This window comes from Panthera onca, chromosome C2, assembly GCF_046562875.1.
Source record: "Panthera onca isolate mPanOnc1 chromosome C2, mPanOnc1 haplotype 2, whole genome shotgun sequence".
Taxonomy (NCBI): domain Eukaryota; kingdom Metazoa; phylum Chordata; class Mammalia; order Carnivora; family Felidae; genus Panthera; species Panthera onca.
This window is the reverse complement of record NC_138347.1, coordinates 151,684,161-151,824,073: the sequence shown is the minus strand read 5'-3', so window position 1 is coordinate 151,824,073 and position 139,913 is coordinate 151,684,161. Positions and strand designations below refer to the sequence as shown.

Here is a 139,913-nt window from a genome sequence, read left to right as displayed (position 1 = left end):
TTTTCTTAACGCTTGAAACAGTCTTCCCTCATCAGCTGATGGAAACTCAGTCCTTCCAGTAGCCAAGAAACTTAGAATCATTCTTTGCTTCTCTTGCATCACACATCCAATGTACCAAAATACATGTTGGATCTACCTTCAAAGCGAATCAGTTCTGAACACTTTCTTTGCCTCTACCTCGGTTTAAGTGACCACCATTTCCTGCTTTGGTTATTGCAGATAACTGACCTCCCCGCTTTCACCCTGGTCACACAGTTTAAAAAATAAATACATTAAATATCTATAAATTAGGGATAGGGAGGGGAAGAATTTTCAAAACATTTCTCTTCCAAAAAAGGAGGAATTCTTTGCTCCTAGTATAACATGGGGATTCTCTGTTTTTTAAGTATGGACTTCCCCCCTCCCTTAGAATTGACTCACTTGATAAATATTTTATTTACATGTATCACTTTTTAAGAAATGTGGCTGCACCAGGGGTGCCTGGGTGGCTCAGTTGGTTGAGCGTCCCACTTCAGCTCAGGTCATGATATCACGGCTTGTGAGTTCGAGCCCCACGTCAGGCCTTGTGCGGACAGCTCAGAGCTTGGAGCCTGATTCTGATTCTGTGTCTCCTTCTCTCTCTGCCCCTCCCCCACTTTTGCTCTGTCTCCGCCTCTCAAAAATAAATAAATGTGAAAAAAAGAAAAGTAAAAAAAAAAAAGAAAAGAAAAGAAATGTGGCTGCCCCATTAAAGGAAGGATGGACAGCCAGCTATATCAGCAGCTGAATTCCTCACAAAGCCCAGAGAGTCTGCAATTTCCACTAACCAAACACAGAGCACATCTAAAATGCTCTCACGCCTAGTGGGCCCTATAGGCTCTCACAGGGTAGAATTAAGGAGTTCCTTAGGAAAAAAAAAAAAAGGTTTTTGAGGATAATTGGTCCTGGCAAAAGGTCACTTTAAGTGAATCCACTTAAATGGAAAGCAACATTTTATAGCAAATAGAGGGGGTAAATGGGAATGCGGATTAGAGATTTATCTCAAAAAGAACTAAAAATGATGAAAGTAAATTTATTTTATATTTAACCACATTTTGATCATAACTGCAATGGACTAATTCGTGGAACAGAAAAATGAATCCAGGCTTGTTTGGGGCATGCTTTTTTTCTGAAAAAAAGAAACTGTAAGACAGCAAAATACAACATTCATCATTTCTCACTGGAACTTCACAGTGAGGTTTTAAAGAAAGTAAATTTTGCAAATAGTCGAGGGCTTCATGACTTTTCCCCAGGGCTGCTCCTAATTTTTGAATTTCTCTTCATCCCCTTCTGAAACCTCCATTATGTCATCATCATTGTTGAGTTTCTTTTTTTCAGTTGTAACCAGATAAACTCTGCCAGACCCTCATTTCTTGGAGACTTTGTAATAATTACTGAATCAATCCTCCACCAACACTTCCATTATCTTAGCGAAATCCTACGTCTTTGGCGAGACTGGCAATTTCACTCTGCAATTGTTTGACACAGTAGTAATCACAGTGAAAACATCTGACATCAAGGTTGGGTGGGAGTAGATTGTCAGCGTTAAGCCACAAGGAGATGTGATGGGGGACTGGCTTTAAGGGATTTGTCTGTCAGTGAACATTTCATGTTGGGAGGTTGCTTCCCAACTGGTAATTATGGGTACTCCGATAACAAACACTCTGATAATGCCGTTCCTTTGCACTCAAAAACAGGAATTAGCACTGCAGTTTCTGGGTGAAAGGACTCCTCTGGGAGAAATGTGAGGAGTCCACCACGGGTGAAGGTGGTCAGCTCTGATGTAAGTGATGCTGGCTGAGAGGCTGACTAGGGTCCCTCCAGGCTCTGGCTTCCAGACCCTGCATGGTGAAGCCCTAAGGCTATGGTCAACACCTACAGCCAAAATCCTGGGGGAGAAGAAGACACAAGTATCTGCTTTGTGAACACTGCCACCTATTGAAAGTAAGCGTCATTTCCAATTTTACTGTTGTGGACAATATAAAGGACTCTAGGGGGCAATGCATTGCAGTCTATGGTTTGTGTAGATTTGCTTAGGCCTAGTCAGGGCTGAGGAGTCCCACTGAGGAGGTCTGGCAAGGCTTAAAACCCCTTCCTCCTAATGGGAGACTGTTGAGAGATTCTGGTTTTGTGTCTGGTTTGCTCTGGACTGTGTTGGGTGTGGCTCCACAAGCCTTCAAGGCTTGCACAGTAACAGGGAAATCCATTCTTGGAATATGGCTCATTCTTTCATACCTGACTTTGCACACGTTCTTTATACTACTGGTCCAATCAGCAAACTGCTCTTCAAGATCAAGCTCAAATGTCCCCTCTACAAAGACTTTCTCAACTTTCCCAAGGTTGTTCTCCCTTTCCTCTGTGCTTCAAACAAGTTTTAAGTCAGTTCTGTTGACAACACTTAACCACATGCAACCTAATTGTTTAATATTCCATCTCCTCCTCTAGACTCAAGCTTTTTGAGTATAGCTGTCATGATTTAATTTTATTAGCAGGTGTTCCACTACCTAGCACATGGAAAACACTCGCTCAAAATTTATTAAATGAATGAATCCTGTGATTGTGTCAAACAGCCCAAGGTTTCATCAGTCTCCTGAAGTCAGTGTTTTCAAATGGGGTAAAATTCATGTAACATACAATTCACCATTTAAGTCCTCTTAAAGTGGACAATCAGTGGTTTTTAGTATATTCGCCATGTTTCACACTAGATATAGCCACCCTAGTGAGTATGAAGTGGTATCTTATTATGACTTTGGTTTGCATTTCTTTAATGACTAGTGATATTGAGCATCTTTTCATGTGCTTGTTGGCTATTTGTACGCAGTGGCTCAGAATATATCACCTCAAGCTTTGCCATTTGGCATACTGATTATTTTGAATTAAACTTGAGAAACACCAAGCACAAGACAGATACTCTGACCTGTCTTTGTCCTTCTGAAAGCAGGAGATAAATCTCCCCCTATGAAAGGAAGCATCCTTATCACTAGAGACAGGGAATTTAAGGCCAAAAAGGATCCTTAAAACTTGTTACTTCTTCTCCATTTTACTACCCTTAGTCCAAACCCCTTTACTAGTCAATTCTTCAGAAATTTATTGTTTCCTTGTCTAAAAGGTAAAATGCTTCCTACTTTGGTGACTTCTTTATCCCATATCTTTGTGGGGCTCCTGTACATACACATGTAATTAAATATGTTTTCTCTTGTTAATCTTTTTATTATAAGGGATCTCAGCCAAGAACCTAGAAGAGTACAGGAAAACTACTTTTCCTCCCCTACATGTATATGTTCTTAGAAGAAATATCTATTTCTATTGGGTTGTCTCTTTGTTGCTCAGATGTAAGAATTCTTTCTATGTTCTAGATATGAGGTCCTTATCAGATCCTATAATTTGCAAATATTTCCCCCATTCTGTGAGTTGTCTTTTCACTTTTCTCGATAATATCTTTTGGGGCACAAAAGTTTTAATTTTGATGAAGTCCAATTTGTCTATTTTTTCCTTTTGTTGCTTATGTTTTTGGTGTCATATTTAAGAAACAATTGCCTAACCCAAGGTCATGAAGGTTTATACCTACATTAGCTTCTCAGAGGTTTATAGTTTCAGGCCTCACATCTAAGTCTTTGTTCCATTTTAATTTTTGTATATGGTGTAAGGTAAGGGGTCCAACTTCATTCTTTGGCATGTGGCTATACAGTTGTCCCAACACCATTTGTTGAAAAGGCTATTCTGTTCCCAATGAATGGTTTTTGCATCCTTATTAAAAATCAATTGACCAGAGACATATGAGTTTATTTGTGAACTTTCAATTCTATTCCATTCATCTACATGGTTATCCTTATGCTGGTACCACAATGTTTAGATCACTGTAGCTTATAGTAAGTTTCAAAATCTCACCAATGATTCTTAAGCAATAAGGCATAAAGAAGTTTAAGTGAAATACAAAGACTATGAAAGCATGAACTTGTAAGTTTATTTTGCCCATAATACGCCCCATGACCAGTGCTATAATAAATTCTCTTTACTCAAAGATGTTTTGTGTGAATGGAATATGTTTATGAAGTAAAAAGAGAGCTGAGTTTCACCATTTGGAATGATTCATATGAGCAAAAGCACAGAGGCAAAAGGGATCATGAAAACTTGGAAGCAAATGAGAGGTCCTTTAGTCAGTGAATAGATAAATCAATTACGGTACATCCAGAAATGGAATATTATTTAGTACTGAAAAGAAATGAGCTATCATGATATGAAAAGAGAGGAACCTTAAATGCATACCACTGAATGCAAGAAGCCAATGTGAAAAGGCTATATGTGGTATGATTCCAACAATATGATATTCTGGAAAAAGCAAAACTATGAGGACAGTAAAAAGATCAGTGACGTCAGGGGTTAGGGGTCAGGGAGGGACGGATAGGTCTAGCACAGAATACTTCTAAGGCATTGAAGCTATTTGATATAATACTACAGTGGTGGATACATGACATTATACATTTGTCAAAGCCCATAGAATGTACAATATCAAGAGTGAAACCTAACGTTAACTATGGACTTTGGTTGATACTGATGTGCCAATGTAGATTCATCGACTGTAACAAGTGTACCACTTTGGTTTGGGGTGTTGATAGTTGGGGAGAGTATGAATGTGTGGCAGTAGAAGGTATTTGGGGAAATATCTGTACCTTCTACTTGATTTTGCTGTGAACATAAAATTGATCTAAACAATAAAGTACAGGGGCACCCTGGTGACTCAGTTAAGCGTCTAACTCTTGATCTCAGCACAGGTCATGGTCTCATGGTTTGTGGGATTGAGGCCCATGTCAGGCTCTGTGTTGACAGTGTGGAGCCTGCTTGGGATTCTCTCTCTCCAACTCTCTGTGCCCCTCCCCCGCTCATGCTCGTGCTCTCTCCCTCTCTCAAAATAAATACATAAACATTAAAAAAAAATAAAGTATGGGGCTCCTGGGTGGCTCAGTCGGTTAAGCGTCCGACTTCGGCTCAGGTCATGATCTCACGGTCCGTGAGTTCAAGCCCCGCACTGGGCTGATAGCCCGGAGCCTGGAGCCTGCTTCGGATTCTGTGTCTCCCTCTCTCTCTCTGCCCCTCCCCTGCTCATGCACTGTCTCTCTCTGTCTCAAAAATAAATAAAAACATTTAAAAAAGTTTAAAAAAATAAAAAATAAAGTATGTTAAAAACTTTAGAAAGATTTGAGGGGCTCTAGGTGAACTAACAATGTCTGCAACAGGCACCATTTTGAAATTAGGAAGATTGAATGTTTACTTGCTGAGTGCTAAGATGCCCAGTGCTCTTCCCTCCAGAACAGTGGTAGACAGACCTGTGTATATTCTTATGAGATTGTAATATGTAATAAATATGTACATTTGGTCTTTGTCTCATTCCTGGAACAGAGCCCCTAAAACATCCTGAAGGATAAAGAGTGATGGGAACATCTTTTGCTATAATATTTGGTCTTTTGTCCTTGCTTCCTAAAACGGCTCCAAAGCGGTAAAGATTTTGTCACTCATAACAAGCCCCTTTCAACCACACCTGAGTTCATGTTAATGACATAATTTTTGTAAAGTCCCTAGATAGACTCAGGATGGGGGATGGTTGCCAGGGAGCACCAACCATGTGACTAGAGGGTTGGATCTAGCAGTCCCACCACCTGACCTGCAGATAGAGGACAGGGACTGGAGGTTAAGTCAGTCACTAATGGCCAATGATTCAACCAGTCATACCTATCACAGGTCATAGGTCTTCAGGTTACCTATCCTTCTGTCTGATTTGGTTACAAAATGGAGGTTCCTACAACTCTCTCCTCAGGTTCAATAATGGCTCACAAACTCAGGGAAACACTTTACTTAATATCACTGATATATTATAAAGTATACAGATAAAAAGCCAGATGAAGAGGTACATTGGGCAAGGTCCAGAAGGGTCCCAAGCACAGGAGCTTCTGTTATCATGGAGTTTGAGGTGCACCACCCTCTCAGCTTCACCAACCAAGAAGCTCTCCAAACCCTTTCTTTTATGGTTTTTATGAAGGTTTCATTATGTAGGCATGATTAATTAAAAATTGGTCACTGGCAACTAACTCCATTCATAGCCTTCCCCTCCCTTTCCCCAACTCCTGACACCCCAGAAGTCAGGGGGTAAAGCTAAAAGTTCCAACCCTCCAATCACAGGGTTGGTTCCTCTGGCAACCAGCCCCCAACCTTGGAGTCACTTCATTAACATAAACTCAGGTATGCTTGAAATGGATTTGTTATAAATAACAAAAGATGTTCCTCTCACTCCTACCACTCAGGAAACTCCAGTGGGCTCACACCAAGATATATCACTGTGAAATTTCAGAACAGGGGGAACAAAGAGAAAGTACTAAAAATTCCCGGAGGATAAAATACCAGGATCAGGAATCACAATGGCTTTTGACTCATCAGCGACAACGTGGGAAGCTAAAAGAAAAGATGATGGAGTAATGCATTCAAAATAATGATGGAAAGATAATTTCCAATCATTATAAATTCAGCCAAATTCCAATGGAGTATGAAGGTAGAATATTTTTGGACATGCAAGGTCTATGAAAATGTGTTTCCCATGCATCATTTTAAAGAAAGCTACTGCAGGATATACTCCACCAAAACCAGAAAGAGGAAGCCTTGGGATATATGAAACAAAGGATGTTTCCTTTGGAGACAGGTGAAGGGAGATCCCGGGATAATAGCTAAGCACTTGACATAGAGGGAAACCAGGCCATACTGGAGAACTCAGAGGATCCAGAAACACCTGTTGCATCTGAACATATTTAAACCAATAATTCTCAAAATGAGGTCCAGTGACTGTAGGAGGTCCTCAAGATCCCGTCGGGGAATTTGCAAGGTCAAACTCTTTCCACATGGGCATACAGTAGAGTTTTCCAGAGACTACTTAACATACAACATACATACAACAGATTGAATGCAGAAGTAGAAATGAGAAGCCAGATGTCCACTGAAAAGCCCAACATTAAAGACACTTGAAAATACATAAAATAATACCACTCTTCTTATTAAATGTATTTTGATTTGGAAAATATAGTTATATTTCATTAAAAATATTATTTATGTTTACATGAAATAGATTTACTAATTCTTTTAAATGTATCTATAAATATTTTTTTTCGGTGTTGATTTCCAATATGGCACTTGTCAGTGGATATGACCTACATAAACAAAAACTCTTTGGGATCCTTCATAATATTATGAGACCAAAAAGGTTGAGAACTACTAATTTAGACAGCTAGTGGAGTGTGTGGACTGCATTAGCGTTAAGATTAACGTAAACTGATATTGTCTAATCAAAAGTATGGCATAACTGGGGCACCTGGGTGGCTCGGTCAGTTAAGCGGCCGACTGTTGGTTTTGGCTCAGGTCGTGATCTCGTGGTTTCATGCGTTCAAGCCCCATATCGGGCTCTGTGCTAGCAGCACAGAGCTTGCTTGGCATACTCTGTCTCCCTCTCTCTGCCCCTCTCCCACTTGTGCTGTCTCTGTATCTCTCAAGATAAATAAACTTTAAAAAAAAAGTATGGCATAACTATGTTGGGGGACTGGGAGCAGGACCAGGGGGCTAAAAGGACAGTAGGCAAAAGAGCGCTAACTCCACATCTCCCACAGTAGAAAGCCAAGAGATAACATAGTAAATTTGGGATCTTAAATTCTGAATTGAGAGGTGGGAGATTATAACATGCTGGTTTTCAACTGGGGAAGGGAACATAAGAGAATCGCAAGAGTCAGAACGCTGAGGAGGGTAGGTGTGGTTTGAAGACAAACCACTATTTGAGAGCCGCTAATATTTATGGGAAGCAGTGAAGGTAGAATCAAGAGGGTGGTTTGTGGTCCTGGCTTTGCCACGTACTCGCCTGACCAAGTCACTTGGTCTCAATTTCCTATTAAATTAGAGGGCTGCACTTGATGGTCACTAAGATTACAATTAAGTCTAAAAACCTATTGTATGCTCTACCAGTAACATTCTGGACAGCAAAGGCAGGTCAGATTGATCTGAACAAGGAAACTCTTTTATCTTTAACACAGAAATGAAAACATTTTGGAGAAGAAAATAGCATTTGATTTGGGCTTCAAGATTTGCCAATTAAATAATCCATAATTCTATTCATCGAATAAAACTGGCGTTGTGGATACAGTTTCATTACATGCAAATGCCATGGTGTTTTTATCTGAGCTCCTTGTCAACAGCTTCTCTGCTTGGTAAATCCTATTTAAGATGCTGTTTTCTCTTCCTGATCTCTGTGGCTAGAAAAAAAGGAATTATGCTTATGTAATAAGTGATGATACTCTTCCTTTTTCTTACGTTCATTTCTATGGTTTCTACTGCAATTATGTTTCTTTACTGAGGATAGCTAAAAATGTACCTGTAGCAAGAGCCTGTAAATGCAAGGTAAATGCTTGATTAGCTGCAATTAGGTGTGCATGAAAATAAATACCAGGTGACGGTTTGCACTATTCATCAAAGAGTATTAACGGAGGTGAGAGGGGGCATACTGTTTTTTCTTTTTTAAAAATAACCAAATGAAGAAAAGTCATCAATAATGCTACCACTTAGAGAAAACCACCTTTAACAGACTGCATCATTAAGAGTGTCTTCCAATCTTTTTCCTTAGCAGCTCTAGCAACCAGTGACCCAGCGACACATTTCAAAGGCACATTTTAAAAGCGCGCGCGCACACACACACACACACACACACACGCACACTGTCACAGACATAAAAGCGTATACATGTCATAGCTGTTCTATGGAGGAGACGTGGCCCCCCGCCAGAGATGATGCCCAGAACAGAGAAGAAGACAAAGAAATTCCCTGGCTTCCTCCTTTCTTTTCTTTCCGGGTTCCCAGTGGTGCCAAACGCGGCCAGAAGCCAGCAGACATGAGGGTCTGGAAAGTGTGGCGGGCGGCAGGCAAGCCCCCATCAATCAGGGAAGGGGCTGGGTGAGGCATTGACAAGAGCCACATCAGCACAGTCCACCCCTTTTGCTACTCAGCATTTGTTCCCATCTTTCTACCCATGCTTAACCCTCTGAAACAACTTCATGCTCCTACCTAACATAAAACTGCAGTGTATGTGCCTGGCGTTAGGCTTTCGATTGCTGAGGCATCCACTTTCAAAGACATCCATCTTGAATAAACATTTTACCGGCTGTGTGACACAGCTACTAGCAAAACAACCAGATAAGGAATCGAGCCACCACTACCCATGAAGTTTCCGCTTTCAGAGAGCACTGGGTAACCTAGACAACTGACCACTCAAATGACCCTCATTCTCTTGTCCCATGCCCTAATTAATTCCCACTCTTCATGTTACATTAGCCAATGAAACTTATGAAACCCCAGACAACCCACCCTTGAACCCTAATAAAGGCAGAGCCCTAGGTCCTCTCTCTCCCTCTCTTTTTCTCTCTCCCTCTTTCTTTCCTTCCCTCCCTCTTTTCCCTTTACCCTAGACCTCACTATATGGCTCTCCAGCACTTGTGAGTAATAAATCCTGTTCCTCAAAGTTCTCTGATCATTTCTTGCTGAAATGCATCCTATAATCATGATAAGAATCACAAGGGGAACCTGGGTGGCTCAGTCGGTTAAGTATCTGACTTCGGCCCAGGTCATGACCTCGAGGTTTGTGAGTTTGAACCCTGGGTTGGGCTCTGTGCTGACAGCTCAGAGCCTGGAGCCTGCAGCCTGCTTCGGATTCTGTGTCTCCCCTCTCTCTGCCTCTCCCCTGTTTGCATTCTCTCTCTCTCTCAATCTCTCTCTCTCTCTCTCTTAAAAATAAATAAACATTAAGAAATAATTAAAAAATAAGAAGAAGAATCTCAAGGGCTAATCCAGCCACAATGCTGGCCCTGGTGGGGAACTGTCTGTGGGGTCTTGCTAACAATAAAATAGGTCTGGGCAAGCGCTTCAGGCATTCCCAGCCAATGGCATCACTATGAATCGGCTGGAACCAACACAACACAAAGGGTTGTGAGTCTATGGGTTTCTGGAGATTAGGCCAGGCAGAAGATGTATCCTACAAATGAAGGTGCTCTCACCCTCTCCCCAACAAGAGGGAACACAGTTCCATCTATCAGGTTGTCCATATCAAGTCTAGGATCTCCAAGGGATATGCAGCACCATCAGGCCTGAGTGTGATGCCTCATAACCTGGTTGCCTATAAAGTTTATAATTATAAAATTATAAACACTTTTTTTAGAGAGAGAAAGCGGGGGGTGGGGTGGAGAGAGAGAGAGAGAGAGAGAGAGAGAGAGAGAGAGAGAGAATCTTAAGCAGGCTCCATGCTCAGCATGGAGCCTGATGCAGGGCTCGATCCCATGACCTTGGGATCATGACCTGAGCTGAAATTAAGAATCAGATGCTTAACCAACTGAGCCCCCCCCTCCCCAAGCATTGCCAAACTCTTTATGCAAAACCACAGGGAAAGGAAGGGGGTGTTGAAATCACTCATTAAAATACACATAATAGAGCAGCCTTAGTTCTCAACTTCATAACTGATCACAAGGCCATAGCTGATTATTTATCATATCCTTCTCCCTCTACACATTCCATGTTGCCCTTGACTTCATTCAGAACCTTGGCTGCTTGAATTCTTTACCTAGTAAGGTGACCCCAACCTTCATTCTTTTTTTTTTTTTTATTTTTTTTTTAACGTTTATTTATTTTTGAGACAGAGAGAGACAGAACATGAACGGAGGAGGGTCAGAGAGAGGGAGACACAGAATCCGAAACAGGCTCCAGGCTCTGAGCTGTCAGCACAGAGCCCGACGTGGGGCTCGAACTCACGGACTGCGAGATCATGACCTGAGCCGAAGTCGGCCACTTAACCGACTGAGCCACCCAGGCGCCCCAGCCAACTTTCATTCTTAATCATCCTGCCTTTTGGGGTTGCTATTATCCTTTTCCCCTATACTGACTGACCTTTCCTATTGAATTTGCAGGTATTAGGAAGCACCTTAATGAATCCCAATTCCAGACAAATTCTTATCTATCTCCATTGTGTAGAAATGCCTCCACATCAATGGAACCGTTGCTGTGTATTTCATTGTATAGATCCAGATTTCTATGTGGCATCATTTTCCTCCTGCCTGAAGGACATCTTTAATATTTCTTCTTGTGTGTGATGTAGTAGTGATTAATTCTTTCCACCTTCATTAAGTCTAAAAACCTTTCACCTTATTTCACCTTCTTTTTTTTTATTTAAAAAAAATTTTTTTAAGAGACACAGCATGAGTGGGGAGGGGCAGAGAGAGAGGGAGACACAGCATCCGAAGCAGGCTCCAGGCTCCAAGCTGTCAGCACAGAGCCCAAAGCAGAGCTTGAACTCACAGACCGCGAGATCATGACCTGAGCCAAAGTCGGACGCTCAACCAACTGAGCCACCCAGGCGCCCCTCACCTTCATTTTTGAAAGATATTTTACTGAGTATAGAATTCTAGGTTGATGGGGTTTTTTTCTTTTAGAGCTTAAAGCTATTGCTCTATTATCTTCTCACTTGCATTATTTCGAACAAGAAATCTGAACTCATCCTTACCCTTGTTCTTCCATATGTAGAATGCCTTTTTTCTCTAGTTGTTTTCAAGATTCTCTCTTTATCACTGCTTTTAAGCCATTTGATTATTGACAGGGTTTTGGAGTAGTAGGAGTCCGGAGCTCATGGCCAAGAAAGAATTCTTGAGATGTCTTTGACGCAAAAAGACATTATTAAAGCACAGGGACCCTACCCATGGGCCGAAAGAGCAGCACTGGGGTTGTGAAGAGCAACTGATTATATACCATGGATTTGAGGTAGAGGCAAGCAAAAGGGAGGCCTCCAAAAGGACTTTCATATGCTAATGAGGACTCCTAAGACACCAGAGAGAGGCCTTGCTATTGTCAAGCTAAGATTGTTTTCCCTTTAGTAAGGCATTAACGTTAGGACAGTAGGGGGTTCCCGGAGAAATGTTCTCTCTGTATTTGCCTCAGGTATTTGTCAACGGACTACAGGTTACAGAGAAATTTAATTTTACCTGCCATTTCCTTCTTGTCTTTGTTCCCCATCACTATGGAGGGGAGGGGGCTCCAGGAAACTGAGTCTATGGGTTTCTGGAGATTAGGCTATTGATAAGATTGCCTTTTTCTTATAATTTGCCAAGACATTTGTACATTTGTAAACTGATGGAAACTCATGTCCTGCAGAACCGTGATCTCTCAGTTAACCATTTATTTTCCCCTTTCCTTTATTCTTGGGCAGCCAGGATTGCCTGAGGAATGTCACACATATCCCTACTGGGAGTGGAGGGGGGGGGGGTGTGGGGGTGTCAGCTTGCCTTACACTCCCTCATCAATTATGATGGGCGCCAATGTTGTTTTCTTCAACTTTATTGTGCTTGAATATTTGTGAAGCTTCATATGTATATGTTTATAGTTTCCCTCAAGTTTGGGAAATTTTCAATCATTATTTATTTAATTTTTTTTTGTCTCCCCCCCCCCTGCCCTGGAGACTCCAACTATATTTATATTAGGGTACTTGAAGTTGTCCCACAGCTCACTTATTAATTTTCATCTCTGAAAGCTCTATTTGAGTGTTTTTTAAAACATCTTTCATGTCTCTACGTAACTTTTTGAACATATGTATATGGTTATAACTTTATATCCTTGTCTACTAATTCTTATATCTGTGTCCATTCTGGGTGGTTTCAACGGAATAATTTGTCCCTTCATCATGGGTCATATTTCCTACTTCTTTGCATTGCCTGACAGTTATATATTGGATAGCAGATATTATAAAATTCACTTGTTATGTATGGACAATTTGTCTTCCAATAAATATTTCTGAGCTTCGTTCTGGGCCACTACTAAATAACTTGGAAAGTGTTTGATCCTTTGGTCTTGGTTTGATGATTTGTTGGGTGGGACTTCCACAGTGCTCATTCTAGGGCTGATTGTTTCCCAGTATGGAGGTTAAGACTCTTGTGGGTACCTTACCCAGTGCCCTGTGCGTCTTGAGGTTTCCCAGTCTGGCTGGTGGGAAGAGGCACCATTCCTGGCTCTGTGTGACCACTGTACATTGCTACCTCTCATACTTTTGGGTGCTGCTTTCCCTGTCCACAGGTTATTTCTCTACATGCACTCACTGACCAGTATTCTGCTGAAGACGTGAGAACACTCTACATGTCTCTGGGTTTCTCCCAATGTGCAGTTTTCTCCTGTTTCGTAGCCCATCCTGAAAACTCCAGCTTTCTTCTTCTCCTCCAGACTCTGAGTTCCTTCCTCCTCAAGGAGTCTGCTGGGCTCTGCCTGGGTTCCCCTTCTTCCACCAAGGCCTGGAAACTCTCTCAAGGTGGGGCTCACCTCGTTTCCCATCAGGGATCACTGTCCTTTGTTGCCTGATAGAGTGTCTTGAAAACCTGTTTCATACGTTTTGTCTGCTTTTTGATTATCCAGGCAGGAGGGTACATCTAATTCCGGTTACTCCATCTTGAGCTGAATTGGAAGTCCTCTCTATTGTTATTTTTATTAATTCCTTACTTACATTATCCAATGCTGATTTATTCTTTTCCTAACCTTTTGAGCAGAATGCTTAATTCATATAATGTCACTCTTCCTTATAATGATATTCCTTTTCATCACAGCTATAACCAGAACTCATCTATTTGGCCATATAGGGTTTTTCTTATTGGCGTTTTCATTTTCTCTATAGAGAAATTTTTTTAATCCCCAAACGATAGGAGTATTTATCGTTGGATCATTATAGCATTGTTATTATTAATCTGTAGTTTTCCCACATTATGATTAAATGCTATGTGGAAGCATACCGCGGAACGGTTAACACTGTTTTCTGGAGTCAGGAGGCTGGGATTTAAATCCCTGCTCTGTCTTTCCTGGTTGTATGACCTTGGGCAGAGTATTTAACCTGAGGCTCAATTTCTTCATTTGTAAAACTGAGATAATAATCATACCTATTGCAGGTGTTGCCCTGAGAATTAAATGAAGATAATCCACGTAAATCCTTTAGCACATAGTAAGTATCCAACAAATCTTAGTTCAAATGTCTGTGGGAATTTATAGGGAATTCTTTGTGGCCAACTTTTGCCATTCGATTGGCACTGGCCAGAAGTGAAAAGGGGTATTCTCTGTAGGTATAAAGTTCAACACAGTAGCACACGCTCTTGATTCCGGTTCCATACCCCTCGGACTTTGCCTGAAGCTGCAGGGGACAATGTGCTGATGGTCCCCTCAAAAACCTATACATTTCTGCTTCTCTGCTTGAAAGTGCCCAGCAAAGTTTGGGACTTAAAACGCTCAGAGACAACTGCTCAACCAGTGAAGGACAGGAGAAAGCGGATAAATACGATAAATACTCCAGCTTTGCTGTCCCTGGAGAGGTCAAATCTAACATACATTCTACATGTTCTTCCAAGAGTCCCCCAAAGGAACTAAGTTTCAGTTACCCATAGGTGAAACCTGCTCGTTGTGCATCCTGGATGGGGTTCTCCTCCATCCTGCTCTCTCTCTTGTGCTTCCTGAGATTACCTCCTAAATAAACCATCTGCACAAGACCTCGCCTCAGAACCTGTTTTCTAGAGGAACACAAACACAGATATATATGTATTAGATTATCCTCATAATTGCGTGGTTGACATCTGTTAAGCAGTGGTTCTCAAATCTCATTTCATATTATAATCAATGGGAGATAAATATATCAAAATTTCTGGGAATTGTCAAATAAAAAAACAAATCCAGATTTAGTAAGGAGAGACTCCTGGAAAGGACTAATGAGAAGGAGCTGGGAGGGATTGGTGCTGCAGGGAGAAGCTCTGACCATAAGATCTCCAGTGTTAGGCAAGAAGAATTCTGCCTTTATGGAGAAGAATAAACAAGCCTGGAAGGAACTAGATGTGGGGAAGTGGGGTGAAAGGGTGACATAATGGGACAGTAGATCAGAGAATGTAAACCCTGAGGAGAGGCTATTAAGGAGGAGTTACGTGCTGGCTCAGGCTAGGGGTGGGGCAAAGCTCAGAGACTTGAAGAGACTCTTTACCAAAGTTTGGTTAACAAGGATTTTGTTCTGATTGGTCAGCGGGAACAAGCAGGTCAGTAATCATCTATGGCTGGGAACTGAGAGGGTCTGTGCCTAGCCCTGTAATAGGTAAACAAGGCAGCATGCATGAGACTTACCTAAGTCATATGGGAAATGATGGTTCTTTGTAGTAAGCCTTTTCCAGAACACAAAAGAGATTCTGTGCGTGTGCGTGCCTTGACTGTCACTGTTTTCCAGAGCACTGGGCTCAGGTAAAATTCAACACTGTCAGGATGGAGCCTGGACAACAACAGTTTCTAGAAGCCCCCCAGATAATGTTTAGATTACAATAAAAGACTTGAGAGATGCGTCAACTAATCAAAATGTGTGGACCTTATTCAGGTCCTAATTCAAACAAAACTGGTTTTTTTAATGACATTCATAAAACAATTAGAGATTTTAACACTGAATCCTTGATGAAGTTAAAGAGTTGCCGTTTATTTTTCAGGTGTGATAAGAATACTGTGCTTGTGATTTTTTTATTTAAAAAAGTGATAATGGTATTGTGGCTATGTTTTTTACAAGATTCCTTACATTTTAGAGATACTTGCAAGAGAAAATGTCCATATATGAAAGCATATGATTCCTGGGATTGCTTCAATATAGTATGCAAAGAGGGAAAGTGGAGGGAGAATTAGCTGGCCATGAATTGGTAAAACCGTGAAAGGTGGGTGGTGGGTCCCCTGGGTGCATTAGGCCGGTCTGTCTGCTTCTGCATAGGTTTGAAATAAAACAACTTTTCCAAAGAAGCTCCCTAATTGGTCTTAATATACAATCCGTGCTGAAAGCTGCTTTTCGTTGCTTTATCTATTTTTTGTCTGATCGACAATCAAAGCCCGAAAGAGGTTTGTTAAGGACTCCCCTCCCCTATTACATTTCTATGCATTTCTCCGTGTACTTCCTGTGATGCTTGATTTATACATGTTATTGCTCTATTATTTGTCACATGGAGGTTTACAAAAGATTGCCTTGGAAAAATAATACGTACTCATGGCAAATGTAAAGGAAAAAAATGAAGCAATATATAAAGGCGGACGGTGAAAAACAGATTCCTCTTTCGCTTCACATTCCCAACTTTCAATCCCTCTCCTGAGTGTCAGCCACAATCACCGATTTCTTCTGTCTCCGTAGAGGAACAGTCGATGTGTATGTGCATATATACATGTGCCCATACTTCAATGTCCTTTTTGGAATATAATTGGGCCTCCAGTGTTTTACACTCTATCAGACTCCTCGCATTTATCACTTAAGTCACTTAAAGCTCGTACAGAAAATAGCTACCGTGGAAACCGTGCACCACAGCACACCCCGCAGCCTAACTGATTCTGTTTCTGAGAGCTATTTTACAACTCTGTAAATCACAGATAACAATGCAAAGTAACTCCTGTCTACCCACATGCAAATCAATGCTGGCAGGTGCAGGGACAAGCTCCCCCACCTGTGGAAAACCCACATTTTGCACATTCATTTCAACACTCCTTTGCTCCACATGAATTTGTCCTTCTCTGACTTCTCCTTTGAGCCAGTTATGACATCTGCCTAGTTCCTTCGTTATGAGCAAAATAAAATCTGGAACACGTGTTCATTTTATATCTGCATGAGAGTCATGATTTTACTTTTTTTTTTTTTTTTTTTTTTTTTTTTGAGAATTATCCTTTAACAGTGTTTAGCCAATAGGCTGAACACACAACTCATGGGGTGTGAGGAAAACCTAACTTTATTTTTGTCTCTGTCTGAGTAACTGTCTGATTTATCAGTAACTCATTTAATCTATTCATCATTTGCTTCAACAAGGCTCCGATAAATATGATTTTACTTGTGTTTTTAAGTCAAATGTAATTACACTTGTAGGATGTCTTTCCAGAAGAAGGACTAAATCATTTTCCAAAGAAATTATACCAATTTATCCACCCACTAAGAGTGTATAAAATGATGGTTTTTCATATTCTCTGAACACAGCACATTATCAAACCTTAAGATTTTTCCAGGGTGGTAGGTATAAAATGGAATCTTTATCTAATTAAGTACATATCTCTTTCATTATGAATTAGATTGGCGTATTTTCATATAATGTAAGCCATCAATTTTCTTTCTCTGGGAGCTATTTATGTCCTTTGCCCATTTTTCCCTATTGTTTTGGTATTGTTCACATTAACTTGTTCGGATGTTAAGGAAATTGACCTTTTGTCGTGGGTGTTGCAAACAGCTTTTCCCACAGTGGGGCTGGGGCAACCGTGTAGAGACGGGACCAGGCAAGCATAGTACAACTCAGCGGGTTCACAATGTATCTGCATCTAGAAAGGCTGCGTCTAGATGCAGCCTCCTGCCCCCAAGATGTGACCGAGTCCTTACCTTCTCATTCACAGCAGCTCAGCAATGAAGATCTAATTGAAGTGCAAGGAAAAGGGTGCGCTGAAAAGTCACCATGGAAACTGCCCCTCCCACAGCATTTACCATGCAAAGGCTTCTACAGGCATTCATGTACAACAAATTAGCAAAGAAAGATTTCCAGACTCACAGCCCTGATTTTGAATGCAGTTGGAAGGTGCTTAGAGGCATGAAGAATGCCTGTGGTTTCCAGTGGGAGATTACTAGGCAGAGAATGCTCTTCAGTTCCAGCTTCTGTGGGGATAATTTGTGAAGACATTAGACTGTATTTTGGTTTTGCTGCAATTTTCCTTCCTTCCCCACCTTCTGCTGATGGTTGCCAGTCCCCAGTGCTTAGTAGGCCTTATGCCTAAAGACTACCTCTGGTTTTGCCTTTAGTGAAAGCCGGGGATCACTGAAGAGGTTAAACTATGAATCTAGGTGGGAAAGGGTGAGTAGGGGAAAAAAATCCATTCTCTTTGGAAGGCAGAGAAGTCAATGAAATCAGGAAAGGTTCTGCAAGGGGTGACAACCTGCGACCACTGTTGAAAGCATCCAGGTTGGTGACTGACTGTAAGGGATGCAAAATTTGCCTCCCCAAAATGTTTCTCTTTGGCCTGTGGATTATTTTAGGCTGGTTATTTTTAAGAAACAAAAGGCTGAGGAAGAAACTTTGACCTTCCCACTGACTGCCTAAAAGAATTTAGACAGAGGACCTGCTCCAGGAAGGGAGCAATCACCATAAACAACTACAGTACAAAACTCTTCTTTATGTCCCATTGTTTCTGGATGGCCCAACACACATTTGTTTACCAAACGTTTATCTCTTTTGTCTTCCTGGGAATTATCTTCCTTTTGAAGCCCCAGACCCCTGGCCCTTTCTCCTTAGCTCTGGATAAGCCTCAATTTCCTGACTGCCTGTGGGTTTCATATTCTTATGGAGTCCCCCTATGTATGTAATTAAATTAATTTTTTTTTTCCTGTGATTCTGCCTCATGTCAACTTAATTCTTAGGCCAGCCAAGAGAACCTTGAAGGGTAAAGGAAAAATTTTCCTCCTAACAGTGACAGAACCTGATCAATGATGGCTAGTGATCTCAGGGAAACAGGGACCAAGGCACTGGGATTTCCAGCTATAACAAAAAAAATCCCATTTCCTGTGCAGGAAGAAGCTAGAAGCCTGGCTACTTTCAAAGGGCACTGGGCATCGCAGACCTAACCACTGTGGCCGGGGACTACTGTGCCTCCCTATATAGAACTCCTGAAATCTATGAGTGATTTACTTGGATCAGAGTGACTAGGGGAGTCTAAGAAATGACTTACGTAGATTTCGCCATCATTTTGGCTGGCTGGGTGCTCAAAATTATGGTTGATATAATTTTAATAATCTAATGTGCTATAGCAGAGTTTGTGGAGCAAGATTCACATCCAACGTACTTTTTAGGACTAGCATTTTGGGAAGTTTCAGCCAGTCAGCTACAAAAATCCCACCGCAAACAAAGCACATTTGTCATGTAGTTTTAATTTTTTCCACTTAGTATATGCTTATAAATGCAAAACTTTTGCTCTATTTTCTTTTATTTTTACAATAAATTATGGCTTTTTTTATGGAAGCATATTGATTTCCTGAAAAGATACTTTGATTATGACATTTTAGCAGAAGGAAATAAGTATTAGGCATTTTAAGATTTAATTTGTCACATTAGAGCCAGGGAGGTCCAAAATCAGTGATGGTCTGGATGGTTCTCTACTGCCCTCCAGTGGGAGGTTGGAAGGAGGTGGAAACATTTTTGGAGCGTAAGAGACTGGTGTATATTTCTAATATTGGCATGTAGAAAATATAGACAAAAAGTAATAAAAAGAACCAAAGGCTATTTTTTCCCAGTGTGTTCAGAAATAAGCGAACTGTTGAGTGATGAGTCACTTAGTATCATACGTTCTAAGACTGCATTTAAACCTGAGGAGTTACTGACAAAGCATAAAATAGCACAATTTTTGATATAAACATCTTACGCATTCTGAGTCTCTGTATTTACTTATATAAAATTGACTTACTTATGCATACTTACATAGTTATGATGTTATAATGTTATGATATTATAATGTGGTTATGATGTTATGATGTCTGTTATATATCAAACTCTTCTTAGTAGAGAATCATTGAAGAGTTACAGGAAAATTTATGCAGCTTTTCAATTTCCCCACATTTCTGACTGATGTCATGACAGGCTTACATTAAAAAGCTTATTTCGCACTTCCATGTGAGGCTGAAAATTTTATACTTTTTAAAATTCATCTTTCAAATATCCAAATTAATGCATTAGGACAGCAGTAGTTGCAAACCAAGGCTCTATATGGTTTCATGTTTGTAAACAAATTTTCAAAAACATATTAATTCTTCAGGGCACCTGAGGGGCTTCAGTCAGTTGACCATCTGATTCTTGATTTCCGCTCAGGTCATGATCACACAGTTCATGGGTTCAAGCCCCATGTCTGGCTCTGTGCTGACAGTGCAGAGCCTGCTTGGGATTCTTTCTCTCCCTCTCTCTCTGCCCCTCCCTGGCTCATTTTCTCTGTCTCTCTCTCTCTCTCTCTCTCTCAAAAATAAATAAATAGGGGCACCTGGGTGGCTCAGTCGGTTGAGCATCTGACTTCAGCTCAGGTCATGATCTTACGGTTCACGGGTTCGAGCCCCGTGTCAGGTTCTGTGCTGACAGCTCAGAGCCTGGACCCTGCTTTGGATTCTGTGTCTCCCTCTCCCTCTGCCCTCCCCTGCTCGCACTCTGTCTCTCTATCTCTCTCAAAGATAAATAAGCATTAAAAATTAAAAATAAACATTAAAAAAACATAGTAATTCCTCTTAAATAATTAAAACAAAAAACAAGACAACATTCATGTCTCCCCCTAGTGATGGCCAGATGGCAAGTCGGAAGTATGATACAAAGACATATCTGTTTACCTTCACTTTGTTCAATAAATGGATTGATCATGGAGCCAAAAAAACAGGGATTTAAGCATGAGGGCGCTCACGCTTTAAAAACACCTTATCATCTCACAAATCTTTTTCTAGTCTGTTGAGAACAAGAGAGAAGGCAAGAATAAAAGATATGAAATTTCGAGTTGGTCTGAAAACTTTAAAAAGTGATAGAGCCTACATTACATAAAACTTCTGAGACAATCTACCCTTGGAAAATACAGCACTTTGGCAATGCTTCCTGAACAAGGTGATGATTAAAAATGATACCTAAAATGTACTGAATATTTCCTACATACCAGGTATATGTTACCATAGATTATTTCACTTGCCTTCATAAGAACCATATGAGATAGATACCCTTGTTATTCTATTTTACAGATACGGAAACTGAAGAGAGAAGTTAGTTAACTTGCTCAAGTAACTGGCAGGATCAACCACCAGAGAGATTTAGAAAGAACATATCTGGTTTATTTGGATGTAGAAACCTTCTAGAACTCTAATTTACTTTTTACATTTACTGCATTTTTACTTAATATGTGTGAGGATTTTTCTTGCAGGATGGCAAAGTTTTCATGTTGCCTATGACCCTAGGCAGAGATCTCAAAATCTGAGAACAATATAATAGTTGTCAAGCCTTTCTTACATTTTGAATAAAGTTGCTAATCTGCCCATGCCAGAAATGCTAAGAGATTGTTGAAGGAATTCTTCCAGGATAAGCCTCCTGGCAGTTACACAAGACAAGACAAAGAATGAAATAGTGATTGTGGAGACTGATGATGAGAATATCTCTGCACAGCTGTGTAGGTACTGTGATGCATCCCCTCCTTATGGAGAAGGGAGGATGTATCAGCTATCCATTGCTGCATAACAAATTCTCCCACAAGGAAGGTACCTAAAACAAGAAACATTATCTCACACAGTTTCTATAAATCAGGAATTTGGGAGCATTTTTGTGAATGTGTTGGCTCAGAGTTTCTCATAAAGTTGAAGTCAAGATGTCATCTGATTGATCAAGCCGAGGTCACATGCATACACTCTCACTGTTAAGAAGGCTAGAAAAAGCGAGTAACCGTCTTTCTCACTTTCTGTAAGCAATGCTCATCACCACCAAGAAACACAGTGGGGATTCCCCAAACACAGAAAAAGAACTCAAATGGTAAACGGCAGAAAATAACACCACACAAATGTCTAACTCAAAGTCATCTCTTTGGCTGCCCAACACTGATACAACCTCTGCTTTCAATGCTTATACTTCAAAAAAGGTGCTACTTAAAATGTTGCAAATATCCTTCATACAATCAAAGGCGCACTTCACTCAATAACTCTCCAAGAAAGTCAGCCAATGTTTCATCAGTTGCCACATCCATCTGTCCATGTCTAAGTCCAGAACCTCTGGTTGATATCCATTCCTTTGTAATGTGTAGGCTAAATAAATAATGAAGTTTACCAACAATAGCACACCCTACACATAACAGTGGAGAAGAGGGCAAAGAAATAAAATAAAAATTAAAACACATAAAAGTGTACGTGATACTCTTCAAGAAAGGAGATACAAGTATGGATGCCAGCTCTCGCTGCTTCCGCTGATCATGAGGACTTCACCACCTTAGTGACTCCCTTTCTCCACAAGCCATTCTGAGTTCCCTTTACTTTCAGCCAGTACCTTCATTGCTAAGGGATCTGTGTGTCTGATAGAACTATCTGCTCGACGATCAGGGTGACTCACTCCAGCTAATACCATAACCTTGTTCTTCTCCTTTTCCTTCTCTTGCCTCTCCAGTGTCACAAGGCGTGCAACATGGTTAGATGGCAGTCTTACCCCCAAATCAGTGGAACCATTGCTCAGCCTTTGTTGGAAGAATTCCTTTCTTTGGTAACAAACCCTTCAAACGAGCAAAACCTCCAAACCAGAATCTCAGAGAATGGAAGTTCAAAAAAATTTAAGTTCCATAACATCCCTTTGTTCCTAAATCCATTAATTTTGCCTATGGAAGCCTGATAGTTTTAAAACATATCCACAGGGCGCCTGGGTGGCTCAGAGGGTTAAGCGTCCAACTCTTGGTTTCAGCTCAGGTCACGGTCCCACAGTTCATGAGATGGAGCCCCATATGGGGTTCTGTGCTAACAGTGAAGAGCCTGCTTAGGATTCTCTCTCTCTCTCCCTCTCTCTCTGCCCTTCCCTCATTCTTGCTGTTTCAAAATAAACTTTAAAAAAGTTATTGGGCTTCCACTGTTAGTTTAGAAAAGACATTACAGTTTCCACCCACATTTCTCTCTCTGGGGATGCTTGCCCTTGGAACCCAGATACTATGTTGTGAGGAACCAAACAGCACTGTGGAAAGGCCATGAGTAGATGTTCTGGCCACAGATTCAGCATCAGTCCCCAGACATGTGAAAGAGGGAGGCTTTAGATGATTTCAGCCCCCAACTTTTTGGCTGCCCCAGCTGGCATTAAGTGGAAAGTGAAACAGAGATAAGCTGTCCTCACGAGCCCTGCATAAATTATGGATTTGTAAGCAAAGTAAATGTTGTAGTTGTTTTAAACCACTACGTTTTGGGACAGTTATACAGCAATAGACAGCAAGAACATGAAGGAAAAGTACCAAATATTGGACACTAAGTTCAAAGCATATGCTGCAAAAAGGGCTATCTCCAAGAAAGCACCATAGCTAACATCTTCAGTAAGACATGTGCTTCCTGGGGACAGACAGTGCAATTAGACCAATGAATTCTATGGGCAATAGCCCAGTGTGCTATTTCTTTCATTACAGAGTGAGTTTCCTGGTCAGAAGCTATATGGCATCAGACACAATGATTGTATGTAAAGCATTCATTCAATCCCCAGATGGTGGTGTTTATACCAGCACAGCAAGCAGGGAAACAAATGGAAATGTAGGGTAAGTATATTGCAGAGAGGACATAACTCCTCTCTTTCTCAATGACTGGGTAGGGCCAAAGGAAATGACTTGCCTCCAAGTGGTTGGTTGATCCTCCCGGAGCAGGGGCTATCTCACCAACTCAGAACTGGTCATCGTTGCTGGCAACCTGAACGCCCGACAGTGCGTGGTGGTCCTAGGCAGAGCTCCAGTCCTGTTATCCTTTCTGTTTCATTCATGATTCCACTGAGCCAGTGCTGAGCCTGGAAAAGGAGGCTGAGCTTCCTCCACAGAGCAGAAGTTTCATTTTGCTAGGTCCATCGGCATATCCCATCCCAAATCTTCCTTGTCACCAGTTCTCCAGTCTTGCTCTTTCCAATGTCCTTGACCAACTGGCCAAATAATTAGCCTTGCGCCATCAATTATTATTACCCAAGGCCATCTCTCCTTTTAGGCAAAGTGAACTTCAAGACATATTGCTGGATATTCTTTTCTTCTTCTTCTTTTTTTTTTTTTTAACTTTTCTTCCTGTTTGTTCTATTTATTTTTGAGAGAGAAAAAGAGTGCACGCAGGGAGGGACAGAGAGAGAGACAGACAGACAGAATCCGAGGCAGACTCCATCCACTGTATCAGCACAGAGCCCAATGCAGGGCTTGAATCTACAAACTGTGAGATCACGACCTGAGCTGGAATCAAGAGTCGGCTGCTTATCCAACTGAGCCACCCAGGTGCCCCAATACTGTTGGATATTCTGCACATTAAAAGGACATCGTGACTTCACTGTCCTTCAGGACCAAAGTAGGACCGCTGCAATCTAACAAACCATTTCTGGCAGGCACCACCATATTGTGCAGGGCAACAAGCCTGCACAATGCCTGGCACTTCATGGGTACACAACTGGCATTTTCTGGGTATGGCCTCTGCATGTCTTTCTCCTTGTTCTCTGTATGCTGAGCACTGGTCCTCAATTCTTGGAATGTTCCATGCTCCCTCCTGCCACAAGACCTTTGCTCACACTGTTTCCTCTCCTTGCCAAATTAACTCTATCCTCAGATCCTGACTCAAGGATTCTTTCCTGTCTTATAACCATTTTTCTGCATTGTACTTATTCCATATTCACTAATGTGTTTAATTAAATCCTGCCCTACCCTGGGGTTCTAAGTACTATGATTATGTGCATTCACCACTAGATGCCCAGCACCTAATATAGTGCCTGGCAGTTAACAGATGCTAAATAATATTTTGTTGAATGAACACATTAATAAAGGAGTGAATGTGTCATAATAAAATGCAGTAATGGTAACTTATCTACAAGTTATCACTGCTAGGGGTGCCTGGGTGGTTCAGTTTGTTGAGGGTCTGACTCTTGGTTTTGGCTAAGGTCATGATCTCGTGGTTCATGAGTTGGAGCCTCGTGCCAGGCTCTGCACTGAAAGTGTGGGGCCTGCCTGGGATTCTCTCTCTCCCTTTGTCTACTCTTCCCCTGTTCATGCTCTCTCTCTCAAAATAAATAAACTTAAAAAAAAACACACGTTACCACTGCAAGTTTTAAGAAGCTTTCTGATATCAGTTTCTACTCTTCTAATCCACATTTATTAACTTAAAAAGGCATTTGTCTAGACAAGAACTTTCTAAAGCATCATTCTATACTGGCACTATGCAACAGAAATACGTGAGATATGTATGTAACTTCAAATATACTAATAGCCACATTATACAAAGTAAAAAGAAATAACCTATGGGCGCCTGGGTGGCTCAGTCGATTAAGCATCTGACTTCGGCTCAGGTTATGATCTAGTGGTTCATGATCTCGCGGTTCGCGGGTTTGAGCCCCGCATAGGGCTCTGTGCTGACAAATCAGAGCCTGGAGCCTGCTTTGCGTTCTGTCTCCCCCTCTCTCTGCCCCTCCCCTGCTTGCGCTTTCTCTCTCTCTCTCTCTCAAAAATAAACAAACATTTAAAAATTTAAAAAAAAAAGAGAAATAATCTATTTTATTTTACCAGTATTTCCAAGACATCATTTCAACGTGAGATCTATATTAAAATTATTAATGAAATATTTTATTCTTTTCTTTACCCTTTCTTTGAAATCTGGCAGGTAGTTTAGTTTCAGCCCGTTTGAAACTGTTTGCTAATTTCAAGTACTCAGTAGCCACATGTGGCTAGCGGATGTTGTATGGGACAGTGCCGTTCTAAAGAATTCACTTTCACAAGGAAGAGCCTGGCGCTCTTCAGCACCTATACTTAGTGTCAGGAAAGCGTCCTCAAGGCAAACTTTCATCCAGATCTAACCATCCTAGTGTAAGAGATGCCTTAAAGCAGATACAAGAGTGAGCCTCAACTCCTTCAGGATTTGTTAACTTAGAAAAGTTGTCTCCAGGACCAATTTTAATGTTCGCCTTCTAATAACACCCTTTTATCTCTTATTTAAATAGAAATTTTGCTCCTCCTGAAGATACGGGCCACTTCTTTCGGAACCTTCTATTTCTCCCCACCCCTCGAAACCAATTTAATAATTCTACAATTTCAGGTACTTTGTGGCAAATCGGTAGGTTCCTTTGGCGGCCTAGGAAAGCTGGGGCAGAGAGGGGAGAGGTGTGTCCAAGCCTCCCATGTCCAGCATTAATTCTTTCAGCGTTTTCGTTTCGCCTGCTTGGACCTCTGGAGGAGGCATCCCGAACGGAGGGCAGCGCAAGCCATGGTTTAAGGCCACGGAGCTGGAGTCGGACTGCTCCTTCGGCTCAGAAAGCGGCGCTCTTTCCGCCACCACGATACCACACAACGGTTTTTAGGTGCTTCTACCTCACCAGAGAGCCGCCGGCCACACGGACACACAGCATCAGGTGAGCACGAGGCCAGGCCAACTTCGGCTCCACCACCTGCCCTTGGCTAAAGGGGAAGAGGCGGGACATCCGCCCGGTCCCAGACACTTCCGGAAGTGACGTAGGAGTGTCAACATGCAAGATGGCGGCCCATCACCGGCAGAACACGGCAGGGCGGAGGAAAGTGCAGGTATGGGAGCCCCGCTCCTCGACCTCCCGGACGCGGCCTGCGGCCCCGGGCCCACCTCCAACGAGCAGCTGCCTCGGGCCGCGGTCGGCCAGGGTAGCGTCTTGGGGCGAGCGGGACGGGGCGCAGCCAGCGGCGAGGGGTGGGGCCGGCGTTAACGGCTTGAGGAAGGGGCGGGGGGCGGCTGGCTGGGCCCGCCTGGCCCGGTCCCAGGACCCTCGGGTGCGCGGTTCGGAGCCCAGGGTTGCGGGTCTGCAGCTCTCTTGTGGGCTTGCGGGATCTGGATGGGCTCGTTCCCCGCCCACCTGCCTCCCCCTTCCCTTGCTTTTCTTCAAAGCGCTCTGCCCTAGCCGCGTCTGAGCAGAGGCCTCCGGGCAATTCCCCGGCGGGCGGCCACGGAGTGGGCTTGTGCGGGGGCGTGGCGGGGCAGCGGGGCGCCCACGGTCCTGCGGGGTTTCTGCGGAGGATTCTGCTCGGGAGCCCCCTGCCTTCCCGACCCTCCCCCTCCCCCCGGAAGCTTTGTCCCTTGTGAGGTGGAAACGACGTGGGAGTGTGCCAGTGTTAGTGGGGAAACGATCATTTTTATGAATTTTTTTCATCTTGTGCATCCTCGGATCTTTCTTTCCTGTTTCTGTAATTTATTCTCGAAGCGTAGAGTTATCCAACCCTTCGGTGTGTGCTTTATGCCTTCGTGAATCCACTTTTATTTTGGGTACGTTTAAGAGTTATTGCTACCTATTATTTTAAGCGGTGCGAGGAGTAAAAGCCCTATTACAGGTGTTTGCCTGCAGGTGGATTGTATGTAGGAGTGAAGGTTTGTGTACTTACTCATTAAACATTTCCTGAGCACTTAGTTTAGTCCCAAAGATGTGCAAAGAATTGAGACAGTAGAGGAATAAGTAATATGGGACACTGCATATGTAGATCTACAGGTTGAAATCGAGTATGTAATAGGTAAAAACAAACAAACAAACAAAAAAACCACAAAACCCCTTATCTTCAGTAAGGTAACCCTTACTGGCTGTAGGCCATAGTCTTCTGGGCAGTTTACTTGTTTTATTGATCTCATTGATCAATGCAGGGTCCTGAGTTAGAATCTACAACTGCTCACCCTGTTAGGTGATTTTTAAGTGCACCAGTAATGGGATTATATAACCCCAGCATCCAAGCCAGGTGGGTGAGAATGACTGCTCCTGACTAAAATGCAACTCAAAATTGTCTTAATTGTATTCTAGACACGGGAGTGGTACACCATAAGGTAGTAAATAAAGGAGAGTTAATCAGCCACCTCAGTTTCTTGTATTTAAATTTAAAAAGCAACATAAGGGTGCCTGGGTGGCTCAGTCAGTTAAGTGTCTGACTTCAGCTCAGGCCATGATCTCACAGTTCATGGATTTGAGCCCTCCATCAGGCTCTCTGCTGTTAGCACAGAGCCTGTTTTGGATTTTCTGCCCCCACCCCCGCTTGCTCACTCTCTCTCTCTCTCTCTCTCTCTCTCTCTCTGTCTTTCTCTCAAAAATAAGCATTTAAAAAATTAAAAAGCAATATAAAAGTGCAAGATGAGGAAATGTAAATTCACCACAGTGTGTATGGAAAAACTGAATGTTTTAATAAGCTGAATGTGAGCCATCACATGTTTAACGAGGGAGATAATTCCATTCTTTGCTGATCAGAGTACAAAACTACAATTTGGGGGCCAGCACTTAGTACGTTGTTCTTGATAGGTCTAGCCATCAGATTGGTGAAGTAACCTAAAACTATTTCCTACGAAGAGCATTCAGAAGAGCTAAGATTAGTCTGATGAAGAGAATCTTCCGTGAATCTTATTATTAGCTGCTTTCAGAATTTGTCCCCAAGAGACAGAACCAATGTGAGAAGCTACAGAGACTGATTTTATCTCAACGTGAGGGAGAACTTTTATTTATGGAAGTGGTTTTTTTTTTTTTTTTTTTTTAACTAGTGCCTGTTTGTTGCCAAAGAACCCCACAAAACAATATAAAGGTAAAGGTGATAATTGTCCTCTACTCTTCAAAGAATGCTACTTTGGACCATGTGATATATAATCCTAGACCAGTTTTTGTTTGTTTGTTTGTTTGTTTGTTTTACTCTGTGTGCTGTTGGCACGTTGGGCTGCATGATTCTTTATTGGGGGGGTGGGTTTATCCTATGCATTGTAGGTTGTTTTGCATTATCCTGGCTTCTGTCTACTAGATGTTAACATCTTCCCGGTTTCAACGACCAAAAATGACTAGATACTTTCAAATGTCCCCTGGAGGGCAAAATTGCCCCTGGTTGAAGACCAATGTTCTGGGGCGCCTGGGTGGCTCAGTCGGTTGAGCGTCCGACTTCAGCCCAGGTCATGATCTCACGGTCCGTGAGTTCGAGCCCCGCGTCGGGCTCTGTGCTGACAGCTCAGAGCCCGGAGCCTGTTTCAGATTCTGTGTCTCCCTCTCTCTCTGACCCTCCCCCATTCATGCTCTGTCTCTCTCTGTCTCAAAAATAAATAAACATTAAAAAAATTAAAAAAAAAAAGAAAACCAATGTTCTATACCTCCTTGTGCGTGTGTACCCAACTTATGTGATTTTTTTTTATTCTAAATGTTATAATATTTGTTTAGTGTCTTGCTGTTTGTCAAAATTTTAAATACACATTCCCATTGACCCAGCAATTCCTCGTCTGTTTTAGAAAAGTACAGGAGCGCCTGGGTGGTTCAGTCGGTTAAGTGTCTGACTTCGGCTCAGGTCATGATCTCGTGGGTTGTGAGTTTGAGCACCACATCGGGCTCTGTGCTGACAACTGTGAGCCTGGAGCCTGCTTTGGATTCTGTGTCTCCCTCTTTCTGTGCCCCTCCCTTGCTCACATTGTCTGTCTGTCTGCCTCTCTCTCTCAAAAATAAACATTAAAAATATTTGAAAAAAACAGAAGCGCATATGCATATATCTTTCTCTGGTTGTGCTAGCGGGTTTATTTTTGGAATGCTGTCATTGTGAAAAAAATCTAAATGTCTATCGGTAGTCACTTGGCAGGTAACTTAGGTACATTATGTAGTGGATTAATCTATAGTTGTTAAAAAGACAAGTTCAGCCCGTATTTACTAAAAAGGAAAAGTGTCCAGAAGGAAAAAAAATAAGTCAACATTACATAGTCCCATTTCCACAAGGCAATAATGTATTTCAAAAGTCTGGAAAGCTATTAACAGTGATTATCTCTATGTTTTAGATTATGTGATTATGGGTAAGGCAGGAAATGGGATGTCTTTTATTTTAAAATATGTATTAACTTTTATATTTTTGAGCTTTTTAAAACATTCTTTGTTCTCATAAAATCTTTCCATTTTGGAAAACATATATATGGCTACATAAATATATTGTGCCTCTTGGCTGTCTGTGTCTTGTACCAAGAGGCAGTAGCCCTGAGCTTTGTGATTAAATTGTAGGCCGAAAAGAACCTTGAGACTTATGATATTGATAAATAGACAGTGGAGAGGGGTCCAAACATACTGCTTATTAATTATAGACATAATGAAGAATGAACACGTCTTACCATTTTCAACTTCTAAAAAGCCTGAGAGGGAGTATGAGGGGTAGGGGTGGATTTGTGATTGGCAAAAACATTATCAGACTATCAAATTGGTGAATTCAGATATATGATGCAGATTTTTTTCCTGGTAAAGTATCAAAGCAAGTCATTTCACTCCCTGGTGGTCCCTTGGTGTTACGATTTTCCAAAACCTGAGTCTTTTGGTTGGCGCGCATATGCGTGCGCACTCTCTCTCTCTACCCCCCCCCCCCCCAATCTCTCCATCTTCCCTTCAACAATGACCTTTTTCCTCACTTGCTTCAGAATTCTTGGGGTGAGGTTGTCACTACTATTACTGGTTTAGGAGAAACAACTATGCTGACTATGCCATAGTACTGAGTGATGGTTCAAACATATAAATACTCGGCCTTCCATTAACAGGAGGACTCTTCTCCTTGGAAATGACCCCAAATCCAAGTTAATCCGGCTCCCATAATAAAAGATATGTATTGGCTCATGTAAATGAAAACTCAAGAGGTAGTCCTAGTTTCATGCAAATCTTGAACCAGCAGGCTCACTGTGACTCTCTAACCTAAGAAACTTGACCATCGGGCTGCGCTGCGTAGGAGTTCTCTTCGATTCCCAAACTCCCAGCTTTGGGCTTTCCACTTGGTGGCTGTCCCATCCCAAGCCTCATGTCCTTTCACACAGTATCCAAGATTACAGTGTCTTAAGTAGCTCCTGTACATTTTTTCTTCTAGGATTTGCTTGCCTTAAGGAAAGTATTAGGAGCAGAAATGGGGAATGGAGAGGCAACCAACCAAGTTCTCTTCTATCAGTACTTACCTTCTTTCTCTGCTAAATATTGAGTTATTCCAGACCTATTCAAAGGTAGTGTGGGTCCTTACTTCTGAGTCTGAGTCCCAGTTTGGGGTTGGTTGTTTAATCTTTGAGACTTTTTAAAAGAAGTACAGTGAATCCAAATCCTGGCTTCTCAAGGAAAGACCCTTACAAATTAGCCAGATGTCCAAGATGAGTTACTTTTTATACAGGATGGATAGTGAAAAAAAAAAAAATTGTACCACTGTGGCATCCATTGGAACAGAGGTCAATAAACTTTTTCTCTAAGGGATCAGATGGTAAGTATTTTAGGCTTTGCAGGCCACATTACTGTGTCATAGCCGCTCAACTCAGCCATTGTATATGTGGCTGTGAAAGCAGCCACAGGATTGAACAGGGAAAACAGATGTGAGAATTAGTGAAACTTGGCCAGTTTTTCTTGGCCAAATTTGACCTGATGTAACCTGGATAGCTGGAAGTATCCTTCCACAAAAGAGCTGTGTGATTCCACTTATGGATTGTTTTAGAACAGATAAAACTAATCTATAGTGAAAAAAAGTGAGCTCTAGATTGCCTAGAAATGGCACGTAGAGGTTGGGAAGCAGAGGAGGGAGCTTCCTAGGGTGGTTGGTAATGATGTTCTGTATATCTTCATAGGGGGTTGTATTATACAGATACATGCGTTTGTCAGAAGTATCTGTGTACCCTTAAGATTTCTACATTTCGTTGTATGTAAATTTTACCTTAAAAAAGGAACCACTAAAAAAAAAGCCATAAATAAATAATGGAGTCTAGACAGTGATATACACGTTGAAGTACTTAGGGGGAAGTGATGTTGATGATGTGCAACTTATTTTGAAACGCATTGAAAATAGCAGATCAGATGGTTGGATGGGTATGAGATAAAGCAAACATAAACAGTGTTCATTGTAGAACAGATGTGGGTATACAGACATTGGCTGTGTAATTCTTTCGATTTTTATATGTGTTTGAAATTTCCGTAAGATAATGTGGGGGGAAATAAGTTTCAGATGTAAAAAATGGTTAGTGGTGAGCAGTGGAGGGGGAAGTGAAATTTTAGTGGTGGTGGCCAGAGAAGGCCTTGCTGAGAGGCTGACTTTTGAGTAAGGAGCTGAAGGAAATGAGATTGCCATCTGGGAGAGCATTCCAGGGAGAACGTCAAATGCAGAAGTCCCGAGTGGGAATGTGCCTGGCCTGCTTGTGGAGTGCTCGAGATGCCTTTGTGGCTGGCATGGAATGAGTGAGGGAGGAGGAGCAGGTGATGAGATCAGAGAGGTCGTTGCAGGCCAGATCTTTTAGGAGCGCTGCGGGTCATAGGGAGGGCTTTGGCTTTTACACTGAGCGAGCTGGGAAGCCCTGGCGAATTTGGAGTAGAGGAATATACATGATATATCTGTGTTTTAACAGGACCAGCCTGGCGGCTATATTTAGAGCAGGGGCAGAGCAGGGGGACCAAGAGCTGTTCAAGAAACCCGGGTGGGGGTGGGTAGGGACTGGGTGGCTCAGTCGGTCAAACTTAAACGTCCAGCTCTTGATTTGGGCTCCAGTTGTGGTCTCACGGGTTCGCTGGGTCGAGCCCCGCATCGGGGAGGGGGCAGCACCGGCACACAGCGCAGAGCCTGCTTGGGATTCTCTCTCCCTCAGAATGAATAAATGAACAGGAAAACAAAAAGAAATCCAGATGCTGTGTGATAGTGGCTCCACACGGGGTGGTGAGAAGTAGTTAAATTTTGCAAGACTAGACTTGCTGACAGGATGTGAGATGAGACAAATTGAATTAACCATGGCACCAAGGTTTTTGGCCCGAGCGACTGGAAGAATGGAGTTGCCGTTAACGCCTCTCAGTGAGGAAGACTGGGAAAAACTAGTTTGGAGAGGACTGTTAGGAGGTGGTTTGGGCAATGGCACGATTAAGATGCCTGTTAGACATCCAGCTGGAGGTGAGTCAATGCACACTGTGGGGGGGGGGGGGTGCAGGGTAATAGTTCAGAGTGCCTCCATTGTAAGCCTGAAATGCTGGCAGGCACCCCTTCTTTTCTTAAAAAGATTGTGAATTTTGTACTTATTACATGATACATCTATATTTGTTTTCATATAAAAAATTGTTACTGTGATAGGCAGAATCCCCCCTCCCCCAGCAAATGCCCATGCCCTAATCCCTGGAATTTGTGAATATGTTATGTTGCATGATAAAAAGGACTTTGCAGATGTAATTAAGGTTACAGACCTTAAAGGGGGGATTATCCTGGATTATCCCAGCGGGCCCAATTTAATTATGTGATCCTTTAAAAACAGAGAGTGTTCTCCCACTGGACGCAGAAGTCAGATTTGAGGCACGAGAGAGTCCCTCTTTTGCAGGAGAGGGCGCGTAGAAAGTTTGAGAAGGATTGCAAGCAGCCTCTAGGAGCAAGGATGGACCCCTGGCTGACCGCCAGCAAGGAAACGGCCTGCAGGCCTGCAACTTGAATTAGCTTAGAAGCCAACTGTCCTAGAGCCTCGGAGAAGGAACAGACCAATCAAATTTTGACCAATCAGTTTAGACTTTTTGAGAGACCCTAAGCGGAGGACCTACCCAAGCTCATCCTGGACTTCTGACCTTCAGAACTGTGAAATAATAAATGGGAATTGTTTGAAACCACTAAATGTGTAGTAATGTATATCTCAGCGATAGAAAACGAATCTGATTATCTTGAAGTAAAATAATCAAGGATAGTGTTTCCTCTGCCCTCTGGCACATTACCAAATACTCTAGGGGTATTACCACATGAAGTTTAGTGGATCGTCCCCACTCTGATTTCTTTGTTTTGGGTCCCACAAGTTAATCAAACAGTGCTTACTTATTGAGCCAGCTACAAATACTTACGGTGTAGTCTGGCTGGGTACTTACTGCTAGGGCACTGCCCTAGTCTTCTTCCTGTCAGTCCCTTTACATGTCTCTTCCAAAATGCATAGTTCCTACCGAAGGTCTATCTTCCCATTCCTTGCAGAGTTCTTACAGTACCCTCTGCTCCTTGCCTTGCCCTTTTTTTTTTTTTTTTTTTTTTAAGATATGAGTCTTCATCTTCTCTGCCTTTGCTTGTACTCTTGACTCTGTCTAAATGAGTTTTTCCAGGACTTTGTTCGCTCATTCATTGCTTCTGTCTCCAGTACCTTCTGCTTTTCTTTCTTTTACTTCCATCTCATCTGCCTGCACAGCTTGCCTGTATCCTGCAGGGGGAGGGCAGCCAATGTCACTTAACTTGCTGTGACTTATATTCTCTAGCTCCAGCCCCCGCTAGAGTGAAAGCTCCAAGCGGACTTTGTGCTTGCTCACAAGATCCTCAGCATTTAGAATCGAGCCTGGCCACCGGTGGATGCCTCATCCGTGTTTGTTAAAAGACCTGAATCCTGTTTTCCTGATCTCTACAGCCAGTATTTTTTTTCTTTAACAACAAGGTTTTACTGTAATAGGTCTTGGAGCATTGCAGTGTGTATAGTTCATGTTGATTCTTTAATGACCACCTAGGACGGATGTGCCGTAATTTACCAAGTCATTTCCTTTCTGACGATCCCACCTCTGTTTTGTCCATCATACTGAAATTTACTAAAAAAAATAATAGCAGTTAAAAAATAGTGAAGGAGGTATTACAAAAGGAAACAAAAGGGCAAAGGTCGATAATATAGAATAAAAGATGAAGGATCAGTTTGAAAGTTCCAACATCTGGGGAGCCTGGGTGGCTCAGTAGGTTGAGCGTCCAACTTCAGTTCAGGGCATGATCTCGCAGTTTGTGGGTTCGAGCCCCGCGTCGGGCTCTGTGCTGACAGCTCGGAGCCTGGAGCCTGCTTCAGATTCTGTGTCTCTGTCTCTGCCCCTCCTCCACTCCTGTGCTTGCTCGCTCTCTCTCTCTCTCTCTCTCTCTCAAAAACAGACATTTTTTAAAAATTAAAAAAAAGAAAGTTCCAACATCTGATTGATGGGAATTTAAGAAGGAGCAAAGGAAGCAAAGATCATTATTAATGACTTGATACAAGAAAGTTTCTCAGAGCCGAAGTGCCACAAGTTTCTAGATTGAAAGGGCTTTCTCAAAGCATAGGAAACTTAATGATAAAAGGAAAAAAAGGGAAATATGGAGTGTGGTAAGAACCACGGGAGAAGTAAGTAGGGTAAGTGACGAAGGAGATCAGGGGATGCCTTTCGGAAGAGGTGACCTTTCTGCTAAGACATGGAGGGCCAGGGTGAGCCAGACAAGATAAAAGCAGATAAAAGCCGGGGGGGAGGGGGGGGGCGGTATTCCTGTGGGTGTTGTAGACTCAGGGGATCTTCTTGGCACAGTCAACAGTAAAAGAGTTTGTTGTATCGGAGGAACAGAAAGGAGTTTGGGGTGACTCTCATGAAAGACGCTGGGGGGAGTTAGTTAGAGGTGAGTGTGAAGGCACAGGATAGATCCAAAGCACGTGAGGAATTTGGACTTTCAATGCAGTGAAAAATCTTTGGAAGGCTTCAACAGAGAAGTGCCATGATTTTATTTTAAAATGTCTCTTATGAGTCACGACTATATATATTTCTTGCCCTTGGGCTCTGATAGATATCCTTGTATCTCTATGTTAAATTCTCTCTCTCTCTCTGTCTCTTTCTTTTTTTCAATTTAAGCTCATTTGCAAATTTCTATTACAATTACTTGTACCCAAAAGACTAGGCCAAAAACAACAGTCTTGTTGTCTTTGTGCATATAACCCTGGCCTGTTTTGTGACTTTATTTATGCGTTTGCTGGCCGTTTTCTTTTCTTTTTTAAAAATTTCCCCTTTGTGATCTTTGTTCCTCTTTCTGTTAAGGAGTTTGACTTTTTCTTACTGTTTTGTAAGGATGCTTAGTATGTTCTCAAGAGTGAACTTTTGTCTTTCATATCTGTTTCATTATTCTCCCAGTGAGATGTTTGCCTTTTAACCTTACTCCTATTATTTTTTGACATTCAGGGTGTTTTTTTTCCTAAATAACAGCTGTATTGAGATAAAATTTAAAAGTTCACCCTGCTAAAGTATACAATTTAGAGCTTTTTTGGAAACTCCCAACACTGTGCATTGATCACCTAGTTCAGAACATTTTATCACCCCGGAAAGAAACATCATACCTGTTAGTAGTCACCCCCATTTTCCTCTCCTCTAAGCCCCTGGCAACCCTAATCTGCTTTCTTTCTCTGTAGATTGATTTACCTGTCTGGATGTTTCATATAAATAGAATAAAATAGGTGGCCTTTTGTAACTGGTCTCTTTAACTTAGCCTAATAATGTTTTTAAGATTCTGGCTGTGTCCGTAAGCTATGTCAATACTTCCCTGCTTTTTATGGCTGAATAATACTCCGTTGCACAGATATACCACATTTTGTCTATCCATCTGTCAGTTGGTGGACATTTGAGTCGTTTCCACTTTTTGGCTGTTGTGAATAATGCTGTTGTGAACAGTTGTGTACACACGCAAGGTATAGACTTGTGTTTGGTCATAGCCGCGTTGGCCTTTTTCTTTGAAAAGATTACCCTGTTGCTTTTCATGTTAGCAGAACCTTCTCTGTCTAGAGATTATAAATATTTGCCTGTCTTTTTAAAAAGTATTTTTATGATTAAATTGTTAAATTTCAATCTTTAGTTCATATAAAAATTCATTTTGGTTTCAGATTTGGAGAAAGGATATAATTATTCCCGGTGGAATCACTAGATGCTCCTAGATAATTTATTAAATGACTTCTCATGCCCTCATTCATTTGACATACTATGTTTATAGCAAAAATTAAAAATTTATAACAGGAAAATATGTTTCCAAATGTTGTTTCATTCTAGTGATCCTTTTTTCCATATTCCTGTGGTGGTACTCCATTGTAATTCTAGTAGCTTTACAATAATACCTCTTAAGATCTCTAAAGAATATCTTTTCGTTTTTAAAAATGACTGGGTATTCCCTCAGAGACAGTATACTGTATGTACTTTGTCTTCTAGGAAGAAATCTGACAGGATTCTGACCAAAGTTGGGCTAAATTCACAAATTTAGGCAAGAATTACTAATTTTGAATCTTCCCGTACGGCATGTCTCCTCTATTCAAGTCGTTCTTTTACATACCTTGTCCTGCCGATTATGTGTCTTCCTTGCAAAATATATTTCTGGGTATTCATTCTTGTTCCTATTGTAAGTACCTCCCCCCCAATTTTGTCTTCACTGGTTATTTCATTAGATTAGAAACATTTCGCTTTTGGCTGCCTTTTTCTTAGTTGTAATTGCTTTTGGTTGATTCTCCTGGGTTTTCACAGTGATCAGACAGGTTACCGACGGCGGCGAAGTAAGGCAAGGTACTCTGAAGGAAGGGGTTAGTGTATTACAGGAACACAAAACCTCACTTTGTTTGGCAGGTCAGACGAGGCCTTTCGAGGAAGCGTCATCTAAACACGTGTAAAGACTGCGGCAGAGTAGGAAGGAGAGCTTCCACACAGAGGGGCCGGGGCACCGATGGTCTGGAGGCACGGTGTGTAAGAACCACGAGCAGAGTGTGCAAAGATGGGTGGCAGGAGAGATGAAGAAGGCACTGGAGACCAGTAGAGGAGTTCGGGTCAAATCACGGGTCTAGGAGGGTGAGCAACTGAAGAGGTTTTTGAGCAGCGGTGAGACACGTTCCAGTTTACAACCGCTTTGTAGAAAGTGGATTCGAGAGACAAGACTGGGGAAGAGTCTGGTTAGGAAGTTGCGGGAAGTTAGCTTCATTCGTGCTTATCCTGGACTCGGCTGTTACTGGTGTCATTCTTCTCCACTCCTCAGCGTCTCAGCGGGTTGAAGAATAAGTTTTATATTGGGAAACAAGGGATTTTGAATTTCAGATTGGCCACGAGTAGCCTACATATTATCGCATGTCTTACAACTTTATAAAAAGCAAATTTGGACGTATTTCTCAGGTTTCCTATGTTATTCGAGATGAAGTAGAGAAGTACAATCGAAATGGAGTCAATGCCCTGCAGCTGGATCCAGCACTGAACAGACTTTTCACGGCCGGTCGAGACTCCATCATAAGAATATGGAGTGTCAATCAGCACAAGGTAAGGCAGGGATTGAGTTTCACATTTCACATTTACCCAGTAAATTGTAGTCTGTCCAAGTGGCACCTTTCACAGTTTCAGACTTAATCTCTGAGCAGTGAGGTATTTGGTACACTGCAACCAGAATTCTGTAAGCCTCTGAGAAAACACCCGTAGGAGAGTATTCAAAAGTGTTTTAGCTAAGGTGGGGACTCCATAAACTAGGTGTGTGATAAGAGCTGTCTCCTACAAAAGAACAGAGAGATTTGTCTGGTAGGAGGATTACTCTCAACAGTTTATTTTTCTGTTTTAAGTATGTTTCCCAAAAGCTTCTTGGCAACCCTTGTCAGTGCTTTAAAAAAAAAAAAAAAAGGTCGAATATGCTTTTACATTTATAATTAATCTTGAACAAACATTTGGTTTCTTTATTGAAAAGTGAGTAGGGTACCCCCCAAAAAATCAATAGGCCTCATTAGTTAATAGAAAGTTGATAGAAAAATATAAAGACAACATGTTCCACTTCTTCGGGAGATTGAAGGTCTGTTTTCTTAAACAGGGAACAGGACTTAAATCTATGTAAAGACAAATCCCCAGTCAGATGGAAAGGAACTGTTCCTGTATTTTGTTTGAATGCATGTATTGTCTATGACATCGAAAGGAAGATTCAGGGAAGGAGAAGGAGCATTTAGAGCCCCTAGCCATGTACCAGACAGTCTTAGCACTTTCCTATCCAGTGTGGTTTTAACTCTCACATCAACCTTCAGGGCAGCTGTTATGATTCATTTTCATCGCTGGGAAGATAGGCTCAGAGAAGCCCATGCTTAAATAGCTAGTAGGTGACAGAGAATTAGAGCACAGTTTAACTTCAGAACCCTGGTGCTTGACCTTGTGGTTTTAAAAGTCCGTGTCTCTCTAGCAAGCTTTGCAAGTCTGATGTGCAGTCTGAAAAAGAGCCACTACTTTGCACGGTTGCTGGATAATGTTTCTTTAAGTGGACTTTGGTCCTGTGGGTTTTGAATTTTGTAACCAACGGAAACAGTGGTGGCCCGGTGTCAGAAACATAGAAACTAAGAAAATAGGACTTTGAAATGCTTTTTGGAACTCACATTTGAATTGGAATGTCACCATTCTCGGAACTTACAGTATTTCAGGCAAATTACGGAAAACATTCACAAGAGTTTAAGCCTGGAAGAATAAATATTGTTTTGTCAATACTACCCAAAGCTATCTACACGTTCAATGCAATCCCAATCAAAATTGCACCAGCATTCTTCTCGAAGCTAGAACAAGCAATCCTAAAATTCGTATGGAACCACAAAAGACCCCGAATAGCCAAAGTAATTTTGAAGAAGAAGACCAAAGCAGGAGGCATCACAATCCCAGACTTTAGCCTCTACTACAAAGCTGTAATCATCAAGACAGCATGGTATTGGCACAAAAACAGACACATAGACCAATGGAATAGAATAGAAACCCCAGAACTAGACCCACAAAAGTATGGCCAACTAATCTTTGACAAAGCAAGAAAGAATATCCAGTGGAAAAAAGACAGTCTGTTTAACAAATGGTGCTGGGAGAACTGGACAGCAACATGCAGAAAGATGAAACTAGACCACTTTCTTACATCACAAAATAAACTCAAAATGGATAAAGGACCACTTTCTTACATCACAAAAATAAACTCAAAATGGATAAAGGACCTGAATGTGAGTCCAAACTCCACACCCGAAAAACAAATAATCCAGTGAAGAAATGGGCAGAAAACATGAATAGACACTTCTCTAAAGAAGACATCCAGATGGCCAACAGGCACATGAAAAGATGCTCAACGTCGCTCCTCATCAGGGAAATATAAATCAGAACCACACTCAGATACCGCCCCACGCCAGAGTGGTTCAAATGAACAAATCAGGAAACTATAGATGCTGGTGAGGATGTGGAGAAACCAGAACCCTCTTGCATCATTAGTGGGAATGCAAACTGGTGCAGCTGCTCTGGAAAACAGTGTGGAGGTTCCTCAAAAAATTAAAAATAGATCTACCCTATGACCCAGCAATAGCACTGCTAGGAATTTACCCAAGGGATACAGGAGTGCTGAGGCATGGGGGCACTTGTACCCCAATGTTTATAGCAGCACTTTCAACAATAGCCAAATGATGGAAAGAGCCTAAATGTCCATCAACTGACGAATGGATAAAGAAATTGTGGTTTATATACACAATGGAATACTACTTGGCAATGAGAAAGAATGAAATATGGCCTTTTGTAGCAATGTGGATGGAACTGGAGAGTGTTACGCTAAGTGAATTAAGTCAGAGAGAGAAAGACAGATACCGTATCTTTTCACTCTTATGTGGATCCTGAGAAACTTAACAGAAGACCATGGGGGGAGGGGAAGGAAAAAAAACAGTTAGAGGGGGAGGGAGCCAAAACATAAGAGACTCTCAAAAACTGAGAACTGAGGGTTGATGGGGGGTGGGAGGGAGGGGAGGGTGGGTGATGGGTACTGAGGAGGGCACCTGTTGGGATGAGCCGTGGGTGTTGTATGGAAGCCAATTTGACAATAAATTTCATATTTAAAAAAAAAAAAAAGTTTAAGCCTGAAAGAATCTAGAAAACCTACCCATCCTGCCCTTAGACATCTTTTTTCCGGTCTTCATTTTACAACGAGACTGAGTAGCATCACTTGTCAGATAGGCTTGTAGAGAACTGTTCTCTTCCCCCTTGAAGTGTTGTGTGTAGCATGTAATGGAATACTGTTCTTTAACTCCTGGTAATTAAGCCAAGAGAGAGGAGTGGAAGAATCTCAAGTTACTGAATTGATACGGTAGCATGGGGAATACTCTTATAGCCTTCTGAAGGACTGTACATACCATGAGGAAGACATTAATTCAGAAAGTCAAAATAGCAGTAGGGGGTTAGGCTGGGCTCCTCTCCGCTTTCATCAGCCTCATTTTCATATCTGTGTCTGTGGTGAGCCTTCACCACCACTGATTCAGACGCCGCCAGCCTGCAGATCTGCTCACGTCCTGTCCTAGGAAACCCCTGCCTGCAGCGCTCTGTGTCACGTGCGGTGCCTAGCCCAGATCTTGTTGCCTTCACTCACTCGAGGCGTAAAAAGTAAGCATTTGCCCTAGGAACCCAGGCTTTCGTCAGTAATAAAACTCCTGAAACAAAACTTTATTCACATCTGTAATACAGAAGCATCAACTGTTTGATGAAATTGTACTCTGAATTCAGTTGTCAATTTTACGACCCGAGAGTAACAGGTCACATTAATTGAAGAATGCAAACATATCTATAATTTATAATATAGATTTTGTCCTCTAATGCAAACTAGTGACGTTCTCACAATTTTTCTTTTTATTTTAGCAAGATCCATATATAGCATCTATGGAACACCATACCGATTGGGTAAACGACATTGTGCTTTGTTGTAATGGGAAAACATGTAAGTACTTCTTTAGATTATTGGGTTTCTGGGAGTTTTTCACTCAACTTGGTGTGTTTTTTTATTTTTCATGTGCCTTTTTAATTGAAGTCTGACATACATGCAGAAAAGCACACACCTTGAGAATACAGCTCAGTAAAGTTTCGTAAGGTGAATACCCGTGTCCAGGTACAGATTACCAAAATCCCCCTTGGACCACCCTTTCAATCACTCCCTCATGCCCCAAGATAACTGCTCTCCTGTCTGCTAAACACTATAAATTAGTTTTGCCTGCATTCAAGCTATATATATGTAAACAGATTCATACAATATGCAGTCTTCTGTTAGCCTTATTAATGTCTCTTTTTGTTCTTATTATGGTAAGATCCATTTCTTAGTTTTGCAGTCTGTGTTAGGAAAACTTTTTTCAGTCAAATTAGTTGTGCCTTCAGCTGGAACATTGAAAAACTTTGCCCTGCATATTTAAAAACATGTTTCAAAAATAGGTTCTAGGAAGAGCTTTTAGATGTGTGTGTGTGTGTGAACATGAACAGGTACTGGAATTAATGTTACAAATACTGTAAATATTCAAGTATACGTGTGTGTCTGTGAATGTCAGTTTGAAAGCACGTTACATTGTTAAGAGTCCTTAAAATGATGAAAAGTCTTACTAAGGGGTTCATTTATTCTTTGCCTCTTCTAGTAATATCTGCTTCTTCTGACACAACAGTGAAAGTGTGGAATGCACATAAGGGATTTTGCATGTCAACACTAAGGACACATAAGGTAAAACGACAAACAATTTTCAGCGTCTTTAGTGTAACGGTGAGATCTCAGTACTTTCTGTGACTCCTTTCCTTACCGATCTAGTAGATCATCGTGTGTGTGTTCTGTTACAGGATTATGTAAAGGCCTTAGCCTATGCCAAGGATAAAGAACTGGTAGCTTCAGCTGGGTTGGACAGACAGATATTCCTCTGGGATGTGAATACCTTAACAGCATTGACTGCCTCAAACAACACTGTCACAAGTAAGGTGTTTGAAGAAAATTTCTTTGGAAGTGATTCAAGTTGACATAAATAAAGAATGGTTGGTGAAACATCTTTGATAGGTTTGCATCGAGACAGTGGTTCGTATTTTGAGAGTGCTTCTACCTACAGCGTTCTAGCCCCCAAGAGTATGATTGAACAACAAGGAGCTAGTTCCTCACTGCAGTCTAAAAATGGTAACTTCTCCAGGTGTAACCTGGCTAATTTTGTACATGTGCATGTCTTAGCTCCCTAGCTAAAGTGTAAGCTCCTGCAGGGCAAAAGAGTCTGTCTTATTACCACTTTGTACCTCCCGTAGCATTGCCTGGTCCAGGGTCACAATCTCAGCAGACACTGTTGATGGAGGTGGTGATTACTTGACAAAGCAGGCAGTTTCTGACTCTTAAAAGTGTTACTATGAGCCCTTGAGTTAATGGCCAACATGGAAAATACACAAAGAAAGAAAAGGCTCCCTGCACTGATTTTGCAGGACCCTTTCAGAGCCACCCTAAAGAATCCAGCCAATTTCAGAAGAGATCAGGAGAGGCTAGGGTGCCTCCAGAGGCAATTCAGAAACATTCACAACACACTAATTGCACAGATGCCTCATCAGCTAAGACATCTGAGATTACCAGGTCAGACCCATAGGAGTCTAAATTTGAAACTGAGCCTCACACTTGAGCCAGCCCACTAGCGTCCTCTAGGCCAGGTGTCAGAGGGCTTTTAGGAGCACATTTGTGGCTAAGGCTGGCCTGGCAGGTCTGTGTTCAGGATATAGGCCTGAACTATCTAGATCTCTGCATACAGGTCCAGCTTTTCATGACTGTGGAATACTCACATTGACATAGCTAAAACAGGCCTAATATAATCTAGGATGTGCCAGGAAGGGCAGGTTGGGAGACTGATGTCTGTAATTTCTTGAATATCGTTCCCACCCTTTTCCCTAGGAAGTATGCAGAGCTCTAAACACTACTCGCCCCTTGATCTCCTTGATTTTTCACCAGGGCATTACTGTAGTGATCCAGCAGCCGATCTCTGCTGGGGGCTGTCATGACACATTATTTAGCTCTCTAGATGTAGGGCCTGCCCCAAAGAAACACTAACAAGAGGGAACAAAGCAGAAGAAGGCAGGATTGTCCCCAGGTCAGAGACCGGGCTTAGGGTTACAGATTCTGCAACAGATACATCTTGCTTAGAATCGTTTAGAGAGGATATCACACGAGCTGAGTTATGGTTATAGAAGTACTAACAGCTAACAGTTACTGAGCACTTACTACATAACCTGTTAACTTTTCTAAATACGTATATTAACTCCTTTACTCGTAACTTCTCAGTATTTTTGCCTATATTTATTCTTGATTGAAAATTAGGATGATACTGTATAGACAGTTTATACGTAGCTTCCTTCAATTCAGTGAAACTGAGGTCTGAATTGTAGAGCATGAACATGATTCTCACTAAACATTGCCTAATATCCTTCCAAGAGTTGTACCAAACAAGTTGTACTTCTCCCACAAGTAATGTATGAGAGTACCACTGTACTGTTTTTTGAGAATTAATTATTGCCTCATTGAAAATCTGATTTGATAGGTGAAAATAATATTTTTTGTTTTGGTTTGTGTTTCCTTGAAAACGGTGAGTTTGGATATGTTGTTCATATTTATTGGCACGAGTATATCTTTGAAAATACATTACTTATGTGGATAGTTTTTAAGTGGCAGTGCAGTTCAATTTAGCAAATATTTATTGAGCACTTTTGTGTCTCAAATCTAGACAAGATGTAAATTTTGATAACAGTATTGTTGTTTAGAATGATCTCCCTCATAGCAAGATTTCTTTTCCTTAGAACACTCACAAAGATTTTCTAAGCCAAATAATTAAACTTGAATTTTTGCTGGCTAACTGCTGAACAGATGATGATTTTGTTAACATTTAGCTTTGTTTATCCTTAATAGCCTCTTCTTTAAGTGGGAACAAAGATTCCATTTATAGCCTGGCAATGAATCAACTGGGAACAATCATTGTATCAGGGTCCACTGAGAAGGTAAGGGGGAGCTAACGGGTATATTTTAACACCGGAAAACAGAGACACCAAAATAATTCGATCCGTATAATTACTAAATACACAGACAGAGATTTTGTTAAGGGAAAGGTTTTATTTGAACAAGTAAGAATATAACTATATAATTACTGTCGTTTGTGGTGACGGGGGTGGGCTGAATGGGTGGGGGAGGCCTATTCACGTTTCGACATTAGAAGGGGTTCCTCCTACTTGAAAAGATTGGGAGCCTCAGTCGGTGGCCATTGGCAAAACAGTATTTCCTTCACAGTGTGATGGTTGTCATTTGACCTCTCGGTCATTTATTATTGAAATTTGTTCAGGTGTGTATTCAGTTGATGTAACATTTTGTTTAAATACACAGGTTTTAAGGGTGTGGGATCCAAGAACATGTGCGAAACTAATGAAGCTGAAAGGGCACACAGACAATGTCAAAGCACTGCTGTTGAACAGGGATGGTACACAGGTACGTACTTGCACGTGGATGTTTACCTAGTGACCTTGTCTCAAATTTCATGCACCAGACACTTCTGAAGAGTGGTCTACTTTCCAATCCTTAAAATACCCCAGTTGCACCTAATAGTAATCCACATTTTGAAATTAATTCTGTTTGCCTCACTTAAATACAGACCAAACAAGAGGTTCCCTCAGAATAACTCTAATGCCAATGACTATACGCAGTTACGATGGGATAGGATAAAATAATTTATTTTTTATTTATTTTTTAATGTTTATTTTTGAGAGAGAGACACAGAGTGTGAGCGGACGAGGGGTGGAGAGAGAGGGAGACACAGAATCCGAAGCAGGCTCCAGGCTCCGAGCTGTCAGCACAGAGCCCGATGCAGGGCCCGAACCCACGAACCAGGAGATCATGACCCGAGCCCAAGTCGGACGCTTAACCGACTGAGCCACCCAGGCACCCTTAGGATAAGATAATTTAAAATGTTACTTTGTGTAAAGCAGAAGGAAGTTTTGGTATTGAATGCTTTCTGCTAGTGAAAATTTCCCAACAGTGGGTCTGACTTTGGGCCAAATCCTGTCATTTGACTCTGTAGATACAGTCTGTAAGTTTAGACATCTGACATAATACTTACAAACATTTTGGTAATGTTTGAACATGTACTGGTACCCTAGTACTTTGTTGGGTACATAATTTGTGGATTATAAATCACAATTCAATTTGTTCTGTAGCAGTGGGAAAATGATCTTCCATCAATGTAGGTAATACAAACAAAAACCGAGCACCGTTTCCAGTTAGGGCCTACTTCTGCCCCGTGTCCCCGTCTCCCCAGCCATGTTTGCTCACGGGCCAGGGAGGAGCCCGGAGCTAGCTGGAATTGATGGCGAGTGGGTTAGGAAAAGCAGAGTGGGGAGGTGGCACAGTGAGAAGCGCCATCGGTCTGTCACTCCTGTGGGAATTACGTCATGCAAGTTGCCTCCCATGTGAATTAGAGAAGCCTTTGTCTCCGGAGGTGAGAGGAAATCATCCTTCAGAACCAGGCAAAGAGAAGTTAGACGATGCCCGTGGAGGTCTTTGGAGCTACATCCCAGTGTTAATGTACTTACTGTGTGGCCTCGAGGAGAGGACTTCACTTTCCTAGTCCTTGGTTTGCTCATCTGCAAAGTGGGGATCATAATGTCGGTAAGGTTAGAAGTAGTAAGTATATTCTTCTCTGTAAGCTGTGGCATTTTCTAGAGTTCTTGAGTTCCTTTGCAGCCCCGTTTTCATGGGAGTCTGAGAAGCCCGGTCAGTCCGCTCCTCACTGTTTTTGCAGTGTAGCTACTGAGCTCCACTTGGGATGGCTGACCCTGCCTTGTTCTGTTGGCTTTGTTCGGGATTTGACTGGGTCACGTGGTCTTTGTGCAACTGCCCCGAAACAGGGGATGTGGATAAGATGGTTTTCAGAAGGGGGCCGTGGGCTGGGCAGATTTTCTAAAGCTCCTCTTGCTCCTATACTCCTTGCTTTGTCTCCTGTGTGTACAGATAGGAGTGTGCTTTTACCTAAGGCAATTTAGCGCACGTGGTTACAGACGCACTTCACGTGAAGTCAGCTCCACGGACTGTACGCAGACCGCTTGAAAGGCTGCCGTCAGCCCCGGGGTCAGCCCCGGGGTCAGCCCCGGGGTGCGTAATTAGGCAGAGACTCCTTCCCCCTTTCCCCCTCCATCCGTTGTCCTTACTGGCAGCTGGAGGCTAAATGTAAATTTAACCACCAACTGCGCAACATATTAACATTAGGGAATCTGATCAACATGACAGCAATGCTAACTAGCTGTTTGGGTAAAAGAGAGGAAGGAGAAAGAAACCTTGGCATACTGATTCTCAAACTCTTGTAATATATGAGAGAAATAGTTAACAATTACCGGACCAGAGTATGTACTGTATCCTGCAGAGTTGCCCTGTAAGCTTCTAACACAGGATCTCCGGTGTCATTGTAAGTCAGGACTTGTGATAAGATACGTATAAGGGTCACCTGAGTGGCTCCGTGGTTCAGTTTGAGTCATGATCTTGCAGTTCGTGGGTTCTAGCCCCACACTGGGCTCAGCCCTGACAGTGCAGTCTGCTTCAGATTCTCTGTCTCCCTCTTTCTGCCTCTCTCTCAAAAATAATAAGCATTAAAAAATAATGTGTGTGCGTGTGTGTGTGTATCATAGGCCTGTGAATCCCATGGACATCCTCTTCCTTTGTTGTTGTTATTGTTTAGCAAATCTTACTGTTTGAGGTCTGTCGCCACTGAGCTTGTTTTGATCGGTGCCAACATTACTGGGCCGAGCCAGTGGACATCTCATCCCTTGTACTTGCTCAGGCAATTGCTTGAGGAGCTGGGACCGTCTGCCATCTTAGTTTGAGTCAGTGACATCCTTATGTGTCCCTCAGAGGGTTTTCCTGGTAACCTAAGTACTGCTTAGCCTTATCTTATGGGTCCAGGGGTCTTTAAGCATCGGGCTATTCCTGGCCAGCTTACCATGCCCACGTGGCTGCTATTGGGAGTTGAGTTATGTGTGAGCGACCATCCCAGAAACACTCGTGTTGGTCCACAGCAGCCTGGCTTTGGTCCACTGGCCCCTCTACTTTCTCGTTCAGGAGCACAGACCCCCCCGATCAGGGCTGTAGACTCTGTGCCCCTAAGTCTGGTGTAGCAGAACCATTCAGGGCCTCCTGTCCTAGTCCCAAGAGTTACCTCCTAATGACAGGGTCTTCACGTGTATCTACCAGAAGGGTGGAGATAGTTTGGTGCACGACTCGAGCTCCTGCAAGCTGTCAGGCACTAGAAGTCCTATAAAATAGGCACATCCTTCAACCACACTACCGACCACTACAAGGAAGGTCACCAACATTATACTTTAAAAGCAATCGCTGTCTGCTTGGGGGCCTGCTTTTTAGCAGTCTTAGGATACAGTTACCATCAGAGATGATTTTGTCTTCCGTATCAGGGTTGATACAGCTCTGTGTCCCCTCATCGGCTTTCAGCTCTACACTTTGGGTCTGGAAGTAACTGCAAGTTGCCCAGGTTCTGAGGACTTCCAGCCCATCACCTTAGGGTGGAGTTTCCTCCTCCTCAAGTTGTCAGACTTACTCTCTGTAGGTACACGGCCTAGGATCTGAGGGATCAGAGCTGTACTGACAGCTTCACCACCTCAGAGTAGCGTCTCTTCGTGGAAGGCGAGCCCTTCCTTGCCCTTCCTCCATTAGATTGTGTCGGTCCTCCCCGCGCGCACGTTGGAGGTCTGCTTGTAACTTAGCTGGGACAGTTTCTTTGTTGGCTGGTCTCTCGGTTGCCTTGTAGACCAGTTGGAACAGGTGATTCAAACACCGATGCTCCCGGCCACTTACGGGGGAGTCTCCCGGTACGTGTTCATTTAGTTAACCTTGTCCAGAGTTCTGAAGGGTCCTTCCGGTCACGGGGCACCCCAGTATATCTTTAGCATTCCTGAAGGCCTCATCTATTCGGACACTTCCCAAATCTCTAAGCCCACGGCTACCTGCTCTAAGCTTTTGCCTACTTGATTTCACACGCCAGCACCAGCACTTGCTTCTCCTCGAGGCCACTTGTTCCCTCAGAGGAGTAAGGTTTATTCTCTTCGGCAAGTCACCATGGGAACTGGTAGCGAACACCAGGCACGTGGCTGATTCAGCCTCCTTCTGCCGGACTCACAGCGTGCTCGGCCCTAATTTGTGTGCCAGCAACTTCTACGCAGTTGATGCTCCGGAACCTTTAGAAAGCGTCAGGATTGCTAATGTTAACTCTGAATGCTGGAGGTCCCCATTTTATATTAATAGACATTGAACTTGAGGCTCAGATGGGAAGTACCCAAGGTCACAGAGAGTAGTGGTAAGCCTGGGACTAGGATTTGCTTCTGACTCCTATTAGTAGAATCTCAGAGACCTGGCAGGCCATCAGGAATCCATTGCCACGAGCAGGGGGATGAGATGGAGTGTGACCCCTGGCTCTAATAGGCTTGCTGGCCTAGTGCAAAGCTTGTCGACCTTAGAGTACCAGAATGACCTGGAGAGCCCATCAAAGCATGGATTGCTGGGCCCCACCACAGTTTCTGCCACATTAAGTCTGGAATCGGACCCAGGAATCTGCATTTTTAACAACTTCCCAGGGGATGCTAATTCTGCATGTGGCCAGCCAAGAGAGGACAAAGGCAGTTTTTTTCCCCCCTGCTTGAGCAGGTACTGTTGCCTTCGGTCGTGTGAGCCTATGGTGCGTGCTTATCAGAAGTCTTTATCAGAGGCAGAAATACAGGTTGTCGGACCTGTGCGTTTGACAGTGTAGAGTCAACAAGGACAGACACCGGCTGCAGAACACAGGAAAGCAGGAACCTTCTGGCCGGAACTTTTTCTAACGTTAACTTTCTCTGTTTTCAGTGCCTTTCGGGCAGTTCTGATGGGACAATTCGCCTTTGGTCCCTTGGCCAACAGAGATGTATAGCGACGTACCGAGTCCATGATGAAGGCGTTTGGGCTTTGCAGGTCAATGACGCCTTCACACACGTGTATTCCGGTGGAAGGGACAGGAAGATTTACTGTACAGACCTAAGAAACCCTGACATTCGGGTACTAATTTGTGAAGAAAAGGCACCAGTTCTCAAGGTATGTCCTGTGTTTTAGTTTTGTGCCTAACATTGTTACACGTGCTGGCCAAATCCAGCAAAATCTGTATTAGAACACAACTCACACAGCTGTGGGGTGGTGAAAAAAAGATATTTTAAGTTTTATTAGTCATCTGTAGAAGAGATTGTGACTTTTTGGGTACGTTCGGGACACGTAGCTCTCCCACTGGCGAATCCCAGTGCGATTGCCCCACGTTGCTCCTGAGCTCCCCCGGCTTTGCTAACCTGTCCTAAGTGGAGGAATGTGACAGGTTCAGGTGTCCGCGAGCAGACAGCAAAGCAGAAAGACCACTGCCTCCGAGGGAGGATGTGGAAGAATGCTTCGGAAGAAGAGAACGAGCCGGTTCATCCTCCAAACCTGACGTTTCTACCTCACAGCAGTCCCGATTGCTGACCAGCGTCCGGCGTGTTGGTGAAAGAGTACTTGGGAAGCCGTCCATATTGACACGTGCTAAAAGTGAAGCCTGGACTGCAGAATGGCCTGTCATCACATGACCGCGCATTCGGCCTCACTGATCGTCTCAAGCATTGCACGTTAAAACCGTACTGAAGAGAACTCCAGATTTAAAATGGAGGCATAAAGGCAGCACGACTTCCTTTTCACAACAATCGTCCAAAAACAATCAGGAAAGCAAGAGACAAAACTGCAGATACCCACAAAACTGAGCGACATCTGAAACCCAGACCACAGTATAAGAGGAAGAGCTGAAGCAAAGGAATAGAGGTCAAATGAGACGGTTGAGGGGATGCTTGTGGCCTATGAGCGCACACAGACTGGCCGAGTACAGCTCTTCAGAATAGGTGGTGCCCCCCAGGGACACACCCAGTAATCCTAGAGAAGCAAGGGAGTTGCTGCAGTCAGAGCCTGTGTGCAGAAAGCAGGCTCCTGGGGGCAGACGGCAGGGAGGAGAAACACGGCGTTTTGCAGTGCCAGGGGAGAGGGAAGCCTAAAAGGACTTAGTGCCCACATAACTGTGTGTTACAAGAAACGTCACTCTGAACTGAGGGGATTCCTTCTTGCGAGGAGTCCAGCCTGTCCCACAACTCCCAACCTTCCGTTTCCTGGCACGGGAAGAATAGTGGTTGACTGACTACAGAGTGATTTTGTGTGCAGACTATGTACATGGGTGCAGGGATGTGTTTCTATACTTGTGCTGTTTTAAAAATACAGAAGACGCAGTAAGCTATTCACAGGTGTACTATTCTTAGGTGGGGGGGGACTTACTTGCATACTTTTCACTTTTGCTGTATTCTCAGGATGTTTTTTTAGTACAAACATCTTCATAGAGAAAGATCTATTTCTTTATCATTAAGAAAGAATAGGGGCGCCAGGTCGGTTAAGCATCCAACTCTTTTTTTTTTTTTTTTTTTTTTTTTAAATTTTTTTTTTTTTTTTTTTTTTTTAACATTTATTTATTTTTGAGACAGAGAGAGACAGAGCATGAACAGGGGAGGGGCAGAGAGAGAGGGAGACACAGAATCTGAAACAGGCTCCAGGCTCTGAGCGGTCAGCACAGAGCCTGATGCGGGGCTCGAACTCACGGACCGTGAGATCATGACCTGAGCCGAAGTCGGACACTTAACCGACCGAGCCACCCAGGCGCCCCAGCATCCAACTCTTGATCTCGGGTCAGGTCACGATCTCATGGTTCGTGAGTTTGAGCCCTACATCAGGCTCTGCACTGATGGCATGGAACCTGCTTGGGATTCTGTCTCTCCTTTTCTCTGCCCCTCCCCTCCGCCTTGTGTGGGCACGCGTGCACGCTCAAAAAATAAAATAAACTTAAAAAAGAACAGAAAAACAAAAGAGCAAAAACAAAAATTATGTAAGTCATCCTTTTGACTGTACCTGTTTGGATCCCCTGATTAATTAATTAATTTAAAATCACACAGACTTTAAGCCACTGTTTTTGATGAGAAGTCACCCCTATTATACTTTTATGAGGCCACGCTTCCTTTAGCAAAGAGACTGCCTCATTGTTCTGTGCATCCGTAGCTTTTCTCCCTCTTTTTAAAAATTTTTTATTTGAGAGCAAGCAGGGGAGAGGGGCAGAGGGAGATAGAGAATCCCAAGCAGGCTCCACACTCAGCACAGAGCCTTCTGCGGGGCTCATTCCCATGAGCCTGGGACCACGACCTGAGCTGAAATCAAGTCAGACACTCAACCAACTGAGCCACCCAGGTGCCCCTGTGCATCCCTAGCTTTTTTTTTTCCTCAATGTTTATTATTTATTTTTGAGAGCGAGAGAGAGCATGAGTGGAGGGGAAGGACAGAGAGAGAGGGAGACACAGAATTTGGAGCAGGCTCCAGGCTCCGAGCTGTCAGCACAGAGCCCAACACAAGGTTTGAACCCACGAACCATAAGCTCACGACCTGAGCCGAGGTCAGACACTTGACGGACTGAGCCACCCAGGCGCCCCATGCCCCGTAGCTTTTTAACGCATGCCAGGGTACTGTCAGCAGGAGTCGATATTTAATAATACATAGCTAGTCCCAGCGACTCAGGAGAGTCAGCACTCAAGAAAGCAATGTTTCTGTGCTTTGTTTTCAGATGGAGCTTGATAGGTCAGCTGATCCCCCTCCCGCAATCTGGGTCGCGACAACTAAGTCTACAGTAAATAAATGGGTAAGTGAGCTTCCATACACCTGGCAAAGGTGTGCAAACATGTGGTTTGTTATCACAGACCTGCCGGACACCAGTAGCAAATGCTCAAGATGAAAAAGCCCAGCATGCTTTTGAACAGTGGCAAAAACATGAAAGCCTCTGTGAATCATCCTAAGGATTGTACTAAAATTAAGGTAAAAGTCAACATGAAGCTTCCGACTTCTTTGTCAGGAGCCAAGATGGACATTTGTTGTGCTTAGAATAGGCACCGTTGCCCGGTGAAACCAAAAAATATTAGTATAGCTTCTGACCTCACAGAACTGCATTTGAAGGCAGCCTGGGTACAGGTTTCCCCCACTGTCCACAAGTTTGCTTTATACTACTTCACTTCTGCAAATTCCTGTGTTACCCAGTTTCTGTAACCAAAAGAAATCGGAAGACGATCGTTGCTTTTATGAAATGGCGATTGCTTCTTTGTCTTTACACTGTTTCGGCTTATGGAAGTTTTCATATGAACGCTTTATTTTTGGAAAGTGGGGAATCCCTGTACCAACACGGCAGGGACACTTGGCTAGGATTCTGTTTTTCTAAGCATAAGACAATTAGAAAATTGTGCTTTCGAATTCATTTCCTTTTCCCTCTTGGTTTGTAGAACAGGGATAGAATTAGAGGATACGCATAGAGAAGTCATCAAAAATACTCCTAATCCTTAAATGTTATTTAAAGAACATTTAAGTTTTCTTGCTTATCAGATTATGTGTGGATAACAAAAGAGAGTGTGTTTACATTTATTTGTTTATATGCCAGTCAAGTGGGCTTTCTTGGTATGGTAAAAAATGTTATATATCTTGTCTAAATTTCATTGTCCCGATTTGAAATCAACAATAGCTTTACCTGGAAGATTCCTTATTTTTCTCTCCAAAAAGATAATGTTGACATTCCCTTCTTAATACTTTTTTTTTTTTTTAAATCGTGGTAGGTAATTGTACTTTGTCACTAAATATTTTGTGGTTGATTTTAGTGTTTTGTTTTTTCTTGTTCTTTGTTTTTCTTGCCACTTGAAACGGATTGGCAAATTATAAAGCGTAAAATGATTAAAAAATGAATTTCGTTCCTTTAGACCTTGAAGGGAATTCATAATTTCAGAGCCTCCGGAGATTATGACAATGACTGTACAAATCCTATAACACCACTTTGTACGCAGCCTGACCAGGTTATTAAAGGTGAGTAGGGAAGGTGGAAGGTACGATACTTTTTACTAAGGTTAATTATAGTTACTAAGAGATAGACAAAAAGGAGATGACTTTCCTTTAAATGTAATTCTCCTGTCAACAGGAGACACAGTATATAGGTTTATTTTTAATAGAAGAAATATGTTTTTTAAATGCTACTTAGTGTTGGGGTGCCTGGGTGGCTCAGTCGGTTAAATGTCTGACTTCGGCTCAGGCCGTGAGTTCAAGCTCCACATCAGGCTCTCTGTGGTCAGCGCAGAACCCGCTTCAGATATTCTGTCCCCCTCCCCACTCATTCTCTCTCTCTCTCTCTCTCTCTCTCTCTTTCTCACTCTCAAAAGTAAGTTGTTGTTGTTGTTTTTTTAAATGCGATTTAGTGACTTTAAAAAGTGGGCTTTCTTGAGGTACAGTCTTTTTGCCTAGCATCAGAATAATGATGGTGTTGGAAAAGCCAAACCACTCTGCAAAATCTAGAGAGTTGAATGTTGTCTCTTGGCACAAGGCAGAAAAAGTCAGGTCTGATCCTTGTATTCTCTGTGCTGCCCCTGGAAGCGGCAACTCTGTCTTGAATGCTGGAGTGTGGGGTCAAGGTACTTACTGGTGTCTTCGTCTGCAGTTCGATGTCCGTGCAGGTGGCATCAGAGAGAGAAGGAAGACAGGAAGCAAAAGTTAGCCATGGGACTGATTCAGAGATTTTCTGTCACCGATTGAACTTTTCCCAGTGGGTATTTATAGCAGCCCTTTCAACAGTAGCCAAATGATGGAAAGAGCCTAAATGTCCATCAACTGATGAGTGGATAAAGAAATTGTGGTTTATATACACAATGGAATACTACTTGGCAATGAGAAAGAACGAAATATGGCCCTTTGTAGCAACGTGGATGGAACTGGAGAGTGTGATGCTAAGTGAAATAAGCCATACAGAGAAACACAGATACCATATGGTTTCACTCTTATGTGGATCCTGAGAAACTTAACAGAAACCCATGGGGGAGGGGAAGGAAAAAAAAAAAAAAAGAGGTTAGAGTGGGAGAGAGCCAAAGCATAAGAGACTCTTAAAAACAGAACAAACTGAGGGTTGATGGGGGGTGGGAGGGAGGGCAGGGTGGGTGATGGGTATTGAGGAGGGCACCTGTTGGGATGAGCACTGGGTGTTGTAGGGAAACCAATTTGACAAAAAATTATATTAAAAAATAACAATAATAATAATTGTGAACTTTTCCCACTGGGTAAAACTTAACTTAATTGTTAAGGTTTGCCCTTAACAATTTTCCACTAGAAGCCCCTCGAAGTAGGGAGTTTTTAAAGCTATAATCTGTTTTTAAGATGAGACAGTTTTTCTTTGGCCTTAAATTGCCTTAGATATAATTATACGTATATATATTAACATCTATGTATCTTTTGACTCGCCTTCTTTCTGATGGATATTATGATTTATGTTGTTACGTGCCAGTTAGTGATTATTGCCATACTGTGAATTTAAATAGAGAATTGTTTTGCTAATCGTGTGGGTTTCTTTTTTCCTTTAGGGGGTGCTAGTATTATTCAGTGTCACATTCTTAATGATAAGAGACATATATTAACCAAAGATACCAATAATAATGTGGCATATTGGGATGTATTGAAGGTGAGTATCTTTTTGTATAAAACGTAAGTTATTGGATCATGTATCACCTGTATTGTTTATTGTAAAAAAATACGTAGTAACCAAGATAGTAAGTGTGTAAGTTAAGATTTGATTGCAATAATACCTTACTTGGGGGTACTTTTTAATACAAATAATAGATAAGGCCATAGTTCATCTTTTTAAGCACCTAAAATTTGAATGGAACCTTTCTGCTATATGCTGCCTTGCCTTAACAAGAATACATCACAGTTCCTGATCCTTGACACTGTTGACATTTTGGGCCAAATAAGTCTTTGTCGAGGGAGGCAGGGTGGAGTGGGATCTGTCCTGTGGACTGTAGGATGTTAGCAGGATCCCCAGCCTCTACCCAGGGAGAGCGGCCACAGAGGTTGCCCGGTGGAATGAGGGAACAGGGTAGAGTATCCTGCAGCCTCAGAGAAATAGGCATCTCTACGTGGAGGCGAGGGAATAAGCGGTCTCCATGTGCCATCGGGGAGGCACGGGATAGAGGAGGGGCAGCAGAGTCAGCCTTCGAGAAGACAGCTGACCCTCAGGAAAGAGCCACATGGATGTGACGAGGTGGTGGAGGGAGTATTCCGCGACACGGATTGGAATGGAGGTGAGCTGTGATGGGAAACGCCCCAGGGCTCCCGCGGAGGTCAGGACACGCCTCTGGGGAGCACTTGAGGGCAGTGAAGGAGAGATCGGAAGGGTCAAGAAAGAGAAACCTTACCGGGCTGCCTGTAGGGTAGCTCTCGTCTTCACAGCAGCTGCCCGGGTCTCCTAGGGTGTTTAGTAACTGTTCTTTGTTCCTGGAACATTGTCTGTGCCTCATTTAACATTGCTTCCAGGTCAGTGTGATGATGTGTTTTATCAGTATGACCAACATGACAATTCCAAAAAGAGAACGTTTTGTGTTTTGGGTTTTTTTTTTCTTTTAACTTAAAAGCGTAATAGCGGATATTTTTGTCTTAAAGCATCTACCTGCAACTATTTGGCCACGTCCTTGTTGAAATGTTTCTTTGACTCCATTTTATTGAGACAGATGTGAATATGTGTAAAATTTTGAGTACCTAAGTCGGAATCAAATCAGTTCACCACTTATATTGATAATTCCCATACTTTCTTTTTGCTGTATAGGCATGTAAAGTTGAAGATCTGGGCAAAGTGGATTTTGAGGATGAAATTAAGAAAAGATTTAAGATGGTGTATGTGCCAAATTGGTTCTCAGTAGACTTAAAAACAGGGGTGAGTTTGCAACTGACATTCGTACAATTTGGAATGGTTGAAAGTTTCTTATGTAGCTCAAAATTAAGTATTATTAAGTACGGAGTCCTATGTTTAAGTATGAACGCAGTAAGTTTTTCATGTTAATACTTGCCAAATGCAGTTAAAAAGCGCCTTTTGGTATCCCAGGAAATTAAACTGTAGTTCCAGTGAATCCCATGGAACACATTTTGGTCCTGAATCTGTGGCTTAGCACTTAGTACAGATACGTAGGGGCATATTTGGAGAATGTGTTGAAATGGAATGCTGCTAACAGTGTTTTTATTTTGACAGATGCTGACTATTACTTTGGATGAGGGTGATTGTTTTGCCGCTTGGGTTTCTGCAAAAGACGCTGGCTTCAGCAGCCCTGACGGGTCAGATCCAAAACGTGCGTTTAAGTGTCCTTCCCTCCCTCCTTTCGAAAGAGAAGGTGGATGTGTGCTGGGTTAGGTTTTTTTGTTTGTGTTTGGTTTGCTTCGGTTTTCTTCGCTATGAGCTCCCTTTTTTTTTTTAACAACGTTTGGGCATTTTTAAATCACTTTTCAGGAAATACGTATATTCCCTCATGGAATCTGAAAATACTATACCGTTTTAAATGTTTTGGGGGTCTTGGGGCGCCCGGGTGGCTCAGTCGGTTAAGTGTCCGACTCTCGATTTTGGCTCAGGTCGTGATCTCACGGTGGGTGAGTTTGAGTGCTGTGTTGGGCCCCACGCTGACAGCACGGAGCCTGCTTGGGATTCTCTTCTCCCTCCCTCTCTCTCCCCTCCCCAGCTCAGGCTCTCTTTCTCTCTCAAAATAAAGAATTAAGTAACTTTGAATAAATTGGTTTTAAGATAAATAAATGTTGTGGGGGCCTGGGTTTTTCTCGCAGTCTGTGGTTTACCTTTAACAATTAAACACACAGCACACTCTCTACCCCTAATCCCTTCTGGAAATCTGTTAGGGTAGGAAAAGTGAAGCTGGGAAACAGTTCTGGTGTCTTCCTTTGTTTTGTTTGTTTTTAATTGAGGTATAATTGGCATGTGACATTATTAATATTAGTTTCAGATGTCCAACCTGATTCAATATTTGTATATATTGCAAAATGATCATAAATCTAGTTAATATCTATTACCGCAGTACATAGTTACACATTTTTGTTGTTGTTGTTGTTGCTTATGATGAGAACGTCTAAGATCTGCCCTGTTAGCAGCTTTCAAACGTGCACAATAGTAGTCACCATGACTTACTTATGTGATAACTGGAAGTTTGTACCTTTTGATATCTGCTTCACGTCACTGCTCCCTGCCTCTGGCGACCACCAGTCTATTTTGTCTTTTGTTCCTTTTTAAGATTCGACATATATGTGAGATCATCTGGTATTTTCTTTCTCTGTCTTACTTCACATAGCCCTCAAGGTCCAACTGAATTATCACAGATGGCAGGATTGTGTTCTTTCTTGTGGCTGAATAACATTCCGTTGTACCTACGTACCACATTTTTTCTTTATCCGTTCATCTATCGATGAACACTTGGTTTCCATATCTTGGCTACTGTAAATACTGCTGCAGTGAACATAAGGGTGTGTATATCTTTTTGAGTTGGTTTTTTCATTTTCTTTGGTAAATACCCAGAAGTGGAATTGCGAGATAATACGGCATTTACTATTTTTAATTTCTTGAGGAGACTGCATACTGTTTTGCACAGTGACTGCACCGGTTTATGTTCCCACCAACAGTGTAAGAGGGTTCCCTTTACGCACATTTTCATGAACACTTACCTTTTATCTTTTTGGTACTAGCCATTCTAATGTGTGTGAGGTTGTGCTTTTGATTTGCGTTTCCCCGATGATTAGTGATGTTGAGCATTTTTTTTCATGTACTTGTTGGCCATCTGTATGTCTTCTTTGGGAAAATGTCTATTCAGATCTTCTGTCCATTTTTTTTTTTTTTAAGATTTTATTCTTAAGTGATCTCTGTACCCAGTGTGGGGCTTGAACTCACAGTCCCTGAGATCGGAGTCACATGCTCCACCAACTGAACCAGCCGGGCGCCCCTTTCTCCCCATTTTTTAATTGGATTGCTTGTTTTCGCCGTTGAGTTGTATGAATTCCTTGTATATTTTGGGTATTAACCCCTTATCAGATCTATGATTTGTAGAGATTTCTCCTATGCCGTAGGCTGCCTTTTCATTTTGTTGATGGTTTCCTTTGCTGTGTGGAGCTTGTTAGCCTGATATAGTCCCACTAGCTCACTTTTGCTTTTGTTGTTTTTGCTTTTGGTGTCAGATCCAAAAAATCATCACCAAGCTCCAGGACCTGGCTGCCTATGTTTTCTTCTAGGGGTTTTTTTTTCCTTAGTTTTTAAAATTTTTATTTAATCTTGAGAGAGAAAGAGACCGAGCACGAGCAGGGGAGGAACAGAGAGAGAGGGAGACACAGAATCTGAAGCAGGTTCCAGGCTCTGAGCTCTCAGCACAGAGCCCGACGTGGGGCTCGAGCTCACCAACCACGAGATCATGAGCTGAGCCGAAGTTGGACGCTTGACGGACTGAGCCACCCAGGCACCCCTTCTTCTAGGAGTTTTATGGTTCTGACAGTCAAATCTTTAATCTGTTTTGAGTTAATTCTTGTGTAGTGTGAGAAGAAACGTATAAAAGTCTATTACATTTTGTTGATTACCTCTTTGGTTGCTATTCTCCTGAGAATGTAGTATGTAGACATACCTGATGTACATAAATATAGTTTTAGTGGCTCTGTATGGAAATAGTTCTTCAAAGGATGTAATTCCCGTTTTTGTTCATTTTTAATTTTTTTTAAGTTATTTATTTATTTTCAGAGACAGAGACAGTGTGAGCGGGGGATGGGGAGAGAGAGAGAGAATCCCAAGCAGGCTCCCCACTGTCAGCAGAGAGAAATCATGTGAAATCATGACCTGAGCCAAAATCAAGAGACGCTTAACCAGCTGAGCCACCCAGGCCTCTGTTTTTGTTCATTTTTTTAAAATGGTCCTATTTGGGGCACCTAGGTGGTTCAGTTGGTTAAGTGTTCGACTCCAGCTCAGGTCATGATCTCACCGTTCATAGGTTCAAGCCCTACGTTGGGCTCTGCTCTGACAACACGGCATCTGCTGGGGATTCTCTCTCTCCCTTCCTCTGCCCCTCCCCTGCTCACCTGCTCTTTCTCACTCTCAAAAATAAACATTAAAAAAAAAAAAAAAAGAATGGTTATATCTGAACAACCAGATAGCTTCATATTATCAGAACAACCAGTTAATTGCTCTGTATTATCACTGCTGAAACATTCTAAGATAAATTTTAATAGACTTGGCAAAATCTTTAAAGTCTTTTAAACATCGTTGGCATCGGGTTACGAATGTAACATCCGAATATGTGGAAACAATTTTTATTTCTTTCCCTCTGTTTTTAGGTGAAAACTAATAACTCTCTTTTCCATGTCTTTTCATGTTAACTCTTTTGCAGTGAACTTAGGAGGACTTTTACTGCAGGCACTCCTAGAATATTGGCCTAGAACACATGTGAATCCAATGGATGAAGAAGAAAATGAAGTAAACCATGGTTCGTGTTTTTATATCCAAATAATTGACTTAAGATTACTCAGAAGTTTAAGATGCTTGGAGTGTTTGTTATTCTAAGGATGTTTAAGAAATGTTTGGAAGCATTTGCTAAATCGTGACAAAATAAATACTTGTGATGTGCCCAATTTATCACCCTTCCACGTATCAAAGAACGTCCCGTCTTGACTTGAGATTCCAAGAGCACTATTTGTGAAGCTGCTCAAGATGGGTAAAAAAACCCCTATATATCCAAATGACCTTCTCCTTAAAAGCAAGCGGCTTAGCAGTCTTCTTCCAAAGAAGACTGTTCCTCAGAGCATCTGTGGTCCCTGCTGGACTCCCCTCCAGAGCTAGCTACTTAGCTGCATCAGGAAGCCATTTCTGTCCTTACCTGGTCATAATTCATGCCGGCCTGAAACACAGGCATTACCTAGTCTGATGATCTACCTGATTTTGGCTCCAAACGTTTCAAAGAATCAAATTTCAACCCAGAAGTGTCAGGATAAGCGAATGGGTATTTGTAAAGAATTAATGTCACTGAGGATTGAAAAGTTATGTGTGCCTCAGACAGTGGCAATAACTTTCTCTGAGCAGTAGAGGAGAACATGTTTCGAGTTTGTAATTTCGATTCAGTTTGATTGAATGAAGAGAAAAAAAAGAAAACAATCTCACAGCTCATATGTCACCTATTAGCCAGTTGAAGAATCCTTGAGTCCCACCTGCCGAGGGCTCACTCTGTTGAATATTCTCTGAATTCTCTGAAGATTCTGCTGAAGAGCGCCCACTTCTGGTGGCCAGTAATGACCAGGACCTCCTGCCAGAGCCTTTGTTCTGGCTGATTCATCCATAATCAGTTTAAATCTCTTGTGCGCAAGGTCTCTTGTGCATGCTTCTCTGCAAGCCAGTCTTCTGATATCCCTGTCGCAGAGGGCGCCGACCCCACCCGTGGTGGCTTTTGTTTTGTGTCATCTGGTGCACGCCCCTCCCCATCAGAATCGTACAGGGGGCTCTGAGCCAGAGAAACTCGACGGAAAGATCTTCAGCAGAGGGTGGAAAAAGCCAGGTCTCAGTGTGGGCTCTGGCATTTATCAGCTGTGTAGCTGTGGGCATGTCATTCCCAGCCATGCCCGTCCCTCTCCACCTGCAGGGTGACAGTTAGAATGCCCTAGAGGCCCAGGTAGACGATCAAGATCAAAAACTAGTAGGACAGTCTGCAGCACTGGCGTCCAGGCTTTGGCTGTGGGAGTAAGAAAAAGCCGCAGGAATCCGGGTCATCCTCAAATCAAACTGCCGTAGTAAGGGCGGGGGCGGGGCCCACCCACCGTGCAGCCAGACCACTGCTTGCTCCACCCGTGTGGTGATCGTGGTGATCGGCACCAGCACCGTGCTCCGTGGGCTCTCCAGAGTCGTGTAGATGCCCCTCGGTGAGCAGCTCAGGTGTCCAGAGGCCCGTCGTGAGCTGCTGGCAGGGTTGATAGAGATAAATGGGCACGGACCGCATCCTTTCGGGCCTGACGTTCCGGCAGGGCAGAAAGCTCCTTGGATAGAGCAGATAGAGCATTACGAGATCGCAGGGAGGTGTCGGGTGCTGTGGGAGAGGGTCTGAAAGTGCTGTAGGGTCAGAGGGTGACGTGGCTTCCAGATTCACCAGAGGTGTCTCTGTGAACAAGGCGGCACTGGAGTGGGGCTCACCCGCACTTCGTCAAAAGGTGACGAAGAAAGCAGGGTAATGAAATCTGCAGGGAATAACAGGAAGGAGATTCGGGCCGCTTTGGGGGTTTTACTTTCCGCTAATACCTCTGCCATCGGCTACGGCGGCCGTTAAAACATAAATTTGTTTCTGGCCGCAGAAATTTTCCCGATCTCGGCGTTCTACCCACGTGCACAACAGCGGACCGCCATTCGTAAACAGGCTGTCCTAGACTTCCCTGTGGCTGAAGGAGATGGTTCGCTCTTTATTTCAAATCTCAGATGCTAATGTCTTCGATTAAAATTCCCTAAAAGTATAGTCATTTCCCATGAGGTACACCCCAAGTTGCCGTCCTCATTCTTTGTGGAAATTTGACTTTGATTGGTTTTGTCCTTTTATCTGACTGGCTGACTTCTCAGACTTTGAACTTTAAAAAGCTTGGCGGTTTGAAGCCTGTAGAAACAAAATGTTACATTTGAGCACTGGCTCTGGATACTGACACCATGTGCATCTTTTCCTAGTAAATGGGGAGCAGGAGAACCGAGTGCAGAAGGGAAATGGATATTTTCAAGTCCCCCCCCACACTCCTGTGATCTTTGGTGAAGCTGGGGGACGCACGCTGTTCAGGTATGGGTAAGGAAGGTCGGAGACCCTGCCGAAGAGAGCATCCCGTTTGCTAAGAGATACGGACTCAAACATGATAAGCTGGGGTTTGTTTTTTTTTAAGATTTTACTTTTTTTAGCCAATTAATTAGTTATTTTTAAAGATTTTATTGTTAAAGTGATCACTCCAACATGGGGCTCAGCCTCACAACCCCGAGATCAAGAGTCGCTCGCTTTACTGACGGAGCCAGCCAGGCAGGTCCAAACATGATAAGTTGTTCATCACTAACTTTTATGGGTGTGATTCGGAAGCTTTTCCCTGTCCGTGCGATAATTCAGTGTCTGATGCCGGTCGGCCCCATCCTAACTGAGAGCTGAGCCTCTCGTGTGAAAGTCAGGTCGGGACCTTGCTTTCAGGCAGCTCCTCTGGTGGTTTCTGCAGGAAGCTCTCCCTTTCTCTCACTTAAGCCAGCGTGACTGGGGGGCCAGGAATCCCCAGATGTCCCTGCTCAGAGCAGCAGAGCAGGGCACTTCCCTCGGGCTGGGCCCTGCAGGACCGCCTGGGCTGCTCCTGAGAACCGTCGTGCTCGGTGGTGCCCCGGCCTGAGGTGCAAGGCGGTCGGTCCCTCGTGAGGCCCTGCGGGGAAGCTTGCAGTAGCTTCCCCTCAGGTTGCCAGCGAGGCCCTGCTGGAGCCACGTGGGAGCTCACTAGCGTCTCCTCTGGGCCAGAAGTGAGAGGAACGCTTCTGTTGCCCTTGAGCTTGGAATCCTCCGAGGCTCATTACCAAAACCGCCCCGCCCCTCTCAGGCGCGGAGGGGGGGGGGGGGGTGCCCTGTGCCGTGCACGGGAGCCCCGCCCGGGCAGGAGAGCTTTCCGGGCTGTTCCGCCTCCACCCAGGGTTCCTGTCGTCACCCGACGACTCAGAGGAGCGGCGCTAGTGTGCGCCTGGCCTCGAGGTCTGGGGCCCTGCTCTCCCTCCCGGCGGGCTGAGTCAGGCCGCCTGGCTGCCGTCAAGGGGGGGTTGCCCGGAACGAGCTCCGTAGGGTCCCTCCCTCTAATGTTTGCTGACGGGGGGTTGTCGTTTGTGCTGCTTGTGTCACTTACTACCTGACGGGTTTTGTTTAGGCTGCTCTGCCGAGACTCCGGGGGTGAGACTGAGTCGATGCTTCTTAATGAGACAGTGCCACAATGGGTCATTGACATCACTGTGGATGTAAGTGTCCTTCGCTCCTGCTTCGCCCTTTTGTCCTTTCCAGATCACGAAGGCATAAGAACAGCTTTAGACCGTGCCGTCCTAAACTCGAGTCAAAACTAGGCTCCAAGTGGAATCCCCCTCTGCTTCCCTGCAGCTCCAGGGCTGCGGAAGAAGTTGGTAATGAGTCGTGTCAGTTTATATCTCTGTTGGATTGAGTTATAAACATGGCATGTGCTTATTAAAGAAAATAAACGAATGAAGGGAAACTCCCACCTCTTTCCCAGTCATCCCTTTCTTCCATCCACTCCTGTCCTTCTCCCTAGAGCGATAACTTTTCGTCGTTTGATGCACAACCTTCAGGACTTTTTTCTGTGCATACACAAGCAGGTAGTATCCAGGTGTGTGTGTAGGTGCCTCTGTGTGTGTGTAGATACAGACACACACACACACACACACACACACAGTTCATTATTTTGCACAAAATCTTATACATTCTGTTCTGCAACTTGGTTTGGTTTTATTTTTTGCTTAAAAATATGTCTTGGATGGTTTTTCATGTCTGTACGTCATATGGGTCATTCCTTTTTAATGATTACATAGTATGTCTTTGTATAAATGTGTCATAATTAATTATCTGGTCCCCGATTGAGGGACGTTAAGGTTGTTTCCAGTGTTCTCGATCACAAACAATGCTTCCGTCAACATCCTTGTACGTGTATCTTTGTATACTTTTTAGGGTAAGTTCCTAGAAGTGGGCTTGCTGGATCCAAGGGTCTGCAGGTTTTAAATTTTACGATACAGCCCATTTGCCCCCACAGAGGCTCCAACAGTGCACGAGTGCCCATTTTTCCACACTGACGACACTGTCGGTCTTTGCTAAAAGATGGCAAATATATCCTTGTTTTAATGTGGGTCGGTTTGTTTGCTTCCATCTGTACTGAGGTTAGGCATCTTTTCGTGTTGGCTGTTTGTGCTTCTCCTGTGAATTGCCTCTGTATCCTTCACTCCTTTTTCTGTTGGGGAGTTTGTGTTTCTCCCTGATTTGCAGGACTTCTTCATATTGAACAGTCACCCTTTGACTATTATCTGTGCCTCTCAGTTGAAGTATTACTTTTTCGTGGTTGGTGTCTTTTACCAGGCGAAAAGTTTGAATTTTTATGTAATCAGATTGATCTTCATGGCTCTGAGTGTCACATCTTGCTTGGCTGTTCTCTGGTACGTCTGTGATCATTGTTTGTGTCTAGACCTGTAATTTATGAGAATGTGTGCTGTTTAGTGTGAGGTGGGATGCCAACTTCCTCTAACAGATAGCCAGTGTGCCAAAACAATTTTTTTGAATAACCTATCCTTTTCTTAGTAATTGGAAATGCTGTCTTTATCAGGTACTAAATTTCTATATGCACATGGGTCTGTTTCTAGACTCTCTTATGTGCTGTTGATCTGTTTTATATATTCCTAAAGCCTTATGAAAAGAGATTGAATCTCTGGAACCTCCAGAAAATGTGTTTTCTGTCCAGATATACCTCCAAGAACCTAAAGCGAGTGTGACACCTGATGTGTATTCTGTGCTCTTAGCTCTGAGTCCGAGCTCCCTATAAGCACTATTTTCTTTGAGTGTGAAACTCACCTGGGATGCATTGCTGACGTCCAGCCTGTGGCTTATTCCTGAGAGGAGACACCCAGACAGGATATGACACGGAGGCTTGAAGGGGAGAAATACCCAGAGAAAAGCTGACCAGTTAATTTTGTCCTTCATCTGAGTATGTGATTTACTGCATGGTAGACATCTAGGCATTTGGCTGAAGTTTCCACTCTCGATTAAAACCTCAGACCTGATGTGAGAGGGAGAGACGGTTGGAGGACCTCAGTGACCCTTCCAGCTGGATGACGGGCCTCACCAGCCTAGAGTGTGTGGTTTTGCTCAGAAGTGGATGCTGTGGGTTTCTCTCCAGAGACTGAATTTTCTGTCTGGGCCCCTAAGTATCAGCCCCAGTGTTTTAACGTGGAATTGAGATTTTGCTTTAAACAGCAAGTAAAATTTGTTTCCCTTTAATACCTTGAATTGTTATTTGGGAAGAGCCATACTGCAGTCTCACACTGCCACTGACGTATCGTTTATCTTGTATGCGTTTCATCACGAAACTGAACGTGAGACTTTTCAGGATACACTTTCACTAGGCTTAGGTGATTAGATAGCTTACCATAAATTTCATAGAAAGTTCATTTGAATTGTAAAATGACCATTAACTGGTAAATCATGTTTTTTATTGACATCATTTTCACTCATCAGCTAATAGAAATGATTGTGCCTTTTTTACTTTTAATATTTCAGAAAAATATGCCCAAATTCAACAAAATTCCTTTCTACCTCCAACCTCACGCATCTTCGGGAGCAAAAACCTTAAAAAAGTAAGTAAACGTAGTATCATGTGATGCCAGGTCTAATTAATTGCCGGAGATTTTTGTATTCTTTATGATTGCTTTTATAGCAAAGGAGACCTGTCATGGATCTAAAGCTAGTTTCATAATACTGAAAGTTTACACAACTTACCCTTTACCAAGTACCTATGTGGTAGGCCACAGAAGTTCAAAAAAGTAAGACTTGGATTTTGTTTCTTGCCACAGCATAGTTTAGGACACAGTTTGTATATAAAGACTGCTTTCACAGATACTTGGGGAATGAGGAGAGAGGGAGAAATGGATTTGGGGCTGGAGCTTTCTGGAAAGGCTTCCTGAAGGACATGGAATTGGAGCTGGACATGTAAGGATGGATAGAGTTTCAAAAGAGAGGTATTCAACAAGACTTAAAAACCTTTTGTTAGGGAAATTTCCAGACATAACGAAAAGGAGATTAGAATGAACCCCGTTATCCTGTCAAACAGCTTCAGGGTTATTGACACATGTCTGAACACTTTCCTTCTTCTCTGTCTCCCCTCCCTCCCACACACACACACACACAGACACACACACACACACACACACACACACACACACACACCCCGGATTATTTTAAAGCGAGTCCTAGACACCGCTTGTAATGACTTGACGTTCAAGATGGCTTTCAGAGTTTGAGCCTGAGCTGCTTGGGTTGGCAACCTGACGTCAGTGATACAGAAATAGGTTTGGGAGTGAGGAAGCTGATGAATGTAGTTTTGGACACGGAGAGTTTGAGGTTCCTGCAGGACATCCATCTGGAGATACCCGGCTGGCTGTTGGGCTTGTGGGTGATCACCGGGGGCTGCCTTCCCTCCCAGGAGCATTCAGTCTGCTGCTGTGCTAGGAAAGTCTTTAAGGGAATAAAACCCGGAAGGCTGTTCTTTATGTATGTGTAAGTCTTAACGTGTATTTAATCTCAGTTACCCGCTGTCTGTGTCTTAGGAGGACACTATAGAGAATATGTTGGCAATTCTAAAATAGGTGAAGGCAGTGACTGAAAACATTTATTGGTTTATGCTTCTGCGGTTTGCTTTATCTTTACCAAACGGGGACACCAAAGAGCATGTAAGACAACGTCCGGCGATTGCCTGACGTCACACTCTGCCCTTGCCTTTTTTTTTTTTTTTTTTTTTTTTTTGCAGAGACAGACTCTCCGCCAGTGACATGCTCCAAGTCCGGAAGGTAATGGAACACGTTTACGAGAAAATCATCAACTTGGATAATGAGTCGCAAACCACTAGCTCTTCTAACAATGAAAAGCCAGGAGAACAGGAAAAAGAGGAGGATATTGCTGTGTTGGCAGAGGAGAAAATCGAACTTTTGTGCCAGGACCAGGTAAGTGCACGCGAGGGCCGCGGCCCCATTCTCTTTAGTGCTGATGCTCAGAAAGTCAGGTGTCGTGTGATTACGCTTCCCACGTCTGTGGCCTTTGGGGGTGCTTCTGCTTTTAAGGAGACTCTGAGGAGGGAGTGCTGGGTCTCTCCCACCTACTGGTGAGGCCCCTTCCGAAGGGGCTCTTCGGCCCACCCTGAAGCTCCCATTTACCCCGGGGAGGTTCTCCGCAAAAGGACACAGAGACAGTAAATGTGAATGTGCCGGTGGCCGTTTCTTTCCCCGACCAGAGAAAGACACCCGCTGGCCTCGGTGCGCAGAGCAGCACCTGCCGTGCTGGGTGGAGACGTGCAGCGGAGGTGGGCGGCGCCCCGGGGGAGCTGTTTGAAGTAAAGGTGCACTCGAGGCATTTCCTCAGAGGAGCGGCTGGAGTTGGGATTTCTGTCCCAGCCGCACAAGCTGCGCGTCTCTCGGGGCCCGGTTTGTGTCCGCGTCACGGCGGCTGTGTCAGCACGAGCAGGCCGGCAGGTGGGGACGAGCTGGATCGCCTGCTGAGAGTCTGAGTTCACAATAAAGGTCTTAGGTATCACGCAGTAGAGGCTCTGACACTTTTTGTGACCTGTTTTTTTGCCGCTCAGGTTTTGGATCCAAACATGGACCTCCGGACGGTGAAGCACTTCATCTGGAAGAGCGGGGGCGACCTCACCCTCCATTACCGCCAGAAGTCCACGTGAAGGGCGGGCAGGCGCTCCTGGGTATGCATTTCCTGACCTTCCTCCGTGGCCCCGAGAGTAGTCCTAGGAAGCCCGCTGGGCCCCAATGGGAGCAAGACTTCTAGCGGCCGATTTGGTATGGACCGAGATTCTCTTTCTGTTGAAGCGACTAATCGAGATGTAATATAGAAACCAGTCTCCATGTGTAGATTAAGCTGTCCCCAGGGAGGCAGAGAGCGAGAGCAGGACACCCCCCCCCCCCCCCGCCCCCGAAGAGGACTGTGTCTTGCAAGATGTACAGAGAACGGACGACAGGCCAGCACAGACTCGGCTTCCTCCTTTTGTTTCAAAGGACCTTACCTTTGTCTGTTAGCACTTGTTAGAGACACATCGGTAGAGCCACCTCTGTCACTGTGTTTCAACTTCAAACCCACACGCTCTGTAGCTTTTCTAAGAGAGTACATTCCATCCACGCAGCACCTATGAAGGCTTTTTCCAAGTTGGTCATTAAAAACAAACACCACAAATGTTCTCACACTTACGACAGTTATTTTTAATAGGCATTTGCTGTTGTACAATTCAGGAGCCAGCCCACCTCAAAATAAATTCTCCTTCCTGGGCTTGTTTTAACCCTGCATCTCAGATGCGTTCTTTTAGGAAGGCCTGGAGAGATTCCGGGTGCCGGACCGCAGCCCTCGGACTGCCACACTGGAGTGCGCCCCGCGGTGCCCCGCGGTGCCGTGGGCCGCAGGGAGGTGCGCCTCTTTCACTCCTCCTCACGGTGCCCAGTTTTGTTTATGGGCAAAAGCCAGGCGACGCCACAGGCTCTCGCTCTGGGTGAACAGTGTGATGCCATCAAAGCCCAAGACCATGATGGAACACTAGCTTCATTTACACGCGACCTAAAACGCCTGGTGTCCTGTCCTGGGAGTATACATACTTGTTCCTCCGGAGTTTCATAGGCAGGGCGGTGGTGCGGTACCTGCACCCACAGTTCTCTTCACTGTTCTTTCTAACGATCTGAAGCTTTCCTAGAATCCTTTGAGTCTTGTACAGAATATAACTTATTGGGGATAAACACTTCAACTTTTGGCAAGAAGAAATACTTTGGATCCTCCCCAAGGTCATTTGTATTCAGCACAGAACAATGGCCCGCCCCATAAAACTACTTAAGACAAGCCTCCTGTATGAAGCCAGAAGCACAAGTGCCTTCGGAGGGCAGTTTATTCGGGTCCGGTCGCCTCCCCCTCTCGTGTGCGGTCAGTCCCCACGGCAGCAGGGGCCGGGGAGGGCGGGGAAGGTCTTTCTTCCTCCCCGTCCTCTTCCCAGGCTCGGCTGGAGGCAGCCGACGGGCCCGGGGCCAGACCTGACCATTTGAGATTCCCTTGCCTGCACGACTGTAGAGACAGGGCTCCCTCACCGCCGGTCAGGCTCCTTTGGAAAGTGGACAGGTCACTGCCTCCAGCACTTTGAAGAAGTCAGCAAACAGGTGCCACGTTCCCAAGGAGTCTTTCCCCCTCACGCACAGAGCCACCGGCTTCTTTTTTTAAAGTCCTTTCTATCTGTTGGATACAACGGTGCACTTTTGGTGCACATTTTTTAGCAATAGTTGTGAATTAATGACGAAAACACAACAACCAAAAAACCCCACAGCTCATTTACCAGCCCTCAGCTGTGTCTGCGGGAGGGGCCCTTGGGCCACAGAACGGGTTTTGCTGGGCCGTTTTGCCCTGTGTGCCGAGGCTTGAGGGGCGGCTGCACCCCCTTCCTGTCATCCATCTGACCCTCGGCATGCTTCTACTTCTTTTTTTCCTTCCAGTCAAACCAGTAATAGCTTCCAGAAAATTTGACAGCCTGCAACGCCAAAAGGGTAAAAATCTGTATTTCACGGTTGTATAGAATAAAGGCTTTAGTTAAAATATTTAAAGTGTAGTACACATTTCTTTCTTTCACTTGTCACTTTCCTTCATAGCAGATTGCAGAGAAACTTCCGGTTCCGTGTTTATCCTGACAATAATCAGCATCAACGCCCATTTTATCACCCAGTTTCAGGAGGGGAGTGCGTAAAAGGGAGGGAAGAGCCACAGCTCTGAAGGGAAGGGCACTTTGGGCCAGACTCCCAGGCTGCAGCTCAGGGAAGCTGCTCTCAGAACGGTCCCGCGGTGATGCTGTTCCGCTGCCCGGATTCCCGCAGGCGGACAGACGCTGGGCTCCCAGACCATCCAAGAACCAAGCCCCGGCGCTGGTGTCTCCGTTCTGCAGCGTATCGGCTGCTCCGGTAGGTTTGACAAGGGCTTGCTTTCAGTGCTGTCACAGTGCCAGGAAGTTGAAGTGTTCGCTAACCGGGGGCCCTCCCTCCGTATACTTGACCTGTGCCGCCCAGAGCGGAGAGTCCCCGTCCCGTGGGCCTTGGGCCTAACAGAAATCTGGGCCCCGTTAAGTGCAGACGTTACACATCAAGCAGCAAAGGTGGCACCTCCCGCTGGGTGGCAGCTAGAAGACAAGGCCAGAGGCAGCCCAAGTGGCCATCAGCAAGTAGGGAGGGGAGGGACTGAAGCCAAGTCAGGAAGCACTTCCGTGGAGGGGAGGGGCCCTTCCTGGATGGAGCCCTCCCTGCCTGCAGGAGCCAAGTAGAGCAGAAAACCTGGCCTCGTGTTAGCCTCTCGGGGCACCTGGAGGTGGAGGGAGCAGCCTCCTCCCGAACTGTGGGGAAGAACAGAGCGGCCCTTACCCACTCTCGTCCAGGCCCCCCCTCCCTTACCCCGTGGAGCGGGAGCAGTGTCTAAAGAGGTCCGGTCAGGACCCGCTTTGAAAGAGTCTGCTTAGGATGGTGAACTTAAATTTGTCATTTTTATTCACCGCTGGGGCTGACAAAGCCTTGTGTATTTAAAAGAGATGGTTGTAGAAGTTTGGGAGCTGACAGGAGGCACCACCGGGTCTGAGGGGCGGCGGCCCTGGGGAAGAAGAAACGTCATGATCCAAGATCAAGGGAGTCTCTGCTGCAGGGCCCAGAGTCTCCACCCCTCCTCTCCCAGGAGAGGTGGACACGCTCACGGCTTCTCTCCTCCAGCTGAGACTGGCGTATGTCAGCCTGAACCGCCTGTGCAGCGTAGCATGGAGAGGAGGGCACGTGACAGAAGAGACCGTGATTGCGGCTCCAGGGGTCCCCAAGGCACGGGGCTGCCTTCTAGTACACGCAGGGCCAGCTGAGCTGTGCAGGCCGAGTCAAGGCCAGCCCCACGAAGTGTCAGGCAAACACTCCACACCCGTCCCTTCCTCCTCCACTCCCATCTGCACCCCTGACCCCGCCTGGATGCTGTGGCCTCCCGGACAGCCATAGCGACCGGAGCAGGAGAAGCGCCGGACTTAAGGGTACGTGGCCTAAAGATGCCAAGGCCCACGGCCTCCCCTTACTACCCACTCGCTTTGTCCCACCCAAGCAGCAGAGTCCTTTCCTCTCCCACCCCAGCTCCTGCAGAACTTAACCTGGGTGCTGCTCCCAGCCTCCTACCGCCCCAAATGGACTCGTTTGAGACTCTCAAGTGCCCGATTCCTCAAAGCCAGGACCGTCGGGCAGAATTAAGGCCGACGTGTCATCTCTTCGAGACCAGTAGGGTCTGAGCGGACACAAGAGCCCTGGCCTGCCGAAGTCCCTGCGCGTCACCGGGGGCTGCAGCCTAGGAAGCCGGACACACCGGGCCGGAGGCCGGGCCGCGCGGCACGGCCCGAGCTGCTGCCCCACACCGAGGCCTCGTGAAATGCCACCGGGCCTCGTCCCAGCCTAGGGCGTTATTTCTGGGGTAGAGAGCCGGGCCTGGCCAGCCGCCCCCTCAGCCTCCGCCTCCGAGTCCGGGCTCTCTGTGCTCGCCGGCTCCTCCTCGGCCTGTGCTTCGAGCAGCTCAGCAGACAGCCCGTCTTCCGGTGAGGCCGTAAAGGTGAGGCTGTCGGGAAGGGTTAGCTGAGGCAGGTGGTCTGGCTGGGCCTGGGGGCCTGGGCTGTCCGGGAAGGAGACCTCAAACTCTGACCCCGACCACGTGGCCTCACCTGAAACACACAGGGTGGGGCTCAGGAGGCCTGCGGGACCCGGGGCCAGCCACTCCTCTGACCCCCAGCCCCCAGCCCAGGCGGTGATGGGGAAGGGGGGCTCCGGTGTACAAATGCCTCGATGAGGCTCTGTGTCACCCCAAAGCCAGCCTCCCTCCCAGCTGAGAAACTCGGGGCAGCCTTCCCAACAGCCCAGCGTCCTTCCCGGAAAGCTTCCGCGGGCGTCGGCCACTCACCGCCCCGCTCGTGAGAACCGCTGCTGGAGCAGACGTCCTCGGGCCCTGCAGCTGTCACGGCTGTGGGGGTCGGCTCCGTGGGAGACGGCAGGCTGGGCCACACGCTGGCATTGCTGCTGTCCAACAGGGAGATACCCGACACGTCCAGGAAGCCTAGAGGAAGGGGCGCGAGTGTTTCCCAGCACCAAACCCCGACCACTGGAAGGCCAGTACCCTGGGGCACCTGGCCCGGCCTAAACCTTCAATGTCCTCAGCCCGTGGGGGCGCCCCCACCCAACCCCCAAGCGGTCCCCACTGCCTACCGCCGAGGAAAGAAAGGAGTCCGCGTTTGGGCCTCAGGGGAATAGCACTGTGGCAGGGAGCCCAGACCCCGCCTGCTCTGTCCCCAGAGTGCCACGTGACCTTGAGCAGGCCACTTCCCTTCTGCCGTCCCCCCATCTGCACGCGGCACTGGCTCACCTGCAACCATCCTCACATACACGACATAGGACATATATGCCACAGGACGACAGGTCCGGGGAAGGTTTTGGCACTTGGGCGAAAGCCTCGCCCTAAACCCGACGCCCACTCCAGCACCGAGGGGTGGCAGGCCCCCGAGCCTGCCGTCCGGGGCCCGCTCGCTACCTGGGTCCATGACTCGCTGCACTGGAGGCGGAGGCTGAAGAGGAGTCTCCATGGGACGTGCGAGTCCCCCAAGGTCTGGAGCACCGCGGCTGGGACTCCCAGGCTCAGAAAGCTGTTCCTCCAAGGAGGAGCCGGGTGCCTGCAGCAGGGCCTGCGGCGGCCAGGGACGAGGAGGGAACAGGGCGGGGGCATTTCAGGTCACACAGTCCACCCTAACCCCCCGCCCACGCTTGCCAGGGGATCAGCGCTCCGCTTGAAGGCGCAGACAGCCTCGATGACCTGCCCCCTCCCCGTCCAGGTGATCTGAAGTTGGGCACAAGGGGCCTGGCGTGGCCTCTCCCGCAGCGCTGACAGGAACCCCGGTGTCCACCCGGCCGGGTCCTCCCATGACCCGCCAGAAGAGAAGGCCCTCCCTGAACTCCAGCGTGCCTGGGGAGCGATCCTTGCATGCCCCCCCGGTACAGACCCCAGGCACCAGCCCGGTGCCCCAGAGGCACTCAGGTGCCTCTTCCAACAGCCGAGAAGGCAGGTCCGGCGCTCTCCTACGGACTCGGCCAGACACCTGCCCAGCCCGGGTTCCGCGAGCCCGGCCTATGACCCGACGTTACCAGACTCACCGAGGCACAGGACGAGGCTATGCCCACCTCCGAGCCTCAGTTTCAAATGAAAATGACAACTAGTGCCTTGCCGTTACTCTCACCTGCAGACCCAAGTGGCAGGAGAACCCAAGTGGGCTTCACTGTCCCAGGACGGGACCATCCGCTTCCACTAGGTCCCAGAAGCAAAAGGTCCTCCCCAGAGCTCCACAAACGGGCCCCCGGCGACGCCAGAGTCCTCTTTTCCCAGATGGCAGGCCCCTCTGCCCACAGGAAGGCCCCCCCCACTGGCAGATGCCCCCCCACGCACCTCCATGTAGTCACCCTGCCTGGAGCCGGTCTCTGGGCGAGGAGGGGCAGGAGAGTCCTGGGGGGTGGGTCCAGGTGGCGGGGCACCAGGCGGCGGGGCACCAGGTGGCTTCTTGTGGTGGCTGGAGGGCTGGGTTGGGATCCGGTGCAGATACCCGTAGCCGATGCCACACCCCAGACTGCCGAAGTCCAGAAACAGTCAATCCGAGGGGTGGTCCCCTAGTCGGTCCTAGATCCGCCAACCCCACCCACGACTGGCAGTGGAAGAGCGAAAAGGGCGCCTCCCGGCCCCGTGTTCATCCTCAGCACCTCTGCACCCAGAGCCCAGCCTCCACACCCACCCTGTGCGATTCTCGTCCACGGCCAGCGGCCAGGGCCCGCCCCGCAGCCCTCCCACTGAGCAAGTACCTGCCCTCTCCACCCCAGGCTGCGTTGGGAGTTACAGTCACCTCCCGGCAGGAGTCCGACTCGCAGTTGTAAACCATCAGCTTCAAGGGCTTCCCCTCGTGGGACTCGATGAGTGTAAAGAAGTCCTCGGACTACGACAAAGCCGGCGCCTGAGCCCTGCTCCCGGCACAGGAATCGGAGGCCCCAACAAAACGAGGCCCACCCCGCGGCCAGCACCCATCTCCACACCGGCGGCGACAGCCTTCAGGGACCCGGGGAGGGCAAGCCAAATCCTGCTCACCTCCTGGAGGATCTGGTCTGAGCCAACCACATAGTCTGTGTAGGGGCGCAGGCCGGCAAGGGAGGCGGGTGAAGAGGGTTCCACTTCCTGCGGAAACAAGCACCAACTGCCTGTCTTGCTCCTGGAGCTGGGGGGGGGGCGGGGGGAGCGGGGAGGTTGGAGGGGCCTGCCTCTCCAGGTACTCAGTGGGACTTCTGTCCTCTGTCCCCAGGCCCTGCAGGACCTCAAGCCCAGACCCTCCTACTGCACCCCCTAATTTCCACAGGCTGTCCAGCAGAGGGCAGCACCGAGGCGCCGCTCACCGGCCCTGAGCTCTGCGATCTGACCTGGTTAGTTAACTCCTGACTCCACCAACCCCGAGCCAGCGGCTGTGGACAAATACTTAACCCCTTAGCATCAGTTTCCCCACAGTTAAAAGTAGGATACACAGTACTTCCCCATGGACAACCTCAGGGCTGCTGAGAAGATTAAAAACAGAACACACACGAAGAATGAAAACCACACGTCGGGCCCGTCGTAAGTGCCAACTGTGTGGTTCCTGCGGTGGGCCTGCGGCTGGAGACCCCTGCGGAGGGGCTGGAGGCGGAGGCAGTGAGCAGGACTGGGTCCGAGGATTGTTTACTCCCTGGGGGGGCGGGGGGTGGGAACTCTACTATTCCCAATCTCCCAGTCGCCCCCGGGGGAAGTGCAAAGGGATTACCGCATCGTCACCCCCACTGCGCTCCTGGACCAACCCAGGGAGGCTGAAAGACGGAGAAGCCTCCCACGAGAAGCCAGTAAGCGACAGTGGAGGCCACAAATCGGATCAGTCCACTGCCAGCTCAGGAAGCCCTCCGCCCACCAAGCTGCAGGACTCCTTCAAGGACGTGGGCACCACCAGGGAACGCACGTGTGTGTCTGCGAACAGACCTTAACAGCAGCACCTGTGACAGCTCAGTCGCTGAGATTCGTCAAGACCCAGCCCCCCAGGCAGCAAGCCAAGGCCCGAGGGGGGCCTAAAGCAGGGGACCTGCCAGCAAAGACGAGATCCCGGCAGACCACCGAGTGGCCCGGAAGAGACGCTATAAAGGGCGGCCGCCTTCTGGCAGCACGACCACCCCTCCAGGAGACGGTACCCCGCCTCTCAGAACAAGAAACCAAGGTTTCGGGGGTAAGAACGTGCCCAGAGTCACCCGGCTCACAAGTGGGGTGACGAGGAGCTGACCTCCGGGACTCCTCTAACAGAGAAGCACTGGCTGCTGGCCTCTCCCGGTTGCCCCCCACCCCCACCCCCTGCCCTTCCCCCCGCCCCCGCCTCCCCCTGCGCGCGGGCACCACCTCCCCCGCACGCCCACCCTGGGCCCACTCACCAGCACATGCCACACGTGCTCGCTGGCCCTGCGGAAGCTGCAGAAGCGCACGCTGGCTCCCAGCAGGCCCTGGCCGCCCCACATGTTGCTGGGCACCACCTCCACCTCGCGCACCTTCATGGTCTTCATATTGAACACCTCCAGCTTCACGGGCTTCTCCACGTTGGCCTTCAGCAGGGCCTTGAGCGTGTCATTCTCCTTGTTCTGCAGGGGCAGTGGGGCTGACGCCGGGGCCCCACCCCCCACCCCCGGGTCGGGGCCCCTCGGACCGGTCTGGGTCTGAGATGAGGAAGGGCCTGGCGGCCAGCGGCCCTGGCAGGACCCGGCGAGGGCATGGGCCACGGCGGGCTCTGGGCCGGCGACCCCTGCAGCCCCCACAGGGTGCCCCTAGGCACCACTAAACCTGCCTCCCTCAGCCCCCTGGGGAACACAACAAAGTGGTCCAGAGCGTGGCAGGGTTGCCCCTCTGCGAGGAGCCCCTCGGCCAGAGCCTTCACACCTCTCAGGCCCCGAAAGGTAGCTCCAAGAGCCCCCCCCCCGGCCTCCTCCCGGAAAGCTTAGGAGCAGAGCCCTGGGAGAGCCCCAGTGAGGCTAAGTAGAGGCCTAGAGAAGGAGAGTGGGTTGGGCCTCCCTCCAGAAGAAAAGGGAGGCAGAACAGGATGGGGTCTGCTGTGGGACAGGAGACACACACACACACACACACACACACACAAGCAAGGCAGACAGACGTCGCATGGGGGAGCCTCACCAGCCTCGAGTGCCCGATGGTGATGATGAAGTCAAAGTAGGGCTCCAGGCCTGCCTGCTGGGCTGGGGAGTTCTCCTGTACCTGTCCCACGGTAGAGGCCACCGTCACCATCCCAACCCCGTGCCCCTCCCAGAAAGCCCCGGCCCCCAATTTCAGAGGCCACACATCACGGATCCCTGTGTCCCAGCAGGGACACGTGCACTGCACGAACTGTTCCAGGCAGGCCACACATGGGCACGGTCGAGGTAACTCAATCCTCTCTTGCTGCCTTCCGGGGCACAAATTTTCCTCTTTAGGAAATGGCTCTTGTCTGATCATGATCCGCACAGCATGCTTCCGGACAGGCCTCCTAGGAGAGCTCAGGGCAGCCCTGGGGGCTTCTAGAAGGCCACAGAGACACAGGGTGGCACAGGCCTGTGAGGAGGCTTAGGAGACTGGGAAGCCGGAGAGTTTACCAGAGAGGTTTAGATGTGGACAGGAAGGGAGGGTCCCAGGACGGAACCAGGGTTGTGCTCAGAAAGAGGGGGAAGGCAGCCTGTGGCCAGATCCCAGAGGGCCCCGGACCCTGTGGTGACGGACCCATGACCAGCCGGGGAGGCGTGGCAGCTGCTGAGGAGTGTGGCTGAGGGAAGCAGACTGGAGGGACTGCCCCAAGGGATGAGCCTGAGCAGGGGGCCCAGTGAGCAGAGCCAGATCCCGGCCTCACAGCCTAGTCCCCACAGCACGGAACACAGATCCGCCAGGAGCCACTCCTAGCCCAGGGGGGGCCCCTGCCCTGTACTCCCGGGACTCACCGCCGGCTCCATACACACAACAACCAGGCCTCCCAGCTGGGGTAGAAATCCATCTCAAAGGCCCCATTTACAGAGCCTTGCTCAAACAATGCAGGCTTTATACCCGGGGCTGGACCCTGCGGTGCCCCCCCCACCCCGCACCCACACCCTCAGGCCTTTGGCTGTGAGCACTTGATGTCCTGCTGGTCAGGCATCAGCCCAGAGGACACTGGGCTCCTGTGGCCTCCACAATGGAAAGGCCCTGTGGCTTCACTACCCACCAGCCCCTAGAGTCTTGGATCCCCCCAGCTGAAGGACAGCTCACACCGAGCCCCTGGATCAAAGCTAATGCGGCCCTGGAATTAGGAACCCCTCCTGGCTGTGACACCACCAGCCGGGCCCCTGCTCACCACCTCCCAAAGCTGCCATGGTTTCCCATGACAGTGAGCTCAGGAAGCGACTCCAATCCCAGCTGGCCCCTCTCCCAGCTGCCTCCTGCACCTCTACTCAGCCTCGGCCGTGACCTCGTCCTCTGGCTGTACTCCACTGCCTTCGCCCTGGGCTCCGCCATCACCCACTGTGGCTCTACGGGACTAATAATCTATGCCGCTGCCGCAGCACCCCCACTCCTGCACCCCCACTCCAGCAGCAAGCGCTGCCCTCAGTCCCACTCTCCCTGGGCAGGGGGGGGCTCTCATCACCCCCACCCCACAGCCCCACCGGGTGTGCTTTTGTAACACTTTCCGCTGTGTCCCCCAGCAGGGGACCTAATGTAATTAACGGTGACGGCAGCTTACCCTTGCTGAGGACAGGCTCCAGGCCAGGGGACTGTGACACCTGCTCTACCTTGCATGTAACCCTTAAACTCGTACCGACTCACAGAAGAGGGGAAGCCCCAGGAAATGCAACCCAGAGCCAGCTCTGTTCCACCATCCTGTAACAACCAGTGCCTGGGAACCCTCCGTGGCTCTAAGCTCACCGAGGGCAGGGTCTTCTCCAACGTGCCTGGCACACGGTGAGGACGCCAATATTGACAGAGGGCGGGACACGCGTCCTCCATTTTTAAAAAAACGTTAGTAAAGGGCGCCTGGGTGGCCCAGCCGGGTAAGCATCTGACTTTGGCTCAGGTCGTGATCTCACGGTTTGCGAGTTCGAGCCCCGCGTAGGGATCAGAGCCCACTTCGGATCCTCTGTCTCCCTCTCTCTCTCACACACACAAATAAATAAACATTAGAAAAAAGAGGTCAGCAGGAAATGTCACACCTCCACGTAAAACGTCCCGATGGCTCCACAGGGCAGAATAAAATCCTAGACCTTCAGGACAACATGCCAGGCCCAATATAATCCGGCCTCATCCTTTACCGCTGCCCTCCTTACAGGGGCCGCCCCGTCCATGCACTTCCTCAACACAACAAGCCCAGACCACCTCAGGGCCTCCCTCTGCCCAGAAGGCTCTTTCTTCCACCAAGTATCCGTACTGCCCACTCCTTCCTTCCGAGGTGCTTTGATGACCCATCTGTCACTTCCTCTGCTTTATCCTCCACCCCAGCAGCGATCTCCACTTACCGTGGAGATCTATTTCGTCTGTGCCTGCCTCCTCTCAGGGCCAGCAACCAAATGTAAGCTCCATGAGAACAGGGACAACGTCTGTTCTGTCCCCTGTTCGGACCCAGAACTCCGCCTGCCAGAGCAGGTGCTTACAAATGTCCGTTTGGGGGCATGGAAGACCTCCAGTCCTTTGACCTCTCCACTCTGCCCTCTCCAGCAGGCCCCTCCTGTCTTCACTGCCCCCATCGCCCCACCCCTCCCTCTTGCCAAATCCTCAGGTCCTTCCCTTTCCATCAACCTGTTGCAAAACTCTCCTGGATGCATCCCAACGTCCACCTTTTCTGTCAGGGGCCTCACCGTGATGCCAACCGGAGAAAGCCCATCACCGAGGCAGAATCCTGAAGCCCGCCTGGCTTTCCTTTTAGGAAAACCCTCCTCTAGCCCTCCCCCTTTGCGGTTGTTAACAGAGCCTCCCAAAAACGATACAGACACGCCCTGCCTACACTCAGCCCTGCATCTGTCCACGGTGCCCAAGGGAAAGCACGGTACCCACTGCGCTCTGGGGTCAGAGACCCTCCTGCCCCTCTCACCTGTCACAGCCCTCCTTCTCCAGGGTACACATTGTCACCCCAACTCTCCATCTGGCTGCTGGCCCCTCTCCTCCTCTTCAGACTCGAGGAACCCCACACTCCGTCTTCACTTTGCCCAGAACTGCCAGTCCAGACCTCCTGGTCGCAGCACCAAGACGACTTTCTCGGTCGCGCCTCTCCGCGGGGTTCACCCGAGGTCCCTCCCCTGCTGCCAGCGCTCTCCCCGTGCCCCCTGCGCCATTCTCCCGGCTCTCCCGCTCCCGCTCTCACTGGCTGGTTCGCGCTGCCCCTCGAGCCCCCGACCCGAGGCCTGTCGACCCCATGACGGCGGCGCGCCGGCCGGCCAGCTCCCTGGCAGTCGGCGTCCTCTCGGCCACCCCGACTCCCTGGACCCGAGGGCGGCGAGCTAGCGTCTCAGTGTCGCTGGCTCTCTCCCCAGGCCCAGCCCGGAGGCGACCGCAAATAGGACCTAAGTGCACAAGTGCCTCCCGGCTGAACCTGGTGCAATCTTCATCCGGGCGAAGTGCCACTCCGGGACCAGGAAACGCTCCCGCTTCCTGCTTGGCTGGCACTCGGGGCCGGGGCCGGCGCCGGGCCGACCGCGGCCGCAGACAGGCCGGGGGCTGGAGGGCCGCGGCGCCGCCTCCCGCAGGAGGCTCTCACCGGGAAGGAGGCACATCCCGCCCCCGTCCCCACCGACACCACCCGGCGGCCCCTCGGGGGCCGAGACCCCGCCGCTGCCGACCTCGGGCCGCCGATAAGCGTCCCGTCGCTTCCGTGCGGGCGCCCAGCCAAGGTCACCGGCGCCGCGGGGGCGACTCACCCCGTGCAGGTGGAAGCCCTCGGCACCGCCCGCGGGCTGCTCGGCGCTGGCGCCCAGGCCCATGGCGGCGGCCCGGCGGCGGCGCCCACCCAGCGGCCCGGCCCGGCGCCACCAGCGCGCACCGGCCGTCTCGGCGCTCGATTGCCCGCGCCTTGTCACGTGGGCGCCTGCCCCTCCCACCCCAGATTCTGACGCCCTAGGCAACCGGCCCGCCCCCTCCGCTTCCAGGGACGCGCTCTTCCAACTTCCGGCCGCGAGAGGCGTGCCCAGGACCCTGACTCGGGAATCCGGCTCAGCGCGACGCCCCCTGAGCCGGGCTCGGAGCCGCGGGCGCCGGAGATGAGCACCAGCGACTCCTCCCTTATGGTGCGTGGCCAGAGCGCTGCCCTGCCTTGCCCTTCGGGACTCTCCGCCTCTGGCCCCGAGACCCTCGCCCCCCGGCTGCTCTCCTGCCACTTCTCCGACCCTTCCTGCTGCGCCTTTTACCCGCCTTTCGCTCCCCGCGCCGGCCGCTAACGAAGGTCCTGGCCCCCTCTGGCCTCACTGTTCCTGGCGAGCGCATCTTTTTTTCTCTGGTGTTCTCTGTGCACCCTAAGCCCCAAATCGGTATCCCCACCCAATCCTGTCCTCGAGTTCCCCCAAACCAAAGTATCCTAAACCCATCTCTGTCATCTTGCCATCATCTCCCTCTCCCCTGCCTCTGCCTCTTCTGCGTCCCCCATCTCGGATATGGCACCGCTATTTGATCCTGCAGCCTTAACTGCAACCCATCTCAGGTCCTTTTTAATCAGCAGGAAATGTCAGCTCCCACATGTCTCCTGGCATCACCCACTGCTTTTTATCTCCTAATCCAGAATCACCACCGTCCCTCCCCAGGCACCTGGAACAGTCCCCCCACCCCCACCCCCACCCCCACCCCCACCTCACATAGTTCTCTGCTTCACCTCTCTTCACGAGCAGTCCCTGCACCAGAGCCACTGCTCATCCCTCCGCGCACACACCCCCACACACACATATGAACACATCCCTCCTCCCGCTTAAACCCATTCTAGCTGCTTCCTATTACCCTGAGGATGATGTCTGAGCTCTTTCAAACGGCCCACGAGGCTGTTTACAGCCCAACCACATCTCTCCCCAACCCCCGTACCCACAACCTTTAGGGGAAGTGAGACTTCACTTTGAAATCTCAGCCCGTCTTACTGCATGACCTTTGTGAAGCCACACTGTGCATGGGCTTTAGCTTCTTTAACTGTGAAGGCTATGGAGAGAATAATGCATAGGATAATGGATGGAAAGCCCTAGATACAGTTCCCAACAGGCGATTCACCCACAATAACTTACAACTCTCACGAGTGGCGTCACCATTCTTATCATTTGTCCTCTCTCTTTCCCCTTATTCCCTTCCTGAGACAAAGCCTCAGTTGAATTCTCCATCACGTTGACCCATAATCTGTGGATAATTCACAAACACCTCCAGACTCCTTCCTAGGGAATGGCATGGAGTTGCTCTTGGGGCTGGGGAAGAACTGAATGAGGCCTGAATGTCCTTTCTCTCTTCCTTTTCCGGAACAGAGGAGGAGCAGGGAGCGGGGGAGAAAGTGGGCCAGAACCGAGACAGAGAAGGGACTGGGGCTGTTGCAACCGTGACTTCCTCCCCACAGGCTGGGATCATTTACTACAGCCAGGAACGGTATTTCCACCACGTGCAGCAGGCTGCGGCCTTGGGCCTGGACAAATTCAGCAACGACCCCGTACTGCAGTTCTTTAAAACCTATGGGATCCTCAGAGAAGGTAAGGACTGGGCAGTGTCGGCCTCCTGACCTCAGGCACCAGCCCAGCACTGTCGCTCTGGCTCGGCCTGGATGCCTGCCTCCACCCTAGTCACGTTCCCACGGAAGAGGTCTTACGCTCAGTAGCTAGACTCCCAGGTTAATCCGCAGATGGCTGTGTGATCCGTATCTAGTTTGGGCGCAGGGGGATACGTGTAATTTGTGGCTCTTGGGCAGCTGGCTGGGCATGCCCTGAGGCCGTTCTTCAGAAATGGCCCCCAGCCCGAAGTCCCAGCCTGCGAGGACTCACAGGTACATCTGAGCTCCAAGCCCTCCAGCCGCCCCTTGCAGCCTGCACCCTGGTACCAACAGCCCCTTCAGGGAACTTGGGCCACTGGGGACGTTTGGGACCAGTTAGCCCAATGATTCTGGCTGGAGCCAGGTGGTGCCAAGGCTTGGGTCAGCTCCGCGACGGGTTCCCACGTGTCTGCCGCAGAGCGTCCTGCCCTCTGGGCCTGGAGCCCCAGAACGTAACCACGTGGGCTCTTCTTTGCAGAGCGCATCCAGGATGCCATCAGCAACCTGGAGAGCATCCGGAACCACCCAGACGTGTCCCTGTGCTCCATCATGGCCCTCATTTATGCTCACAAGTGCTGTGCAGCTGTCGGTGAGTGCGGCCGTGCCCAGCGGGGCAGAGACCGCCCCGCTCCAGGGATGCAGCCCCCAAGGGCCGCCGCAGGAGATACGTGCCCCGATGACAGCACATGCTGTTGGCCAGTGAGGAGGGACTTCCGTTCCCTCCCCCAGGGGCCTCAAGGAAGACCCGTGCCCAGGCCCGACTGAGCGGGAGCCATGCGCAGAGAGGGTGACAGCGGGAGGGGTCCTCCTTCCAGCTCCCAAGGGTTGGGAAGACACCCTCTTTCCTTCGCCAAGATCTTGATGAGGGCGAATCGAGTTGGTGTAAATAGTCCCACCCCTAATGTCCACCTCTCTAGAGGCAGGGAAAGATTCCAAGACGCTACGAACCACGATGTCCCCTCCCAGGATGGACTGTGGGCCTGAGGTAGGCGATTCGGTTTGGTCTGTCTGCTCAGCAAGCTGCCAGGCACAGAGGAGAAAAGATAAATCTCAGCCAGCAAAGCCAAGTGCGGGCGTGGGCGGCTCCTGGGGTTTCCAGCACCTGGGCTCCTTGGAGTCTCCCGCGTGTTAGAGGAGGCTCAGAGCGGCCAGAGAGGTCCCCGAGCCCTCAGTGCCTCCTGCGGGGCCAGGCCGCCCTGCTTACTCTGCCTTGCCCTCCCCCTCCTCTCGGATTCACAGATCGAGAAGTCGTTCAGGAGCTCGAGAACAGCCTGAAGGAAATCCGCAAGACAGCCAGCGGAACTGCCCTGTACTATGCCGGTCTCTTCCTCTGGCTTGTGGGCCACCGTGACAAGGCCAAGGAGTACATCGACCGCACGCTGAAAGTTTCCAGCAGCCCCAGAGAGGTACCTGCCTCGGGCATCATGAGGGCAGCAGCTGCAGAAAGCAGCATCCAAACACATCAGCCTGGGGTGACCGTTACTCCCCCCGGGGCACCCCGGGGACTGGGAGAGGGCCGCACCTGGGCACGGACGAGACCCTGGGTCTCCCAGGGGCCCCCGCCCACGTTGTCTCAGGGTTCAGCCGAGTACACGCTGGCACGCGTCCGGAGTCTGATCTGCAGACAGGTGTTCCGTAGCCTGTGCTGTATATTTTTAAAATCTCGGATGAGTTGCTGACATTGAGAAACCAAAAGGTTTTTACCTAAAAGGCCAGATTTCCTGGTTCTTTTGGCAAACTAGATGAGCGGTCTCCACCGTGGGCCTACCTTGCCTTCTTGCAGGGGTCGGCTGGCCGTCAGCGGCGGCCCATACAGTGGATCGCATATTGTATCTCACATGCTGTGGATCTCACACGTGGGGGACCTGTACTAAGGGTAGAGTTTGAAGCCTCAATCTAGGCTCAGTCTAGTCACCACCGCAGCAGGGGTGATGTCACCCCCCCGCCAAAGGGGTGAAAATTGGTTCCCGGAGGAGGGGGTGAGAAAAATCTTACTATATAACACACAGAGGGGCGGGGGCAAAAAAAAAAAAAGTATAAAACACAGATTTACACACTACATAAACAGATAATATATCTGTGATATTAAAATGTCTTGGAGGGAGGGGAAACGATTCGGGAAAATGTCTGGAAAGGCTCCTTAGGAGGAGAGTAACGGTAAAGAGTGAGAAACCCTGGTCCAGGGCAGAGGGATGCTTCAGGGCAATGTGGTCCAACTACACCTCGGACCTCACCTCCCAGGCCCGGCTGCCTATCCAGCAGAGACTGGGTGAAGGCTGGAGCAGGACTGGCAAGGCCCCCGAGCTCACAATGGCCCCTGCTCGTTCCTGCCTCCATGCAGGCCGGGCCCTGCGCTGGGCTAGGACATGGAGAGGGCTGGAGTGGTGGCCCCCTGATCCCAGTGTTGAGTAGACAGCCAATGACAAGACGGGTGGGAGTGTGTCAGTAGGGGTAGCAGAGCCACAGGGGTCCAGGGAAGGGCCCAAGCCCAGCCTGGAAGGTCACGGAAGGCTTCTGACAGGAGGGCCCTCCCAGGCTGAGCTTTAGAGACCAGTGGTAGTTGACCGGGTGAGGGGGCTTTGGTCAGGAGGGCTGGGCTGGGAAGGAGCAATCAGAGCGAAGTCCTGACAGTGAGAGAGAGCAGGGCCGCCCTGGAGTCTGCAAGTAGGTGTGCCTGGCAGGGCCTGGGGGTGGAGAGTGACAGGGGTCGGACAAGAGGCTCTGCGCGGCCAAGGACTTCATCTTCTGTCTTGTTCTGATCCCAGGGTTATGTGCTCAGAGGCTGGGTGGACCTCACCTCAGACAAGCCCCACATCGTGAAGAAATCCATCAAGTACCTGGAACAAGGAATGCAGGACGCCAAAGATGTGCTGGGGCTGATGGGAAAGGTGGGCAGCGGGGGACGGAGGCGGGGCGGGGGGTCGTCTCTGCCTGGGCCATTGGAGCCAAAGATCCACCAGGGGACTTCGGGCCAGACGCTCTGTCTCCAGGCCCTCTCCTGGCCGATGAGGAGCGGGGGCCCAGAGACAGTCAGGGTCCACTCGGTGGTCACAGTCCTTCCGGCTCGGTGTGGGTTCCCGTCTCGTTCTGCATGGGCGGGGGTGGGGGGGTCTTCTCAGGGTCTGTCCTTTTGTCTCTGCCTCTTCTCTTCTCACCCGTTAAATTCAATGGGCCGTAAGATGAGGGAGGTGCGTGGCAAGTTTTATGTTTTCTGATCTCCACTTAAGTTCCTTTTTTCTTACGTGACCCTCACGGAATCAGCCTATGAAAGAAAAACTAGCCTCTTATTCCCTCCTCTTTGTAGATATCTTAGAAAAGTGAACGCAGGGCTGGGTGACAGAAGTGGCTTCGTGACACGGCGCAGGCCTCAGCCGAGTCGGGGTTCTAGGGCTGGGGCGGCCCCTCCCTGACCACGTGCTGGATGGGGGCTGCCCCCTGGGGACGGGTGTGACCTGGCACGAGGCCGCTTCCTTTAGCCACGGATGACCCCACAGGGGTCAGCTGTCAGCTGCCAGCTCTCCTGGTCCTGAAAGGGTTCCCACTGAGCACCTCTGCAGGGCAGGAGATAGCGTTGTTTAGTGTGTTTAACATTGACATCTTTAATATGTTTAATACAGCTGTAATCACAGGGCCTCCTGTCATTTGGTTCCCTTTACTTCACGTAAGATTCCACCATATGTAAATGTCACCTTGAACATCTCCATCAAGCCAGTTCCCTGTCGCCTGGGCCGAATGTAATTTGTCACCCCAATCTCCTGTTGTTTGGACCCTGAGATCGTCTTCAGTTTACATTTAGAAAGAGTGCTGCAGTGGGGTCCCTGGGTGGCTCAGTCGGTTAAGCGTCCGACTCAGGATCTCACGGTTCATGGGTTCGAGCCCCGCGTTGGGCTCTGTGCTGACAGCTCAGAACCTGGAGCCTGCTTCGGATTCGGTGTCTCCCTCTCTCTCTGCTCCTCCCCGATTCACACTGTCTCTCTCTCTTTCTCTCTCTCAAAAATAAATAAACATTAAAAAAAAAGAAAGGGCTGCAGTGAGCACATGTATGCATAAACCTTCATCTAGAACAGTCCTCCTCTTGTTCTTAATAAGTCGTGGAAGGGCGGGTTGCCGAAGGTCTAACAAAAGCTCCCCTCAGAGCCCAGTTTCAAGTCCTTTGGGAGCAGTGCCCTCTGCCCCTCAGGCACATGTCGTGCCTCACTCAGGAGAACCTGGTGGCTGGCACTGGCCCGCAGAAGCCAAACTCTGGCCCAGGGGGCCCTGACAGAGAAAAACAAAACGCTTTTTAAGGGGGTTACCCGCAAACACTAGCCGCCCCTGGGCCTGGGTGAGCGCTTTTCAGCGATAAGCTTGAAGAAAGCGAACGGGGTTCAGCATCTGACTTGGGCTCAGGTCATGATCTTGCAGTTCGTGACTCCGAGCCCCGCACGGGGCCCTCCGCTGTCAGAGCAGATCCTCTGTCCCCCTCTCTCTGGCCCTCCCTCACTTCACACACTCTCTCTCTCAAAAATAAACATTAAAAAAAAAAAAGATTGGGGCGCCTGGGTGGCTCAGTCGGTTAAGCGTCCGACTTCAGCTCAGGTCACGATCTCGCGGTCTGTGAGTTTGAGCCCCGCGTCGGGCTCTGTGCTGACAGCTCAGAGCCTGGAGCCTGCTTCTGATTCTGTGTCTCCCTCTCTCTCTGCCCCTTCCCCGTTCATGCTCTGTCTCTCTCTGTCTCAAAAATAAATAAAACGTTAAAAAAAAAAAAAAAAAAAAAGATTTAAAAAAGAAAGCGAATGGGAAACGAGTGGGCTGTTGGTGGAACTCAGAAGTGCCCGGCACCCCCGGGCCTCCCTCTAGTGGGTCCCCTCGCGTGGCCCTGCTGGATCCCACGCCTGCTCGGGGCTCACCCGTCTCCCTGGAGCCCCTGCCTTGCCTGTCCAGGAGCCCAAGATTGCTGTGGACCCTGATTTGTCGCTCTGAGCGCTGACTGCTTCCCCAGGGGCTTCGAGGGGGCCTACAGTACCCACGTGTCAGGCTCTGCTCCTGTCCTGGCAGAGACACTGACACCGCCCCCTCTCTTCGTGGGCACCGATGGAGACTCTTCTCTTGGGCTTTCAATAGGCGACATACTTCATGCTGCAGCAGAACTACTCAGAGGCCCTGGAGGTGGTGAACCAGATCACCGGCATCTCTGGGAGCTTCCTGCCCGCCCTCGTCCTAAAGATGCGGCTGTTCTTGGCTCGGCAGGACTGGGAGCAGGCGGTAGAAACAGGACACAGGTGAGGGGCGGGGGTCGCTTCCTTTCTTTGCCAGCCGAGAGCGCCGATAGGGTCCCATCGTACGAGCTGGGGAGCTAGGAGACGCCATGTATTTGACGGAACAAGACAAAAAAGTGACTATTGTTGACAGCGGAGGTATGAATAGTGATGCGATCACACGGGGAGGGCAGGGAGGACGCGGTCTGATGGACACACAGAGAAATGGGCATTATCTAGAGGCACGAGCCGATCGTGTAGGAGGGCGCTGGAGGGAACGACCCAAAGAACCCAAAGCAGCCAGGTTATGGGACGACAAGCAGTTGTCTCTAAGGAGAGGAGGGCAGGGGGGAGTAAAGGGACCGCTGCACTATTTAATTGTTTTCAACTATGGGTATGATATACTGTGATAAAAGCTTCAGGGGGAGAGGTCCCCAGTGACTTAGCTGAGGCTGGACACGTCAGCCAGACGGCCAGCTCTAGAGAGTCCCTGGGCCATGTGGAAGCCAGGCACCTCGTCAGGGTGACCTGGGAGCGCTGTCATCGTCGATAGAAAACAAGACCACTTCAGGGGAAGGGTTGTCTGATGGAAGGTTTTCTGAGGATGGGATTTTCTAGATAAACTGAAGCCTCTCTCTTTAAACTCTTAGCGCCTCAACTATTCCTATTAAGTAATTCTAAATGTTCTCCCCCAAAGAGAGTCGCAGGCTAATTTTATTTTTTTTCCTGAGCAATCCCAAGTTATCACTATGAAGCGTTACTGAATTGCGGTAATACACCCCACACAGTTCAAGAACAAAACAAATCGCAAGCAGACCCCTTGCCCCTCTGTGGACGGACGGTAATTTCTCTGATGATCTTCACTGATATCTGCGTCTCCGAGAGAGGCGGCCGGTCACAAACAAACGGGAATCCTGCCGGCTCGGCCCGCGGGGGCCCCCACGTGCAGTGCCTGTATGGGCCTGGCTGATACCTGGCCAGTGTCCTTGGCGGGAGCTGGCTCAAGAGCTTGCTCTGGAGGCCTGGCCTTCGGCCAGCGGGATACCTGGGGACACCTGGCCGAAAGCCACAACCTCAGTGTGCACCACCTCCCTCGCCCGGCCCCCCTGCCCCGGTGTTTAGTGCCAAAGGGCTGAGGCCCACACCCGATGCCTGCCCTCCTGGAGGTTTTCCCAGGGAGTGGTGCTCACAGAACTTATCTTTTTAAGTTTGTTTGTTGGTTTAAGTAATCTGTATGCCCAACGTGGGGCTTGAACTCACCACCCCAAGATCAAGAGTCTCATGCTTTTCACACTGAGCCAGCCGGGTACCTAGCCCCCATTGTTTTGTTTTTTTTTTTTTAAATCTCTGCCCCCCTCTATGTGTGTTTCTCTTTCCATCCCTAATATTATTTATTTTTCCCTGTCCTCTTGTTTTCCTTCGTCAACATTAGAATAAGTTGTTTCTTTTATTAGTCTTTTCAAAAACTTTTTTTTTAATGCTTTTTTTTAAGAGAGACCGAACAGGAGCAGGGGAGACAGGGAGAGAGGGAGACATGGAGAAAGAGAGAGAGAGACACAGAGAGAGATGGGGGGAGACACAGAATCTGAAGCAGGCTTCAGGCTCCCAATGTGGGGCTCGAACTCAAGAACCATGAGTTCATGACTTGAGCCAAAATCAGACGCGTAACCGACTGAGTCGCCCAGGAGCCCCCTTATTGGTCTTTCTAAAGATGCAGCTTTGAGTTTTGTTAATGGTCTCTACCGCATCTCTGTTTTCTACTTCATTAATGTCTGCTCTTTAGGATTTCCAGCGACTTCTTCCTTTGGGGCTGTTCTGCTCTTGTTGGATCAAGGGCTGTTCAGCTCTTGAGCTGGATGCCTGGCTGATCCATTCTCAATCTTCTTTTAGAATATCAGTGTGTAAGTCTGTGGATGTCCCTCAAGGCACCATTTTTAGCAGTATCTACACATATGGATGCATATATTTTCAGGATCATTTTGGCTCTAAGAATTTTCTAATATCCACTCTGATTCTTCTTTAGTCCATAAGTTATTTAAAAGTTTTTTGGGGGAAGACATCTGGATGGCTCAGGCGGTTGAGCATCTGACTCTTGATCTTGCTCAGGTCATGATCTCAGGGTCATGGGATCGAGACCAGCTTTGTGCTGAGCATTGAGCTTGCTTGGGATTCTCTCTCTCTCTCTCTCTCTCTCTCTCTCTCTCTCTCTCCCCCTCTGCCCTTCCCCTGTCGGTTCTCTCTCTCTTTAAAATAAAATTTTTTAGGAGAGCCTGGGTGACTCAGTCGGTTAGGCAACTGACTTGGGTTCAGGTCATGATCTCACAGCTCGTGGGTTCGAGCCCCGCGTCAGGCTCTGTGCTTAGAGGTCAGAGCCTGGAGCCTGCTTCGGGTTCTGTGTCTCCCTCTCTCTCTGTTCCTCCCCTGCTCGTTCTCTGTCTCTCTCTGTCAAAAATAAATAAACATTAAAAAAATTTTTCTAAATAAATAAATTTTTTTTTAATTTTAAGTTTTTTTAAATATCCAAATGTTTTTGGTTAGTACCTTCAGAATCACCATGAATGGTTAGAACTGTTTGAATGTTAACTGTGCCTAACTAATCATGTTAGAATTTTGTGTGTTCATTAGAGTAACACTCTTTTTTCTAATGTTTATTTGAGAGAGAGAGAGAGAGAGAGAGAGAGTGTGTGTGTGTGTGTGTGTGTGTGTGTGTGTGTGTGTGTGAGAGAGAGTGGGGGAGGGGCAGAGAGAGAGGGAGACACAGAATCAGAAGCAGGTTCCAGGCTCTGAGCTGTCAGCACAGAGCCCGACGCAGGGCTCTAACTCACGACCTGTGAGATCGTGACCTGAGCTGAAGTTGGACACTTAACCACCCAGGCGCCCCTAAAGTAACCCTCTATTAAGCAGAAGGCCATCCCTGACCAGGCTGAAAAATATATGAAGTTTCCTATAAAGAAACAGAACATCGAAAACCCCACAGTACGTATGACCATAAATCGCATGTTCACAATGAAACACATGATGGAAAGCGAGGTTCCCTTTCCATCTGACAGCCACGCATTGCCCCCCAAGCACCTCTCTGCCACCCCAGGACCATGGTACGATAATCACGCCTGTGTTCGCTGCAATATGAATGGCGTCTGTCACAAAGACACCCCAGACACATGACTTAAATAACGTGAAAGGTTATTCCTCTGTCAGGTGAAAGTTCGGGTGGTTGCCCGGGACAGGGGCAGCAACTTCACTCTGGAGGGTCCCACCCCCCTTCTTTCTTGCCACTCTACCTAGGATGCGGCTCACATGGCCCACATGTCAGCCAGTAGGAAGGAGGAAAGAGAAGAAATGGAAGGCATATGCTGTGAGGATACAGCTAGACGTCACATGGGACACTTGCATTCACATCCTGTCGGCCAGAACTTAGTCACAGGGCCACACCTAAGCTGCAGAGGGAGGCTAGGAGATGTAGTGTTTATCCTGGGTAGCAAGTACCCAGCCAAGTGGGGAGTTCTAGTCTGTTTGTTTGTTTGTTTGTTTGTTTGAAGTAGGCTCCTCACCAAGCACGGAGCCCAACACAGGGCTTGAACTCACAGCCCTGAGCTCAAGACCTGAGCTGAAGTGACACCTGGGTGGCTCACTGGTTAAGCATCTGACTCTTGATCTCAGCTCAGATCTTTTTTTTTTTTTTATGAATATAATTGATCGTCAAATTGGCTTACAAACAACACCCAGTGCTCATCCCAACAAGCGCCCTCCTCAATGTACATCACCCACTCTCCCCTCTCTCCCCCCTGCCATCCACCCTCAGTTTGTTCTCTGTATTTAAGAGTCTCTTGTGGTTTGCCTCCCTCCCTGTTTTTCTTTCCCCTTCCCCTCCCCCATGGTCTTCTGTTAAGTTTCTCAAGATCCACATATGAGTGTAAACATGATATCTGTCCTTCTCTGACTGACTTATCAGCATAATACCTTCCAGTTCCATCCACGTTGCTGCAGATGGCAGGATTTCATTCTTTCTCATTGCCAAGTAGTATTCCGTTGTATATATAAACCACATCTTCTTTATCCATTCGTCAGTTGATGGACATTTAGGCTCTTTCCATCATTTGGCTATTGTTGAGAGTGCCGCTATAAACATTGGGGTACGAGTGCCCCCGTGCCTCAGCACTCCCGTATCCCTTGGGTAAATTCCTAGCAGTGCTATTGCTGGGTCATGGGGTAGATCTATTTTGAATTTTTTGAGGAGCCTCCACACTGTTTTCCAGAGTTAGCTCAGATCGTGATCTCAGGATCATGAGTTCAAGCCCTGGTCTCCCTCCACGCTGGGGGTGGAGCCTATTAAAAAAAAAAAAAAAAGATCTGAGCTGAAATCAAGAGTCAGACACTTCACGTACTGAGCCACCCAGGTGCTGCCCTGGGAGTTCTGTTATTAGAAGGAGAAGGGTAGAATGGATAATACAAGGCAATCAGAAGTGGCTGCCACATCACCCTGGCCTTGCCTGTGAATACTCTCGATTGATGGGGCTCCTCTTCCTATTTCAGAATCCTAGAAAAAGACGAAAGCAATATTGACGCCTGCCAAATCCTAGCTGTGCATGAACTTGCAAGAGAAGGAAACATAACCATGGTAAGTTCTTTCAAGACTCAGGAGTCAGACCTTGAAACACGCACAGCCTGAGAGGAAGCCCTCTTAGTGCCCTCATCCCCAGGGTCTTGGAGGGTGCTCCCTGGATCTCAGCTCCTTCCCTCCCTCCCTCCCTCCCTCCCTCCTACTCCCTGTCAAGGGGAAGTCCTCTGGTTTGCTCTCTGGGTCGGCAGTGAAGTTGACTGTGGTTCGGGTTCACCTGGATAAGCCTTGGGATCCTCACTCATAAAGTGGAGAAAATTCCCACCACTTTGTGAGGTTGTTATAAGGATTAAACGGGATGACAAACGGCAGAGTTTGGAACAGTGCCTGATGTCACGAAATGCCATTTTTTTAAAAAAAAATTTAAGTCAATAAATGTGTATGTAAGGATTTTCACATGTGATTCCTTCCACTGCCAATCACCATAGTTCCCCCTGAGTCCAAATCTAATCTTCAAAATAACCCAGAGTTCTTTCTGTTGGGCATCTTTGATCTCCACTTGAATATGGACATACCTCAAAAATTCCCCACCTGTAATCTTTGGGATCCAATTTTTGTACTTTAGGGCCACGTTTGGGGTCAGAGCAGGTACATCTGCCTCGTTCTCAATTTCAAACAGCCTCTGAATGTGAATGAGTCCAAATCATATTCACCCCTAAACCAGCACACCCTAGAATTGTACAGATTGTTGGGATACTCCACTACCTAAGATTTTTTTTAATTTGTTAGGTCTTTCGCAGAGTTTTAGCAGATAGAGGTCTTGTCGAACACATAGTCCTGTGAATAAAGGAAACCACGCATATACTCTATTAGGCGTTTCCAATGATGTAGGTCTGCAGAAAAAGCAGGTATTGGCCAGGTAGAGCCTAGCCCCAAACTTGCTCCTAAGCCCTGTAGTGTTCCACAGAAACCCAAAACAGCCCCCAAACACAGAAACAGTTCTTCATCAAAACCTCAATACCAGGATAGGTTTTTATCTTTGAGAAGAGTTTGCATTCTCACCCCATAACATTGCCTTTTGAGTAAATACACTGCTTCTGTGGAAAGCGTGGCAAATCAGGAGTCGCTAAGGGGTCATGATAGGAAGAAGAAGCTTCCGGTTCCTTCTGCGCAGCTCTGAGATTGTGGGTTTTGTGCGGTGGGGTGAGACAGAGGGTACAGTCCATGTTTAGAAGGAACCCTCAAAAGAGGCCCCAGCATCATCGCTGGGTAGGAACCAGAGAACAGATGGGCCTGTCTTCAACTTCATGCAACCCAGGAGCCTTGGGCAGGCCTTCCCGGGGCCTGAGGGTTAATCCTAGGGGCAGAGTTGTCTGAATGCCCGTCCTTCACCCCCCACCTCTCCCTGGCCCAGGCTGCTCAGTGCTAAGCTTGCTTTGCCCTGACTGAGCAGAGTAGACCTGCCCCATCCGGGGTTTCAGTCCTGACACTTCTTTGCGACCGGGAACTAAGAACTCCCCGCTCCTCGCTCCTCGGTAGGGAATGGACAGAGGAGTCAACCGGAAAGGACAAGGGCTTTGGAGTCAGTCACCCGGCTGGCTGAGTGACCTCAAGCAAATTACCTAACCTTTCTGACCCTCTGTCTGCTGGACTGGACAATTCAGACAGCTCTATTGACTTCCAGGGCCTTTGAGAGGGTTCACTGGAATGACAAGGGGGCACCAGTGTGGTGACTCATGTCACCACGGAGCAGAGGCTCGAGGCCAGGGACTCGCCATGACCATCTGCTCTTGGGCCAGCCCAGGTGATGTGCCGCCGGCCTGGTCAGCCGCTGTGTGGGCACCATGACAGCTGGCTTCTGGCTCTGGCCAGGTGGGTCCGAAAGGGCAACTTCTCTTCGCAAATCCATGAACAAAGGGGCACTGCCAGCTCTTGGGTGCATAAGCTCCTGAAAGTTCCACTACGGGGCTTTGAAATCATACTGGTGCCTGGGCCCACCCCAGTCCAGTTGAACCCAAATCTCTCGGGCTGGCCTCTGGGCATGGGTGTTTTAAGATCTCCCAGGGGGTGCTAAGGGACAGCGGGGTTGTGAACCTCTGCCCAAGTTCCACTTTATATATTGCCTCTGACGTTGTCTGTCTTGTCCTCACAGGCTGCCAATCATGTTAGAAACCTGATTAAGGCACTGGAGACAAGAGAGCCCCAAAATCCAAACCTCCATCTTAAAAAAATCCTTGTGGTTAGCAGGCTGGTAAGAAGGCTCTTTTCCAGGTTTCTGAAATCGTGCTTCTGGCCGGGTGTTCCTAAGGGGAGCCCTATGGCCCCCCTGGGAGCCCCCCGGGGACCCTGCCCTCCCCTCTTTGGCTCCAACTTGGCCTCTCAGGCCGATGGCCCATACCTAGCGGCCCCTACCCGCCTCTGAACAACACCTGTGTCTCATACACTCCGTTTCCTTGGCCCAGATGTCGCTCAGGGACGCTGTAAAGATCAGAGCCATTGGGTCTGACAGTGCTTTCAGAGTAGGAGGCTCCCTATTTGGGGGAAGAGAGCAGTGTTGTGGCTGTTACACGGCAGAGCTATGCCTGCCTCTAGCTCGGGGTGCCAGGGCACCCAACTGCCATATTGTCCCTCTGGGGAAGTGACCTGGAAAGTCAGGCCTGCCCGCACCCCCTCTGCCATCAGGCAGGTGCAAACAGACCAGGTCGCCAAACAGTCTGTCTCTGTCAGACCCTTCAGCCCCAAAGCAGATTGACTAGAAGGAGTTGCTGCAAAATCCGGGGTGGCTGTGGGGCCTCAGGAACCAGAACCGTGCGGTTGAATGCCACTGGGACACCATCCCTCCCTCAGGGACACACACCTGTGTCTGCTTCCCTGTGCTCGTTCTCCACACACGGCCGGGAACATGGCTGCCCTCGGGGCCACGTCCCACCGACAGGGCACAAAGAGCTCTGCCCCCCCTTCAGTTTTTGAAAAACTTCTTGGCGACTCAGACAGGAGGTGGGCCCTTTGGAGGGCCCCTGCCTGGAGGCAAATTCCACAGATGTGGCCAGTGTGAGGCTTTGGAAGCTGGACAAGTGCACAGCCCTGGCTATGTGGGTCATGGGCCCCTCTTAGTCTCTCCTAAGCACCCGAAACGGGACTGCCAAAGTAGCCCCCATTTCTGACACGGCCTTGCTCGGACAGGCTGGGCTGACGGGTCTCCCTATTCCCACGTGTCCGTTCCTTGCAGTGTGGAAGGCACCAGGCGATTCTGCAGCTGGTGTGTGGCTTCATTGAGCACACGTTCGTGGCCACAGCCGCCTACGCCCACGTGGCCACAGAGCTGGGCTATCTCTTCATCCTACAGGACCAAGTGAAGGAGGCATCTCTGTGGTACTCGGAGGCCATGAAATTGGACGAGAGCAGTGTGGCTGCCTTGACAGGTCTATGCGGTCCGGGCAAGGGAGGGGGTGGGGGGTGCGGGAAGGCAGGTCGCAAGGTAGCCTCCGTGGGTCCAGAAGAGAGGCGCTGGGAAGCATCTTCCCTAGAGGGTGTGTGAGTTTTGGAGTACATTGTATGATGGGGTGCCTTTCCATGAATTGGTGTCTGTTTGAGAGAGAGAGAGAGAGAGAGAGAGTGTGTGTGTGTGTGTGTGTGTGTGTATGTGTGTGTGTGTGTGTGTGTGTGTGTGTGTGTGTGTGTGTGTGAGTGGGGGAGGGGCAGAGGGAGTGAGGGAATCTCAAGCAGGCTCCACATATGGGGCTCGATCCCACAACCCTGGGGTCATGACCTGGGCCGAAATCAAGAGTTAGGCACTCAACCAACTGAGTCACCCATGAATCAGTAAGCATAGATGTAAGAGACACAGGAACTGTCAGAGTGTGGCCGCGGCCACTCAGATCTGCGTCAGACCTCCGATGTCCACACTGTGACCCCCTGGAGGACCAGCAGCCTGCCCCTTCCGCTCGGGGGCCCTGCCTCTTCTCAGGCCCGGCAAGGCCAGTGTTGGAGAGGGTCCCAGTCCGGGAGCACCCCAACCCAAAGCCCCTAGACTCTCCCTCTGCAGGCCCTGAGCTGAGAGGCCACCAGAGCAATAGTTTTGAGAGTTTTACTTCCCTGTCTGTCCAGAGGCCTGCCCACCCCGCTCTAGAGAAACGTCAGTAAATTTCCCAGACCCCAACTTTCATTTTACACATTTTGTTTTTAAGCCTTCAAATCTACGGCGTCTGGTGAACTCTGAACCAGCAATTTAATTTTGGTTGAGGAAACTGTGTGGTCCCAGGCTCAAGGCAGGCTGGCTCCTTGCCCCAGCTCTCAGGAGCCGTGTCTTTTGGGTCCAGCCACTTCTTTCTATGGTCCAGGCTCTTCGCCAGCACAGCACGGTTATCTGAGAGGTTGTTCACCATGTCAGCTGACTCGTGAGCCCATGCATCTTCCTCCACTTCCAAACCCATAAAATCCTGGAAGACGTTTTGAAAAGATAACGCAGCCCTAGAAACAGAGAAAGCTGCCTTTGGTGGACCAGAAACTTTGAGAACGTCACATTTCTAGAGGATATAAAACAGATAGCATCAAAAGTAAGGAAATGGCAAGCCACTCTGGAAAGCCGTATGCCAACATGGTACACAGACGGGGCAGCTAAAGAAACGAGTAGACCCGTTTTCTCCCAAAGAGCTCCAAGAAAAACAAAAGTTGACAAATAATAAGGGGCGCCTGGGTGACTCAGTCGGTTGAGTGTCTGACTCGGTTTCGGCTCAGGTCGTGATCTCACGCTTTGTGAGATTGAGCCCTGTGTCGGGCTCTGCGCTCCCAGCGCCTGCTGGGTATTCTCTCTCTCCCTCTCTCGCCTCTCTTTCTCACTCTCTCTTTCTCAAAATAAAAAAATAAACGTTAAAAAAAAAATCAAAAAAAAAAGCAAGCTCATGGTCGCTGGAGGCTGGGAGCTACACAAGCCACGGGGCAGTCAGCGAGATGCCAGGGGGACCAGAGAATGGAATCAAGGAGACCTTTCAAGGCGGTGGGGCAGGAGGGAGCAGAGCAGAGCCCCTGTTTCCCACCACCACCAGGGACATGAAGGACAAAAAGACTTGCTCCACACACAGGCCACACCCCCTAGGACAGCCCCCACCCAGCTCAGTCCTTCCCCACTTCCTCATTCAGGGGAGCCCCCTCGCCAGTCAGCCAGAAGGGAAGTCCAGTGCCCAGAAAAACAGTGACCTTAACAATTTGGGAAATCTGCCTCAGCTGCTAATCCTCATCAGTCTAGTCCGTTTGTAAATCTAACAGTTTGAAAGAGGGGCCAAGTGGACCGTGCAAAGCCAAGGCCCTCTGAGGAGCCAAGTTTAAAGCCAGATACAGAAAAGACTTCGCCACCCCCCACTAAAACACCAGGGTTTTCAGAGGCTACAATGTCAGTCAATAAGTAAAGAAGAGGCTACTATGGCAAAGATTGTAGAGAATGAAAAAGTTACCGAAAATTACAAATACGATTGCAAAGTAAATTAACTCCATAGATGAGCCAAATAGTCGGATGCATATAAGTGAAAAACCAAGATGTTCATTAGGAAGACAGTCAGGAATAAATACACCAAAATGACCAAGAAATATCTATAAAAGAGATTCCTCTTTTATAGTAGTAGGAGTAGAAGAATTTGTCTTCCCAAACTCAAAACACATTACAGAACACCAGTAGGTAAGTCAGCTCCAGGTCAATGCTGGAGTAAACAAGGCGACAAACAGAACAGAAACAGGTCTTACAAATAAAGTGACATTTCAAACCAATATGGCGGTAGGTTTCAACAATTCATGGTTGGACATCTGGCTATCCAGTATGAAAAACGTAAAGGGAAGTTCCCAGCTCACGCCATATTCAGAAGTAAACTTCAGGGGCGCCTGGCTGGCTCAGTTGGTAAAGCACGTGACTATTAATCTTGAGGTCGTGAGTTCAAGCCCCACATCAGGGGTAAAAATTATTTTAAAAATGTTTTTTTAATTTAAAAGCTCCAGATGAATTAAACATTTAAACATAAAAGTTCAGTTGGACTTGGGTTCCCTGGAGGAAACTCAGAAGCCCTAAAAGAAAATATTTTACTGATCTATGTAAAACTTTAAAACTAATGGATGGCAAAAGACAGTGACAAATAGTTAAAAGGTGAATGGCAAACTGGTAGAAAATGTTTGCTATAAAGGGTTAATAATCTTAATATTTATGAAGAGAAAACAAATCGCCCTAAAATAAAATCAGGCTAGGGGCGCCTGGGTGGCTCAGCCGGTTAAGCGTCTGACTTTGGCTCGGGTCATGATCTCACGGTTCGTGGGTTCGAGCCCCGCATCGGGCTCTGTGCTGACAGCTCAGAGCCTGGAGCCTGTTTCAGATTCTGTGTCTCCTTCTCTCTCCCTCCTTCTTCCCTCCCCCGCTCATGCTCTGTCTCTGTCTCTCAGAAATAAATAAAAATTAAAAAAAAAAAAAAGAATCAGGCTTAAGCTAGGTACAGGAGATTCACAGGAGAAAGGAAAGGGGCATTAAATGTATGGAAAAATGCTCCTTTCCCCTCTTGGTAAAAAAAAAAGGAACTAAAATGAGTTGTTTTTCACGTTTTCACTGGCAAAGAGTGAAGCACGTCGTCGAGGTTGTGGGGAAAGGCGACTTTCAAATTCTTGGCAGTAACCCTAATTCAAACATCTCCGGAGGACAAGTTGGCCTTATCTATCAACATTTTAGATATACACGCCCTTTGACCAGTCAACTCGACTGCAGGAATTAGAACGCGGAAATATGTTTACAGTGGCACGGGAGCATTTAAGCATCGAAAGCAAACTGGATGCGAAATGAGGTGTCCTTCAACGGGGCAGTGGTTAAATAAAATGTCCCAGCCACGGTGCATGCTTAAAGGCAGAGCACGAGCTAGGGATATGCTTCCCTGCCTGCCTCGTGCCTCGAATTCTTTACCAGGAGCGAGCATCGCTCTTTACGTTTGCGGAGATGTTGGGAAAGGCCCCCTGCACAGCCGCCCGTCCTTCCGCTGTCTCATCCCTGCTCCTGGCCCGCGGGCCTGCTGGCTCCGGGTCCGAGCTGGCTCCTCACGCTTGTTCTGCCCCGTTCCCAGGGATCATCTGGTGCCAGATCTTGGACGGCCACCTGGAGGAGGCTGAACAGCAGCTGGAATTTATGAAGGAGGTGCAGCAGTCTCTCGGGAAGTCTGAGGTCAGAGCTCCCTGGGGACGCGGGCCGCTCCAGGCTTGTGTCCCCGGCCCTCCCCTCGCCCCAGTTTCCGGCACCCAGCAGCCAACACGGCCCGGACTCCTGCTTTGCGCTCGCCTCCCCACGGCCCGGCTGGCGTTGGTGCCGAGACCTGGGCTTGCCTCCCCCAGGTGCTGGTTTTCCTCCAGGCCCTTCTGGCGTCCAGAAAGCACAAGGGGGAGCAGGAGGCCACCTGGCTTCTGAAGGAGGCTGCGGGGCTGCACTTCGCCGGCATGCAGGGCCTCCCCCTGGGCTCCGAGTACTTCGAAAAGCTGGACCCCCTCTTCCTGGTCTGCATCGCCAGGGAGTACTTGTTCTTCTGCCCCAAGCAGGTTAGAGGAAGTCCCATCTGCACGGCGGGGGTCTGGAGCATAGGCCTGGACAGGGGCAAAGACCTCGTCTGGCCCGGTCAGCAGGCTGCTCTGAGCCCCTGAAGTTCGGGGACCCATTGCTTTTCAATTTTTTTTTTTTTTAATGTTGATTTTCAAGAGACCGAGAGAGACAGAGCGTGTGCAGGGGAGGAGCAGACACACACACACACACACACACACACACACACACACACACAGAATCTGAAGCAGGCTCCGGGCTCTGAGCTGTCAGCACAGCCCCCAGGGGAATCCCGCTGCTGCTGACCCACAGACCACACTCGCGGGAACAGGGCACCGCTCCACGCCTCTGCCTTTATCCTAGACAATAACCAGCTCCCTTTTTCCCCACAAGTCTTCTAAGAAGTCTTTTAGTCTTTACTTCTTTGCCTGCTTTACTCGTTTGCCTATTTGCCCAGCCAGTCAAGATTCTGCGTGGGCAAGGATCTTACCTTGCTATCGTAATGCCCCCCCCCAGTGCCACGTAATGAGTCATTCCACAAATATCTATTAAGTGCACCACCGTGTGCCGGACGCCGTGGTCGGGACTGGGGACACAACCGTCAGCGAAACAAAGTCCCCGTTCTCTGCAGCTTGTGTGGTAGCACTAGAAGGCACCGACTGGATAAGAAACACGAGGAAGAAAGTAAAATTCCTTCACTGAGAGAGTGTTTCCTGAGAGCTTTAGGAGTCTCTCTGGAACGGGGCAAACCGTCCAGCCAGGCCCCGTGTTCCTACAGCCCCGGTCGCCGGGCCAGATCGTGTCTCCGCTTCTCCAACAAGTCGCTGTGATCCTGAGTCCTGTCGTCAAAGCGGCGCCAGCTCTCATCGACCCCCTGTATGTGATGGCTCAGGTCAAGTACCTCTCAGGTGAGCCCGCGTCTGTTCATCCGTTCAGCCACCGCCCCGGGGGTCGCAGCCCCCTGCCTCGGGCGGTTTACACAGACCCACACCCCCTCACCAGGCCCGGCCACATCCCTGGCCTCCACTCCCCAGAAACCGGCCTGACTTCCCTCACCAGCAGGGGTCTCTCCCACCCGCCCGGCTACTGGAGGCTTCCTCGCTCTGAGCGGGGTACCGCGGCCGAAGCGGCTGAACTTCAGTTCCGCACAGGGGCTGCTCCGATACCGGGATCCACCCGGTCCTCAGGATAGGCAGAAATGCTCTCATGAGGTCTGCATTCTAGTAAGGGGAAATGGACGATACGCAGAACAGAGAAGCACACGGCCTTGTTTGTTAGGACACAGGAATTCCGTGGAGGAAACCAAAGCAGGGGAGGGGATGGGAACTGGCAGGGTCGCAGTTATTAAAAGGTGGGCAGGAGGGCATCACGGGGAGGTGGGACCCTGTAGCATTCGGCTCTCAGAGCCTCAGGGTGGCCAGAGCAATGTCCTTCCGGCTTCTCCTGTCTCGAGACCCAGGTCCTGGAGAGAGAGGGAAAGGGGAGACGCGTCCGTGGGAACCTTGCTGTCCCCTCTGAGGACTCTCCACCTGTGGCCTTGCACCCCAGTCTGCCTGGAAGGCAGGCTGATCTCTGGTGCGCCGGGGGCTTCCAAAGGATCCCAAATGCCATGGCATGTGTCTGGCTTCTGGCACGGCCTCGCGTGGGTCACACCGTGCAGAGACACCCCCTCCCCCGACCCTGTCTTCATCCGTGGGCCTCCCCGTTGTCATCTGGGTTTCCAGGTTTACCCACAAGCTTCAGGGGCTCCTGGGTACAAGGCAAGGGCAGGAACACTCCCCCAGGGGTGCGGGCAGCTGGCAACAAGCAAGTTAAGGGCCAAAGCAAGGTCTCCAGCTGCTTAGGTTGCCATAGTGACATCTTCGCATTTCTGCAGCAGCGCACAAGGAAGGAGCAGGGAGTTTGGGACCCAGAAGCAGCTGCTCCCCTCCCCGCCAAGTTATGGGCCCTGAGCGGGAGCTGTTGAGGGACCTGGATGGAGAGAGAGGGGGACTCTCCTACCAGCTCACTGCACCCCACCCCTGGGCTTGCACTGCTGCCGGCTGTGGGCCAGTCTGGCTGCGGGGAGAGCCCTCAGCCCCTGAGCGCCAAGGCAGGCAGAGCTCAGCCTCAGGAGCCGATGGCCCTGGGTCTAAATGCTGACTTTGTCCCTCGTAAGCTGAGTTACTTATGTAACTGGGTTCCAGTCCTACCTCAAAAAGACACAGACAATACCGCCCATCTTGCAGGGCTGGTATTAACTAACTAACTAACTAACTAACCGGCAGGAAAGTAACCCTGACTTTCCAAAAGTGCTTTGCATAAAGCAAGTGCTTCGTAAGACGGGGCTATTACAGTTGCTGTTATTGTTAGGTTCCGTTCTGCTCTGAGGTGTGGGACTCGAGACTCAAGCGTCCCCCGGAGCTTCTGGACAGAGCAGTGACGTGCCTTAGCCATCTCCTCGAGGGTTGCCCCACAGTCTGAGTTTCCAGGCTTTTGTCTGGATAGGTGTAATTTCAAGAAGAGACCTCTGAGTGAAACAGAACAGAACTGGGTGAAATGGCCAACTCGGGTATTTCTGGGTAACGGAACACACAAAATTCATTCTGCCTCTACATACTGGGTCCTGGGAGTCCCCCAGGGACCCCTGGATGTAGAGGTCTGTTTATCGTTTCTAGGAGAGTTAGAGAATGCCCAGAGCACCCTGCAGCGTTGCCTGGAGCTGGACCCCACCTCCGTGGACGCCCACCTCCTCATGTCCCACATCTACCTGGCGCAGGGCAATTTTGCCATGTGCTCCCACTGCTTAGAGCTGGGCGTCAGCCACAACTTCCAGGTGGGGGTCCTCTGTGCCCAGTCGCCCCGCCCCCGCCTCCCCAAGCCCAGCTGGCCAACAGCCCCCACTTGCCCTGGGAGAGGCCCCGGGAGCTCCCGGCATCCCTCAGACCCTTCTGCGGGCCAAAGGCCAGGGCAGGCTCGGTGGGCTTCCGCGGCCTTCTCCGGTCCGGGTGCCTTGAGCAGCAGCCGTGAACCGGGGCCCCACACTCCACTCTGCTCCTCTAGGTCCGAGACCACCCCCTCTACCACTTGGTCAAGGCCAGGGCCCTCAACAAGTGTGGGGACTATCCAGAAGCCATAAGGACGCTGAAAATGATCATAAAATTACCAACTCGGAAGACGGAAGAAGGCAAGAAACTCCGCGGGCCCTCCATGCAGCCCAGTGAGCGGGCGTCCCTCTTACTGGAACTGGCAGACGCCCTCCGCATGAATGGGGAGCTGGTAAGAAATACCACGCTCTCGTCCCTGGGGACTGGGGCATGTTGGAGGTCCGGAGTAAGCCTGGGAACCAGGCTCTTTGGTTCTGGCTGATGTTTATTCGTTCTATTATTCGAGCCTTTATTCATTTTGGAGCATATCTTACCCCCCCGCCCAAAGGCCTCGATGGCTCCCAGTGCCCTCTAGATAACGTCCAAAGCCTACTGAGCCCCACCTGATCTGTCCCCTGCCTGCCTGCCTCACTGTCCCCATGAGGATCTCACAGAGGCAGAGCACACAGGCCCATCAGGACAGCCACGGGTGGTTGTGCAGATTGGGTAAGGCACAGCCCCGGTAGACGCCATAATCACACCACAGTCTTTACGAACTGTGTCCCCTTGGGAGTTTTGTGGTATATAATTTGCTCAACTGTATGAGGCAGCCCTGGGGCCTTGGCAGGTCTGGCTTGGCAAAGACAGGAAGCACCTGAGCGTCCTATGCTGGTGTGAAGGAGCAGCGGGGGAACACGGGGTAGGGGGTGGGGGTAGAGCTGACTCCACAGGCTCCCACGGCCTCGCTCTCCTCACTCACTCACCTGCTCAGCGGAGAGGGTCGGCAGAGTTCCAGGACCATCTCTAATCTGCCAGTACGGGGGCATCTGGCTGCCATAGAGAAGGAACAGCTCGCGAGGCCCTTTTCTCCTTAAAGTTAAAAACTGCCTTCTGGGGGGCGCCTGGTTGGCTCAGTCGGTTGGGCCTCTGACCTCCGCTCAGGTCATGATCTCACAGTTCGTGAGTTCGAGCCCCGTGTAGGGCTCTGTGCTGCCGGCTCAGATTCTGTCTCCCTCTCTCTCTCCCCTTCCCCCATGCACCCTCTGTCTCCCTCACTCTCTCTCTCTGTCTCTCAAAAATAAACATTAAAAAAGAAAACCGCCTTCTGGGTAGAGGTGGGGATGTGGAAGCCTGTTTGTTGTCCTTTCCTCCTTTAAATCTGCCAAAAGGAGCACAGGAATTAAAAGTGGAGAAGGAATGTCCACCTAGAGCAAACCTAGGGAACGGCCACATCCCAGCACAGTCGATTCAGTCGGTCGATTCAGCTATTGATTGAGGGCCAGCTAGCTGCCAGGCACCATCTGGCAGCTGGGGATAGAGGAGAGAAGCTAGCAAGGTCCTTTTAGAACTTACCATCGGTGGGCGAGAGAGAAAGCAGGGTGCAGTGAGGCGGGGCCCGAGGTTCCTGCCTTTGCTTGAAACCTTCTGAACTGGAGATGTGCTCAAGCGGGGAGAAGCAGGGGCATTCCTAGAGGGACTCGGGTCCAGCCCGTGGAAGGGCAGGGCCACTGAGCAAGAACTCCCTGGTCAGATGGCCTCCTTGCTTCTCTCCGTCCGGGCTCCTTTCTAGGAGATGTGGCCCGAGGAAAGTAAGGAGGGAAATAACCTGAAAAAGAGTTCTGCCGCGTGCTTTGCTTAGATGACAGATCTGCAGACTGGGGCCTTCACAGTGAGCCAGGGGTTCTGTCCTGACCCCAGCTTCTCATTAAGCCCACCCCCAAAAGGAAGACCCACAGAAAGCTCAGGGGAAATGTGAGCCTAGGGCAGCTGTGCTAGACCCTGTCCGTCCCCAGCCTAGATCCTGGGCAAAGGGCCAGGTTAGGGGGGACCAGTCCCATTTGAGGAAGGGGTCCAATATGGTGATTACAAGGAAGGACAGAGGTGATGGAGGGAGGAGAAGAAGGGAAGGAAAGAAGAAAGGGTGGGAGGGAAGGAAGGAAGGGAGGAAAGAGGGGAGAGGAAACAAAATCACAAGCAAAAGACAAGTGAAGATTACACTTGGGGAGAAAGAGTTCTATAAAAAATGGAAGAGATACTTTTTTTAAAGTTTATTTATTTTGAAAGAGAGCATGTGATCGCTTCTTGGCCTTTTGGCTAAGATCAAGTGTGAAAGAGAGCATGTGAGCAGGGGACGGGTGGAGAGAGAGGAAGAGAGGGGGGGAGAGAGAGAGAACCCCAAGCAGGCTCCACACTGCCAGCACTGAGCCCAACACGGGGCTCGAACTCACCAACCCTGAGATCATGACCTGAGCTGAAATCAAGAGTCGGACACTCAACCAGCTGAGCCACCCAGGCGTCCCTAAGAAGAAGTACTTCTAAGAGAACTTGTCTACATTTGATGAAAATGGAAACATGGAATCTTGTAAAACCAGCTCAAAGCAGAGCACCAGAGATCCCCAGAGCACCAGAGATCCCCAGAGGTGGCAGAATTAAAGCAAGTAAGCATAGAAAACAGTGATGCCGTTAGAAAATTATAGTCCCACGAGACAAAACAGAAAGTGGCTGAACCCTTGCTGAAGCTCTCTGATGCAGGAAAGGGGTGAGAAAATCATTGAAGTGATGTGAGGGGATGGCGGGTAAGAAAGAGAGAGACCACACATATCCAACCAAGGCAAAATAAACGTTCCTGCAGAAGAGAGAAGAAATGGAGCAGGGGAGAGCCCCACGTTGGGTGTGGACATTACTTTTAAATAAATAAACAGATAAATAAATAAGTAAATAAATATTTAAAAAATCCTAATACTAATATCCTAATGGAGTCATGGGAACCAAGGATTAACGGTCACTGGGGGCGCCTGGGTGGCTCAGTCAGTTGAGCGTCCAACTTCAGCTCAGGTCGTGATCTCACGGTTCGCGAGTTCGAGCCCCACCTCTGGTTCTCTGCTGTCAGCACAGAGCTCACTTCGGATCCCCTGTCCTCCCACTCTCTATACCTCCCCCACTCACTCTCTTTCTCTCAAAAATAAATAAACACTTAAAAACAAAACCAAAAACAAGGTGATTGAAGGTTCCAACAAGCATCTGGGTAGGCAGCAGATTACCCACTGTGAGGAAAAAAAAAAAAAAATCAACCAAGCCTCAGACTTTTACTCAACAATACTGAATTCAGGAAGACCACAGACAATATTTACAAAGTGTTGAGGGGGAAAGGATGTCCCCCAGTATAAAAAAATTGAATAACACAAAAATTAAATAACTCAAGAATTATGGTATGAATTAAACTTTTTTTTTTTGAACAACCTACGTGCCGATATAATCCAGACAACTAAAACACAAAAGAAAATGAAGTTTTTATAAGTGGGAAAAAATGTGAGGTGTAAAAGGACACATAGAACTAATCTAAATAAATCTAATTGCATTGAAATAATTACAGTAATTTTGACCCAAAGCCAGTATAATTGCTAAGTTCTTAAAATAAAAGTTATTAAAATCGAAATAACAATAACATCCTATAAAAAAATTCAGGGAGAAGGTGGCATTATTATAAGCATGCTAATTGTTCCACTTTATAGAGTGTGGGGGAAAAATGTACACAAGACATTTCTTAATAGAAAGATGACTCTTGGTAGAATTTAAGAGACGATCTCCACCACATTAATCAAGAGTTAAGAAGAAAAGAAAGGACCAAGCAGGTCATAAAGGCAGAAATAAAGCCGAACATAACAGCATGTAAAAATGAAAACAGGCACCTGGGGGGCTCAGTCGGTTAAGCATCCAACTTCAGCTCAGGTCATGATCTTCCAGTTTGTGAGTTTGAGCCTTGCGTCGGGCTCTGTGCTGACAGCTCGGAGCCTGGAGCCTGCTTGGGATTCTGTGTCTCCCTCTCTCTCTGCCCCTCCCCTGTTCATGCTGCCTCTCTCTCTCTCTCTCAAAAAATAAATATTTTTTAAAAAATGAAAACAGAAACTTTTCTGTTGCCAGAAAACCCAAGAACGTATCTGTGGTAACAAAATTGTAAATGAAATAAATGTACCTCTTAAATAAAAGAGGCATCAGAGTGGTTTAAACTAGCAACAGAGAGAACCCTTACTCTCTATACTTCAAACACCAAAGGGCCCAGGATGAGAGGAAAAAGATGATACAAATATACCAAGCAAACAAAAAGAAAGCAGAGATTGAGGAAGAAATGTCTGGTAAGGCTGAATCCCAGTCCGAAAGTACCAAAATGGGGAAAGAAAGCAACTTTGTTAACATAACCAAGGGCATGAATATAATGAGGAAATAATTGAAACAGACCGTTAACGTGCCAAATACAATAACATTAAAATACTTTTGACCGAAAGCAGGAAATTACAAGGAGATGCATCCATCGGTCTCCCACAAGAAGGAATTGCCAACAGATGTAGAGGTGCTAAGGAACAGTCGAGGGTTTCTGTACCCGCAGCTAGCCAGGCACCTTTCCCCTGCCCCCAGGAAGAGTGGTGGTGGACACTGAAGGGATCTCTCTTCTTTCTGCCACTGGAGCCTCTCTGCAGGTGGATGTGAGCCATCCTCCCCTCGCCTTCCGTGGAGCAAGGCTGCTCCTGGCTGTCTCCATATTTCATTTCTCTCTGGGGGCAGGAGTGGGAAGAGGGATCCCTTTAAGTCGCCTCCAAGAGATTTCAAGTGTTTTCAGGTCACCCGTGGTGGGTGACAGCTAACGGAGGTCTGTTGGGTTCCCATGCTCTAGCATGAGGCCACCAAGGTCATGCAGGACGCCATCAACGAGTTCAGGGGCACACCGGAGGAGATCCGCATCGCCATTGCCAACGTGGACCTGGCCCTGAGCAGTGGGAACGTGGACGTGGCCCTGAGCATGCTGAGGAACATCACACCCAAGCAGCCCTTCTACGTGGAAGCCAAGGAGAAGATGGCCAACATCTACCTGCAGACCCGCAAAGACATCTGCCTCTACATCGGCTGCTACCGGTAAGCCCCAGGCAGCGCCCTGACAGCCTCCTTCCCGGTGGTGTTTTAGGGAGTGGCTTCTCCAGGTTGTGTTTCCTCAACCTGGGTCTCCAGTCTGCACCCTCCAAGTGTGTTAGATGCAATGCAAGTACAGAATTTCCCATGGGTCCGCATTTGAGCGTGATAGCTTAGCCAGGCCGGCTCACTGCCGAGTTCTGAAGATACAGAATTGAATCCATCCTGCTTGGCCTCCCCCGAATGGCCCACATTCTGGTGGGAACCACGGGTATGCACTTTTGCCCTGGCCCCTGACTCTGCCCCTCCTTGAAGAAATGTCCAGTGACTCGATGTGGCCAAGGTGAGGTGCAGGAGGGTGGAGAGCTGTCTTTATGATTTGACCTTCCCAGCCCCTCCCTCAAGCAGAACTCTATCTAGGCAATCCAGGTGGGAGGCAGCGCTGGGGGGCAGGGGCGGGGGGAGGCAAAGCCAAGAGCGGTGGGACACTAATAAACAGTGGGGTGGGGTGACGCGGCCACACCGGAGTTTTAGAAAGAGCAGGATGCCTGCTTATGCAGATGGGGCCTAGAGGGTTAGGACTGGAGGCCAGAAGAAAGGGTAGACGTTCTGGCATGGTCCAGATAACAGATAAGCAGAGCTTGGACTAAGGTAGCTAGCACAGTGCCTCGTGTACAGTGGGCTTTCAGTAAGTATTAGGTGAATGAATGAATGAATGAGTGGGAAAGAAGAGTTGGAGATGAATTCAGAAACACAAAGAGTGCATAGGTTCAAGCTAAGTCTTTGGTTACTTTTGCAGGGAGCTCTGTGAACAACTGCCTGGCCCCCACACCAGCCTGCTACTGGGGGATGCTTTCATGAACATTCAGGAGGTGAGTGAAAGCCTCGTGGCCTTGCCAAGTGGCCCCCCAATCTCATGTCTCCAGCGGGAGAGAAGAGAGACCGAGACCTTTGGACGCTTTCCCCACCAGCCTGAGAAGGCCCTGGAGGCTTATGACGAGGCCTATAGAAAGAACCCCCATGATGCATCGCTGGTCAGCAGGATCGGGCAAGCCTATGTGAAGACCCACCAGTACACCAAGGTCAGGCCAGGCTGGGGTGGGGAGAGGTGTGGGCCAGCCCAGCAGGGAAGAGGGAGGGGGGTGCATGAGTGGAAGTTTCTGGATGGGAAGGGAGTGGCTGCGTTCCCACCGTAGCTCCCTGTTGAAGTGGGTGGGGGAGGGGGGCTGGCTAGGGGAGAATTCAGAAGCCATCCACACACACACACACACACACACACACACACACACACACACACGCCGAGCCTGAGCCCTCTGCCAGCTGGGAGGGCCTTCTCATCGCAGGCTTCTGTGTTCTGGAGGGACACACAGGTGTGGTGGCCGCCGAGGAGAACACGGTTTGAGGCACTCAAGGTAGAACCAGACCCCGAGGCCAATATTTCCTGTTTGCCCGAAGGCAATTAATTATTATGAGGCTGCACAGAAGATCAATGGACAGGACTTTCTGTGCTGTGATCTCGCTGAACTGCTCCTGAAGTTAAAGAAGTTCAACAAAGCAGAAAAAGTTTTGAAACAGGCACTGGAACACGATTTTGGTGAGGCCCCTTTCGAAGCCACTTCCCTAGCCTACTGCCCCCGCCCTGCAGTCTCTTCCTGCGGAATGCGGATGGGCGCTAGCTGGGGTCCTGAGCCCAGTCCCCTACCTCCCCCATCCCTGGCTTCCCAGGCACCAGAGAACACTGATTTGAGTTTCTACTCAAATCGGAGTAGTTTCTACTCTTTGCAGCCAAAGACCTCCCATCCATGATGAACAATGTCAAGTGCTTGCTTTTGCTGGCAAAGGTTTACAAGAGTCATAAAAAAGAAGACGTGATGGGAACTTTGAACAAGGTAATCGACATTAGACAATAGACTCAAGCTCTTTATTGGCCATTTCCTGGTGGGAGCTATAAAAGGAAGGATAGGACTGCAGGTCTGGAAGGCTCCAGGGCTGGCACTCAAAAGAGGACCTGGGTCACACCTCTGACCTCGGCCTTCCATTTATTCCCCGACCTGTGCTCTTTGTTGATGGTGCCCCGGAGTGCCCCAAGCCCGGCTGGGCTGGGTCGGAGAAAGCAGGGAGTCGGCAGGGATGCCCGTGGGATAATAATGGACAATGCGAGCAGCTCCCGGGCACTGAATGCTCTATGGTGGGTTCTGTACTGGGCTTTTTGCTTTCTTATTAATTCTCACAGTAGCCCTTTGAGATATGCACTGTGACATTCCTATTTCACAGATAAGGCTCCAAGAGGTTAAGAAATGTGCCCAAAGTCAGACTGCCAGTAAATGGGGGAGCTGACATTTGAACCAGGTCTGGCCTGTCCCAACCTAAGCTCTTTTCTCCCCTGGGCTGCCCCAGTGGGACAGTTCCTGGCCATTCCTATCCCACCTCCCTCGCTCTTTCTCCACAAGGGTGTGGCTGGCTTCTTGTTCCCGAGATGCCTTCTGCCCTTGTACCAGGAAAGCCCACTCTGACGGCTTGAGACGATTTATTCCCTTGTTTCCCACTGGATTCCCACTCCCGTTTGGCCCTTAGAAAGCCGAGTGCTGATTTGTGCCCACTTCCCAAGACTTAACCCCGGCATCATCAATTCTTCTTGTCCCGATGCTCCCTGGTTACTCGATCATTTTATGTTGTGGATATTTGTGGAGGCTGCCCCAAGTTCCCAGCAGGGCAACGTTCAGAGCAAATGCATCCATCAAAACGCAGTCTGCCCTGCGTACCTACTGTGTGCTTCTTCTAGCCCGTAGGAGGGCCAGAGCAAATTAGACACGGTAAGTATCAAGGCGTGATGGAAACAGGTAAACAAGTACAGTCACAACAGAGTGTTTTGTTTGAGTGCCTTTGCTTCCGTTCCTGCCCCAGGGGCAGAGGCAGCTTGCCTCCTGAGTACTCAGCCAGGGGCCTTGCCTGCCCAGAGTGACCCAGATTTGCTCAAGGGCACTTGAGATGCCCTTTCTGATAATCTGCTGACCCAGAAACGAGAGTAGGGATTCTTTCTGTGAATTGGCCTGAGATCTGGCACATCAGGCCCCGGGATTCTGATCCCGAGTTTACTGAATTTCCCAAGGCCATGGACCTCCAGTCTCAGATCCTGAAGCATGTTGCACTGGAGCAACCAGAAATGATCCCCTCCCAGAAACAACTGGCAGCCTCCATCTGTGTCCAGTTTGGGGAGCACCACCTGGCAGAGAAGGAGTTTGCCAAGGCAGTACGGTTTTATAAGGATGCCCTCTTCTACTCGCCTGATGACAATAAGGTGGGGTCCTCAAAGCCAGAGGCTGCTCCTTCTCTTGGGCCCTGCTGCCTTGCGGAGTCCCCTGACTAGGGGCAGAGGCCGGGTCCTTCCCTGTGCCTCCCTGAGGAGCTGCAGGTCAAGGGGCCCGGGACCCCTAGTGTGGGGAGCCTGTTCTGGCTGACCCCAGGGCCCTCAGCCATCAGCCCTTGGACCAAGACTGGGAGGCCTCACTTCGGACAGCTCCTTGTGCAGGGTAGAGCGGGGAAGAGGCTCCCAAAAGTCATGTTAGTCTGGCATTTTCAGGTCCCCCTTGGAGGCGGGGGCACAGTGACAGCCGTGGCTGCCAGGGGTCTTTGGGCACGAAGCCAGACTAAGCTTCCAAGGAGGTTTAGAGTCGTGAGGGGGGCGTGGCCCAGATGAGGCAGTGGTGGCTGAGTCCACGCTAGGAGAACCGGTGAAGAGCTTAGTGACAGCCATTCATTCGCTCAACACGCACTCATTTAAGAGACGTATCATATGCGCCAGGCACGGTGCTAGGCCCGGGGGGCCACGGGGGGCAGGACAGGGTCCCTGCCCACAGACTGCCTCAGGAAGAGGGACAGATGAGCACATTTTTAGTTCCACTGCCTGCATGTGGGTCTGCACACTGCGGGAACTCAGAAGACGGGTGCCTGGCCCAGAGGCTACCACAGAGGGCTGCCCAGAGGGGGCTAGGTCCAAGCCAAAGGAGGAGGACGAGTTGCCCAGGCCCCTAGTTTCAGAGGTTGGTTAGTAAAACACGTGGTATGATTGGGGGAGAATGGGGAGCCGGGGACATATGTTGAAGGTGGAACTAATAAAAATGGATTAGGCGAGAGTGAGACACCAGCCCGAGTTTTCCCATGATGCTCCCTGGTTGATCACATCCGGCCTCGTCCCAGGTGTTGCTGGAGCTGGCCCGCCTCTACCTGCTGCAGGGCCACCTGGACTTGTGTGAGCAGCACTGTGCCGATCTCCTGCAGACGGAGAAGAGCCACGAGATGGCCTCAGTGGTATGGGGCCACAGGACCTCCCCCCCCCCCCCCCGCCCTCCCCAGGGTCCCCGCCACCGCGCGAGGGCTGCTTCCCGGCCCCATAACTCCGATGCTTGGCTGACCCACCCCCAGGGGCCACCAGGCAGAGGGGACTGAGCACTGGGCCTGATGCCCTTCACGTGGTAGGGGTGGGCCGGCAGCCGGGGCAACATCAGCCTCCCGGGGCCAATCCAAGGGGAGGCAGGGAGGCTGATCGGCTCCAGGGGAAACCACACCCACAGTGGGTGAAGGCAAGGGTGGACAGGTTCCTGGGTTTAAAGCAATATGTGGGAAAAGGCCTCTCCAGTCTGACTTCTCTCCCTAACACCCAGACCACCGCCAGGGCCGCCCCACAGGAGTGGGGAGTCCTCATTCTGCCTCCACTGCCTGCAGCTGGCAGTTCTCGGACACGGGTGGAGGGTCCAGCTCTGCTGGCTGTCAAAGGGACCCACTGGTGTCTACCCCTGGGCTTACCTTCCCACCTGTGACCTCACCCCCGCACTCCTCCCACCCCAAGCAGGCCCTGTCTTCTGGGCTCCTCCTGTGGCCGCTCCTCCCAGGGCCCAGAGAGGCGACCTTGGACGTCCTTGTCCACCTTCTCTGCTTACCCCCACGCCCACCCGCCTCCCCACCACAGCCAGGCGAACTGTCAGGAGTCCCGGAGCATTGTGTGTTTTCTGACAGATGATGGCTGACCTGATGTTTCGAAAACAGAAACACGAAGCTGCCGTCAATCTCTACCACCAAGTCCTGGAGAAAGCACCAGGTAACGAACTGCCCACATCAAGACTGCCCACTGAGATGGCCTGCGTCAGTTCCCACCAAGCAAGGGCTGCTCTCCCCTACAAGGGTGGGCCGCCTCCCCTCCTTCCTGACTGGGCAGAGGAAGCCCCTTCCTCTCTGATTGTTCCCAGAGAGACAGGAAACTGATAAAGCACCGATGGAACGTGCTGGCCCTTCCCGAGTCCGAGGGGCCAGTTCCTGGTCTCAGGCAGGGCAGTGCTTGGCCCTGGACCCAGGACAGCCTGTCTGTCTCCAAATCACGGCCACTGGACTGGACATAGCCCCCTTCTGAGGTGACAGCCACCTGGAGGTGGCTGGAAACTCTCCCTGTTAGGTAGCTACATTCCCGCCACACCTGAGGCTCAGACGACAGCCCCTGCGGGCCCACAGCCAACTCTGCCCCGAGGCCCAGCAGACTGCGGCCCTTAGGAGCGCGGGGTCCTGGAGCCAGACTGCCTACGTCTAACTCACGGTCTTCCACTTACCAACTGTGTGACTTTTGGCCGAAAACTTGTGTGTCTCAGTGGAAAGGGAAAAATAGCTACCTCGGTGTGTGTAGGTAAAGCACTTAATGCTTAACGTACTGAGTAAGCTCTAGCTGCTACTTTTCAGTGTGATGATTATTCTTTGCTCAGCTTTGGAGACCAGGGGAGACATTGAAGCTGCTGGGAGGTCACCGCTCAGCCCAAATAGGCAGTGTCTGCTGGGCCCCCCACTTCTCCATGCCAGGCCACAGCGCCCAATCGGACTTGGCCGTTGGTTTTCACAGCCTGGCATCTTCTCTCCTATTGTAGACAACTTTCTGGCATGGAATAAACTAATTGACCTGCTATGGAGAAGCGGCAGACTTGAGGATGCCCCTGTCTTCTTTGAATTGGTCAAGAGGATGTCCAGCCGTGCTCCTTTGGAGCCAGGTTTCAACTACTGCAGAGGCATCTACTGCTGGTGAGCTGGGGAGTGGGCGCATCGTCGGGCAGTTCCCTGCAGGGGGCCCTTCCTGGCAGGCAAGCTGGGCTTCCGCTCAGCACTGGGGAAGCAGAAATTCGACTGACTTGCGGGGCAGGCGTTTGGGAGACCAGCCACCCAGCCCCGCTCCTTGCAGACTCCGGGAGTGGCGCCCGTGTGTCCCTGCACTCCCCGGACCTCAGTTTCCCTCTCTGGTTCTTGGTATCTGTGTCTCACTTCCACTACAGGCGCATAGGGCAGCCCAACAAAGCACTGAAGTTCCTAAACAAGGCGCGCAAAGACAGCACTTGGGGCCAGAGTGCCACCTACTACATGGTGCAGATCTGCCTGAACCCGGACAACGAGGTCGTGGGCGGAGAGGTTTTCAAGAACCTGGTGGCCCAGAGCAAGTAGGGGCCCGGCTGACCTCGGGGCTTGGGGGGGGGGGGGGAGGGGAGGCGGGGTGCAGGGGCCGGGCCCCTGGGAAAATAGGGGAGAGCCACGTGGCAGGGTAGAGACCACGCGAGGGCCCGTGGGCCGTGGGCCCGCAGGCGGCCTGCCAGCCTGCCACTCTCACGTCGGACGCCCGCAGCTCCACCGACAGGAAGGCCCTCGAGCAGCACGCCGTGCGCACCGCCGAGAAGCTGCTGCGCGATTTCTACCCGCGCTCGGACTGGGGCCAGACCCAGCTGCGGCTGCTGCAGAGCCTCTGCCTGCTGGCCACCAGGGACAAGGCCAACGTGGAGGCGGCGCTGGGCACCTTCATCGCGATGGCACAGGCCGAGGTGGGCCGGCTCGCTGGGTGGGCCGCGGGGGGCCGGGCCGGGCTGGGGGGGCCCAGCGCGCCGACGCCCGCTTCCCACCCGTGTGCAGAAGGACAGCGTCCCCGCCCTGCTGGCCACGGCGCAGGCCCACGCGCTGCTGAAGCAGGTCCCCAAGGCGCGCACGCAGCTGAAGCGTCTGGCCAAGGCCCCGTGGACGCCGGACGAGGCCGAGGACCTGGAGAAGAGCTGGCTCCTACTGGCTGACGTTTACTGCCAGGGCGGCAAGTTCGACCTGGCCTCGGAGCTGCTGCGGCGCTGCGTGCAATACAACAAGGCAGGGGGGGCGCGCTGCCGTCGGGGAAGCGGGGACGCCCCGTCCAGGCGGCCGGGAGGGGCGCGCGGGGCGTGGGGGCAGAGGAGATGCAAGGGCCGGGGCGAGGCGAGAGGAGGCGCGCAGAGTCGGGGAGCCGGGAGAGGGGAATGCGGGATGGTGAAGAGAGATGGGAAGGGTTCATGAGGTCCAGGGGCCTGCAGGTCAGCGCAGAGCGCTGTGGAGAAAGGGGCCATGCAAGCATAGGGGTATCCTAGAAGGGGCGCACAGGTGACCCCTCCCCAGCAAAAGTGGGGGTGCTGCTGGAGTCGGTGAGAGGTGGGCGTTAATGCGGCTCCCCACCCTCCCTTGCCCCGCCCCCCGCCCCGTGTCCCCTCCCCCCACCGCTGGTTCCACCCTGTGCTGGGATCCGGTTTGGCTTTCCCTGCAGTCCTGCTTCAGGGCCTACGAGTACATGGGCTTCATCATGGAGAAGGAGCAGGCCTACAAAGACGCAGCCGCCAACTACGAGCTGGCCTGGAAGTACAGTCATCACGCCAGCCCGGCCGTGGGTAAGGCCACCAGCCAGGGCCCATGCGGGTGAGGAGGAAGCTGGGCGGGAGGACCACCACCCTGGCTCTTGGGTGGTCAAGGTGCCACCGTGTGTTTCCTCTGCCCCTGGACAGGCTTCAAACTCGCTTTCAACTACTTGAAGGATAAGAGATTTGTGGAGGCCATTGAAGTCTGTCACACGGTAAGCCACCATCAGCGGCTGGGAGGCACCAGGAGGAGGGGCGAGGGGGCTTGGTGACAGGCAGGGGCCTGATGCCGCACACCCTTTCTCCCTCTGTTCCCAGGTCCTCGGAGAGCATCCTAACTACCCCCAAATCAGAGAAGAAATTTTGGAAAAGGCCCAAGGGTCTCTGAGGCCCTAGCTGTGGTCAGTGGGAGCCAGGGCGGGGAGAAGCCATCAACCTACAGACATTTCACTTCTACAGAAGTAGGGGTCGGAAGTGGGTCAGTGGAGAGAAGATTCGAAAATGACGTATTCTTCCCGTGTCTGTATGGTGTGTGGTTTCTTTGGCTCGTGCCTCGTCTGATCTAAGGGGCATCCCAAAGCTTTGTGTTTTTCAGGCACAAGAAGCAGTTTTGCTCAGAGGAAAAAGGGGCATCAACCAAGCTAGTTTATGCCGGGCTCATTGGGCACCTTCTGTTGGGCTCCGTTTTTATTCCAGACTCTGTGAAGGAGCAAAGAGGTGATTTTTTTAAAAATCCCCACGGCAATTTTAATATGGTTATGTCAGTGCCTCCCCTCTCCCGTCTGGTCCCCAGAGCCCCCGAGCTCAAGAAGTGACTGCTCGCCCCTGTCCTGCCGCCCGCACACCCTTCCCGGCAGTGGCACAGATAGGAGAGCCGGCTCAGAAGGCCCCGTAGCTGAGGTTCTGTGCGAGGGACGCCATCGTCCTGCAGGTTCTGAGGCTCATTGGCTCACTCTGTCCATACATTCTGATTCCTCATCAAGTCCTTGGCTGGCCTCGGCTGGTCCTCTGGTTTGGGACAAACGTGATTCCCCATGCCTGGTACGGGGAAATACAGCCCAGGAAAAAATAGTTCTCACTTAAGATTTTGTAAAAGACACTGACCAACAAACTTAATCCTCCAGAAACCCGTTCGCCACCTCTGGGGACAAAAGCAGTGTCTCTAGTTAGATGACTTGTATTACTTGTACCTGGCAAGAGGGTGACAGCGGTCACTTTTGGCTGGAGCTCCCAACACCTCTCTTCTGTGTTTCATGATGGCAAGAATGGGCCAGTCAGGCCTCAGGGGAAGGACCTCTGAACTGGAAGCCCGGAGCGTGACCTTCCCAAGACTTTCTACTCTTTGGGCCTCCGTGTTCCCCTCCGTGGCAGGAAATTAGACTAGATCTGTGTCCCCAAACCATGATACAAATCCCTGCCACTGATATACAGCAGATAGCTGAAGTTGAATAACTATGTGTTAAAACATCATTCCTCTATATTATATATTCTCTATTAGAGGAAAACACGATGAACTCGTGAACTCATGAGTGCTGTTACAATGGTTCTAACTTTTAAGCACATGGATACAATTGATGTAAAGTAAAATATGCACTTAGCGTGAGTGCGAGGACGCAGCTGTAGTAGTTTTTATGAGTTGTCGTCCAGGGACTACAGCTTGGAAACTGAACCAGTAGGGGTCCCTTGTAGAACAGACAGTTATCCTTCGTGACAGCGGGACCTTGTTTCTATAACATCCTGCTGATCGGGTGCACGGCCTCTTGGTCTGAGTCAATGACCTGGAACGCTTTCCCCAGGTTACTTAGCATCCTTCCTTTGGGAAACCAGTCCCTTTTCCTGGCATCTGCGTTACAATCCGGTTTCTTGGGGGTGGGTTGTTGAGAGACAGGTTTGCCCGTCTGGAGAATGATGCTGTCATGGATTGTACATTAATCACGTTTTTGTTGCTGTAAAACCTAAGTTGTCTTCATTTATCAAAAAAAAAAAAAAAAGAAAGAAAGAAAGAAAGAAAGAAAGAAAAGAAAAGAAAAGAAAGCCGGGAAGTGATCCTGTTGCCCTAGAGGGGAAGTGGGCAGGTCCAGTCCAGCCATGGGCCATATCCATGGGGCAGGAACCTGTGGGGGTTCCGAGCAGGAACCTGTGGGGGTTCCAGCCAGGGACGGGGTGGGGCTGCAGGAACCTGCCACCTGGACCCCCAGGCTCGTCAGAGCAGGGCCTCAGAGCCCTTGGAGAGACCCAGATTTTGAAGCATCCATGCTGACACAATCTCTGCAAAAGGGCTCCCAGGGACCAGTGAGAGGGGAGGCAGCATCGGTAACCATATGGGGATACTCCACCCCGAGGAGCCTAAGTCCTGGCTGTCCCTGGCTACGCTGGTTACAGGAACAGGCTGCGCACCACGGGCCAGGCTCCAAGCTCTGGGTCCTCTCACGGCCACTGACAATATGGCCACACGGTCACATCCATGCATGTCCAGAGGCAAGAGACAGATACCCAAAGAGTGACAGAACTGGCAAAAAAACAAAAAAGAGAGAGAGAGAGAGAGAGGATAAAACATAGAGGCAGCAATACGAAAACAGAACGGAAGTCACAAACATGCACACAAGGCTTGCACGCTCCTGGCACTCTCCTAAGTGCTGTGTATGCGCGAACTGAAAAAGCTTTTATGAGGCAAGTAGTGTTATTATTTGCACAGCACTGGGGACAGCAAGACACTGCAGTCGTAGAAAGGAAGTGATTTGCATAGGTCACCTTGCTAGGTAGTAGCAGAGCTGGGATGTGAACCTGGCACTCAGGGTCCATGCTCTTACCCCATAAGCCGCAGAGATGAAATAAAGGGGAGCCCAGCCCAGGCCGAAAGGCAGACGATTAGAGCGAGAAAAGGGAGACCCAAATCTGCTGTCGTTTGGTCCTCCTCCCTCCCAGCACTCGGATAAGCCATTATTCCTAAGGGGGAGGTCGACCTTGCTCCTCCTCAGGCCCCACACTTGGGACTCCCCAGGGCAGGGCGAGGCCTGCTCCTCTGGCCTAGGCCGGGGACAGGTCAGACGGGTCCGGCTGGTGCAGGAGGAGGAGGTCCCAGGAGGTCCCGCAGCAGCTTCCGGGGCTCAAGTCCCCAGGGACCCCAGCCGCTGGGCCCCACAGGAGGCCTCTACCAGCTACATCCCACTGTCTGCCCCTAAAGGGGGAGGGCTTGGGGGGGTGGTTACTTCACCGTCGGAGCCAGGCCCTGTCTCAGAAGACTGCCCCGCTGCTCCCACCACCCCAGGTGACCACTGGGGAGAGATGAGTTGACGCAAAGAGAAAACTGCTCGGCCTGCCCTGCCCGGCCAGCCTCCCACTTGGCCATGACTGGCCTGCGCAGAAGGAGGCCCACTATGTGGTGTCTCCACCCCTACCCCAGCAGAGACTCGGTGTCCACGCTGCCCTGCAGGGCCCGCCTCCCCCTCCCTCCCCAGCACCTCCTGAGGGTAGATCCCCCCGCCCCCCATCTCCAGGTCCCACAAACGCAAACCACGGGTGTTAAAAATAGAGCCTCTTTATTGGTACCTGTAAGCTCAGGTACAAGGTGTTCCCACAAGCACGCGGGCTGGTAAGGCCTCCTAGGCAAGAAGGCAGGCCCACAGCCTGGGCTTCTTGGCACAGACATGGAGAAAGATGAATAAATTATATAGCTCTAACACTCAGGGACGATATAGAAATTAGGATGCAAAACTTAACATCAGCAAACGAACGGCATAAAAGCCACAAGGGGCCGCCCCTCACCCCAGCCAGGTGGCCTCAGGGCATGGGCAGGCGGCCCAGGCTGGCATGCGGTGCCCAGAAAGCCCTGAGATAGTGGTCAGGGGCGTGCTGCGGGCCCCGAGGCTAGCCCCTTGCCCTCGCTGGGGCTTCCTGCTTCCCTTCTACATTGATGGGCCCAGAATGAAGGCTGTGACCTTTGGGGAGGAGGAAGATGTGGCAGAGGACAGGAAAAAGAGGAGGCCGTGTGGGGCAGGTTTTGGTCACGGTTGGTCAGCCCCACCCAGCCCCCTGCCTGGACGCTGTCCTCAGCCACCCGGGGCCAGGCAGCTGCCACAGCAGACCACAGGGCCCAAATCCACACCTGGTTTATACCAAAGCCCAGGAAGGGCAGGGATATAGGACTACAAGGCAAAAGGGACTCACGGGGGTCTGTGTCCCACCCCAACCCCAGCATTGCCCGCCAGCCAGAGGGGAGAGGCCTACACCTCCTAGTCTCCAAATAAATTATGGAAATAAATTATAGTCTTTACAGTCCAGAGAACGCAGCCACCCATGGGTCTGGGGCTCAGGATGGCAGGAGAAGCCGTAAGAAGTGGCTGACTGCTGCCCTGTCTTGCTGTCTTTGGGCTAAGGAACATCATACGAGACCGAAAAGGGGTCTGCGAAGCTCCAGGGAAGGCTTACGTCCTCCTGTTCCTGGCACGCACACCGTGGAAGTGGAAGGAGAGACTGTGTGGGCTTGGGGGGCGGGGGAGCAGGGTGGCGGAAAGGGAAGGCCCCCTCCCCGCCCTCTCTTCGGCACAGAAACTTACAAAAATAAATAAACCAATCCAGAGTGTTGCACAAAAATCAGGAGTGCCCGCACGGGCGAGCCAGCCAACGGGAGACCCTTACCTACAGGCCTCAGGGAGCCCCCAAATTACAACAAAGCAGCAACAGGGCTCTTGGGGCCGTGACAAGGTACCCCGGGGCCTTACACGGGCACAGGCTCCACCAGAGACGCCGGGGCGGTGTCCTCAAGCAACTGGCTGTCTATGAAGGGAGCCAGGGCCTCGGCGGCTGAGTCAGGCAAGCCCATGACGGACTCCAGGAAGCAAGAGCCGGCGTCCCCAGGCGGAGAGAAGGCAGGCAAGGGGAAGTAGGGTGCCTCGAGGTTGTCCAGGCTGTCGGACACCGTCCGGGAGGTGTAGTGAGGCCCCAGACTGTAGTCTGGCAGGGCCTGGAGCAGCTCGAAGGAGTCGCAGGAAGACAAGCTGAGGTCCACGGAGTTGCTCTGGCCAGCGTCCGAGCTGGGCGGCACCGAGGTGCCCGGGAGGCTGCCTTCTCCCAACCCTTCAAGGCCACCGTTTAGGAAGAAGCTGGCATCCAGGTTGGCATTTTCATCCAGGATGCCTGACGTGAGGCTGGAGCTGGAATAGCTGTGGGTCCAGCTGGCTGGGCCACCGGGGTCACCAGTCCCAAAGATGTCAGCTGGGTGGAAGCAGCTGAGGTTGTCGAGGGTCCCCACTCCCCCTTCCTCCTCCTCCTCCTCCTCTCCTCCCAGGTCCGAGTCACTGAAACTCAGGACCCGGGCCAGGCTGTCATCATCCATGTCAGGCTGGAAGCCGGGGCCGGGCAGGGCTGGGCGGGGGGGGCCGCTGGGGGCCTCGCTCGAGCCTGAAGCTGTGGAGGAGTCGGTCATGTCACTGCCACAGCTGTCGTCTCCCAGCTCGCTGCTCGCGGGGGGCTTGGCCGGCGGGAAAGTGGGAGCCAGCGCCTGCTCACCGGGGCTGGCTGGGCCGCCCTGAGCAGGAGCCTCCAGCTCCCCCAGGCTCTCAGCCCCCTGCTCCAGCTGCAGGCGGGTGAGCGTGTGGATGAAATGGGTCTGCACCCGTGCCTGATTAAATTCCACGCGGCCCTTGGGGTTCGCACAGCCCTCCCGGCAGCAGCCGCAGGGGAACGCGGTGTGGTCCATCTGCAGAGAGAGCAGAGCGTGAGACAGGGTCCCGCCGAGCCCAGACAAGCCCCTGCGCTCGGGCCTCCCTCCCCGGCCCACACCTGGCACTTGATGCCCGCCAGGCTGCAGCTGCAGGTCTCGGGGTCACAGACCCGGTCACAGCGACAGCCACAGTCCTCGCGGGACTGGCGCACGGCCTGCAGCTCCCGCTTCTCCTCGCGATCGATCCTCCGCACTCCGGCAGCCCGCAGCAGAGCCCGCCGGCGCCGGGCCGGGTAGGGCTGTAGGAAGGTCATTTCCTCCAACCGGCCACCGGCCACGGCCACAGCCAAGTCCTCCTCCACGGAGGCATCATCGATCGCGTCCACTGTGAGTGGCAGGCCGGCCTCCGTCTCGGGTACGCCAGCCTCCGTGAGCTGTATCCAATGGGAGAGAGGAGGGATGTGAGGGACAGACGGGGGTCTCTGCCCCCACCCACGGCCATCGGTCACCCGACAAGCACTCTGGGTCGGGCACCATAGATACCACAGTGAGCTGGGAGGCCAAGAACACTGCCTTCGGGGCATTTGCAGAGATTTCCCGTTCCTGTCATTCCCCAGTCCATGGACAAACCCACCCAACCATCAACCGGCCAGACACAATGACCCCCAGGGTCACATCAACTCCAGATTCCCGCCCTCCCTGCAATGCTCCTGGCGCCCCCCGCCCCCAGACAGCTCCCGGCGCCGTGCCCCCAACCCCTGCAGCAAACAGGCCCTCCCACACCCCACTCTGCAGATAAAGCAGGCGACAGGCCCTGGCCGAGCAACACTGGCCCCAGGGGCCTCTTTCCCCAAATATATAATGAGCACCCGGGCTCCCACCCCGGAGGCCCCGCCCCCTCACGGCCAGGACTTGAGAAGCTGGCCCAGGCGCGGGTCTCCCTACCTTCCATCGCAGGGCTTCCAGCTTCTCCTCCTTCAAGCGCAGGCGCAGTTTCTCCCGCCGAGCCCGGGCTTGCTCCTGTGCAAACTCGGCCAAGGAGAAGCGGCGGCAGGCGCTGTGGCGGGGGGCCATACCCAGAGTGCAGCCACCGCGGCTGGGCACGCTGGTGAAGCCCTGACACCGAGGAAAGTAGAAGACGGTGATGCCATCGAAGGCAACGCGGCCTGGGCGCTTCCGGGGCGCCCTCTTCAGGATGGACAGCGCTGGAAAGGCAGGGAGGGAAGGGGCAGGGCATTAGTTCTCCGTGAGGGACGGCTTAACCTCCAGGAAGATGGCGAGCTGCCTCTCCTCACACTCCCCCTCCGATCTCCTAGCCCAAAGAAAGCAATGGATCCGAACGGATCTGGAGAAATGGAGCCAGCCCGGCTGGGATGAGAGCTGGTACATTTGAATGCCACTCCTAGGTCACCATGGGCTTACTGTTATTTACCAGTCCAAATGAGAGCATTTGGTGACATTAAGCATCTTTCCCATCTTTATTAGCCATTTATAGGTTCCTTATGCAGTTTTCTGTAGTTTTGTATTGATTTGCAGGAGCTCTTTATATATGACATTAGAGACAGTAATCATCTAGCCTATCTGTGCAAATATTTTAGCCTTTTAATATTTATTTATTTATTTATTTTAAAGAAAATGTTTATTCATTTTGAGAGATGGAGGGAGACAGAGCATGAGCGGGGGAGGGGCAGAGAGAGAGAGGGCGACACAATCCGAAGCAAGCTCCAGGCTCTGAGCTATCAGCACAGAGCCGGACTCCGGGAATCACGACCTGAGCTGAAGTGGGATGCTTGACCGACTGAGCCACCCTCATGCCCCTTTAGTCTTTTATTTTTGTCCAAGGCATTTTATAAAATAACTTCTAAGGCTACATAATTAAAAATATATTGATCGTTTCCTTTATAGCTTCTGCATTTTGGAGCACACTTAGAAAGGCTATTATTTGGGATTACCTTTCTAAATTATGGATTGTATACTGGGTAGTAAGCTACGTATTTGGTATCTTCTGTACACATATTGGTATACCGTTCCTTTTTATTAGGCTGAACCATAGGCAGAACCATAAAGCAGTTGAATACTGGCAATTTCATGTATTTCCACGCAATATATTATTTTGTCTGTCTCAATCCAATATATAGAATTCTCATCCTCTCTGCTAACTGGCGAGTACTTACTGAACAATGCTAACTACCAGTGGTGACAGCGTCCCCATCTCTTTCTTTAGTTGGACTGCTTCTAATATTTCCTCATTAATCAGAATGCCAGCTTTTTGGGTTGAGACACATATTTTTTAATCATGTAAGGTAGCATCCATTTATTGCTACTTTATCAAGGGTCTTATCCAGAAGGAACATGACATTTTTATCAAATGTCCTTCAACATCTACAGTGGCTCCTATATTTTATAGTAAACTATAAAAGTATAAAACCGGATTTTATAGTATTTTATATTTTATGATATTTATAATATTAAGCCATTCTTGTATTTCCAATAAACCTACAGGAGTTTAGTCAACATACTGTTAGATTCTATGTGCTACAAATCATACTCTTTTTCTAGTATAATATAAAGATGTACAACAAGTACATAAACAAAGACACCATATCTGAGGTATTAAAATGTCATGGCAGGAATGTCATAATTAGGAAAACTATGTCTAGGGCTGCCTGGGTGGCTCAGTGGGTTGAGTGTCTGACTCTTGATTTCAGCTCAGATCATGATCTCATGGTCATGAGATCGAGCTCCGCGTCGGGCTCCTTGCGGAACGCGGAGCCTGCTTCAGGTTCTCTCTTTCCCCCTCTGTCCCTCTCCCCTGCTCTCTCTCTCTCTAAAAAAATAAATAAAATGAGGGGCAGCTGGGTGGCTCAGTCGGTTAAGCGTCCGACTTCAGCTCAGGTCATGATCTCACACCCTGTGAGTTCAAGCCCCGAGTCGGGCTCTGTGCTGACAGAGCCTGGAGCCTGTTTCAGATTCTGTGTCTCCCTCTCTCCCTGCTCCTCCCCTGCTCATGCTCTGCCTCTCTCTGTCTCAAAAATAAATAAAAACATGTAAAAATGTTTAAAAAAAAAATAATAAAATAAATAAATAAATAAATAAATAAAATGAAAAAAATATATACAAAACAAAAAGAAATTAAAAAAGAAAGAAAAATATGTCTAAAAAGGCTCCTTAGGGTTGGGGGCAATAATAATGGAAAACAAGGTTGAGGAATACTGCTTTAGGGCTTTGTCAGTTCGAAATCAAAATTATGCCAGCTTGAAAAATAACTGGGGGAAAGAAACCTTTCCACTATGTTCAGGCAAAGCCAAACAGCATTCTGACAGGAGAGGGACCGGCCTGACAGGCCCCGCAGTGCAGAAGTGTGGGGCGTGGGACTCCGGTGGCTCCGTAGGTAGGACAGGGTGTGCAAGCTGGAGAAACGAAACTGGAACAGAAGGGAGGAGCTGCAGCCGGAGGGCCCGAGGGCCACAGTGAGGAGCTCCGTCCTGCCCGGCAGGACTTCTAAGCAGGGAGTCCCAAGGTCAAAGGTGAATCTAGCCGGGCCCGGTGCCTCTGGACAGAGGGCATTCCTGAGTAACCACTGTATTACGGGAAGTGGACAAGGTGGGGAGCCAAAGCCACGGGGACATGACCTCCAGGGGCCAGAATAGCTCTGTCGGGGGACAAGGCGGGCCTCCCAATTTCATCTTCAGGAAGGATGAAGGGGTGTGGTGGTTCCCGGGAGGGGGGGCGGGGGGAGACTCACGGGTGAAACTCCGGGGGCCACAGAAGTCACGGTCAGGCAGGGGTATCTGATCCCAGGGGCTCTCCTCATCTGAGTCCCAGGCCAGGGAGACGGAAGAGCTCGGGGAGCAGGAGCCAGAACGGCGGCCCGAGGACAAGGAGGAGGAAGAGGAGCAGAGCGAGGAGGAGTCCTCATCCAGCTGGTCAAACTTCCTCTTTAGCGGCCCAGTCATGGTGGCACTGGGGGTACTCTGGGCTTTGGGCATGGATGGCCTGGAACGGAAAGGAGAGCGCTCTCAGCGGCAGGCCTGAGGGCAGGCGGTGGGGCGCCCGGCCACGATCCCCGCTCCCCTTGCCCTCCGAGGTGTCCCGGGCCGCCCCCTCGACTCTGTGTGCAGGGGGCCCGGGGGCCCGGCTCCAGGAGGCTTCCTTCCACCAGCGCAGGCGCTGAGGGCCAAGGCCTCCTCCTGGCGCTTGCAGACTCCCACCACCGCTGCCCAAACGCCTTCCCAGGACACCACCAGGCACCTTCCCCGCTACCTCCCACGACCCACCTACACACATGCATACACCAGACCGACAGATGGACCGGCAGACCTCAGCCCGGCCTCGCTCATTCCCCGACAGGAATCCTGGGGGCTGACTCACTGGCTGGCTGATTCACACGGCTCGCATCTGTGTGCCTTTGTGTGTGTGAGGCCGTCTGCCACAGCCCGCACAGCCCTGTATGGTGGCTTTGCTTCCTCCTCCTCCTCCTCCTCCTCCTCCTCCACCACCACCACCACCGGCTGCCCCTGCACACCCACTGACACACCACCCTGCACACACACACACAGACTCCCTCTCCCTCTCCGGGGCCAGGTTGACCAGGGCACTCCGGGAAACAGGCTGGCTTTGACACTGGCCCCGATTCCCAGACACAGGACTTTCCAGAGCCCCTCCTCTCCTGTGACAGAGCCGCTCAGACTTTCCCTCAGAAACCCCCGCCCCACCGAAGTCCCCTGTCTCCAGGCCTGGCCGTGCTTCGTGTTTCTCTAACAACTCCTGTTTTGCTTTTAAAAACCCATCTACATGGTGTCTCTCCTCCAATATCTAACCCCGTTTGTTTGGCTTAACTTCCTATGGAGATTGTTTGTTTCCCCTTGAAACAAACAAACAAACAAACCAACCCACCAACCAACCACACACACAACTCTTAGTGAAACTGACCGGTCAAGATGTTCCACTCTCTCCTGTTTGTAGCTTGGTGACATGGGCCACGTCAGGACACAGAGCTTACTGTGTCTTCCCCTTTGGAGGGTCTCAACCACAGAGCCTCCCACAGCCTGGCTGGCCTCGGGTAAGGGGACTGGACTTGGGGCTCCTTCCCCTAAATGCCTCGGCCACCCTTGGCAGTCCCCAAAGGACTCAGTCCTGAGGGCTGGGCTACCTTGTACCTTGTCTGTGTCCTACAGTGCTCAGGCCTGGGCCCCAGGAGGTCACCAGGAGGAAGGGGAAACGATGCAGAGGCCCCAGTGCTGGGGAGCCCCTCCCCCACTGCCATCACAGGAAATGAGAACAGGAAAAACCAACCAGAAGGCTGCCGATCTCCCCTACTCAGGTGTCCTTTCGAAAGGCCCCTGTCCCCTTTTGCCGAGCCTACCACAAAGTGTCTGGATCCCAGACCTAGGGGGTCCGCGGTCGGACTTGCCGGATAAAATTCGTCCCCGGGGCAGCCTCTCCCCGCAGGCATGAGACAAGCAAGAGAAACCCCCCTCCTTGCTAACCTTTCGTTCACACTGGGCCAGGGGAAGAGAACGCACAGGTGCTTCCGGGGGCTTCTCAGCGGGGAGTTTCTCAGGCTGGGCGCCCCCCCCACCCCACCCCCTGCAAAACCACAAACAAAAACAACGCAGCTCCCAGCTGACCTGCAGGCTCTCCCAGGAGATGGGGAAACTCATGACCCGGAGCCAGGCACACACATACATACACGTGCAGCCCCCAGACACACACAGAAACACACACAGACAGAGCATACCCACACAGCCTGCCCCTACCGGCCCCGCTGGGAGACCCCATCCTTTCCCAAACCCCAGATGCTGTCCACAGGGTGCCGAATGCCTAATCACATGCCCAAGCCCCAGGCCCACCCCCCGCCAAAACCAAATGCCCGCTTTTTATCTGTGCCTGGCCGTCCCTTAGAAACATAGAATTCCATAGGCCCCAAATCGAACCCCTTGTCTCTGTTCCCCACCCCCCATGCCATCTGTTCCTCTTCCTGTGTTCCCTATCTTAGTAACGGCACTGCCACCCACCCAGTTACTCAAGCCAGAAACCTGCAGCCGTCCTCACTCCACTCCTTCCTCCCGCTCCCTCCGGCCACATCCAGGCGCCCAGCCCTCCAAGCGCACACTAGCTCACTTCGCGCACGCAAGGCTAGGCACAGACACGGCGCTGGGGGGGCCATCGGCACAGTGTTAAGAACCTTGGCTCCAGAACCAGACTGCCTGCATTTGAACCCTGGCTTGGCTATTACTTGATCGCGTGACCCCAGTCAAGGTCCTCAGGCTCTCCGTTTCTCCGGTTCTTGGCCTTCAAACCTCCTAGGGTTGGGAGGTTTACGTGAATCCATGCATGCCAAGTTCTTAGACCGGCAGTAAGTGCTTAGTGAATATGTCATTCCGAACTGTGAGAAAAACGAGCTCCTCGATACACACATGTGAATCTCAATGATGTCATGTGGAATGAAAGGAGCCAGACACAAGAATACACGGGAATGAAGTTCAAGGAAAGGCAAACCCAATCAGTGATGGTACAAGTCAGAATGGAGGGGGGGGGGGGGGGGGGCGAGGGATAGCAGAAATCTCACGGGGGGAGGGGGGTGGCATCCTCTCGAAACATTCTGTGCTGACCTAGCTGGGGGTCCCATGAATGTCTAAAACTAAAAATTCACCTAACTGTACACGTGGGATTCATAGGCTTTATGCATTTTATGTATGTCTCCTTCACCTTTAAAAGTTTATTACCCTTATGCCTCTGTCCCCACTGCTACTGCCCAATGTCCCCTGCCTCTGCTCCTGTCACCCCCCTGCAGCCAGAGTGGTCTTCCTAAACCACATGGCTCCCTGCCACCCCCATGCTGAGGAAAGCTGGCCCTTAGGATCAAGCCTAGAATTCCACGAGAGGCTGAGGCAGGCTTGGCTCCTGCTTCCCCACCCTCCCCTCACTATATTCCAGCTGAACTTGCAGTTTCCCTAATTGCCATGACCTGCCCGCCTCCTGGCCTTTGCACAAGCTGGAACCCAGCCTCGCTCTCCTTTAATAGTCATTTCCAAGAGGGCCTCCCTGAAACCTCCACCCCTCACTCCTGACTATATGCCTCTCTGGGCTCCCACGGGCCCTGGGATTCCCCTATTCGGGCCCTTCTCTCACGGTCTCGCCACGGTCTCACCGCCCCTCCCTCACACCAGGCTGACGGCCTCTCTGCCTGGCCATTACTGTGCCCATGCCTAGAACAGCCTGGCATAGAGAAGGCACCTCTAGCAGAGGTGGACCTCTGAGGGGTGACTGCTCAGAGTGATCTCCTGGTCCTGTCACAGTCAGTCGGGGTGGGGAGGGGGGCGGGGGGTGCCATGCCCACTCCCCAGCCTGCACCAGAGGGTTTCAGCCACAGAAGGGAGTGGTTCTGGGAGTTAAAAAGCATTGGCTGCAGACAGGTGCCAAACAGGCATCTCAGGAGGCTCCCTGTTCTCCAGAAGTAAACAAATAGATACCAAGGAAGCAGGTTTAAGCCTGACACCCTGGTTCTGCCTCAGGCTTGTCTACAGAATGGGAACTCAAGGTGAGGGGGTTAGAGGCTCCAAGGCTGCAGACGGGGAAACAGGGACACAGATAAGCTCCCGCCACACTGTCCATTCTAGGGGTGACCCTCCCCCCCCCAGGATCTGCACACCCGCAAAGTCCCTGACGCTCCCCTGGGGTGGAGGGAGAGGGGACAGCCCTTGGATCTCAGTGCCTCCCTGTCCCACCTGGGAATCCAGAGGCAGGAGATGAGACAAGAAGACAGCCAGAGACAAGGACAGGCCAAGTCAGAGAAAGGAATGAAAGATAGTGAAAGAGTCCAAGAAAAGTGTCAGACAGTGAGTCAGAGGAGGGGGGAGGGGCCCTCAGCAGCTACCCAGGAATCAAGATCCCAACCATGGCACTGTTCCCAGGGTGAACACAGCCCCCATCCTAGGGTCCCGGGGGAAGGAGAAGCGATTCCCAGGAGCTGGCTCAGACAGAAATACCACACCCCCAGGAGCCCCAGAGGCAGGCTCTGAATCAAAGACAGCCAGGCTTCTTCCGGGATCTGCCTGGGCCCTGAGAATCAGGCCACCCTCCTGTCACCACACACAGGAGTTGACAGCTCAGGACGAAGGGGTGACACTTCCCCACTCTACTACCCACAACTATCTACACATTCAGGCCACACTATGTGAACCCAGGGAAGGCCGCCTCAGCCTGGGCACCAGGCAAACAAAGGCTCGTTGGGGGTCAGGGGGATATCTCAGGGCCTCTGGGAAGTCTCATCAACTTCTCTGTGCCACTCGTTAGTCCCAGTGCCCCAACCCCCGACCACAGCTGGTATTGGGGAGAGGGCACCTTGGGCTGGCCCTATCCTCCTCTGGGAATCTGAAGAATTATGTCCTTTAACTTCAGAGCCCCAGGCCTTGGTCAGGCCAGTACCCCCAACACCTGGGGGCACACGACCCCAGACTCTCAGGAGCTACTTCCTGGGACAAGGGGAGGGCACCCCTGAGTCCCTCTGGCCCTCACTGGGATTGGCTAGGAAAACAACCTGGGCAGCACAAAGAGGGCAGAAGGGAAGCCTTAGCACACCCCTCCCCCCGCATCCCTCTGAAAGTGATCCGGGCGGGGGGGGGGGGGGGGGGGGAGGGCACGGTTCCTCAGCCTTGGCCTCCAGAGCCTGGCACTGGGTAGGTGCCAAATGTTTGCTGGCTACAGAAGGCAACTGCTCCTGCAGAAGGGAAATTGTACCTGACACCTGAGCAGGGCCTCCTTCGTTCTCATTCATTCGTTCATTCATTCATTCAACAAACATTTATTGAGCTCCTATAAGATGCCAGGCGCAGTGTCAGGCACTCGGGCACACAGGGACAGCAAGACCTACACTGGCTGCACTCTCCCAGCTTTTGAATTCAGTGGCAAGGACTGTGTAGTTACAAAACGGTGGTGAGCGCTGGGAACGCAGGTCTGAGGCGATGTGGGGCAGGAGGGGCAAAGCTGAGGGTAAAAACAGTCTCTGGGAGGAAAGGAAGTAGAAAGAGCTCCAGAGGGGGGCACAGCCGAGGGGGGGGGGGAGGGGCATCCTGCGACAGGTTTCTGGAGCCGCGGCTGCCGGGACAGGCTTTAGCCCCAGGGCACTGGAAGCCTCAGCAGGGTTTAAGGAGGGAGTTGACAATATACCAGATTTGCATTTTAAAAAGATGGCTCAGTCGCCGACTGGAGGGGGTGTGACCTGCTGGGCCGGTGCCAGGGCTAGGTGAGAGATGACAGGACAGGGAGGGCACAGGAGAAAGGGGAATAGACTCGGTAACCTCTGGATGTGGAGGTGGAAGAGGGCAGTGATGTCAAGGATGGGGGGCCAGCGGCGGAGGCCCCATCCAGAGGGCTGTGAGCCATCGGCGTGGAGGTGTGGGGTGGGCCGTGGGCCGCGGAGCTGGGGAGGGTCCCTCCGGTGTCAGGAGTGGGGGCTACGAGTGTGATTGTGCCAGGGAGCAGGAGTGCCTAAGCGTGTGCCGGCTGCTGTGGCGAGGGCATCCAAAGGTGCGTGCCTGCGGAGGGGCCCCCGGGGCGGGGAAACTGAGGACCTGGGGGAAGTACGTGCAGGGGAGCCGAGAAGTGCGTGGGAGAGAGCCTACGTGTGCCCGCGGGTGTCCGGCGGGGCTGCGCCCGTGACTCACAGCGGTGGCCTCCGCGTGTGACGGTGACTGACAAACAGGTGAGCGCACGACACAATCCCTCCTCCCTCCCTCCCTCCGCCCTCCCACCCTCCGGGGTCCGTGACTCACAGAGCCTCACTCCTTCTGGCTCTTCCCTCCACTCCCTCCCTGACCCCTGCTGGCCGGGGGCGCCGGGCACGGCACGCGCCGCAGCCCTGGCGCCCGCCCCCGGGGGGAGCCCGAGGAGGAAGGCGACAAATGTCACCTGCTCCGGCCACGCGAGGAACTTCTGAAAAGTTCTCAGGCAACTGGGTCAAAAGGAAACTCTCCCGTGGACGCGCGCACCCCGTCACCCAGCCGCCCGCGCCAACCTGGGCTCGGCCGTCATCCGCACTGAGCTCGGGGCGCCGCGACTTCTCGGGGTACCCTCGGTGGCGCGGGGGAGGGGAGCGGAAAACCTGCCACTCTCGCCTCCCCGCCTCCTCGCCCCGGACGCCGGCCGGGCGCGCAGTCAGGGGCCGGGCCGGGCCGTCCCCCCGCCCCGGTGCCCGCTCGGGGAGGCGGGGGGACAAGTGGCAGGGACCGGAGGGGCGCAGCACCCCCCCCCCCACCCGCCCCGCGCGGGACGCCCCCTCCCCGACGTCCCGGACAGCCGGGCCCGCAGCTGCTCGGTGCTCACCTGCGATCCGGACGCTCGCCAAGGGCACCGATGCGACCCGCGTCCCGGCCGGGGACGCCCCCGGTGCCGCGACCCCGTGCGCGCTCCGCCGAGCCGCAGTCGGCCCGGCCGCCCCTCTCTCTGAGCGTCCGGCGGCGGCGGCGGCGGCGGGAGACTGGCTGCGCCCGGCCCCGCCCGCCGCTCCGCCCTCCTCGTCAGTGGAAAACTCCGGGGCTCGCAGCGCTGACGCACGCCCGGCCTCCCGCCAGGCCGCCCGGCAGCCCCGCCCCGGAGGCGCCGCCTCCCCCCCCGCCCGGAGCCCGGCGCGGCGGCCGCGGGGCCTCCCTGCGGACTCTGACCCCGCGCGGCCGCCGCGACCGCCCCGCGCCCTCGGCCCTCCGCCGCCCTCGCCCGTCCCCCTCCCGCGGTTTCCCGAGGTCGCCGACGCGCCCGGCCGGCGGAGCCGGGTCGCGAGGATCCCCACCTCGCCACGCGGCCCCCGTTCGCGGATGGGTAGACTGAGGCCCGGAGCGGCGCGGAGCGTCCGGGAGGCCGCCCGGCGACGGCGGCGGAGCCGAGGCCTCCTTCCAGGCCTTGACCCCAACCCTGCCTGAGCCAGTTGCTATCGTCCAATCTAAACGTCCTTCCTCTGCCCCCTCCTTACCACCACCCCCCCCCGCCCCCCCCCGCCAAATGCGCCGGAAAAGTAAACTGTGACTGGAGACCAACCTGGGCCGGGAGGGGGAGGGGAGGAGGTAATCGGTGGGCGTGACCTTCACCTCGGCCCCGGGGCCAGAGACCCTGCAGAAGTACTGACCCGGGGCGGGGGTCCTGGATACAACTTCCCTCGCCCCCCACCCCGCGCCCCGCAATCCCATCCCTCCCTAAGAAAAAAAAAAAAAAAAAAAAAAAAAAAAAGAAGAAGAAGGATTTCTTCTGAGCCAGACCCTAGCCACTTAACATGGCCCACTGCCTTCTCTGCTCCCGCCAAGGCCTTCCCTGACTAGGGGCCAACTCTCCCTGTATCACTGCACAGGGAAAAGTGTGTGCATGCCCCCGCAGCGAGTCCTGGCCGGGAGACCATCCTCTACCCTTCGTCCCAACCTCAGATCAAACCTTACCCACCACCCGTGTCCCTTGAGCGTTTCTACCTTCACACCTTTGCTACAGGGCGTTCCTCCCGCCTGGAATGCCTTTCTGCCTTCTCGCCGCCGCTTACCAGAATCTCATCGCCTTTAAGGTCTCGGCTTGCACTGCCTCCTCCAGGGAGCCTTCGTGGGAGCTTGACCCTCCCCCTTTCCAGTCCCGCTCCCGCTGCATTCTGGGTTTTTCTCCGACTGTCCTAGATGAATGCTGTCTCTGACTAGCCCAACCCTCGGGATTCCTTTCTACCTTCCTCCAGGTGGGGGGTGGGGGTGACCTCTCCTGCCTGGACGGCTCTGGGGTGGAGATGATGGCGAAGGTCCTTCTTGAGCCACAGGTGCTTATGTAGAGCCGGCGAGAAGGGGTCTACCTGCCCTGTACCTTTCCGGGGAAGAAAAATGGGAGGAAAGCAGGTTGAAGGAAGCTTCCTACAGCCCTGGTCCTTCCTGCATGCATTGAGTGTGCGCCTGTGTGCGCTAGGTATCTGGACCGCTGGTACCAAGCTTCCGGTGGCTTCCCAGTGTCCTCAAGATGAAGTCGCGACTCTGTGGGGCCTACAAAGGCCAGATAACCTGGCCTGTGCCCACCTTCGCAGCCTGGCCTCTGTCTCTTCATGGTCCCACCCCCCACTCCCTTCCCTGCTCCTCCATTTCGGCATCTCTAATCTGTGTACGTGGCCTTTTACACCTTCTACACCTAATATTGGCACGGATGCGTGTAGTTTTAATTCACACAGGAGGTATTCTGTTCTAAGTCTCGTTAAGTTTCTCCCAGCCTTATCCCTGCGCTCCCGCCCACACTCTCGATGATCACTCCAGCCCAGGTTGTCAGTGATCAGTTTTTGGTCTGTGTCCTCCTCATCCTGATTCAGACTTCCAAGGATGCTCCTCTCCAGCCTGCCCTTACCTTGCACTCAGTTGTGTTTTACTTGTGGGTTTCCTCGTGTTTTCTAGGAGTCGTGGGAGGGCGGGGGCTGTGTCTCACTCTCCTCGGTGCTCGGTAAGAACCAGCTGAATAAGTTTACCTAGTAAACGTGCACTTGGCGCTCTAGGGGAGTGCTGGGCTGGAAGTGGAGACAGAAGGGTCATCAGCATACAGCGGTGTAAGGAAGCCATGGGTGTGGCTGAGACAGCTCAGGAGGGAGTTTAAAGGCTACAGAGCTGGGTGTCAGTTGTTAGAGGTGACTCAGCCCTTAGGGTATGATGGCAGGTGGCCACCCACCCACCACCACCCCCTCAGACAGTCAGCCCTGTCCTCCCTGTGGCTGCTGCTTGCAGACCTTTTTGGTTCCAAAGAATCCTTTTTTCCATTGCCGCCTCCTTCCTGCCTCTAATCCCTTCCCTTGGTCAGGTCCCCAGGAGAAAAGGGGGTTTCTATGATGACCTACAGTGGAGTGGGGTTCTAGTTCTCTCTCTCTCTCTCTCTCTCCCTCTCTCTCTCTCTCTCCCTCTCTCTCTTAACTTCAGTCTTCCAACTTGTAAAATGGAGGCATTGGACCAGAGAACTGCACCAGCTTCAACATTCCTTGAGTTAATTTTCTAGAAGACGCTGCCTGCTGATCAACTGGGCAGGATTGAACACTGGAGTTAATAGGGGGTCTCTCAGGCTGCCCAGGTTGGCATCCTGCTGGGCTGTGTATTGGGGAAACCAGATGAGACAGAGGCCAGGGCAGGGAGTTGGCAAGGGCTGGAGTGGGGACTTAGAGCAGGGGACCCAGTGGGTAATGGGGCTTGGGGGGGAGGGGGGGGGCAGGAAAGGAAGAGAATAAGAGAAAATATAGGAAAACAAAAATAATCCAATAAGTGATGTGTTTTCTCCAGCAAAGTGTCTCCCTGTCCTGGGATGGGCTCTCCAGATGTTCCCCAGATGTTGTTGGTGATGGGAAACATCTCCCTCTGGGATCCCAACTAAGCTCTTCCTGTTCACGGGGAAGTGCAGGGTCTGTTCCAAGGCAAGGAGGGTGGGGTCTGGAGCAAATCGTCTGTGACTGTGGCACATACATAGGCAGAAACACGCCCACACATCCTTGGGGAATTTCTGAATACTTAACAATTGAGTCCAAAAATTTTCTCAAACATTCAGCATCCCTGGACCACCCATTTTAGGTAAATAAAAAAATTATTACTAGTTTTAAATAAATATTTTTCAAAGTTATACAGGAATGGTCCCATCAGAAAAATTAAAAAAAGAATAATGCCAAGATCTGTCATGAATGAGGCAGACCTATCATGCATTTGGGGTGGGAGGGTGAATTTATGTAATCATTTTGGAAAATCGTGTGGCAGGAAAATCGTGTGGCAGGAAAATCGGCTGAGCATAGGTAACTCCAACTCCATTTCTCAGTGTATACCCAGGAGGGAAACAAAGTGCTTGTGTCCACCAAAAGACGCTTACAAAAATTGTATAGCAACTGTATCCCTAACAACCTAGAACTGGAAACAAACCCAGCTGTCCAATGGATGAATGGAAACAAAGTGTGATTTATCTTGTAATGGAATGTTACACAGCAATGAAAAAGAACAAACGCTCGCCCCATGAGATGACAGGGTGAGTCTTTCAAATATTATATTGACTGAAAGAAGCCAAGCAGAAAAGAGCAATAAATATAATTCCATTTATTTCTATGACGTTGAAGCAGTAGAACTAAACAGGGATAGAGAACATTACCTTAGAGGGTATTGATGGGGAAGGGCCATAAGGGAGGCTTCTGCGGGGGCGCCTGGGTGGCTCAGTCGGTTGGTTCAGTGTCGACTTCGGCTCAGGTCATGATCTCACAGTTCATGGGTTCAAGCCCCACGTCGGGCTCCGTGCTGACAGTGCAGAGCCTGCTTGGGATTCTGTCTCTCCGTGTCTCTCTCTCTGCCCCTCCCCCACTTGCACTCACTCTCTCTCTCTCTCTCTCTCTCTCTCAAATAAATAAACTTTGAAAAAAAAGAGAGAGGCATCTAGGATGCTGGAGATGTTCTGGATCCTGATCTGGGCCCTGGTTGGACAGGTACATACATATGTAAAAACTCAACTTGTACACTTCAGATTTGTTCACTTCACTGTTTTACCTTGATAAAAGAAGGGTGGGGGGCGCAACGATTGTGAAAAGGATGCCCTTGTTCTCAGCCTTCCACCAGGAAGTCAGTCTGCTTCCCGACCAGTGAGGGATACCTGGGGCTCCCAGGTCAGGTTCAGCTGTTTAGATTTCTTAGACGGGTAAGAATTTTCCTCTACCTTGATTCTCAGGTGCAAGGAGCTTCGTGTCGTTTGGCTTCTAAGAGTTTTACAGTATTCGGTCTTGTCTTTAGGGCTTTGATCCGCTTAGAGTTAGTTTTTATATATGGTGTGAGGTCCGAGTCTGACGTCACCCTTTTGCATGTGAATATCCAGTTTTCCCAGCACCATATTTTGAAAAGATGTTAGTTTTCAAAATCAAATCAAAGCAGCTGAGTCCCCAGGAGCACTTTCTACCTCCCTCCCTCAGCTGGGATACCCTCCGGTATGGCACCCCAACGTCACCACCTCCAGGGCTAGTGTGAGGAATGGGGGTGCCTTTCCCTGTCCAGGGCGGCCTGGCTCTCTGATTCGCAATCCTTGTTGTCTGCTCACAGCTAACATGCTCCTTACCCAGGCCTATGGATTTATGGAGAATAGCCGAGTTGGGGCGGGGTATGGGAGAAGTCTTTGTGAGGCAGGGAACAAGGACTAAGGTCCTATCTCCTTAGGTGGCTCAAACGTCCCTCTCTGGGCAGCTCACTCCATCACTTCCTCCTCTACGCAGTCCTGGGTTGGGGAGTCCTGCTCTTCTCCTCCTTGCTTCATCCTCCTTCCCTCAAAGGAACTCACCCCCCCCCACACCCCAGGTCCCCATCCCTCTACCCACCCGAGTCCCCACAACAAGCTAAAGGGGTGGTGGCCCCCAGACCAGCAGCATCAGCATCACCCAAAACTTGTTAGAAATGCAGATTCTTAGGTTCTCCCCAGACCCACTAGGTCAGGAACTATAGCGGTGGGGCCCAGCGACCTGCCTCCCACAAGCCCTCCAGTGGATTCTGATGCACAAAGTGGATTTGGGCCCCACTGTGCTAAGGCCTTGGGAAGCCAGCCCAGGAAAGGGGACCGTCTTCGAGTAAGGTCTTGAACACTTGTTTGTCCAAACTGGAAGGTTTCTGAATGGAAATCTGTGGATTGAAAACCTGAGCAGTTGAGGGGCACCCGGGTGGCTCAGTCAGTCGGGTTGGCGGGATCGAGCCCTACGTAGGGCTCCACGCAAGAGCCCGCATGGGATTCTCTCTCTCTCCCTCTCTCTGCCCCTCCCCTGCTCATGCTCTCTCTCCTCAAAATAAATAAATAAATATGAAAAACATTTTGAAAAAAAAAAAAAATCTGAGCAGCTGAATTCTGGGGCAAAGGATTTTGACAGATATTACCAAATCACCCTCCCCCAAAGTTGCCCCAATTTCACTCTCAAGGGTATCCAAGCGAGCTTGTTTCCCAACACTCTCTCTGGCACTGGGTGTGATCAAACTTAGTGATCTCTGCCAATCTGATAGGGAGAACAAAGAAGATGCCTTACTGTTTTAATTAGCATTTCTCTAGTTATGAGTGAAGTTGAGACTTTCATAAGCCACTTGTGTTTCTCTCCAAACTGCCGGTTTATATTCATCACGTATTTCGTATACGGTTAAGTCTTTGAGGATTAAGGGGATGAGCCCTTTTGCCTGTCACTCATGATGTACTCATTCCTGCTTTGTTTTCTACCTTGGATTATAGTATGTTTTACCACAGAGAAGTGTAACATTTTTATAAAGTCAAATTTCTTAAGTACTTACATTAGGGATCCTATTGTGTTTCCTGTCCTAATATTATAAATTCACCTGTTCTTTCCTCTAGAGTTTTATGGTCTAGCTTAAAGATATAAATCCTTTATCCATTTGGAATTTATTTATTTTTAAAGATGTTTTAACGTTTATTTATTTTTGAGAGACAGAGACAGTGAGAGACCCTGGAAGGGGCAGAGAGAGAGGGAGACACAGAATCCAAAGCAGGCTCCAGGCTCCGAGCTGTCAGCACAGAGCCCGACGGGGGGCTTGAACTCACCAACGGTGAGATCGCTACCTGAGTCAAAGTCTGACGTTTAACCGACTGAGCCACCCAGGTGCCCCTGTGATTTTCAATCATGCCGTTTATACGTAATTTTACTGGTCAGTTATGGTTTTGTTTGTTTTAAGCAAGGATAGATGTGGAATATCTGTCAAATGTCTTTTTGGCATCTATTGAATTATTATATAGTTCTCCTGTGATCTATTAATATGGTCTATTTTATTAGAGATTCCCTAATATTATTGAACTATTTGCATTACTAGGATCAACTTACTTGGATATGATGAATGATTCATATGAGATATAGCTGATTTGTATTTGCAAGGATTTTAAGGGTTTTTTGCCTCTCAAATTCAATCATGTTTAATCACTATTCAGATTCCCACATTCCTTCTCACCATTTGTTTTCTTGATAGGTCATGAGCTGATGGGGTCGATTAAAATGTCGTCTATGCTTCATTCAGTTTATACCTGCATTATCTGTGTATTGTTATTCTTAACTGTCATATCTTATTCTTGATTTTGACGCTATGCTATTCAGTACATGGGGAATTCTAAAAACTAGACTCTTAATGTTGGATACTGCTCTCTCTCCTTTTGTCTCATTTAACGTTTTCATTTTTAATTTAACCCTGACTGATGGTCGTTGAAGCCTCAGCTCAGTGTTTTCCTGTATAACTTAATTTATATTACATTTTTAAGTTTTCTAAGTTACTTTGGTACAGATGCATCTCTTCTATACAACATACATTGGGAGATTGTTCTATGATTCGATGTGAGAATCTTTTTCCTATTATAAGGATGGGTTTATCCTATTTACATCGGTTGATGTAACTGACATATCAGTCTTAATTCTATCATCTTATCGCTGTTATGTTTTCTATTTTAATGCTTCCTCTGTTTTTTGTTTTACTATGTGTGTTTTTTTGTTTTCTTTGATATGCATGTGTGTGCGCCCATGTGTTTGTATTTTCGTCTGATGATTTGAAAGTTTATAGTCTGTTTCTAATTTGTCTAGTGGTTGCCTTTCTATTGATTTATTTCTCTGCCAAGAGAAGGAAAATCTTCAAATGTAGGGAAAGGGTTATATTCTCAAAGGCTGAGCCTTGGCACCACAGTTCTGTCTTCAAATTCTTGATATCTTATCCTCAACATGAAAAATGGTTGTAGTCTCGCCCTGAAGCCAAAGGTTCAGGGTAATCAAGATACTGAACAGGCGGCTGAGTCGCTGCGTGAGCTAGCCACGGACAGCCAGGAACCGCCCGTGCCACAAAGCGATGCTGTATGTCCCCTCCTATTTCAGCACCTCACGTGGCTGTCTTTCCCCAACAAGCCAGCACACTTTGTCCGATGCTGTCTTTTACTTGCCGCCCATTTCTCTGCGCAGTATTTTAAGAGACACAGTCAGAGAGGCCGTGAATTGAGTGCCTGACTCTTCCGGCTACTTGTTTTCACACATACCGAGGTCAGGAGCCAGCCTGTTGCCCGACAGCTGGCCTTTGTGAATGCGGTGGTCTGTGGCCGGTGATCTGATGCAAGTTGTGTGCGTGTGTGCGTGCGCGCGTGTGCGCGTGCTTTCTTTCAAATCTGTGGATTGATGCCGGTGGATCAGCCGGCCTACCGACAGAGAAAGGCACGCTTGGAGTAGGATGATTTTAGGAAAGCTTGTTTACAAGGACTGTTTACCAACAGGTAGGTGTAGGAGCACCTCAGGGGATGTTGCAATCAGGTGGCAGCCGCTGTTACCGCCCAGGGGCCCGAAGGGAAAGGGGGATGGTCACCGGGAAGGAGAGAACTGAGTAGAGAGAACTGGCCCACCCCCACGCTAAGAGCACATCTATGGCCGGGAGACTCACAGGCAGGCAGGGAACCCGGGGACCCAATGCCTTGATCTCATTCTCTAGCCTCTCCTTTTCCTGCTGGGGAAGCTGAGCCCACCTGGAAACCAGAAGTGCATTCAGCTCACCTGGCGAAGGGATTCTGTGGTAAATCGCGCAAAAAGTCATCAGGTACACGTTTCCCTCACGTGTTTTCTGAAACTGTGTGGAGAGCTCACACCTCAGTGGTTCACCCACCGGAAATGCCTTCAATGGCCAGGACTAGAGAATCCAAGCCACAATGGCTTTGAACATAGAGGAGTTTACTTCTGCACTGTAACAAGAAGGCTGGAAGGAGGCAGTCACTGACGTTCAATAATGTCAGTGCTGATGTCTCTAGAATTCTCTCAGCCTTTACCTTGTGCTGGGTGCTTCGTATGTGCAAGATGCTGCCCCAGCACCAGGCATCATGACCATGGTTAAGTTGGGAAGGGGGGGCGGCCCCTGGGAGGCTCAGTCGGTTAAACCTGGCACTCTGGATTTCGACTCTGAATCTCGGCTCAGGTCATGATCTCATGAACCCAACCATGAGATTGAGCCCCACATCTGGCTCTGCACGGACAGCACAGAGCCTGCTTGGTATTCTCTTTCTGCCCCTCCCCTGCTCATTCTCTCTCTCTCTCTCAAAAATGAATAAATAAACATAAAAAAAGAAAAGTTGGGAAGAGGGAGAAGAGGGGTACCAGCACGTATGCCCATTTTATTAAAAAGAAAACAAAACAAAACAAAACAAAACAAAACAAAACAACCTTGCAGCCCCCAGGGTGGCTCAGTCGGTTAAGCATCCTACTCTTGATTTTGGCTCAGGTCATGATCTCACCGTTCCTGAGACTGAGTCCTGAGTTGGGCTCTGTGTTAACAGCATGGAGCCTGCTTGGGATTCTTTCTCCTTCTCTCTATGCCCCTCCACCCTCAAAACAAACAAACAAACAAACAAACAAAACAAAACTTTCATAGATGTAGCCTCAGCACACTTTCCATTATATTTCACTGGCCAGGACAGTGTTTCATGGTCCCTTATAGCAGCTG

The 139,913-nt window shown here is 49.6% G+C and overlaps 4 protein-coding genes across 11 annotated transcripts; 2 read left to right on the top strand and 2 right to left on the bottom strand.

Moving 5' to 3' along the window:
- Positions 1-26,269: 26,269 nt before the first annotated feature.
- Positions 26,270-69,571, top strand: WDR48 (WD repeat domain 48). 2 transcript variants are annotated; one of them, XM_078432473.2, is made up of 20 exons: positions 26,270-26,343; positions 37,635-37,775; positions 41,127-41,205; positions 41,888-41,970; positions 42,084-42,213; positions 42,295-42,408; positions 44,167-44,255; positions 44,635-44,736; positions 49,147-49,371; positions 51,944-52,018; positions 53,118-53,220; positions 54,759-54,856; positions 55,997-56,104; positions 56,417-56,513; positions 59,586-59,681; positions 61,892-61,997; positions 63,100-63,187; positions 65,502-65,578; positions 66,748-66,940; positions 67,576-69,571. In XM_078432473.2, the coding sequence occupies exons 1-20, from the start codon at positions 26,296-26,298 to the stop codon at positions 67,669-67,671; spliced, it is 2,148 nt and encodes a 715-aa protein (XP_078288599.1). In that variant the 5' UTR covers positions 26,270-26,295; the 3' UTR covers positions 67,672-69,571. The 2 variants fall into 2 exon arrangements, with proteins under 2 accessions (XP_078288599.1, XP_078288598.1); XM_078432472.2 differs by lacking the exon at positions 42,295-42,408.
- Positions 69,572-80,143, bottom strand: GORASP1 (golgi reassembly stacking protein 1). Of its 3 annotated transcripts, none has more exons than XM_078432474.2 (9): positions 79,901-80,143; positions 76,245-76,325; positions 75,497-75,700; positions 74,148-74,234; positions 73,868-73,998; positions 73,461-73,638; positions 72,555-72,705; positions 71,931-72,083; positions 69,572-71,694 (listed from the first exon to the last, which is right to left on the bottom strand). In XM_078432474.2, the coding sequence occupies exons 1-9, from the start codon at positions 80,039-80,041 to the stop codon at positions 71,432-71,434; spliced, it is 1,389 nt and encodes a 462-aa protein (XP_078288600.1). In that variant the 5' UTR covers positions 80,042-80,143; the 3' UTR covers positions 69,572-71,431. The 3 variants fall into 3 exon arrangements, with proteins under 3 accessions (XP_078288600.1, XP_078288601.1, XP_078288602.1); XM_078432475.2 differs by having other exon boundaries at positions 79,979-80,137; XM_078432476.2 differs by lacking the exon at positions 79,901-80,143 and adding an exon at positions 79,654-79,850.
- A 20-nt stretch (positions 80,144-80,163) lies between these two features.
- TTC21A (tetratricopeptide repeat domain 21A) lies at positions 80,164-115,328 on the top strand. Of its 3 annotated transcripts, none has more exons than XM_078432470.2 (29): positions 80,174-80,344; positions 81,640-81,769; positions 82,304-82,414; positions 83,065-83,231; positions 84,591-84,713; positions 86,929-87,086; positions 91,596-91,680; positions 93,773-93,871; positions 94,967-95,042; positions 98,706-98,803; positions 98,971-99,171; positions 99,948-100,077; positions 101,827-101,984; positions 102,212-102,427; positions 106,904-107,142; positions 107,936-108,008; positions 108,108-108,218; positions 108,592-108,730; positions 108,922-109,025; positions 110,246-110,434; positions 111,334-111,444; positions 112,150-112,231; positions 113,043-113,193; positions 113,442-113,603; positions 113,786-113,978; positions 114,067-114,291; positions 114,719-114,839; positions 114,954-115,021; positions 115,125-115,328. In XM_078432470.2, the coding sequence occupies exons 1-29, from the start codon at positions 80,318-80,320 to the stop codon at positions 115,200-115,202; spliced, it is 3,825 nt and encodes a 1,274-aa protein (XP_078288596.2). In that variant the 5' UTR covers positions 80,174-80,317; the 3' UTR covers positions 115,203-115,328. The 3 variants fall into 3 exon arrangements, with proteins under 3 accessions (XP_078288597.2, XP_078288596.2, XP_060494263.3); XM_060638280.3 differs by having other exon boundaries at positions 94,850-95,042; XM_078432471.2 differs by lacking the exon at positions 110,246-110,434 and having other exon boundaries at positions 80,164-80,344; positions 94,850-95,042.
- Positions 115,329-118,328: 3,000 nt separating this feature from the next.
- On the bottom strand, positions 118,329-130,959 carry CSRNP1 (cysteine and serine rich nuclear protein 1). 3 transcript variants are annotated; one of them, XM_060638284.3, is made up of 5 exons: positions 130,795-130,959; positions 124,214-124,464; positions 121,414-121,673; positions 120,588-120,902; positions 118,329-120,504 (listed from the first exon to the last, which is right to left on the bottom strand). In XM_060638284.3, the coding sequence occupies exons 2-5, from the start codon at positions 124,455-124,457 to the stop codon at positions 119,524-119,526; spliced, it is 1,800 nt and encodes a 599-aa protein (XP_060494267.3). In that variant the 5' UTR covers positions 124,458-124,464; positions 130,795-130,959; the 3' UTR covers positions 118,329-119,523. The 3 variants fall into 3 exon arrangements, with proteins under 3 accessions (XP_060494267.3, XP_060494265.3, XP_060494266.3); XM_060638282.3 differs by lacking the exon at positions 130,795-130,959 and adding an exon at positions 125,401-126,989; XM_060638283.3 differs by lacking the exon at positions 130,795-130,959 and adding an exon at positions 124,746-124,968.
- Between the last annotated feature and the right edge of the window lie 8,954 nt (positions 130,960-139,913).

Excerpts from the sequence above, each read along its gene's own strand:
- WDR48 (XM_078432473.2), top strand. The coding sequence starts at position 26,296 with ATGGCGGCCCATCACCGGCAGAACACGGCAGGGCGGAGGAAAGTGCAG. Across the intron at positions 44,737-49,146 it reads TGAACAGGGATGGTACACAG|TGCCTTTCGGGCAGTTCTGA; the intron begins GTACGTACTTGC and ends CTCTGTTTTCAG. Across the intron at positions 56,514-59,585 it reads TGACGGGTCAGATCCAAAAC|TGAACTTAGGAGGACTTTTA; the intron begins GTGCGTTTAAGT and ends ACTCTTTTGCAG.
- GORASP1 (XM_078432474.2), bottom strand. The coding sequence starts at position 80,041 with ATGGGCCTGGGCGCCAGCGCCGAGCAGCCCGCGGGCGGTGCCGAGGGC. Across the intron at positions 73,999-74,147 it reads CAGACCAGATCCTCCAGGAG|TCCGAGGACTTCTTTACACT; the intron begins GTGAGCAGGATT and ends GCTTTGTCGTAG. Across the intron at positions 73,639-73,867 it reads GCCTGGGGTGGAGAGGGCAG|TCTGGGGTGTGGCATCGGCT; the intron begins GTACTTGCTCAG and ends GGACTTCGGCAG.
- TTC21A (XM_060638280.3), top strand. The coding sequence starts at position 80,318 with ATGAGCACCAGCGACTCCTCCCTTATG. Across the intron at positions 95,043-98,705 it reads CAGTGTGGCTGCCTTGACAG|GGATCATCTGGTGCCAGATC; the intron begins GTCTATGCGGTC and ends CCCCGTTCCCAG. Across the intron at positions 114,840-114,953 it reads TCACGCCAGCCCGGCCGTGG|GCTTCAAACTCGCTTTCAAC; the intron begins GTAAGGCCACCA and ends GCCCCTGGACAG.
- CSRNP1 (XM_060638282.3), bottom strand. The coding sequence starts at position 125,444 with ATGTCACCAAGCTACAAACAGGAGAGAGTGGAACATCTTGACCG. Across the intron at positions 124,465-125,400 it reads AGAGTGGAACATCTTGACCG|GCCATCCATGCCCAAAGCCC; the intron begins GTCAGTTTCACT and ends TTTCCGTTCCAG. Across the intron at positions 120,505-120,587 it reads TGGCGGGCATCAAGTGCCAG|ATGGACCACACCGCGTTCCC; the intron begins GTGTGGGCCGGG and ends CTCTCTCTGCAG.